Source organism: Cricetulus griseus, chromosome 5 (genome assembly GCF_003668045.3).
Source record: "Cricetulus griseus strain 17A/GY chromosome 5, alternate assembly CriGri-PICRH-1.0, whole genome shotgun sequence".
Lineage (NCBI taxonomy): Eukaryota > Metazoa > Chordata > Mammalia > Rodentia > Cricetidae > Cricetulus > Cricetulus griseus.
In genome coordinates, this window is record NC_048598.1 from 188,614,732 (window position 1) to 188,758,910 (window position 144,179).

The window sequence follows — 144,179 nt, forward strand, 5'->3', positions numbered from 1 at the left end:
ATTTGGATGCTGGAAACCAAACTCAGGTCCTCTGAAGGAGCAGTATATGCTCTTAACCGTAGAGCCATCTCTTCAGCCCTCATACTAGCCTCTTAGATAACTGTTGGGAAGGAACACCAATACACAGGGAAACATCATGAAGCAACGAGGAAGAGACAAGAGGTAGTCAGCAGGACAGACAGGAAAGACATAGTCAGGCTTTTAGCAGAGGAAATACCAATAAGCCCACAAGTACAAAAAGACGTCACGTGAAAATCATCGGGAGGCTGGAGATACAGCTCAGAGGAAAAATGTATGCTTAGCATGTGCAAAGCCTTGGGTAACACACACGCGCACACACACACACACACACACTGACACACAGATACACACACACACTCACACACACACACACACACACACAATACACACACACACACTCATACACACACACACACACACACACACACACCACACACACACACCAACACACACACACCACACACACACACACCACACACACACCACACACACACACACCACACACACACACACACACACACACACACACACACACACACACACACACACACAACACACACACACACACACACACACAACACACACACACACACCACACACACACACACAACACACACACACACACACACACACACACACACACACACACACACACACACACACACACACCACAACACACACACACACACACACACACACACACACACACACACACACACACTGAGAGACACAAATTTGTGTCTTGTAGATTTGAGACAGCGTAGAGGCTCAATAGCGGCTCTCATCCCACTAGGAACCCATTGTGGCTACTGGGGGAGAAAATGAAATCTGTAGACACTATCCCAGAGAGAACGGCCACATAAGGTCCTGCTGGATTGAGCGTAGGCCCCACCCCGTGACCATGAGCTTTCTGGAAAGGTGGGAAGTGGAGGATTTGAGACACAGGGCCGAGGAAATGGCTGTGTGGAGAAGACAGGAACAGAGAGCTGCTGCTATAAGAAGGGGCTGGGCCCTGTCAGAATTCGGCATGCAGCTGCCCCTGCTGGGCCGAAAGCCAAACAAAAAAAGTGACTTTTGCCACCAGCTTGGGCCTTGAGATAGCAGCAGTATCCTGTTCTCTTAAGACCAGAGGTTTGTCTGAGGGAAGTGACATGCATGACCTTTAGTCGGGAAGAACAAAGAAACAGGAGAGACACGTGCGCTGGGGGCTGGCTCTGGCTCCTCCGCTTTGACTATGTGGTTTAGTGTCTATCATTTCCCTCTCAGAGAAGCCAGGGCCCATGAGTCAGTGGCCTTGTTGAGAAATGTATTAGCAGTTGGACCTTAGAAGCCATCAGTGCGGGGCCCTATCGTGTGTCTGCTGGCCTGAGATGCCTCAGAGCCAGTCACCACAAGGCTGTCGTTTCCTCCTTGTGGAGGGCCTGGGACAGAGTGGCTTCCAAGATACATTGGGAAGATTGGGTGCTGTAACAAACAAACAGTGCAGTAAAAACAACTCAAATCCATGCTCTCCCAGCTCTGGAGCTAGCAACATGAAACCAAGATTTCAGATAGGTTGGTGTCTTTTGGAGGTGGGAGGCAGACCTATGGGCCCCCGTCTCCCCATGTCTCCGTATCACACCTTCTCTAAGGACTCCAACCCTGCTGGATGAGCCCCACACCATGCCTCTGTGAAGACCCATCTCTAAACCAAAGTCATGTTCCCAGGAACTGGGGGATTTGACCATATCTTTGTGGGGGGGGGGCTGTAAAGTAACACATAAAACGGGAACCCCAAACACATGACAAACAGCTTCTGTTATACCTTACCCCAGTGGAGTGCCTAGGCCTTTCTAGAACTCAGTCAGCCTCCAATTTCCTGGGGAGGTGAATAAAAAAAAACAAAAGGGTGGAGACCTGTGGGAAGACAGCACTGTGAGGAGCCAGAACCAGGACCATGCTGTGTGGTTCAAATCACAGCTTGGTACTTAAGTGGGTTGTTTCAGTTTTGTTCTTATAACAAATAAGCCTCAGTTTTCTTTTCTGGAGATGGAGGGTAAAATGCTGTACTGTCCCTGCGTGTCATGAGGGTGAGCATGTGAGCATGTGAGGGTGAGCATGTGAGCATGCCTGAGATGCCCAGGCCAGTACCAGCACACAGTGGTCTTCAATAAAATGACAGGCTACCCATCCCCAGTGTCTGGCACACAGCATGCTCCACTCACACGTGGACACACAAGCCTGCAAGCCAACACACCATTTACAAGCTCCAGAAGACGACTTGTTGCGGTTTGAATGTAAAATGTCCCCATTCGTTTGTTTGAACACTTGGTTCCTGGTAGGTGAGGCTGTTCTAGAAAGTCATGGAAGCTGGAGGAGGTAGAGATTTGATGACAGAAGCAGGTTGGGGTGGGGTGGGGGCATTGGAGGATTAGTTAACGGTCTGGTGCCACTTGCAGTCCTCCCTCTGCTTCCTGGCTGCCTGAGCAATGTGATCAGCTACCTCATGCTCCTACTGTCATGCCTTGCCCACCGGGATGGATGCTGTCCCCTGGAACTGTGACCCAGGATAAAGCCTCCTGCCCTTAACTGACTTGTCAGGCCTCTGGTCACGATCACGAGTGGATGGCTACCACACCCTCACTGCACTTGCTCATGGAGAAACAGACACCCCTGGTGATTTATAAAGACTGCCAGTGCTGTAGTTGGTTCCCAACAGCAAATCTTCAATGGGAAAAGGGTTCTCGGCTGCTCCCACTGCAGACTGGCAAACGTTTTATACTTATTTACAAGGCAGTGCAATTATGTGTAATTATTCCATAATGCAAACACATTACGAATACTTACAGCACCGTTTTCCCCTCCTCCTAAGGAATCTGGCTGAACTCAGGGTTAAAGATATTTTGTGTAATTGAAATTTGGAGCAGGTGTGAGAAGGGAAGGAACCTTCTTGACTGAGGTTAAGGAAATTGCAGTGAGTGTTCTTACAACTGGAAAACTAGTTCAAAAGAAAACCCTTCATGGACAAACACAGTATACCGGCAAACCGGGAACTCTACCAGAGATCCCCATCCCTACAGTGTCACTCCTTTCCATTTGTGTGTGTGTGTGTGTGTGTGTGTGTGTGTGTGTGTGTGTGTGTGTGGTGTGTGTGTGGTGTGTGTGTGCGCACCCACGCATGCACTCACGCCATGGCGCATGAGAAACTAAGAGGACAACTTGTGGGTGTAGATTTCCTCCTTCTACCATGTGAGTGCCAGGCAGGGAACTCAGGTCTCCGGTCCTGGTGGCAGGCACCTTTACCTGGTTAGTAAGTTCTCTTGCTTGCATTCTACCCCAACCCCACCCTGTCCCTGGTACCTACCACTCCTGACATTTTTATTACCCTGCCTCCCTGACTCAAAGGAGAGACACACTGGCTCATTTCATCAGCCTGGCCTCACACCCACAGCACGCAGTGGAGTACTGAGGACACAGTAGGCTTACAACCACTTAATAAGCAAGTATGGGCCAGAGAGACAGCACAGTGGGTAGAAGTATTTTATTTGCTGAGCAAGCTTGACAATCTGAGTACAATCCCCCAAACCCACGGTTAAAAAGCAAGATATGGAAGCTTTTGGGGGGGGGGGCTTTCATTTTGCTCCTACCGGGAGACTAGAGGAGGACACAGGTGAATCAGCAGAAGTTCATATACACAGCATAAGGAACTACAAGAGAGACCCTGCCTCAAAAACAACATAGACAGAGAAAACATGTGGAGAGTTATCCTCTGACCTCACAATGCCTGCTGCGTCATATGTATGCTGTGTCACGCGTGTGCACGCACACACATACACAAGTAAGTAAGCTTTAAAAATAAGCAAGTATATAAAGGTTCAGGTCATTTTCTGAGAAGTGGGGGGCAAAGAATCAGCAGTATGTGAGCACTTGCTGGTCTAGGCAAGCCACACAATTTTTCGTAACTCTTGACTACTCTCCCAAGGTGTGCCGTTTCATCCCTATGCACAGGTGAGGGAACGGAGGCTCAGAAATGCTGTGCGGCTTGCTCAAGATCAAGGGGCTCAAAACTACAGTGGGAAATGTTTCCCCAGGCCTGAGCCCTCTCATCCTACAAACCTGAAGTACCTTCAAAGCATGACTTTGTCCCTGCATCCTGTCATCGTCTCCGTTAGTCACACAGCTGAACAGTCCTGCTGTCACCAAGAGCCATCAGACACAGGCAGTTTTGCAAGGAGGACGGAGTGGCAGAGGGAGGCTATTGTTGGGGGGCTCATTTTCCTGACATCTGGATGGAAACTTCAATGACAGTCTCCCAGTCTGAACTTGCCCTTGGCCAGATTCCATATCAAGTCACAGCAGACAGACAGCCATCTGCCCTGCGCCAAGCCCTCTGAGGGCCTCAGAGATCCAATCTCCCTCGCTTGGCCTCAGTACATGCCTTGGCCTGTTCACTTGAGGAACAGTAACTCCCTGCATTCTGTTGCCCTCACAGGCAGCTGGACAGTCACCTGCCCCTCACTGCCACTCTGCCTAAGGAAGGCAGGGGCTGGGTGACACCCTGACAGTCAAGATGAAGCTGATAGGTCTTCATAGGTAGAGTGCTTTCCTTAGGGAGGGACAGTTGACACCTAGTTGTCTTTGCCCTTAGTGATACCTGCAGGACACAGTGGTTGGGGAGACCCAGGTATAGTTAGATCCTGGCTATATATTTTTATTAAACCAGCTTCCTAGAATACATCCAGAAGGCTCCACACAGAGGCTGGGAGACCTAAGAAATGAAAGGGAAGACTAAGCCAAAACCAGGCAGGGAGCCAGTGATGAAAATAGGAGGAGAGCAGAACCCCAAATCCTGAGGCTTTCCTCCTGAGTTCCCCATTGCTAAACATGCTGTATCAGTTACTACCACTGAATAACAAATTTGAACTCTAATGCACAATGGCTTGAGGCCTGGGGAGATAGCTTAGCTGGGAAAGTGCTTGCCTTGCAAGCATGAGAACTTAGTTCACTATCCAGAACCCATATTTTTAAAAAAAGCCAAGCATGTTAGTGCATGCTTGCAATCCCAAGGCTGGGGGTGGGGCAGAATTAGGCAGATCCCTGGGGCTGGCTGGCCAGCCAGAGTACCAGATCCCAGTGAGAGACCTGTCAAATGACTCCTGACTTCCACACTGACCCGCATACACAGTGTGCTTTAAAGGGTCATTTTCTGTGCATTGTCTGCTAGGCCTGCCATCACACACTATCAGAGACTAATAGAATAATGACATTTGTACTCAGGGTTCTGCAGGCTGTAAGCCTGAGACCAAAGCCAGCAGGGCTGTGCCCCCAGAGGTCTTGTTCCTTAGCTTTCAGATGGCTGTCTTCATGCCACATCCTGGGGTCCCATCTCCCAGGGACACCAGTACAACTGGGTTAGAGCTATGCTTTGCCAAAGTCTCCAAACTCAGCCCACCATTTTCAACCCAGTTCCAGTGAGTCATACTCCAGAAGTCAGGGACAAGTTCTGGAATCACCCTGCAAAGCAAGTAGTATCACAGGTTCAGCTGCAGTGCTTTCCACAGAGAAAGGGAAGGACAGGGTTCAGACAGTGGCTATGGGCAGCCACCCATGCTGATAAACCTGCCCTTCTTCAGGGTTTCTGGTGCCCTGGAGTCAACCACACATGGACCAGGGCAGAAAGCTGAGGGGCCATCCCACCATGTCCACCTGGAGTTGCTAATTTCTCCTTAGCATACCCACCCCCCCCATGCATATACACTCGCACACACACAATTTGCCACTTGATAAAACACAGCCCAGCACTTTCCCCAGAAAGCAAGCTATGACATCAGTATTACAAGCAGCTCCAGTTTGAAGTCAGCTTGTGACCACAGCCAAGGACCACTCAGTTTGGAGTCACTGTTCTGTGGGATGTGGAGGGTGGAAGGTTATTCCTTACCTGTTCTTCATTCTCAGTTTACGTGGCTTCCATCAACATGCATCTTTGGGGACTCGAATATGAATGAATTTCTGACTTGAGTATACAGCACACAGACTGAACTCAGGTGTACTCTTGACTTGGTAAAGGGAAAACAAAATGAAGTTGAATTGACTCTTTTACCTGGGCCTGACCACAAGATTTGGGGGACTTGTCCCTCCCTCACCTGGTAAGGGGACTCCGCAGGCCTGATAGGCAGGGAAGGTCTGTGGGTGCCCCCAGCCTCTACATATTTGGCTCCGGGAAGCAGGGGGCTTCCTGCCCCCTGTGACTGTGGACCTAGCCCCAGCAATTCCATGCTCTGGCTTGACACAGACAAAGCATATCAGCCAAGGGCTCATGTGATGGAAGCTTGGCTCTCAGTGTAGAGACCCTAGGAGGTAAAGGAACCTTTAAGAGACAGAGCCTGTAGGAAGTGACCAGGTCCTGGGGGCCACTGGACCAAGAAGGTAGTAAAGATGCTGTGTCTGTACCACCATGCCAGTCCTGCCTGCCACGACAGTCCTGCCTGTTGCTGTAGTTGCTGTAGTTGTCCCACCAGCTCCTGCCACTTTTGCTCTAAATGGATACACAAAGACACTGTATTAATTATTAAACTACTGGCCCATGGCTAAGGCTTCTTAATTATTAACCCATTCCTATTAATCTATGTATCTCCATGTGGTCTTGGCTTACTGGAGAATGCAGGCCCTGTTATTCCTTTGTGGTCTACATGGCGTCCCCTTTGCCCACCTTCCCCAGGATTCTCCTCATCTCCTAGCCCCACCTTTCTTCCTGCCCCTACTGGTTATTGGCCAAACAGTGTTTTATTCATCAACCAATAAGAAAAACATATACAGAAGGACATCTGCCATCACCTCCTCTTTTCTGTTTAAATAGAAAAAGAGGTTTTTAACTTTAACATAGTAAAATTACATATAACAAAACAGTTATCAAGCCCAGCCCTGCCTGCCCACCAGCCCAGCCCTGCCTGCCCCACCAGCCCAGCCCTGCCTGCCCACCAGCCCAGCTCTGCCTGCCCACCAGCCCAGCCCTGCCTGCCCACCAGCCCAGCCCTGCCTGCCCACCAGCCCAGCTCTGCCCATCATGGTGGTCCTGTCCTGCCCACACCCCAGCCCTGCTTTCTTCCTGTCTCACAATGTGATCTCTAACTTCTGGGGCCACCACTATGACAGCATCCACAGTAGGTGCTTATAGGAGTCCTTCAATGGGACTCCCACTTAATACTCAACTTCCAAAACTGTGAACTAAATAAACCTCTTTTCTTTATAAGTAAGTTATCCAGCTTTGTGTATTTTATTGTAGTAATAGAAAATGGATACATATTCACCTCTTAGTACACTCTACCAAGACGGCAGCTGCCAGTGGCAAAGGTGGAGGCACTCTAGGAACAGAGTAAGGAATGGGGAGGGTCACTTACTGAATGGTGACCTCAGAAACCCCAGTAAGCCTTGGGGAGCCCCACTGAGCCTCATGACTTCCCTCATACCTGCAAAATTTCAGCCCTGTGGTCTTCTTCAGGAAGCCTTTGTCATCCTCCATGCCCTGTGCCTAGAGTGGCTCTCTGTTGCTCCCCCACAACAAGCGTGTGTTAGTCACCAGTGTGTGGCTCTATGGGCTTCTGCCATGCTTGGGGTCTCCCATTTCCTCAGAGCTTAATGTCTCTTTCCAAGCTTAGAGACTGCTAACCAGCATAAAGGAGACACCAGACAAAACCACAAACCCTGGCCTCCAGTTGAAATCAGGTCCCCAACAGTGTGACCCTCCACCATACATATCTCTGCAATGAACTACCTTAAAGGAAGATGAGGAGCGTTGAGGGGCCAGGTCGTGGCAGACAGGCTGCCAGGCGATGCTAAACTCTGCCACGTCTCTGTCACGCTGAGAAATTAAAATGAACAAGCTAAGAGGCATGTGGCAAACACACAGCTCTAAGGGACAGGACTCCAGAGTACAGGAGACAGAGTTGAAACTTCTACGTCCCAGTAATGGTGTAGTCAGTAAGTGTTTGCCATGAAACTGAGGACCTGAGTTCAAGGCCCACGGAAGAAAGCCAGTTGTGACAGTGCATGCTTGTGACCCCAGTACCAGGAGGCAGAAACAAGGAGATTCCTGGAGCTTGCTGGCTAGCCAGCTGAGCGTAACTGATGAGTTCTGGGAGAGTGATGGTCCTGTCTCAAGAAAAGGAACTGGATGGGGCCTGATAACTGAATGCAAGTTCATCCTCTAACTGACACTCACTCACTGTGTCTCTCTGAGACAGCAACAGATTACTATCTAGAATGTTCAAGAAACTACCACAAGTAGAAAAGAATAAGAGACTAGACCTAATAGAATTGGGGGGGGGGGCGAAGTACAGGTAACCTTCATAGAATGAAAACAGAAGAACTAAGAGCTACAAGTGTCACTAATCAGAAAAAAAAAGAAAAAAGAAGTCATCATGAAGCAATGACCAGCAAAAATAAGCAGAGTATCATGGTTAGCCTTAACTGTCAACTTGACACAACCCAGAAAAACCACCTGAGAAGAGTGTCTCAGTGAGGGACTGTCTGCATTGGTTTAGACTGTAGGTATGTTTGTACCGATTGTCTTAATTGGTGTGAGAAGACCCAGCCCACTGAGGGTGGCACCATTCCCTAGGCAGGGGTTCTGAACTATATAGGAGTGGAGAAACCAAGCTAAGTACAAGCAAGTTAAGCCCATATGCATCCATTTCTCTCTGCTCTTATCTATGGATGTCATGTGACCAGCTGCTTGAAATCGCTGCCTCAACTTCCCCACAATGATAGGATGTAAGCTGGAATTGCAAGCCAAATAAATCCTTTCTCTCCTAAGCTGCTTTTTGTCAGGGTGTTTGATCACAGGAGTGTCAATGAAACTAAAACAGAACCAGACCAACTGGTGACCACTTGGTCACTGCAGAACCTTCTGCTATGAGCAAGCTCACGAGTGGGTTCACAGCCAAAAGAATTCTCACACTGGCCCCGAAGGAATGTGTGTGCACCACCAATGCAGCTCTATTATATTCTATCAACACCACAGCTCACTCCACAGTAAGTCCCGCCTGCATCTTATAATTTACTAAGAGCGGAAAAGATACTTCCAATTAAGGGCCAAAAGTGTCACATCACTTTGAGTTTTTATCTTCATTAAAGGACTCTCTCATCCTGGTTTAATCTTCAGATCTACTCTTGAGCAGATACAAAAGCAGACACTAGTACTAGACTCCCGTCTGTCATCACCACCACCTCAGAGCTTTCTGAGCCACCTTCTGCCTCAGAGTTGTGTCTTGGACACTTAAAAGTAAATCACAGAGAAGCAGATAGTCTGGTGCCCCTTTTTAATGCATGGTTTACTGTTCACACATCACACGTCAGGGAAAAGGGAGACACAGCAAACGAATCTAACAATGTAACAATCCAGCTCTAAGTGATGCCACTGATATCTGGAGGCAGACTTCACTCATGGACAGTGGGCAGGGCTGGCACGACGTGCACAGCAAGCCATCATCTCCATATCCACTGGGGGTGGGGGAAGGAAGGAATGCTATCTCTGCAGCAGCTGCTCTTTGGGAGGGATGCTCCTTAGGGGTGACAGGGGCTAGCTGGTCACAGCCTCAGTTGTATTTAGCCAGGCCAGCAAAGTCAGAGACAGGAGATGTGATCACTGGAAAGGTATGTGGCTCCCATATTGGAGACCAGCACCTGCTAAGACTCTTGGAGCCTGAGATTGTATGACTCTTCAGAGTCCTTCAAAGGTTTATCTAGGTCTCAAAGACTTTTTGGTTCCTGCTCCTCATGGATGCAGGCAGCCGACTCCCAGGGCTTTCTTTCCTGGTTACACCCAGGTGCTCACTTCTGACGTCAGCACATTCTGATATAAGGAAATTGAGCAGGAGTGTCTCCATCTTTGTTCTTGTTTAAATTCTGTGTTCTATGTATTCACCTACAAGTTGTCAATGCCATCTTGTTCCACACAGCTGCAGCATTATAGGCATGAATCATGAAGAGTGTGGAGAAACACCTAGCAATCCCAGTTCCCTAAGTAGACATATGTGTGTGTGCATGTGCACGCACACGCACGTGTGCACACACACACACACACACACACACACACACACACACACACACTCAAATCACTAAGTATCTCCTAGCATGCTTCATCATCATCCCCCAACACTCTCCTAAGCTACAGTCACCATTTGCTGCAGTTCTAGCCCTGGAGAGATGAGTAAACGGCAAGCACAAGGGGCTGAGCAGATTTGGGTGTTAAAATAACCAAAATGTACATCCTGGGCTCTCCAAGGCATAGTATTTGTGGGCACCTGGGCACATGAGGAAGCTGACACAGAAACATGCCACGGTGCACTGGGCAGGAGATGCTAACCACACATCGGCAAACCAAAGCAATGTGGCCCAGGAAACATGTTAGAACTTTCCTGTGGGGAGGGAGGGTAACGAGAGATAAGAGTAACAAACTGAGTCAAGAAAAGCACACCAAGGGTTCTCAAAACTCTTGAGAGGTCAATTGTCCACCTAATGCAATCCTCCTGACTCCTTCCCAACACTGAAAGAGTGAAATGGGAAGCAAGTACATAGTCACAATTAAAATAATTAACTAAAATTATTAATTTAATAAATAACTGAAAATGAAAAATTTTAAAGTCCCATCAGTAGCTGAGGAGATGGCTCAGTAGGTGAGAAAACTAGCTACTGAACATAAGAACTTGAGTTCAAGTCCCCAGCATTCACATAAAAGCTGGGGATGGCTGTGTGTCTTTGAGACTCCAGCTCTGAGGGGCAGAGACAGGAGGGTCTTGGGCAACCCAAAGACTGATACTGGGGTTCAAGCTTCAAGCTGAAGATCAGAGAAGCAAAGCAGCTGGTCACTAGCTCTTACCTCTACCTCAGGCTGAAAGGGCTGATGCTGTCTCCATGAGCTCTCACCAAGTCTGACTGCTGACTCTCCTCAGAGTGGCTGGAAAATCCTGAGACTGAAGGCCAGCTCTGAGACCTTGCTCCTGTCTTATAAACCTCCCTAATGCTGGGATTAAAGGCATGTGATCCCAGGTGCTGGGATCAAAGGCATGAGCTCTGTTACTCTTCACTCGTATGTAGACCATGGTGGTTCTGAGCTCTGTCTACCTCTTAATCCTGAGTCCTGGGATTAAAGGTATGCCTGGGATTAAATGTATGTGCCACCACTGATCTCTATAGCTTGAAGCTGACTTTGCTTTCTGAATCCTCAGGCAAGCTTTAATAATAAATCATAAATACTATATCACCACAGGAAATGGTGAGCTTCAGGTTTGGTGACAGAAGGTCAAGGAACTAAGGCAGAGAGACAAAGGAAAACAACCGGCACATACACCATACAAACACACAAACGGGAATGAACAAAATCAACAAAAGCAAACAAACTAAAGGGAAGGCTGCTCCTCAGCTACTTGGTATAGTCAACTCTGGAGAGAATGACAAAGCATTCTGTCAAAAATACTCCCAGAATCGTTTCCAACAGAGAAGCACAATTTGGAAACAAGACAGGTGACAGGGACTAAGAGGCCGTTTCTAAGCCTAGCTAGTCACAGGCTTCTCCTTCCATGCATGGGGCACCTGTCTTCGTACATAAGAGAACCAGGCACCCCACCACCCCCACCTGCCCAGAGGCATCACCCAAGGAAGAAACTAGTTCTCAGAATTACATGCTGTGAACTATTGAGAGGGAAACCTCAGAGCCACCCAGGGCATTCGAGAGGAGCCCTGGCATTTCTGGGCTGGGAACTGCAGATTGAGTTGCCTTGGTGAGGTCCGGGGCCCCTGCTCTCAAGGGCACCTGGGGCAGCAAGAGCTGGCGAGCAGTGTGACACTGTCACTCACCGGGAAAAGTCACTTCCCAAAATACCACATACTGCAGGTAAATGGAAAAAAGGTCAGAGCGGTGTAGGTGTGCGTGTTGTCAGCCACCTCGTACATAAGAATTGCCTAATTACTGGGAAGATACTGAAAAACAGAATACTCCTGAGCTGCTCACCCTCAAGGCTGGTTACAGCAGAGCAATCTCAGAACAAGCTAAACTCATCAGGGCCCAGGCTGCCCCCAGCCCTGCCCACGCTTGCATATAAACCAGTCTTCAGAAGCAGCAGGAACAGGCCAGAAGTACCTAAATCTTTGTGTTCATTTCATACTTAACTGACGTCACTAACCATGGGTTTTTGTTCCCCTTACCCTTGAATCTTCATGACGGAAGCTTAAAAGGTATAGATTCCACTCATTAGGTTCGGAGGCATGTATCACCTTGGCTGGAAAACCAGGAAGTCTTCTCTAGGGAGACGAGAAAGGGGGGCAGGAAGCACTTCAAACCTTCCCATCCCTGCCTGGGCACAAGGACATCATTTCCCTGAAGTCCTGAGTCTGGCTGCCAGCCTTTTCCTTCCTTCTCTAGGGGTGGCTGGCACACCTGGCAGGAACTGTGCGCCTCCCTTGGTGCAGCTCGGAAGTGGAGGGATGCTGGTCCCCGAGGCCAGCTTGTAAGATACACTTTGGAGAAAGGCAAGTGCCAGGTGCTCTCAGCTGCGGTCTGCTGAATGACTGGCCTTTGCCCTATGCTCACAGTAGCCCCTCTCTCCTCACTGAGACCACATGCAGAAGCCAGCTGCACTGCACAGAAACCTCCATGTTAATGCTCCGCTTCCTAGGGACAGCAGGTTGGATGAAATTCTTCTAAAACCCACCAGTCAAGGCTGAAGAAAATGACAGGTCCAAACACCGTCCCTCACAGAGACTCCAAATCCCAGTCACCTGACCTGCTGAAGGCTCATTCCTGCATAGCCACAGAGCACCTGAGAAATCCATCCCAGTGAGAGACAACCAACACAAATGACATATCCCTTCAAGAATCACATTCGGGACTAGAGAGATGGCTCAGTGGGTAAAGGCACTTGCCACCAAGGCCTAAAGACCGGAGTTCCACCCCTAGAGTCTACATATTGGAGGGAAGGACCTCCCTCCAATATGTGTGTGTGCAATAACACACACACACACACACAAAAAAAAAAAAAAAAAAAAAAAAAACTATGTGGAGGGGCTAGAGAGAGGGCTCAGGGGTTAAGAGCACTGACTGCTCTTTCAAAATATCCAGGTTCAATTCCCAGCACCCACATGGCAGCTCACAACTGTCTGTAGCAGTTTGACACCCATGGCAAACACCAATGCACATAAAATAAAAATTAAAAAAAAAAGAACTATGTGGAGACAGGAAGCATCGATGTACTATAATTAAAATCTTCGGAAATGTAAAAGCCTGCAGCTACAAACTAAGACCAGGATCACATTTTTAAAACTAAATAAGAAAACAGAGAAGAACTCCTGAAAATTAAGAACATAATAGATTTTTTTTATTATTCTGAAGATTTGGAAAAGAACATTAAGAAAATCTCCTGGTAATGCAGCAACTGAGAGGAGACAATGAATGTTCTGGAACTTGATGAGAGAACAGAGGAAATGCAAAGGGGAAACTGTCAAAAGATATTTCAACGAAAGTTCCAGGACACACCCAGGAAACAGACCCACACCAACTCATTTTATGAAAATGAAGACAATTAGGGAAAGAAAGCCCTCCATACGGTAGGGAGAGAAATGTCACACTCGGAACAGAAATTGAGAGCAATTTTGAGTTTGCTAAACAACAGTAATGGAGCCAGCAAAGTTCTTAAGAAAAATTAATTCCTATCTATAATCCGATATGAGTCAAACTATCAGTCAAGAGGCAAGGTAGAACAAAGGCATTTTACATCAGCAAGACTTCAAAATAATTTACCTCCCACATACCCATTCCTCAGGCAACTGGTGACAAGCCCCATGGGGTGACAGGTAAACTGAGTGATATCACACTGGCTCAGGGAACGTGACCCAACACTGGAGGCTCAGGCAGGGTCACGCAGAGACCAGCAGCCTGGGACACTGTCACAACTAGAACAGGTCACTGGTGGCTTGAGGGTCTGTGCTTAGGCCTGAGTGGACTCCAGGAAACCAGTGCCCCAAGCTTCCTCCAGTGAGAGGGAGCAGCGTGGCAGCGACCACCACTGGGCTACTCAGCATACAGTCCACTGAACTGCTCTGTCTGGTTCATGTTGCCACAGCACGGCCATGGCTACATTTTATTTTGGTCAGGAATCCTCTTCCTTTCTTGGGGCGATGAGCAGCATTTTTCCCTATCTAGGTTCTTATAGGTTTGGAATTCCCGACGCTTGCCATCATGCACCAAATGAACGTGTGTCACTCATGGGAGGAAAAAGCTCCCAATATTAGGTGAGGGCTGTGGCATACAGAGCCCACCAGGGGCCAGTCCACAGCTGAGGGGGGGGGGGAGGTCCTCCAGGAACCCTGTCTTATCTTACGTTAAGAGGCATCCCACCTAACCTCTCAGGAGAGCGTCATCTGATTTTTTTCTGTGTTTTTTCAAGACAGGGCGTAGCACGAGCTCTAATAGGTTTTAATAATCAAAACTCAGAGTTAGATATCAGAGTAAATGCTGAAAAGTCAGACAAGTAAAGGAGTAGCCACAAGAGAGACCTCGTACCTCTACTGAATCCTCAGACCAAAGGGGCGATCCTGTCCCTGAGAATGCCATGAGCTTCTGTCTCCTCCCTCCTTTTATCCCTCTCTCCGGCCAGCCATATCACTCCGGTCTCCACCTCCCTAGTGCTAGGATTAAAGGTGTGAGCCACCACTGCCTGGCTCTGTTTCTCTTTTTAGACCGGATCAATCACTGTATAGCTCAGGGTGGTCTTGAACTCACAGAGATCCACCTGCCTCTGCTGGGATTAAAGATGTGTGCCACCACTGCCTGGCTTCTATGGTTAACTAGTGTGGCTAGCTCCGAACTCTCTTCAAGCAAGCTTTATTTGTTAGATCACTATCAAATTATCACTATAACAGGGTCTCTATCATGTAGCTCTGGCTATCCTGAAACTTACTATGCAGACCAGGCTAGCCCTGAACTCATAGAAATTCATCTGCCTATGCCTCCTAAATGCTGGGACTTAAGGCATGCATCACCATGCCTGGCTTAAAAACAACAACAACAACAAAAACACCTCATATTCTTATTTTATCTAGGGTACTTTCAAAATGAAAAGAGTTTGTTTTGTAACCGTGGCTCCATGGGGGCTGGAACCCAGGACCGTCTACACGCAGACGGGATAACTGCAACTCTCTGCAACCTTCGCTGGCCTGACTTTCAAAGCCAGTTCTACTTTACTCAAGGCCGATTCATGTTTCACACACATTCTCCTTGTGCTGTTTTCGCTGCACTGATGTGTATGAGTAAAACAGCCCCCTTTGCCTTTTCTATCGTCTCAAACAGTGCAAAGGTCAGCAGAGAGCCCTGCAGCGCTGGCAGTCCTGCACTGACCCACTTGCCTCAGCCCTCAGGCAAAGACTGTGAAAGAGATGGAAATACAAGGACCCCAATACCACATGGTGGGGGGGGCATGAAAATGCACACGGGGGCTTCTCTAAAACCACCTCTGCTGCTGTCTGTCAAGTGGCCTCGACGCCACAGAAGTGGACTCAGTGTCGGGACAACAGCACTAACTTTAGGAGCGAATGCAGAGACATGTAAGTGCGCTGAGCAAACCCATCTGCTTCAAATGCCGTGTGGTACAATCCCTAGAACCTTCCCCATGGAGGAAAATGCTACCACTCAGAGATGGGTTTCTAATTTGTCTATTTTTGAGGCAGAAAACATGACAGTGACAAAATGGGGCAGCTTGAGAGAGGGTAACTGCTTCAGACGTTCTGCTGAGTCAAGGAGGCAGGATGCATCTGCCTCCTGGCTTTTCCCTGAATCTTCATTCCCAGGGTCACCATGATTAAGAAACGTAAACCCGACCAGCCTCCGGTACGTTTAATTTCTTTTGACAGTCTGTAGCACAAATTATAAAAATCTGTGAAACAGTGTTTTTGAGAAGGGAGAACTACAGCATTAGAGGAAGGACTCAACACAGAAACTAAGGGGGTGGGGCTGCTCGCCTGGGTGGGTGGGGCTGCTCGGGCCAGCCCTCTGATTCTAACCAGGGCAACAATGGGCCTGTCAATTAGGCAATGAGCACTCTGTGCCTATGTGCTGGCTCCACCACAGGGTTGTTTTTTTTTTTGTTGTTTTTTTTTTTTTTTTTCCAGTGTCTGCCAGAATGTTTCACAAAGAGAACCCAGCAAGACTACACTCCCACCAGAAGGTGCCTCAGATGGTTTTGTTAATAATTTTGATCAGCTGAAAGAAGAAAAAACATCATTTCAATTATTCACTTTTCAAAAACTGTCAATTTCAATTTGGCGGATTCAGTGTCTTTCTTTCTCCCTCCACCAAGCAAACAATCCAAACCTGAAAAGCAGTCTTGCACAGAAGAAAAAGGGACTAGGCAGGGTATGCCCACACACTAAACAGCTTGTTGACCTTCTTCTCCCCTGGGGAGGCAGAGTCCAGACTACACAGAACTTTGTTGGAAGGGAGCACATTCCTTTAGGCTGCAACTGCTACTATGAAGATACAAGCAGGAGCCGCCATACATTGGCTTCGGTTTTAATAGCCTTTTAACCAACTTTGTTAATGGACTGAATGCAATTTAGATATGGAACTTGGCTAAAACACAGCTTCAATTGGCTATTAAAATTTAAGAGCCAACTAAGATAGCTAATTACAAAATAATAAAAAAAAAAAGCCCCAGTGATGATGCTAAGCAGAATTAGGAACAGCAAATGACAGTCTGTCTAGTCGTATTCCCATAGGGAAAGAGACTCTTAAGTGAGAAGTCAACCAGACACTGCACAGCAAACCTAATTGCATTCCTGGTATTATGGCACACAAATCTGGCAGCTCACTGCCACCACCAGACAGGGAGGAAGGCCCATGGAACTCCAGTCTGAAGGCAGCTGACTTCTTTTCACACAGGTTACAGCCCGTTTCAGGAAAGCTTCCCTTTGTGGGACAAGTGCTGCAACTGAGGAATGGCCCTGCAAAACTCAAGGGGATGAAGGAATGAGGGCAGAAGGAAACAGACCCTTCAAAAGCACGATGCAAAGGGAGGAATCCCTTCACCTCTGCAGAACCCTCCCTTTACTATCTAGGTCTACAAGAAGGCCACAATAAATACCTGACTGCTCGGAAGCCGAACCAAAGGGATGCCATGTTCCTCGTTTCATTACAGATCCCCTCGTTAGGGCATCAGCTGAGTGCCGCCCAGCTCTCCTGTGAAGATTTATCTTGTGTGTGGTGGCCACTTTGAATGGAGGTACTGGAGTCTTTAACATTCCCTAGTCAAGTGTCTCCCCGCTGTGCCTGTAAATGTCAGTCCAGTTTTTTCACGGCTGTGCGCACAGATTAGAAACAGCGGGAGAGCCGGGTAGTATGACTACAGTGCCAGGAAGGACACTTGTCTTGTGGCACAGCTCAAGTGATTCTTGGGATACAGGACCCTGCTGTTTTCTAATATTTACACACAACTGGAGTCATCAAGAGCAGTAAATGCAGCCCAAAGACAGCTCGCTTCTTTTGTGCTCAGAACTTTACATTCAAATGGGGCTATCGACAATAACACCAAAAAAGACACCCATCTTAAAGTTTCCTATTTCCCCTCAATTTTGCTCCACTAACAGACAACTGGGTATTACTGCGGCTGCTCATTTAGTCTGACCCCTCCCACACTGTGTGTGCATCACACAGTTCCCTGGGAAGAGCAGGTGTTAGGATTCTTGCCCTCAAAGCGTGTTTCTGCAGGCTATAGTTTCTCTGACCTCTACAGGGACAGGGGCCCTGGACACCATTTTGATGTAATTTCAGCCACCTGAATTTTTTTTAACACTTTGCATGGCATATTGAAAACTCATCTTAGGGACTGCAGCTCCTGGGTTACATGAGCTTTTCAAAACCCTGGTTTGGGGATTTAGAGAAGTGGGAAGCAGGGGTTTTGAACCAAAACTATGCACATCTTAAAAGATGTCTGAACAGCTCTTCAAATTATGTTGTATGGGAATTATATTTGCATAAGCTTTTAACTATCTGCCAGGGATTTCTGTATGCACAATGTGTATGTGTTGGGAGGCACAGGGGAGCCACGCCATACACCCTTGGAACCACAATACCAACCAGCCTAGAATACGCACCTCTCCAGCTGAATGTATCATATTCTGTAAGTCACTGAATGAAGACAGACTGTCAGGGTATTTTGTTTTACACTCTTGGTAGGGAAGGATGCTGCAAAGTGCTCAGGACACATCAAGTATTTAAAAAAAAAAAAGCCTTATTATTGGTACGCATGTGTCTGAGGGCACATTTGCATGGGGTGCCTGTGTGTGAGAGTGGATGTGCGTGTGCATAGGTGTGCAAGTCAAAGGGCCACTCACTTTAAAGTCCAGCTCTCTCCTTCCACCATGAGTTCTGGTACAAATTCGGGTTGTCAGGCATCCATGGCCAAGTGCCTTTCACCTGCCTAGCCATCTTGCTTGCCCAGCCTTGGGGACAGCAAAGACACACCTCTTGCGTGTTAGCTCACCTCTCAGGCATGTGCTGGAGGCAGCAGACAGACAGCAATCTGGAGCTGCTGTGCACCGGTGCTGGAATGCCACTCCTCCTAGCACGGCCCTCCTCTCTACCCAGGCAGCTAAGAGAACCACTGCATTTCCCAGCTGGGCCTTGTCCTGCCAACAGACCACCCCAGGACCCTCCTTCCAGTCCTCAGGTGCCCTGATGCCTTAAAAGTCATGTTAAATATTTCTGACTTTAAAGACTCCAGTGCCTCCATTTAGTGGCCACCACGCACATGATAAATCTCCACAGGAGAGCTGGGCAGTGCTCAGTTGATGCCACAATGAGGGAATCTGGTCCCTGATGGGGACAGTAAGAGGAGAGTACCTCTCTCAGATTTGAGAATTGTGTACCAATTTTCATCAAGGTCAGAAAGTTTAACTGAGCAATTTTCTATTTTATAAGTTCTTGTTTTTATATGTATGAATGTTTTGCCTGTATGTATGTCTGTGCACTATGTGTGTGTTGGGTACCCAAGATGACCAGAAGAAGTCATTGGATCCCCTGGAACTGGAGTTAAAGCACAAAGTTAATCTGTCAAAAGGTTTTCGAGTACACATTTGGTACAGCCTATGGGTGGCTGTACATAAGGCATACCCCTGACTGCTTGTGGGTTTCCACACAGGAAGTTCTGGCCACCCCCACTCTGCTAAGGCTGCACTTACAGGAACACAGGCATAGCTCTATGGCGTCTTTACTGAGGCTGCAGCAGTTTGCAGCTTTTGAGCATTCCTAAATTTGTAGTGTAGCTTGAGAGGTGATAACATTTCTGCACTGAGCAAATTCAGCTGTTAGCAACCACTGAAAACAACCACAGAAAATTCTTCCTTGAGAGAGAGAGAGAGAGAGAGAGAGAGAGAGAGAGAGAGAGAGAGAGAGAGAGAGAGAGAGAGAGAGCGCACATCCGTACGTTTGTGGAGGGTACAGTTCCCCCTCACCTAATGGCATACATGAACTACAACAAATTCCACTTCAATTGCAAATTCAGAAACTTTACAACAAAAGTCATGTTAAATATTTCTGATTAGAAGATATTTTACTACACTGGCAGAAATTACAATGGAAACCAACAGACGAAAACAGCCATAAAAATAAATCCTTATAAAAATTCTAAAGTAATTAGAAACAAATAAAAAAAAAAACATGGCAAATGGCTCTGGTCATTATTCTATAAGCAATATGCACAAACACACTGAATTTACAAAAAAAGAACTGTTTAGCTAGCAACAACAACAAATTCACCTGACCTAGAAAAACAATCAACTCCTGGCTGAGACTAGAACAAACCCAGAGTCTGTTGGTTTAAACAACGGGCTCAGGTCCAAGGCCAAGGTATAGATACTATTCCTGGTGAAGCCCTACCTAGGAAACAGACCACACTTTCTGCCTCCTCTTATAAGCAACCATGCTGATGTCATCCAGCAGATTCCACCCTGGTGACCCTATTACTTTCCAAAACACCCCTTCCAATACTCACACCTCAGTATGGTAGGGACAGAGTGGCTCAGGCAGAAGGCAGATGGGACACAAATATTCACTCACAGCATTAGATGCCATCAAGATGGAGACCAGGCAAACCAGGGCAAAGTGCTAACACAGACTTTGATAAAAACAACATGAGACCACACACCAGTTTAGCCATTTTCATAGTCTTTGGCCTAGTGTTCACTTTTTTTAAAATCTTGAGAATTGGTCAGAGATGTCAACAATGACATCTGCCCAATTTTGTTCAAAAACATTGTTTATAATGTGAAACACTGGTAAAAATTTAAAGTCCAGTATTAAAGTTATAAAAATATCAAAATCCAAGAAGAAAGACACACTACAGTTATGTTCATGAAACCATGTTCAGGAGACCATGGAGTGGTATATTAAGTATTTAAAATAAAGTGTAAAAAGTTAACATAAAGTGTGACTATGAACAGTGAGTGTCTGAGAGTGGTAGTTTAGTTACTGCATATTTTAAATCCTCTACAATGGCTGTGTATTAGTAAAACCCTCCAATCGTTGCAATGTACAACATATAAAAAAGAAACATAATATTCTACAGCATGCATCCAGATACACAAAGACAAACTGCACCTCCACACTGAGGCAGTGCTGTGCAACTTGGGTCTGTATAGGCACAGCTAATTCAGCATTCAAGGGAATGAGCTCCTGTTTACCGGTCTGGTCTAAGTGTTCTTTCTGTCTTAGGAAAGCACCACTGAAGAACACAGGAAGCTGTTTTTCTTAGGGCTTAACTGGCTACCATTGCTGAATCCCTCTCTGCTAACACACAAGCTTGCCACAAGTGATGGATGATCCTCAAGAGTCAGAAAACATCACATCACTGAGGACAGGACAAAGTGTAACCAAAACAGCACAAAACTAAGTGCACATGGTTAGAGAGTGGATGCCGGGCTGCAAGAGGAGAACAGGGACTGCAAACCCACTCCTCAGGAACTGGCAAGAAGATAATAACTCAAGGACCTGAAATGGGCAGATAATAGCAACAACTGTAGGTGCTGACATGGCTCAAGCTGGGAAGAACCATACTCCATAGGGAGTGAAGGCTCGGGAGAACAAGGGACCCACTAGCTGATGGGAATCAATCGGGCTACTTCTGGCTAGTAGTTCTTCACTAATTTATGTAGCCCTGCCAATATAGTAACATTTGAGAAAATGTCAGCACTTGTTTAAAACAATATGTGAGGAAATATTTGTTTTCTTAATATTTAACCAACAGGTTGTGCTGTTTTGTGTTTTAAAAAATAAAAAAGGCTATGGCACACAAACACATCACACACATTTTATCCTATTTTAAGCATCAATGTGTTTAAAACAGAACTTGGGAGTCGCTTTAGGTGTTACAAATAGACTCAGGCCCGACACACTGCTCAGCATTACAATCCTATGTTCTAAGGAGAGCAGCAGTCACTGCCCCACATGGGTTCCCTTCTCCTTTAAGCTACTGCAGCTCTAACTTCAGAGCACTGACTTACTAGCCTCTGGAGCTGCAGCTCCGCTTCACACTTCTGTCCCAGTGATGACCAAGTTGTGTGACAACTCAACAGTTCACAGAGCCAGAGTCACGCTCTATACTGCTGTCCATCCACACAATTGTTTACCCAGTACTGTCTTTAAGCACTGAGATGACAACTTGAGTCTTGGCCTAGGTTGTGCCGGTTATATTGAACATACACAATGACTGCCCACACTATCAAACACACTACACATGGTACTTATTCACCCATTACAACGTATGTCTAATCCTGATACCTCTAGCTGTAATTTTTGAGGAATATCTCTTGAAACTGTTCATAAATCTGCTAAATTTTTCTGAGCACTATTTCTCAAACAACTTGGAACACTCTACATATTGTTTTCCAATCACAAAAATATTGCATCTAATATGGGAGTGCACAGCTGTAACCTCTGCAACTAGTGTGGGGTGCACAGCTGTAATCTCTGCAGCTAGTGTGGGGTGCACAGCTGTAATCCCTGCAGCTAGTGTGGGGTGCATAGCTATAATCCCTGGAGCCAGTGTGGGGTGCACAGCTGTAACCTCTGCAACTAGTGTGGGGTGCACAGCTGTAACCTCTGCAACTAGTGTGGGGTGCACAGCTGTGACCTCTGCAATTAGTGTGGGGTGCACAGTTGTAATCCCTGCAGCTAGTGTGAGGTGCACAGCTGTAATCCCTGGAGCCAGTGTGGGGTGCACAGCTATAATCCCTGGAGCCAGTGTGGGGTGCATAGCTATAATCCCTGGAGCCAGTGTGGGGTGCACAGCTGTAATCCCTGAAGCCAGTGTGGGGTGCACAGCTGTAATCCCTGCAGCCAGTGTGGGGTGCACAACTGTAATCCCTGGAGCCAGTGTGGGGTGCACAACTGTAATCCCTGGAGCCAGTGTGGGGTGCACAGCTGTAATCCCTGGAGTCAGTGTGGGGTGCACAGCTGTAATCCCTGCAGCCAGTGTGGGGTGCACAGCTGTAATCCCTGGAGCCAGTGTGGGGTGCACAGCTATAATCCCTGGAGCCAGTATGGGGTGCACAGCTGTAATCCCTGGAGCCAGTGTGGGGTGCACAGCTGTAATCCCTGGAGCCTGTGTGGGGTGCACAGCTGTAATCCCTGGAGCCAGTGTGGGGTGCACAGCTATAATCCCTGGAGCCAGTATGGGGTGCACAGCTGTAATCCCTGGAGTCAGTGTGGGGTGCACAGCTGTAATCCCTGGAGTCAGTGTGGGGTGCACAGCTGTAATCCCTGCAGCCAGTGTGGGGTGCACAGCTGTAATCCCTGCAACCACTGTAGCATGGGCACACACTGATAATCCTAGCCTTTGGGAGGTAGAGGTAGGCAGGTCAGGAGTTTGAGGGCAAATGGGCTATATAAATCAGATTTAGAAAACCAGAAAAACAAATCCAATAAAATCTCTAGAGAATTTGGGTTTGCTTTACAAATTATCATTTCTACAAACATGAAATTGCATGAAAAACAATCTAAGTGGGCAAGTGTTTTAGTCAGTGTTCTATTGCTATGAAGAGACATCATTACCACAGCAACTCTTATAAAGGAAAACATTTAATTGGGGCTGGCTTATAGTTTCAGAGGTTTAGCCCACCATCTTCATGGCAACATGCAGGCAGACATGGTGCTGGAGAAGATGAGAGTGCTACATCTTGATCCACAGGCAGCAGCAGGAATCTGTGCCCACAATGGGTGCAGCTTGAGCACCTGAGACCTCAAAGCCCACACTCCACTTCCTCCAACAAGGCCCTACTCCCTATGGGCCAAGCATCCAAAGACAGAAGTCTATGGAGACCATTCCTTTTCAAACCACCCCAGGGTTCTGTACACTCTGCTCACAGGACCTCCTTGAAGGGCGCCAGCATCTTTGGTGCTGCCACCACTGAGTGACTGACCTCTGTCCACTGTCTTCCTATCATTCATATTCCATACTATTCTTACATAATCTGAACTTAAAATAGGTGTTTCTCACAAATACATTGTACTCACTGCACTCTTTCTTTGTGCATAAAGCAGGTATTCAATTAATGCTTGTGGAAAAGAACAGAATCCATGCAGACCAAACTTTATTGTCATAACAAATTAAGTACTTACACTGAGCAAAAGAGACCTCTAAGTTCTGCACTTCCTAAAAGCAAGGAGCCAGACCCGGCACATACTCCCAAGCCCCAAGACCACGTAGGTTGTAACAACTAAGGATTCAGGTATTTTATAAACTACCCTTCAATAAAGTACACAAAATATTCATTTTAAAAGAAGTTTTTCAAAAAAATAGCATTTAATTATTACTACAACCCCAGAAGACTCACATGAAAATAAAACATAAAATAGAAAAGGAGAAAAAAAAAGTCAATGAATAGGCAGGAAAGTTGGTTCCCGGCATCTTTTACTTCTGGACTTTCTTTCGGGTTCTTGAACCTTGAAGAAGAATCAGAGAAAGTCACATTAGTAATCATTACCTCAAAAGCAAGGAGTCAAAAACACAAATCTCTTTGTGTCTGACTGTGTGTGTGGAGATGAACTCCACACAGGGCCTCACTGTATCTGGAGAGTCTATGAAATGTCAAAATACTTCCTAGGCTTAGCCCACCAGTAAAATAAGATCGCAGTACTTCTCCCCAAGATGTGTTTTATAAAATCTGAAACATTAACTTCCAGTGTAACTTGGGTTTACACAAGGCACAAAAAGCAAGAGGGTTTGCTTCATGAGTTGTCTTTAACAACCTACTCCCCATGCTCACAGGCAGGAATGCACTGAGCTGTGCTAAGGGGACAGTCCTCCCTGTTGGCACTCACAGCTAACCCTGATTTAAGGCCCCCAGGAACACTTCCTATCACCTCACAAGGGGATCCCTCCCCCCAGTCTGACTACACTGCCCTAAACAGCTTCTACCCCCATCCTGACCACACTGCCCAGCACCGGCCCCATGCTCTTCCTCAGCCTCAAGCTGTCTGGGACAGAATGACCCACAGCACTGGAATGAGAGCATCCTGGTAGTTGATAGTTAGTTAATCAACTTCTTTTTGGAAATGGTAGAACTTTCTTTAAGTCTGAGACAAAATTTCTAATCCCACACAAGTAATTATAGTTTCTAAAGGTATTCTGATTATGGGCGGTTTTAGTTACTTAGCTGGAAAATCAGTTTTAAAATTTTTTTTCAGTTAGTGTCTGTTCAATTATCGTTCAGCTCAGTCACAGCAAACCTTAAGACTTTTGTGAGGGCCCATCCCACCACTCACACAGCTAATACACTATGGCTGACTAACAATCTGGGGCTTTTCTTAACTGTGATATAGTGGTAGCTAGAGACTCCTAAAGCCCTGGCCCTTGCTGAGTGTGCACAGGCAGTAATGGTTGCTGTGGTGGTGGTGAGGAGCCCTGCTCCTGTAAGCAACCCTCACCTAGGACCCCGTAAGAACCCTGATGAAACTCTCTGGGCAGGAACTAACTAGCCAGGTAGGTAAACAAATGGAGACATGGAAGTAGGAGAGGGAGTAGGTGGGAAGAGAAGGGTATCTGTGGAAGTATGGCAGGAACAAACATGTCCTATGGAACCATGAAAGCATGAGTACCACAACAAATCCATTATTGTGCACAGTTAACCTACACAATGAAAATAAGCTAAAAGGACTGGAGAAGGATGAGATTAAAAGCTTTGATAGTGTAAAAAAAAATTCCATGGTATATTTTGAGGTTTTTATTTCTAGAATTGTAAAGTTAAATCTACAAAGAAAACAATGCTATGAGTGTGAGGCTGTGCTGACAGCCATCTCAAAATCAACACCACCCAGCAGCTCCCTTCCAGTGAGCTGTGCGTCCCAACACGGCAGACACCAAGGTGCCTGCCACACGGGATTCAAGCAATACTCTCTTACAAACGTCTTAACTTGGCAATTCACTCTTAAGCTGCATATCACTGTTTACCCTGTGGTCTAGACTTACTTAGCACTGCTTACCCCCATGGTCTAGAATTAGGACTGCTTACCCTGTGGTCTAGATTTAGCACTGCTTTCCCTGTGATCTAGACTTGGTATTGCTTGTTGCAATTCAGAATGCTGCTGCCTCCTGGAATCTAAAGACTCAGAACCGACCATCACCGGGAGTCTGTGCTGTACAAGGCAGTTCAGTGTCTCACCTAATGATCAGTTGTTCTGCTATACTCATGTCTCTTTAAAATACAACCATGTTCACAACACAGTACTGCTGGCAACAGATCTAATCATAAAACTAACATGTAAAATCTGATAGCTGAAAAATAAAATACATGAGTTTGGGGAAACCCTCCCACCATTTTATAAATATGTGAACGTGGGGAGCATCCCAGCAGGGTTGTCTTGAAAAACATCTGGTCTCTGACTGCTTGGTATTTTCCCAGCCCTCGGTGCTTCACGACTAAGTAATCTCCAGAAGAGTAGTCCCCACTGTCCAACAGGGACAAGCACATAAGCCATAAGTGTCATGGCCCCATCAACTAATTTTTAGTCAATTTTGAAATATTGGCACGGTTTTGAAATACCAGAATACACATGGCTTTTAAGGCTTATCATTTTGTAAGGGGGAAAAATTACTTGCAGCAAATAACCAAATTTCCTCAATTGGTAAAAATTATGCCTTGCATAAAAATAAAAGGATTAGAGGCTTCTGTTCTTGGTGGGTACCACCACCACCCCTCTCTCTCTCACAGCCTGCACAATGACACACAGAAAGCTTTCAGAGTGTGTTCCCACACAATAGGCCCCCAACTATTCCAAATGAGTTTAGGTGTATCAAGAAAATTACACGCAGTTTTAAAATGGTCTAAATAGATATTAAAGTAAAGCTGCTCCCATTTTGTGAGGCACAGCATTCTAAAAGATCACACAGTGAGAAAAGTCTCTCACCACATTGTAAACCATAAATTGTGTTTGAAAATAAAATTGTTAATGAAGAAACTGACATTTCTAAAGCTGCCGTTAAAGGCAGCCATTCTTAAAACACATTTATGACACAAAACCCTAAAGCCCCAACCACAAAATTCATGGAATTTATCATATTTCTCAAAATATTAAAAAACTCAAAGGCAAAAATGTGCCCTCTCTATCAAGTGACTTAAACTGATGAGTATTAATGTATATACATTTACATGACACTTGGCCTGTTTTTTTTCTTCTCCCTAGAATCAATAACATTTACCAACCACCTCAAGAAATACTTCTCCCCCATGAATATTCTGATAGTAAAATAAGTACCCTTGTACTTATTATGGGGAGGGGTTGTCTACAACAAGAAAACAAAACAAAACAAAAACATTTAAGCAAATGTTGGGCATAGTGGTGAATCCCTTTAATCTCAACTGGGAGGGGGGTACAGAGACAAAGGGATTCTGAGTTCAAAGTCAGCCAAGGCTACCTAGAGAGTTAGAGGCCTGTCAGGGTTACAGGGTAAGACCATCTTAAAGGGAAAACCAAAAAACCTAAGCAAAGTTGTAGGGAGAGGCCCTGGATACCTGTACCGTGGTCACAGGTATGTAGAGGGGTATGATAAAGAGCGGGGAGGAGAGGCGCTAGCAGGGCGTTGGGGTGATACCACACGTCTGGTACCAGCTAAGAGGGAACAAAATCGAACATGGGATAGGTTATTAACTGGTATATTTATTAAGAAGGAATACTCACACGAGGAGCCAATAACCAGATTGGCATTCCGAGAAGCCCAGTCCCAGATGCCTCCAAGACCTGGTCTAGGCCAGTGCCTCTCCTCCTTGCTCTTTATTGTACCCCTCTATGGTACCTGTGACCACACCCAAAGGAGCATGGTGTGGTCAGCGGCACAGGTATCCAGGGTCTCTCCCTACACAAAGTCATTCTGAGTTTGCATGAATATAGAAGAATCTGATCATTCTTAAAAAGTTATAACAGCCAGGTGTGGTTGCTCATGCCTTTAATCAGGAGGCAGAGGCAGGCAGATCTCTGAGTTCTAGGCCAGGCTGGTCTAGGACTGTGACACAGAGAAACCCTGTCTTGAAAAGAAAAAGAAAGAAAAAAAAAAAAAAAAAGTTACAGTAAAGCAATCTGAGCAGTCCTAAATAGGGAGTCTCATCTATGTTCAGTGACACTTTCTCATAAGAATTGCCAGCTACAGTTACTACAATCTTATACCAAAACTGCCAGCACTAAGAAGGGCTCATAGTTACCCCAAGAATTTTAAGTCACACACCCTCAAAGCGAAGACCTCTGTGTTCATCAAGCAGCATGCAGGCCAAAGACCCACAGGCAGCTAAGAGAGCCTGTCTGACTACAGCACATCTGGGGCCTGCCTGTACTGCCTCCTAGTCTGGCCTCCTACAACATGGGACTCAATCAACTGCAGTGACACGGCTGCTTTAGAGCTCAGAGGTGTGTTCAAAGGTAAGCACGGAATGTCTTCATCAGTGCTACTTAGTGCGTTCCCACTCACTGTCAGAGCTGCTGCAGCTCGCCTCTGGCTGAGACATGCTTCCATGCATTGCTCCTTGGGACTCCTCACTTCCTAGTGACAAAATGAACAAGACAGGGAAGGAGGCAGTAAAAAACAAACAGTAGCAAATGGGAGACGGCAGCATTAGAAGGAAACAAACGACTGCAGAGCGTTGGCCTCCGGAGTGAACTGACACCCTCCTAGAATCCCAGCGACTCTCTGGGTACCTGCAGATGAGCCCAACCATGTTGGACCCATAATATATAAGGAGAAAATGCTTAAAAAAAAAAAATCAGAATAAAGGTGGCTGTCATTCAAAAGTTGTTTTCCAACATGTACCAGAGCCACTGTCAAAATACAGTGCTGACCTAGGTCAACAGGCCATTTATGCTATCATGGCATTTTTGCCCAAAAGAAGACTACTCATCAGAAATTAAGAAATGCCCAAGGACCAACAAACTAATAAACAAAATGTTAAGGAAGAGGAAAGAACTTCAAAAAGCACTCAGCCCAGGAAAGCACTGCATGGGGACACCAACACATCAGACAAGTCTGCCTTTGCTGATGCCATTTCTAACGGTGGCTTTACAGGCCCTGCCTTCAGTGCCAGCCTCTAACTACAAGTAACTTCAAAGCTTTGTTTTTGAATCAACTGCTTTAAAAAGTGAAGTCTGCACGCTTGAGACCCTCACCTCCTAACTGGCTGAGATGGCTGCAGAGAAGAGGACTGCAGCACAAGTGAGAAGCTCGGTGAGAGAGAGTGTAGAGCTGTGGGCCTGACCCGCAGTTCTGGTCTCTACCTCCTAAGGTCCCGTCATGACTGCTGTGAAGAGTGATCGACATGGTGTGTGCATGAAAGACAACCCAATACATACTATCCAATACAAAACCTAGCCACACTCTATTCTATGATCAAATCAAAGTATCATGACTCACGTGGTTGGTCTGTCATGTGGGAGGAGTGCAACCTGGGGCTGTATAAGGAAGGACTGAGCAAGGCCCTCACTTACGAGTCTGTATGGCGTATCCCACCGGTGTGTCCGAGCATTCCATGTCTTCCACACCACACACAGTGCTGTCTTCTGCTTCTTTCTTCCTCTTCTTACATATGAAAGAAAGTTTAAAAGACGGGAGAGAAAGAAAGAGATGTAGTCTGGGGTCCACATAAGCAAATACACATAAATTAGCAGATCTAAGTGTGAGTCTCAAAACCTACAAGGTCTAAGGGAAGGACCAGGAGCATAGGTCTCCAACTATAGTCAGCCTGGGTGGGGGTCTTTTCTTCCACCACCTCTAACTTCCCGGGCTTTAGTCTACTACTAAGTCATGCTTGATCAAGAAGAAACTGTTTCAGGACATGAAATGTTTACCAACTTGCTGTCACCTTCACAGGCCAGTGACACTCATTCTACGTAACATGGATGGAGAGGCTGTGAGCCTGAGAAATGGAAAGATACACACCTCGCTTCACACCTGGAATCTAAATTTGATGGCAAATTCTGTCCATGTACCAGGTGTTTCTTTAGAATGTTCCTTAGTGCCCTAAACATGGCTGTGATTGACCTTCTAAGAACAAAGTTCTCCTGATCATCTGGAAGCCAATTCAGATTATCCACACAAGGTCCCGAAATCTTCCATGTTGTTGGCCGTGGCATCTGGACAATGTGCTTGTCCTCCTTTGCTTCTCACTCTTCAAAAACACGCTACAAGACTGAGCTAATCCAATTCTGTCTTAGTCATTTAATTAGCTAACATCCCTCTATAGGTGTTTTTATTGGCAATAAATATAAAACATTTAATTTTTCATGTAGCCTTATCCTATGCAGTTTGTCCAAAGTTAAATGTGTAGCAGTCCGAATTCCAATCCGGAGCCTCTCTCAGTTCCCTGAAGTAATTCTGGATCGCTTAGAAATGCGTCTGACACATCCCAGACTCCACAGCTCGATGCAACAGGACGTCCTCAATACATGGTCTAGCAATTAAGTTCCTTGCTACAGGCCATTCTGTGTACACTGCAGAAGATAATATTCACTGACAGCACAGCATTCTTTCCCTAATGGTAACCACAGGTTCTGCCCCAGATAATGAAGCTGACCTGTGCAAGCTACTGTGTTTCATAGCCAGTTCTTAGAACCACTGTAGGTGCATCCCCATCAAGCCCTCTGTTTTAAGGCATGTATAAGGTGGCTGCAGAAGGTCAGAACTCAGAGGAACCTAGCCTGTCCCTGATGAAAAGGGCTCACATACACAGAACCACCCGATTAAACCTTAAGGAACTTTCAATGGCACTCACTTAGGAGATTTGTATAAGAAGGTATTGCTTCTCAAACACAGCCATAAGAACAGCTCTAACTTCACATAGCTGATGAGGGAAGGGGAGAATGCCTTACATCTTTCTTTTCCGAAGTGTTGCTTCATGATTACCATCTAAACCCTGCTGGGTTGAACAGATTGGCTCGATAATTACATACAATAACTGCAGTGGGCAGGTAACCCTCAGCTGGCACGGGCAGCTCCCCTGTGAGAGCTTCCATATGCAAGTGCACTGATGGAGTGCGTTAGGTACGTCTTTCCTGCCGGTTCACAGGCCTGATTAACGGCAGCCAAGACTCCAAGGTTATCGTGTCAGCAGACTTGTGATGCATTAGGCAGGGATAAACACAGACACTTTCGTACGTTCAGACCAAAATTAAGGAGGAATATTTCAGAGTTGTTCTGTGTTCCATATAGAACAGAAAGCAGTTTCCAGATTTTAGAGGGTAGTTTTTAAAAGCTCATTATAAAGGAGCTAGCCAACATTTCCTACCAAAGAAGCCTAGTACATTCACTCTGTTTTGAAGCTTATTTAATACAAATGAGCATTCTTAATCTCCATACAGGTGAATTACAAGGAATGAAAATCAGACAGCATTCAGCCAAGGAAAGGAACACCTGTGCATCAGGGGAAGCGGTGGGTCACATTCATCCACACACCAACTGGTAGCTCCTACCCAACTTTCCTGACAGCACATGCTGTCTGGGGAAAAAGAGCCCATGGTCGAAAAATTACCAGTTAGCAAAATAAAACGAAGACAGTCTAGCTTAACAGTGTGTAAGGATGGCACATGGCTCATATGGTAACACCCAACATCCCAAACAAGAAGCTGCTGGGCTCTCTTCTGGGCATTTGTCAGCATTCTTAGGCTTTGGGTCTGCGGGTGTGGGTTCCCCTCAAAATGAAAGGCTTCCCAAGTGGCTGTGCCAATCTCTGATTCTGAGAGAGTCTATGCCATGTCTCACAGGTACCTTTATTTGCATTTATAAATGAAACCAAGATACTATACGACACACAGGGGCAACTTACAAAATACACATGGGATAGAGTTTGCTTTTAATTCAACACAGAAAAAGGTCTTGAAAAATGGGTTTATTTCAAAGGACATTAGTGTATATAATATATATTACACATTATGTTTTTAAAGTGTTCAGATATTCTAGGTTAAAATTCAGTTAATTAGCTGCTTCTCACTTCCAATTTAGAAACAGGAAGACAAATCAGCTGGATGTATTGGACTGATAATTTACTAACAGTCTAAACACTGACTGGAGACCAAGCAAGCTGTTTCAACAGACAACAAAAATCCTGAGAGGCAAAGCCACAGAAGACCATGTCCAAAAACATCTGACACCTCTAGGAAACACCAGCTAGACCCACGGCCATCGTCAAAAAAGCAAGAGATGCTCTCAGGGTGCCTTCCCCTCACTACAGGCTTCATTTTTGTTTTAAAAACAAAGAACCTAAAATTCCCAGCCAAAGATCTCCAGGCACAAATATGTACAAACCAGTTTATCTTAGTTGCCAGAGCCCAGTAAAGTCACCATGAAAATGCATGCGCGCGTGCATGCGCGCACGCACACACACACACACACACACACACACACACACACACACACACACACACACACACACAAAATGACTGTTCTACTCTCTAGGAGTAACCAAGGACATTAGTTACTAAAAGCAACTGGGGGAGAATGACGTGAGGGGCAGCAAACATGGTGTCACAGAACCTGCAGCCTACAAGATTCAGTTAAAAAGTACTAGATGAAAACAACAAAGACAGGGACACAAGAAAGCCAAAGAGAATGTGTTCCTTGTTTCTCAGCTCAGGGCGACAAGGAGACTACAACCCAGAGGTCCTTATTCCCACTGCAGTCCTCTGGCAGAAGTACATCTCCTCCTTATGTGATCTGTGAGCGTGGAGTAGCCGTCAGTAACCTCTGTGCCTTACTCAGACGGACCTTTCCAAGGAGGGAGAGTGCACCGGCCTGTGCTCTTGTCGGAGTGACTGTCACATCTCTACTTCCTTACACGTGTTCTTCTAGGGTAGGTTTCCTAACCCTAGCCGAGCTTTAGCACGATGCCATACACAGATCTGCACACACAGCAGCTATTTAACTACTGCAACCATGGCAGAGATTAGCTCAGTCTTACCTAGGCCTGCCAAATGCTGTACTATTTGAGTGGAAACTAAAGAATCAAGATACACTTGAAGAAAACATCAGAAAAGATCATCTACAATTGGAAGGAGAAATTAAAACATGGGAAATTGGATAGGAAATGAACAAATGACTCTTAAGAACGGCTGATGATTTGAAAGCCCACCCAATACTGCTAGGGTGCAGTGAAATGCTTGCTGTTTGAGGTGGGACAGGGATGAAGCCTGTTGCAAGAACAAGGAACACTGTAAAGTCTCCTCGGAGCACCAGCCTCTACCCAATGAAGACAGTGTCTACTGTGTGCTGGTGCAGTGACTAACTTCTTCTGAACATTATAAAAACAAATAAAATAGATGCAAACAGCCTGACATGGTAGCGTACACCTTTAATCCCAGCACTCAAGGAGGTAAAGCAGGCAGATCTCTGAGGGTGGAAAGCCAGCCAGATCGACATAATAAGTTCCAGGCCAGTGGGGGCTATACAGTGAGAATCTGTCTCACCAAAAAAAAAAAAAAAAAAAAAAAAAAAAAAAGAGGAGGAGGAGGAATTAAAGTAGAAAAGTACTCCAGCTTTTAGGAAAGCATTAAACACACATGCGCCAGCCTCTACACCTGTCTGCCTTTTCATACACTGTATGAAAACCCTTTCCATTTTCCACAAGCGGGTGCCCCATGGAGTCCTACGCACATGAGATTTCATTGTATAAAGTATCCATTCTTAAGCAGGATATATAATATATAACATTAACATGCCTTAGTGGTCAACTCACCATTTTCTAGTTATTTGTCTAATTTCATTCTCCTAACAATTTTAATCTGCTCTGAGGATAAGAAGAAATATAATTCAAGTAATTTTGCCAACTATTAACAAGACTGGGGAGGAGAGTTTCAAAAAGGAAAATGTTTAAATACACAGAGTAGTTCCTGGTTCAAATACCACCAAAGGCTTTACTGTGAGCACCTGAAAGGGTACACCAGAAATCACCAGCAACCATTTAACTGTGTAATGACCACTGATGCATCTGTCTGTGCCGGGCATCACAGGGCAGGCACCCTCCTTACTATCCACCTGCTTACTGTGCAGGCTCGCCTCCTGAGGACCCAGAGAAAGCTGTTTAGAAGCCCTCCTGATATTCATCTTACTAGGGAAAAAAGGTGAGCACAAACATCAGCTGTAGGCACACTATGTGCAGAAATGTCCTAAAGCAGCAGCGTGGGCCTGGGAAGCCGCAGCCACACATCTGAGGACATGTGCGGCCTCTGCAGCAAGGGCTCCCCAGACTAACTTCAGCACGAGCAGCCTGAGAGTCACTCAGACTAATGTGTTTCTAGAGTCAGTGAACTGAAATCTAGAAACTGACGCCTGTGTATACTCTACCATGCTGGAACTAACGTGATTTTTTTCACTGAGGGCCCCATCACTTGTACGACTAACGTCAAAAACTTAAGACGTTTTACGGACAATTCATGGGAAAAGACAAAAATAGGCAGCTAGTTATCTATAATAGTTTATGACTAAAATCACTAGGAGGTTTGGAAGTGCCTTGAGCTTCTCTGAGGTAAACTACACTACAGCTGTGTGATGCCAGCTACATGACCCTAGGCAACTCAGTTTACCTCTTTTGAGAACGGTCCTTTACACACATGGGGATTGGGGGGAGAAAGACAGAGATACAGAGTCAGAGAGAGACAGAGACTGAGAGACAGAGAATTTAGTAACTGCAGGACTGGGTGGGTAGATATGCGCATGTGTAGCCAGAAGCCAACTCTGTGGTTTCTAATGCTCTCCGTCCACAGTTCCATGGCTTCTGGAGATGAAAAAGGAAGCATGCTCTTGCTTACAAAGATTAGTTTCTGAGTTCCAAGATGAGTGATATATCCTTACACAAAGGTTCACCAAGTACCAAGTACGTATGAGGTTTAAACTAACAAAACAAACAAACAAACAAACACACACTTACGTTCTGTGGTGAAAAGCAAAACGATGGGGTAGAATGAAAAGCAAGAGGCCTCATCTGTAAGGGAAAAAAACAGAAATCTAGTAACAAACAAGATTAACCAAACTGAGCCAGGCATTGGTGGTGCATGCCTTTAATCCCAGCACTCGGGAGGCAGAGGCAGGTGGATCTCTGTGAGTTGGGGGCCAGCCTGGTCTACACAGCAAGGGCCAAAACAGGCTCCAAAGCTACACAGAGAAACCTGTCTCTAAAAACAAACAACAAACAAATAAATAAATAAAAAAGATTAACCAAACTGGAAGCTGAGAATTAACACAGCAGTGTCTTTGGCCAAATTACTTTCAGTGAATAAACAGCACCATTTTTGGAAATTGTGGATTCATAAAGTTTACCATTTATAGTAGCTATCTTCAAAAAAAAAAACTTTACTTGAGTTCATAGTTTAAAAAAATGAATCCAATAGATTCAATAACCCCCACAAAATCCTAACAGAAATACAAAACTTGAACACAGAGCACAGAGAAACAACAGACTTGCATTGTTAACAACATGAAACATGGGCTACAGGAGGAAGGCATGTCTCTTGTGGGGCAGCGGACACAGATTCTAATTAAGTCTAAATGTTCACATGCAAACAAATTAAAATGTGTTAGGAAATAAGGGTGGGAACATTTGGGAGACAAGAATCCACAGCTTCTTCCTGTCTAAAACCTGAAGAATGAGCCCAAAACAACCATGTAGAAACATTTCTGCAACAAGCACTATGGCACAAGGCACCACTTCACAGCTACTGAAAGCAGTAGCGGAGAAGAAAGGAGGCCATCCAGGAAGTGAGGTGTGGGTCTATCCACCACTGATTCACACCGGGGAACACCTTTCTAAAAACCTTAACCAGTAATCCCTAATCAGAAAGTGCAGCTGGGCAGTGGTAGCACTCAGAGCAAAGGCACTGGAGGCAGAGGCAGAGGCAGAGGCAGGCAGATCTCCATGTTTGAGGCCAGCCTGGTCTACAGAGTTAGTTCCAGGACAGCCAGGGATACAGAGAGAAGCCCTGTCTCGGCGGGGGGGGGGGGGGAAGACAAGAAATATAAAAGAAAGTGCTGGCCAGGTAGCTCGAAGCTGTACATTTAAAACACCTCTTAAAGGGCGGTGGTGGCGCATGCCTTTAATCCCAGCACTCGGGAGGCAGAGGCAGGCGGATCTCTGTGAGTTCGAGACCAGCCTGATCTACAAGAACTAGTTCCAGCACAGCCTCCAAAGCCACAGAGAAACCCTGTCTCGAACCCCCCCCCCAAAAAAAAAACCACCTCTGAAAAGGAAACACACCCACCCACACACCCTCTACAGTGGCCCACCAAGAGCAAGGCCTGATGGCAAAAGAATCAAAAGCATTCATTACTTAAGAGTTACCAGAACAGATGCCAAAAAAAAAGGGGGGGGGGGGGAGACACGGTGCAAAGCCAGAGACCAGCAGAGTCTTGCTTTCATGATAGAGTTATGAAGCCCCAAGCAATGACTCAAGAGTTCTGCCCCTTTAACTAAGGAGAGAACTGAGGTACAGTTTGAGGAAAAGGAGGTCAGAGGCCTGATGGCCACAGGTTCTCCAACAGGTAGATAAAGTGATTAACAATACTGAGCTCAACTCCCAAACTGTGAGGAAAAGAAAAACAGCTTTGTAAGATGTAAAAGTCATATTCACAGACACAATAATCCAGCAAACCCAGGCAGAGTTTTGTCCACTCAATATAAATGCAATCAAGAGAAAAGTCACACCAGCAAGTTAAACACCAAACACAAAAGGAGAAAATAAAAGAGGGTGGAGAGTTGGCTTAATTTTATAAATATAAAAATTTATAAATCTATCCAAAGCTTAAAAAGGGATTTTAAAAGCCGATGGAAAGTTTTAACAGATTTATTAGTTTTGTGTGTGTGTGTGTGTGTGTGTGTGTGTGTGTGTGTGTGTGTGTGTGTGTGTGTGTGTGTGCCCACATATGCGCACAGACAAACACTCAAGAGCAGGTGCCCACAGAGACCAGAGGCCTTGGATGCTCCTGGAGCTGGAGTTATAGACAGTTAAGAGCTGCCAAGTGTAAGCTCTGAGAGACAAACTTGGGTTCTCTGCTTAAGCAGGTGCTCTTAACCACTGAGTCATCTCTCAAACCCCAATGAAATTGTTTTTAAAAGCAAAAGCAGTTTGGTTGTAATAGTACATACTTCTAATCTCAGGATGTAGGAGGCTGAGGCAGGAAGAGCCAGAGTTTGAACCCAACTTGTGCTATGGAGGGAGAATGAATCAAAAAAGTGTGGAGGAGAGAAAAAGACAAAAGAACTGTCCAGCTAAACAAACAGAACAATCATCATGGTATTTACGTATTAAAAACAGAAAAGCCCAGAGGACAACTGAGTGGCATGAAAGAAAGGTTTAAGATTATCACAGACAACAAAAGACACAAAGAAATAACTAAACCACTGAAACAAATCACACATGTAAGATGTGTATGGTCTCCACAACAGAAAACCATAAAGGGCACATGGAGGGGAACAAGTGAGCTGGCTTAATACCCACAAAACCTGATGATATGTGTCCAGTTCCCAGAGTATGGTAGGGAGGAGTGAACAAAACTCCCCGACAAAGATGCCCTCTTAACCTGCACCGGATACGCACACACATACACACACTTATCCTCTAATGCACTCACTCTGCCTTCCCCGATGTGGGGTGTGTGTGGGTGTGGGTGGGTGTGTCCTTAAAAAAAAAAAAAAAAAACAACTACTGAGACACAACGAAGACAGGTGAAAGGACACAGAAGGAAAGCTGGGGTGAGCCCCATTCATGGAAGAGAGAGTCCTGTTTTTAAAACAGCCGTTCTTCCAAAATTGACCCATCATATCCATGCAATCTCAATCAAAAGCTTTCAATTATTTTTGTGGAAATAATCTGATCTAACAGAGGGCTTCCACTTTGCCCTCATTTCAAACCTAGACCTGGCATTAAACACAAATATGGTCCACAAAGAAGAGTGGATGCAGTTAAGGCAGACCTTGTAAAGAAAGATACACATCTGCAGATGTATTGTTTGTCCAGGTTCTACAGCAAAACTATCCAGAGAAAGTAAACCCATCATCCATCCGCCTTTGAGATGACCACCTCTTCTGTCGGTAAGACGTAGAAGGGACTCTCCATGGGCAGATAAAGGGACCCCAATCAGCAAAGTCAACTCTACAGAGTGACATTAGAGGACTCTCACTATCAGATGTAACCATGAATCTAGCATTAGCAAGGGAACTACTAGGCAGGCAGTCACTGGACAGCTTGCGTCCAGAACAGACAAGACACGGTGACCTGAGAGGCACTGCATGTTGACCAAAAGTCTCTCCAGCAAGTGCAGAACAACCAGTGGTCCACAGGGGAGACCCCATCTACAATTATAACACTCCAGAGGCCAAGACAGGGAGACTCCAACCTGGCCTGCACAGTGAGTTCGGGCCAGCCTGGGCAGTTAGTGAAAGCCTCTGTGGAAAATCAACAGTAAAGAGGGTAGGTCCTGGAGGTACAGTAGGAGTCTGTACACAATGTGCATGAAACCCTAGGTTCACTCTCTAGGGAAGGGTGGCTGGGGTAGGGTGACAAAACAGTCTGCTCCACTTCATTTCACAAACAAAAAGATGAAAATCCAGCCAGACCAGGAACTTATTTCAGTTATATGACTGCCACAGGCCAATCTTAGTGTTTCATAATTTCCTTTTACTACAAAGAATAGCCATGTGTCAGTGAGTATAGGAAAGTCCCCAAGTAGATTAAACAAAGCTCCCAACAGTTCAATATTCAGATGTCCCCTTTCCTGCCTTCGGTGATGCTCTTTACATGTAAGTTATGCAATAGGAAGTCCCCAGCCTTGAGGACACAAGAAAACTATACGATCAGTTACTCTCCACAATTAACAAACCCACTCAGCCGTGAAGTCAGCGACCTAAGAAGCCAAGCTTCCTCCACCAGGTAGGTTCAAACCACAGGAATCTACAAAGGAAGTGGGTGTTTAACAGGGTACCCCTTGTTGCAGGTGATCACTTTTCAATGAGCAAAATGTACAGAAAACCACTGTGGAAGCTAGCTTTAAATACCAATGCAAAGAAATCCATGAGCAGAAAGACACATGCCAACGTAGCGCACTATTGGGCTTCCACTTTGCCCTCATTTCAAACCTAGACCTGGCATTAAGCACAAATATGGTCCACAAAGAAGAGTGGATGCAGTTAAGGCAGACCTTGTAAAGAAAGATACACATCTGCAGATGTATTGTTTGTCCAGGTTCTACAGCAAAACTATCCAGAGAAAGTAAACCCATCATCCATCCACCTTTGAGATGACCACCTCTTCTGTCGGTAAGACGTAGAAGGGACTCTCCATGGGCAGATCTCTGTGAGTTCGAGGCCAGCCTCATCTATAGAGTGAGTTCTAGAGCAGGCTACAAAGCTACACAGAGAAACCCTGTCTCGAAAAACCAAAAAGAACTTCACTTGTATGATTCCAAAGCAGCTTCATACAGTCTTAGAGCTGTGAGAGGATGTCAGTATGGGTTTTCTGCTCACAGATTTCTTTTCCACAGTGGTTTTCTCTAAATTTTGCTGAGGGAAAAGTGACCATCTGAAATAGGGGTGCACTAGCAACCTCCCGGTTTCCCTTGCAGATTCCCCATGGTTTGTACCTACTTGGAGGAGGAAGCACAGTTTGGCTGGTGAGAAACATTGTTCTAAACCATTTCTCTCCCCTATTCTCAACCACCATAGCTTACTAAATTTCAGACACTGAAGTGGCCTTTGTGACTCACGCCTTTAATTCCAGCACTTAGGAGGCAGAGGCAGGCAGATTTCTGCATTTGAGGCCAGCCTGGTCTACAGAGCAAGTTTAAGACAGTCAGGGCTATACAAAGAAACCCTTCCCCAACTATAAATAAACAAACAAATGAGCAAATAAATAAATGAGTAAATAAATAAATAAGTGGGTGAGTGGGTGAACGAATAAATAAATGAATGAATAAATAAATGGTGGGTTGATTACTCTATCAAACAATTAATTAATTTCAGGCTTTAGAACAACAAGTTCCTCAACAATTATCAAGAGTAACCAGTAAATACCTAACAATGCACAGCTATAAAATGTAACTTCTAAAGGCATCAGGGGCTCTATACACATGTACAGTAAGAACTGGCCATGACTTCTTCATATTTCTCTGCTAACAACTAAGTCCCTTAAATGCAAATAATCCAACATTCCTTTAAAGACAGGCCAAGTCAAGACATATGCCAACTTTCAAACAGAGACATCACCATATCCATAAACAAGGAGAAACTGAAGCAAGACTAAAGGTGACCTAGCAAAAAAGAACTCCTAATTTCAAATTTCAGTGCCCTATCAACACCTGATCTCAGGTGACAACTGAGGTCGTGTCAGACATTTAGTAACCTGCTCCTAATGTAAGAACTCCAACTACTCCTGTCCCTAGTCCTCTACAACTGCTCTCCTGTCAGTCTGCCCTCCACGGGGCAGTAAATCCTTAACCACCAACCCACCTATACTTTCTTGTTGAGCTAAGGCTTCCCCTGCCTACAATGCCTGTCAAGTTGAATCAAAAGAAGCCCAAAGGGTCACTCAACACCCAGACTTACCTTTGAGGCTGGTTCTGTCTCCATACTTCCATTCTCCACAGCACTAAAATCCAGTTTGCCATCATCTTTACTTCCTATGGCTTTTAGTCCTTGTGAAAGAATGTCACGTAAATCCTGATAAACAGGTTTCTCAGTGTAGTCCAGTAATTTCACAGTTTCCATGTACTTAGCAATTTCACCTAAAACAATAACACAATCATTGTATTACTCTAATTCACAAACCAATATGTCTATCTCATTTCTAAGCAAACAGTCCATGGCCAATGTAAAATTATAATACGTGTGGGCAACATGGTAAAATAAAAACCTTGTTCTCAATCAGAGCTCAATGCAAAGTATGCTTTCAAGTGAGACATAATGTAAAGGACATTTATGCAACCATAAGAGACAATAGGAGAACATGTTCAAACACACATAAAATGCAAATATAAAGGGAAGTCGGAGGGTAGTTTGTCCTGAGCTGCAGTAACCCTAGAAGCTATCAGTCCTGCTGATAACAGAAAGCTGCATGCTATGAGGTGAGAAACAGAACACAGAGAGCAGATTCAAGCAGCAGCAAGCCAGGTCCAGAGAGGCCAGGACCTCCTGGGCACTGAGGCAGTGCCCTGCATGAGAAGAAATCTCACCTAGCAGGATGGCCCCTCCCCTCACAAAGAAGTTTCCTTGACCTGCTCCATCATCAGGTCCTCCATTGCACAATCGTTACCACCAACCGCCCCAATTCCTGACCTGGCCCAGAGCTGCTCCCCATGAAATTCTCTGTCACTGGAAATTCTACCCTCCCAGCTTAAGCCAACATCTCTTCAGTCTTTCCTCTATTCCACATCAATACATGATGCTCTTTCGCCAGAGCAATGACCATCCACAGACACCCATATAACCTCTAGTTTAACTATTTCGGGGCCACTGTATGCCAGGCTCTATTCTGGACAGCTTAGATACAGCAGGGATGTAGGAGTAGTCTCAAAACTTCACTATCTTAGCCAGAAAAAAAAGGGGGGGAGGGGGAGAATCTGAAACACCTAAGACAGTATGATCAAAACACACTGTATGAAGTATCCAAAAATTAATTAAAATATATTTTTAAAAACTCCCAAGCTCTCCAAAACCTACAGAGAAACCCTGTTTCGAAAAACCAGGGGAAAAAAAAAAAAAAAAGCTCCTGAAGCAACAGGGCTAGAGGAGACATAGCTCAGCAGTTAAAAGCAGTGACTGCTCTTCCAGAGGTCCTGAGTTCAATTCCAGCAACCACATGGTGGCTCACAACCATCCATAATGTGATTTGGTGCCCTCCATGCAGACAGAATACTGTATGATTGATTGATTGATTGATTGATTGATTGATCTAAAACACAAAGAAAAAACTACTGTATAATAGATTAATAGATGGATGGATGGATGGATGGATGGATGGATGGATCTAAAAATCAAAGAAAAAACTCTACTGTAAGAGAGATAGAGATAGATAGATAGATAGATAGATATAGATAGATAGATAGATAGATAGATCTAAAAAATAAAGAAAAAAACTCTTGAAACAAACATCCAGTGTGTCTGGCAAAATAATAGAAAGCTTCTGTTTCAGAGAAGAAAATTCAGGACTTCACCTTCACCACCATCTATGCAGAACAGAACAGCCAAGTTTGTTTTACCTGCCATCGAAAGGTAGGACAGTAAGTCAAAGAGCATCAAAGTGTCTTCAGGAGCAAACAGCACATCCAGGCTGGTGTATGACAAAATGGTCTTGGTATGCAAATGTGTAATCCTAGCTTTCAGTAAGCTGAGGCAGGAGGAGCCCAAGTTCAAGCCAGCCAGGGCTATAAAGAGAAACCAAGTACTGGCACAAAGGGGTGGAAGGAAAGGGAAAATGAACAACAAAGCAAAATTCCTACAGCATCTATAAAGCTGCTAAAACCAATAGGTATACACAGCACAGTACAGAATAAAGAGTAAAAACACATAAACGTCTGCCCTGTTTTTATATACTGTTAAAACTTGGAAATGAAATGTTCAAACCAAAATTCTTAACATAGAATAAAAAAGTATCAGTTACCCAATGTAACTGTGATGACAGCAAGATTTCTGCAGAGACCAAAATACAACCAGAATTTAAGGATGGATCTAATGAAAGAGCTTCCGCAGTGGGTTAGAAGATGCAGGATTACAGAGGCAGTGGCTCTTCAAATCAAACCAGGCTCACTCCAACCTCAAAGGCCAGCAAGCATGAGGAGACTGCATGTGAAACTGACAGCGGTGCTACACCTTCAACAGAAATGCAGTCAAAAACAAAGGGAGGGGCTGGACGGATGGTCCCGAGGTTATCCAAGGATGTGGGTTCCATTCCCAACACCCACATGGGGACTCACAACCATCTGTAACTCCAGTTCCAGGAGACCCAATGCAGGCACTAAGCATGCATGTTGCAGTATTTAGAAGGGGAAAAAAAAAAAAACCCAAACACATAATTTTGTTGTTGTTGTTTGGTGTTTTGTTTTGCTTTGCTTTTTGAAACATGCTTTCTCTTTGTATTCCTTGCTGTCCTAGAATTCACTCTGTATGTACACCAGGCTGGTCTTGAACACAGAGATCTGCCTGCCTCTGTCTCCCAAGTGCTGGGCCTCAAGGCATGTGCTACTGTCATACCAGTAAAAAAATTCTTCATTAAAAAAAAAAAGAACAACAACAAAGGTTAAAAAAAGAAAAACAATAGCACTTGAGTACTTAAACCACCAGATACTGCCAGCCAGCAAGACCAAAGAAAAAGTTGCAATATCTGAGACAGTATGGATCAGGAATAGACAAAAAGAACAATTCAAAGAACAGAGTCCACAACCAAGTTCTGATGGAAGAAACACCAGAAGATAAAAGAAGTCTTTAAGACAGGATGCTAGGTTAAGTGAATATGACTACTTCTTACACATAGTCAAAGTGAACCCCAGGCAATAAGTAGGGAAAGTGCCCATGTGCATCGGACAACATCTAGAAATGCAATAAAATACATAAATAATGGAATGTAGATATAGCAGAGCACCACATAGACATGCACAATGGAAGTCTTACTGCACTCAGCCCAGGGCTGGGGACCGAAATAGATGGGAACAAAAGAGCATACTGCCCAATCCTCCTCTCCATGGTCTTCCCTTAACCAGGAACTAGAATAGTGGTTTTCAACCTGTGGGTCACCACCCCTGGGGAGGGGGTCACCCCTGGGGAGGGGTCAAATGACCCTTTCATAGGGATTGCTTAAGACCATCCTGCATAGCAGATATTTACATTACAATTCAAATGAGTAGCCAAAGGACAGTTATGGAGTAGCATTGAAAATAATGATGGCTGGGGGTCATCACAACATGAGGAACTGTATTAAAGGGTCACAGCATTAGGAAGGGTGAGAACCAGTGCTCTAGAGAGTAAGGCCATTGGCATCCCTTCTATTTCAAGCTGTAGACTCTTGATGAAAGTAAAAGCCAATGACCTCATGATGACCAAAATGGACACAGTTCTCACATCCTCTGGGACAGTCTTCCCAACCTCCACACGGCCACTTCTTCACCTCCTCCCTCAAATGCTGCAGTGTCCCCTCCACAAGGCCATCTTCCGCCACCCTGCTCAAAACTGAAACTCTCTTCCCTCCACTCTGTGCCATCTCTATATTCCCAATTGCATTCCCTGTTTTCTTATTCTCCAGGGGACTAACAACACAGTGTGCTAACAAAAACCATTGGTGAGTACTTATCCGCAGCTCCCAACAGCAGTGCCAGCATCCTGAGGGCAGGGGTAAGATGCAGCCTGCACTGACAGCAGTCTCTGGTGCATAACATAATACAACCTCCATAAACACTGGCTAAGTGAGCAAAACATGATTCCCCTGCTGAAAGCAAAGAGGAACTACATGAGGCTCCAAAGCTCACCAATCAGCAAAGTTGCTTTCGGGAAGAAGGTGTACCCCCCAACAATGGTTAACATCCTAAAATGCCCAGACTCACAGGCTGAGGTCTTTTTCCTCCTGGAAAACAAAGCTCTATGAAGGTCTATGGAAGCCTTCCCTACCTGGCTTGTTTTTCTCAGGAAAGCATTTCTCCATCAAAGCTGCAACATTGTCCCTGTATCTGTAGAGGAAGGAGGGAGTCCTTAGTTACAAGTATAATTCCTAACAGGACAGCACAGCAGGCAGTGCTGCTATGGAAAACATCAAAGTTCAAAGAGCCCTGCTGTTTAACCTGCAACCTTCTAACTCAAATATCACTGAGCCAGGTGTGGTGACTGTGACATGCCTATCATAGAAACATTCGAAAGGCTGAGGCAGGAGGGCTCAACAAAGCACTGCCTACAAAAAATAAAATAATCTAGAAAACAAAACCTCATAGATCCTGTCAAGAATGTCTGACTAAAATTCTTTTTCCCGTCAACACCCAACTCAAAATAATGTAAGTTGCCCCTTACCTAATTTTAGAATCTCTTACGTAGTTAGGATCTTTCAAATTATCCTCCCAAGGAAGACAGCCACTGAGCCACTGGATCATGCAATAACCAAGTATTTCCAAATCTCCACGTCGTGATGGGGCTACAAAAACAACAGAAGATCAAGCATAGCACAATTTCAGAAAGACAGAGCAGTCCACTCAAGTCTACTTTGTGGCAGAAACATCTGTCAGCATGTAATGAAAGCATTCAACATTGGGCTGTATAAAAGAAATCTTTATCTCCAACTAATAACTTACTTAAAACCCAAGCTGAGAAAACTCAGGGCTTCAAACTGCTACTACTGATCTCGGAAATAAAAGTCTGAAAACACCTCATATTTACTGTTATTGCTGGGAGACGTGAAGATACTAAAATGCTGACACTGCTGCAGGACCCCCACACTACACTCAACACTGTCAGGTCCGCCACAGCAAAGGGCACAGAGAACAGACTACGCTAGCTTATGCAAAACATAAGCTACTCAGCATGAAGGAGTGGTATATACGAAACCAGTACACTGAGGTGTGGGCCACAGAACCAGGATGTAGAAAACACAGCTGCACAGAGGTGAGCTGCGGGAACCCAAAGGTCCAGATGCCCCTGAACGGCAGGGGCATGCCCAAGAGCCTTACTCAACTGTAGGAGCCAAACCTTTGCCCTCTTTCTCACCCCACTCTGCTTCTTCAGGTATTCTTTTCAGTCTCCTTATTTACTTAGTGTAATTAAGTGTAGAAATCCAGATGGAAACATCAGCAAAAGCTACCATGGACACACCAGGCCACTGTAGACACAACAAGCTACTGAGGACGTAACAGCCCACTGCGGACATACCCACACCATTGTGCGCATCGATGCTGGTGAACTCCAGTGTGCCATCATGGCACCTTTTGGGATCTTCTTTGTACTCTTTATGAACTCCATCTGGGCAGTACCGATAAGCAAGTCCATAGTCTACCAAGTACACCTATAAATTTCCAAGCACCAAATTAAAGACAACAATCAATCCACATGTATTACTCAAAAGTGCAGAAATGAAATACAATCACTTGGGGGTAGATTCACCTACAAGGGCAAACAGCAGTTCTCCAAACAGGTCAAAGCTAAAATGAACACTGCAGCAGGTACTGAACCATCATCACCACCACCCCCCACACACACACCTCCTCTAGAATGCTGGGAATTGCACCTAAAGTTTCAGAAATGCTAAATGAGAGCTCTGCTACTAAGCTATATCTCCAGTAATTCTCACTGTTAAGAAATCCTATTTTGTTTGCAGTACTGAGTCTAACTCAGGACCTTCCTCCATCACTGAGATATCCAATCCTCTCACCCAAGAATTTTTACTTATTAAATATTAAATATTATTAAATACTTATTAAATATTAAATGGCCATGACGCTACAGTCCCTACAATACTATTTCACTTGGCACATTTTCTTAGAAAAGTAGGTGCTAAACTTCTAACTAATCCTCTCTCCATGGGCAAGACTTACAGGTGTCAAGTTTTTCTTACAGAGTCTAGAACCAAGTAAACTTCCAAGACTCTTTCCACAAAGAAAAGTGAGATGAACACTGTTAGCACACAATACAACAGTTGCCTTCAACCCTCGATTCTTTACTTATATAGGCCCATGTACTTCATAAAAATGGTTCAAGGGCTATAATAATCAAAACTCTTAGGTGAGGCCTTTCCCTACTTCTTAAATACTATATATTAGAGTTGAGTCTCCCAGGTTCAAACTAATTTGGAATACAGATGGAGAAACCCCATGGGCACAATCTGTTGCTCTGACCAGCGTACAGCATTAGCACATGTGACTTCCATCTGACAGCCACAGGTTAGACCTGATTCTGTTGCAAATGCATGCACCCATATGCATGGGAGCACAAAGGTGGACTCAATCCTGAGAGGGTGAGCCCATCCACACATGTCTGAAAGGCAAGAGAGCCACACATAGCTGCCTCGTGAACAAAAGCTGATCATCTAGTCGAGTGCAAACTAACAGGAGTTGAATTCCTAGTAGTATTGTGCCAGTTCTTCCTACTCCAGCTAAAGGGACCTTCACTGTTCAGGTTCTCGGCTGTGTTCAAGGAAACAGCTCAGATAAGATGGCTGGGGAGAAGTGAGGTGGGCCTTTCGATGCCTCACAGAGCACCCAGCACTGCAGCTCTCTTTTTCTTGCTGCCTCCACAGATCCCTTATGCTCTCTATAGCTTATGGAGGGGAAACAAACACACTGTGGTAGAAAAGGGGGGCAGTCAAAAGAAAAAGGGAAGTCTAAGCAGTAGGTGGTTGCAGACAGGTAGGTTTATGAGAAAGAGCCAAGTGCACAGAATGTGGGCAGACCACTGCACCAAACCAAGCACTCAGAACTTCCTTAGAAGTGCCACATAGCAGTGTCAACTACACCTTTGCACAAATCACGGAAATGGCTACAAGCATACTGTATTGTCACTGACAACTGAGCTGACCCCAACACAGGTATGCAACACAGCTTTCTCCTCTTAACATAAAACTACTAAGGGGATGAAGCAGACTGGAAATGCACACCTGCACTGCAAGCACACTCTGGACACACTCTGCCTCTCTGGCAGTCTGTACACCAAATGGCTCGAATAATCCACATTAAAGACCAAACTTTCCAAGTAACAAACACTTACATCTGATGGATTTCTTGAACAAAGGAAATAAAAAGGGTGACAGACAAATCTAATTCATTGGTGCACTATATAATTTTAAGCTTCCACCCCCAATTAGCTATTTGAAATTCATATAAATATCAATATCAAGCACTTCTGAATATTATTTAGGGCAATTCAGCCAACTTGATAAAGTGCCAGAAAACTGCAACAGAAATGCAGAATGGCAACTGTATAAACGCATCTGAAGAAATAGTACTGTTAGCGCATCTACTTCCAAACAAGAGAGCTGTGGGGGTTTAGTCCAGAATACCCTTCTCACTCACACAGAATGTTTTACAACAGTAAAAACTGAAGCTGTAAGGACCTGGTCAGGGTTCTTGTAGCTCAGAAGAAGGTTGGAGGCCTTGATGTCCCCATGCACATACTCATGCTCGTGGATGTATTCCAGGATATCCAGCTATGGAGAATACACAGGAAATGAATGCAGTACCTAACACAGCCAGCAGAGGACTGAGCTGCAACAGAAACCAGCCCTTAACTGTATTCACAACAAGGAGCATAGCTCACATACAATTCTTAAGCTTAGCTGCAAGACAGTTTTCCTAGAAAACCTTCTGGCATTTGCTTCATATATTTTCTGAAGGTCACTCCCAAAGCGGTCCATTATCATAAACCTGTAACTGAAGACAAACAAGAAAAGTCAGTGAGGGAAATAACTGGGAACATGTACTCGGAATGAATACTCTCCCTTCAGATTATGTCAAGTTAACGCTTAATAAGGCAGTATTATAAATAGAGGACGGAAGGGGCGTGAACATGAACCATGAAGAATTTCTCCCAACTAGATATAAAGCTCAAGAATTCAGAATGTTATACTGTCCTGTCTCTAGGGCCTCTTCCTGGTCCCAGCTAGTTTGACAGGAGACAACGCTCAACTTAAGACAATGTCTATACAGACTCTAGCAGACTCATCTACAGTAAAACATGCCCCCTCGGCTTTGAGTGAGGGTACTGATTCTTATCTTGAAGTTAACCGTGCTGTTTCTAGACAGGAGCATCCACCTGTGACTGTGTCGCCATTTTTAAGGCAATTTCAACAATAAATATTCAGTTAAATCAAGGTTGTCAAGAGATGGCTTAAAGACTACATTCAGTAAAACTGTCCAAACCATATAAAGCGATTAGATTATGTATTAAACACTAAATGGTCAAGATATGGGAAAGAAATATCTGGCAGAAATGATGAATTTTGGTTTTACCATCCACCTGCTGTGTCACCTTGACCATGTGATATCATTCTGGAGAAGTGAAGGGAGGAGGCAGGTCTCATCCTCCCAAGGGGTTCAAACTCTAAGGCTACACACTGAGCAACACTAGAGACCTGTGATGACACTGCCCAACTCCTCTAAACATCACTCTCACCTCCAACAGCTGTCCAAAATCTAATGTGTCTATTTAAATCATGAAAAGAGACAAACAAGACAAAAGTCCTCCCGTGGGATGAGCTCATAGCCATGAAGTCAGAAGTCAGCCGGCACACTTCACCCCACGGCACACCTCACCCAGGGCACTCACTAGGCAGGTGCTCCAACAACCTATTTATGGAAGAAAACTGCTAGTAACCTCCCCTCAAATGAGTTGGGCCTATGGTTAGAACCACTATCCCCCACACACTAAAATAATCAATACTGTACAACACGAAAGTCACACTCACATAATGTTGGCTTTTATGACAAATAGAGTGAGTTACAAGGAAAGAACAGCCAGCGAATACTAAAAGACTGTATAATAATATAAAATATAGAGTCCTACCCATTTCTGAATCACAAGAGAATTAGAGACTGTCTATAGATCTAAACAGTAATGTTTTAGACAGTAAAGTTTATGTCAAAGTCATACTATCAAGTAGGGGCAAAATATATCCATTTGTGTTAAGATTTCTGCTACCCTGACTGCTAACATAATAGAGAACAGTCATGTGACTTCCCAATATCCCAGGTATGGCAGGTTTTGCAAAGCTGAAAGAGCAGGATTTACACACTTGCCTTTACCCAAGAGTTAGCCTGTGTGATCACTACAATACTCTGAATAACCAAGTGTAACCTTTGCTGACAGTCTGTGTCTCAGGGTCACTACTGCTGTGATGAAACACCATGGCCAAAGCACTTTGGAGAGGAAAGGGTTTACTTGACAATATCATTGTTCATTATCAAACAGGAACTCAAACCTGGAGGCACGAGCTGATGCAGAGGCCATGGAGGGGTGCTGTTTACTGGATTTCTCCACATGGCTTGCTTAGCCTGCTTTCTTATAGAACCCAGGACCAACAGCCCAGGGGTGGAACCACCCACAGTGGGCTGGGTCCTCACCCATCCATCACTAACTAAATGCCCTACAGCTGGATCTTATGGAGGCATTTTCTCAATCCAGGTTCCCTCCTTTGTGACAACTCTAGCTTGTGTCAAGTTGATATCCAGTAGAGTCTAGAAGAGGGTAAACACCGGGTCCACTACTAAAGCAGATTAATCAGGTCTTGTTTTTATCGACAAATCACCCTGCCACATACTCTGAATGGCCCCTAAAATCTCATCATTCCTAAATTAAAAACAGATTGGGGGGGGGGGGCTCCAGTACTGACAGAAAGCTACAGTTAAACATGTCAGGTACAGCCTCTGGTACCATCTTTTGAGGAGGCTTGGTTAAATGCTTCAAGTAATGAGAAAATATCAATCAGAACAATTCCCAAATGGCAACAGAAGTATTTTTATAATCCTCATACTGTCCTAATCAGTCCCCATCACCCACAAACAGGTTAAAGGAAATAAGGATGCCTGGCAGGGGAGGAGGCTGGAAAAAGAACCCTGTCTTCTATTTCTTTACCTCTGAAAGACTTCATGATTATTTTCAGGGCTTCATCCATGACCAGCTGAGGAAAGTTAGCAACCTCAGCTTCAAGAGGGAATGGTCATCACTAACAATGAACTGAGACACAGGCTGCAGATTTGTTCAGCTGTAGTCATCACTCTGACTCCTCAGAAGCTCCTGCCAGGTACCTTTCAACACAGCCAGCCTTCTACCCACAACCTCTCTGGCTCTGGTCAGCTCACAGCACTGTTCCAGGTAAAAGCAAATGTAACAAAATGGCACTAGATTCCAGGGAACCCCAGACAACCTTAGAGACACATGGTTCTCCAAATGTTTCTCTAGTGAATAAAACCGGCAGGCTTACACCATGGCTGCCCCATTGTCAAGTCTTTGCTAACACGGCATCAATTTGGCTTGGGCATTCCCTTCCATGTAACAGTGTCTTTCACCAAGAAATTTGTGTGACCTGTGTGACCACCAGTAGCAGGTTTAAGCATAAGAATTACAAGACTCTAGTTTCCATGGATGATTAGGCATTCAATATGAGATGTCAAATGGGATCCTGAGGGCTCTTTTGCATAAAGAATGGGAGCAGCAGGGTGCACTCTTTTGGCTTTGCTTCTGTCAGTGGGTTCTAGTCACCTGACACTGCTCCACAGAAGTCCACAAGTGAGACTAGCATTCCACACTAGGGGACAGAGATAAGATCTTGTTCTCCCCTCTGCTGCCCCACAGTCCAGATACACACCTAGGGTTATTGTGGGTACTCAGCAAATAACCCAACTAAACCAACTCAACAGGAAATGCTCAAAAATGTAGATTTTTTACCTTTTTCCATTTTTATCATGTAGACCAGATCCCCAATACTTAGGAACACCAAGGTACTTCAATTTATGTGTATGAATCCATTTCTGAACTAGAATTGAAAGAGAGGCCTGTGATTTCAACTGCTATATATAATGGTCATTTCAAAACAAATTACTAAGAGTAGAGCATACTTCTATGTGCACCAAAAACCACCTCTACTCATAACAGGATGAAAAAGAACACAGTGTAACATGAAGTATAATAAAAATTTTATCAACCTGTAAACACAGTGCCCTGCAGTTACCTTGTCTTGAAACTGTCCACCTGTGAAACCATTTCTGAAGCACAAAGCAACAGCATTGCCTCTTTAGTCACCGCCTAACACCAAGGTTTGCTTGCTTCCACAGGAAGACTGACTCTCACCCCAATCTCTAGAAACAAAGGGTTGTCTCCTTCGATATTTACATCTCTTCCTCACCTTGCAAATCAAGATGTAGGAGACACAGAGGTGCCACTGCTGCTCCTTGCTGTAAGGGGTCGGGGCCTCAGGTGAAACACGGAAGAGAGCAGCTTGGAGTCTCCGCTCACTGCCCTGGGGCTCAGCAACGCCAGGGCCCGCCCCAGCTCATGCACTCAGAAGAGTTAGACTGTATACTCACACTTGTCAATTAGGGCAATCCATATACTTCCTGGGCCACATACCATTGATTATTTCACATGCTACAAACCATACAGCAAATTCATCAATCCATAGAATGACTTCATGTAAATATCACTTGAATGGGATTTGTATATAAAGCAAATGCATCAATCCACAGAATGACTTCATGTAAATATCACTTGAATGGGATTTGTATATAAAGCAAATGAAAACAGAGTCATATTGTGTGACACTTTAACCTCAGCTTAGGCGAAATAAAGCCAGGTAAACTGCTTATTTTAAAATGTTTAAACCTTTAACAAAACAATTTTAAACATGTTTACTGTTTCTTACTTTGCTCTGGTTTAGCAGCCCGCTGGTAGAACTTTAATTCAGTGAAAAGAGGTCCATTGTCACTGGGTTCCTTAGAATACAAGAGTCAATTAAAATTATTGAATTATTTTCACTGTGCCTTCAAAAATGGAGTATGTCTAATTTTTCCTACAACACAATGTAACTTTGATATTTAAATTTATAAACCACTAAAAGATTAAATTCAACTCCTAGGAATATTTTACAGGTTCTCACAATAATCTCTCTCTCTCAAGCTCAACTTTCATAAGCGATAAATTATACACGATCAGAAATATATAGTTCAGTCTTTGCAGAAGTTTAAGACAAATGTTTAAACTAATCTTCATCTTTATTAAGCAAAGGCCATCGACCATGCTAAATGTATCACCACCAAGGGGCTACAAGACATTTCTGCAATTTAATGAAATTCTAACACCTTACTTAACCAATTAACGGAGAATCCCATTCCTTTCCCTCATGCCAGCACAGTTCTACCTGGTTATCAGAACCGGCAGGAATGCATCTGGATCTTCAGAGCAAGACAGCACTGTGCCCTTTTCTTTCTCACAATGATTCCTTCCTTTCTCAAACCAAAGAAACCTACAACTTTTTTAAAATCAAAAAGAAACTGAACTAAATAACTGTTTTCCCAAACTTTACTAGACAGAATCTATTTCCTATTTCAAGGGATATTAACCATTTGAACTATTTGTAAAGAGACAAAAACTTACAAAAAGATATTTTACACAGTAAGAGATAATAGCCCATAATGAGTTTCATGTTGTTTAATAAATATGGATAAGAAACAGCTTATAATTTTGATGACTTTTTAAATAGTGAGTTTTGTCTAGCTGATTGATATAAAGTAGTATTTACTTAATGTTTGATATTTTATACTGATTTTAAAGAAATGGCAACTTCAAATACGAAAGCAAACATTTTCAAGCTAATCTGAGCAAAGTATTTTGGACAGAAATCCTGCACAGCTGGAGTTAAGGTTCCAAGCTCATTACAACTGGCAAAGACCTGAGCTTCGGCATGACAGCATGGTCTTCCCCATCTCAGAGACATCTGCTCCAAACACTGAAAGTAAGTACAGCCACTTTTTCTTCATTGAGGAAACCCTCAATTACTTACACAAGTTAATTTTTGGTCCTTGAAGTGTGAATACAACCTTTATTACACAGACAGTTCTGTCAGCTCACAAGTCTCCAAGTAACATGTTTACAGGACTCTGCTCGTCTGCAATCTGTACCTAGCCACAGATGGGCAACACTCGGATCAGAAAGAACCTAAAGAGTTTGCCATACATTCCTCAGAAGAGCAGGTCACCAAGCCCTGACACAGGATGAGGTCCATATACTCAAGTGTGAATGTCAAGACCCTGACTCAGGGTGTGTTAAGCAAGAAGCTCTCCCATACCTGGGGCCATTTCCTAGCAGCGACAGGAGCCAGAAACATGAGCAAATGTTTTAAGCCAATGACTGAACAAGTCACAGAGTAAGTGTAAAAAATGAAGAAAGTGAAATTAAAAAAAAAAAGGAATTTTGGTTAACTTTCAGGATGACTCATTAATAAAACTCAGGCGTAAAGTATGCTTTCCCAAGACTACTCTTGGCTTATTACCAACAGTATAAGATTTTTGATTTATTCAGTTTCAACCTACATCATATCAACTTTAATTTTCAAGTTTCCTTCAAGCAATAATTTATGAAACTTATAATGTGAATCAACCATATAAATCAGGACACTATAATGCAGGCTTTCTGAGCACTTTCATACATTAGCTATCCAATAGACTTCCATTATGACAAAGTAAAGGAACCACTTCTTGGCACTGTGCTCTAGCTGAAGCGAGCTATCTGTGGAGAAAATACCTTATCTCAGAACTAAAATTGTATTAACATATTTCAAATCTAAAATACTTTGCCAACTCTATAATAGCCAAGATTTAGAAAAGAAATTGGGACTGACATTTTAACTAGAATATCACTAAACGTTTCCTTAAGACTTCTAAGTGTCAAAATGACGATGACAACAGGAAAAAAAATTAAAATGTGATATATTTCAATGGCACCATCCAAAAGCAACTGGCTGCCATTTAAAAATGAAGCTGTACAAAGTTTCTCCTTCTTACCAAAAAAATTAAGATATCTGAATTGAAAATTCAGAACACTCATCACAACATCAGGCAAAGTCCTTCCCAGGTGGCTGTGAGACAGAGACCCCAGTTCTCCAAGAAAGGACCACCATGCACCAGCTCTTAGGTGGCACAAACTAGAAGGCTATCTTCAGGCTTCCAACTCTGTTCCCATAAAGGTGAGAATGACTAGTTCCTTATTAAGTCTTAGATTCGCAGGAATCAGAAAAAAAAAAAAAATCTACTTGTATTATCCAACTTACTTATATACTACTTCTTTCTAACCATCTAATTTCATACAGGTGCAAAGGTATGCGCGCGCGCACGCGCGCACACACACACACACACACACACACACACACACACACACACACACACACACACACACACCACACACACACACACCACACACACCACACACACACACACACACCCACCCACCCTCTGGAAGCAATTATAAGCTAACTATTCTGGTGACACAGAGCACTATCCTACAGCTGTTTGCATCAGTCAAGGATGAAGAAGGTCCTAAACAGAAACAAAGAGCACCCCTGGCAGAAAGGAGTGTGTAGGAGATGCTGAGACATCTAACTTGCATGTGTATCTTATGTTCACGCCAATGTCTAATGCAGGAGCTGTGTGTAGCTGTAGAGCTCATTCACAAAGCAGGCATGTCCGAAGTAAACACGTTTTCAAGGTGGAGACTCAGAGCAGAAGCATGGGAAAAGACTGGGTGAAGGAGCAGGTCTGCAGACGTGGTCCCATGGGACATGGTTACAGTGTGCAATGTGGCAGATTCTACTCTGGGTCTCTACCTGGATCCAAAGGAGCACCTGACCAATGACCAGGCCCTGTGCAGTTTCATGACAATGAACAAGGCCTGGAAAGCACTGCTTGGCATGTGATTACATAACTTTACAGTAAAAACCAACTTAGCTATATTTCTTAAATAATGTGCCCATTTTTGCTCCAAAAATAAAGGCATACTCATTTTTATAATGCAAAAATACTGTGGTACTTCTTCATAGAGCCACCCTATAAAGAACCCGGACATACTAAGCTTCACATCTCACTGTTCTGGTATCATGCCCAGTCAGTCATTTATGTTCTCTGAAAACACAATCCTTAGCTAGTGTTGCAGCAGTCACAGCAACTTCCCCAGCAGACAGCAGGCTGTGCACCCATCTCCAGCACCACACACACAAGCACCTGTCACAACCCTCATGTGTATGTTTGCACGGCAACTGTTCTGATTTTCATGCGAGAAAGGTGTACTAATCGTTCTACATGTTTGTATCTGATGTCTGCTCCCACTTTGAAGGCTACAAAGCTGAAAGAAGGGAAATGACGACCCAACCTATTCCCAACTGAGAAAAGTGAATGGCATCAAAATGATAAAAGTAAAAGAATAGAAAAACAGGTAAAAAGGCATACAAAATTATAACTTAAAAATAGTTTTAAAAATAAGACAAGCATGTAAGAACTACATATGTAAAGGACATTTAAAACAAGGTCATTATCAAGAAACTTAGATTTTAGAGAAATAAACACAATTTTTTAACTGGCATCATGAGAAGGATATTAGAAGTAAAATTTAAATGACAATACAGTGATTGACCCAAGAATTTAAAGAACCCAGAGACTTCAGTCATCAAGGGAGCAGCAGCCAGCTGTGGCTGGAGTCCCCCCTCTGAGGGTTGGGCAGCTGTTCTTCCAGGACCACAAACCACAACGCTGGAAGAGCTACTAAAATATGAACCACAGGAAACCAAGCACTAGTCATCATCTCTTTTACAAAGAACAAAGGACAACAGAAGATATGGAATACTAGACTAAGTCTGAAAACAGACATCCTGAAAACTTAGAAATTCAGCGTGTTTTGATTAAATAACTGTAAATTCCTATCCTACCCATTTCCCCTCAGCTAGATAAGTCAGAAAGGCAGAAAGGTGAAGTTCATTCCACTTACAATGAAGATCACAATTCTAAGATAACATCACCTGCCAGAAGTTCAGCTTATACAGAACAAAACAAACACAGTCACTTAGACGAGTACACAAATGAGCCAGCTGCAGAGGGGTCTGAAAGCCTGCACCATCATAGGAAGCTTGTTTCTCAAAGGAATCCTTGGAGGACACTTAGAAACTAATCAGCCTGCAGGTGTCATGTTTGTAAGTGTTCAGAAGACAGGTACAGACGACTTCCCACAACCCCACGTACATGACTAGTAGTACCGTAAGAACTCTAGTTCCTCTGCCTGGCAACAAACCCAGTGGCTCAGAAGGAATGCCATTCCACAATGAAAAAGAAAGCTCCAAACTGGAAGGACAGGAGACACAGACAGGCACTAACTCAACATGCCATTCAGGAAGGGCAGAGACTGACTAAGGCTTCCCACTATAAACAAAGGCTGTGGAAGCACTCACCTCACAAACTCCACAAAGGCGCTCAAGACCTGCTGCACTCTAAGAGATGAGACATGAAGGGTGCTCCCAGAGGTCCTTGGGGTAAGGAGCCAGTGGAGCCACTGGGGATCAAATGGCCAGTGCTGCTGACACCAAAGCCAGTCAGACTCCAAGAGCCTAATACAAAAATACTTCTGGAAAAATTAAAGACCATGATGCCTTATGAATAAAGACACAAAAGGCCTGAGCAAAGCAGTTCCAGAACTACATAAGGAGCCTACCTCAGCCTGTCTAAATGGGGTGTATGCTACAGGTTTAGTTCAGTATCAGAAACCATATTAACCGAATAAAGGAGAAAATTTTAACAAGCCAGCTAAAAAGATATATAAAAGCATTTAAAAATGAACAAGTAACCTATAAACTAGAAGAAAATAGTCATAACACACATATCTGAAAATAAAGATTTATCCAGAATAACTCGTCCTACTCAACTATAAAAAGCAACACAACAACCCCGTTATTAAAAATAATTTTCTTAAGGAGGAAAGAAGCAAGAGACCGAAGAAGCAAGTATCACACAAAAACCACAGCAATGTTAGATACACACAAGGAAAGGGGGCTCAATGGTGCTTGTGCAGTAAATGCAAACTAGAATTGCAGCAAGACACAGCACATGCCTCTCATAAAGGCTGTGAAGTAAGCAAGCTCCCAAAGCTCGGCACACCCACTGTAGGCAAGCACTAGACCAAGTAGAGCCGTCAGCAACCACTGGCAACTTGGAAAATATGTCCAGAACTTTTTAAAAAGTTAATGTGCATCCTCCTTATAGAAAAGTGGAGTCAGCTTCCAGGAGAAACCAGTGCCTATCCTGTCAAAACACCACTCCAACTGTGTACACAGAAGGTCTGTTCACAGTTGCCCAAACTGTAAACAACCCCAAATGCCTTCAACATGACAATAAAATGCAGTAAGTGACTGATAGATAAAAATACAGGTGACCCTTTAAAATACCATACTGAGCACATACCGTTTATCTCATAGTACCCACAGGTAATGCTCTAGACAGGAAATAAGTGAGAAGGGACATGCTCAAACACAGGACAGAGCTCTCCAGAGGCTGCAGAGATGGGGAGAGTGCTCCACAAAGGGCAAGAGTGATGCACAGACACAGGCTCGCCACTTATCTCCAAACACTGATTCATTAGCTATGTATTTTACTGAAAAATTACACCTCTTAGTAAATGCTTTTAAAAAGCTCACTAAATCAAGAGCTAGCGATGCTCAGTGGTTAAGACCCACATGCCAGCTCCCAACCATCTATAATTCCAGCTTCAGAGGATCCAATGTCCTTTTCGGCCTCCAGGGCACCAGGCAGGTGCATGGTTTACAGACATAGATGCATGGAAAACACACATCAAATAAATTAGAGAGAAAAGGAAAAAACAAACTCAATTCTGCTCTAAGATACTTGGCTCCTAGGGAGCCAAATATACTTCTATTTGAATACAATAAAGTGAACCCACAAATTCTGAGGCACTTCTTCTAACTCCCAGGTCCTCCAACCTCTAGAAAAAGAAAGAGGACAGAGGACCAGCATGACAACCCACTCTGCTGGCTCCTCTATTTAACAAGGGTCAACACACCGATCAAATATGGAGTGGGCAGAGCTACAAGAACGCTGAGTGAAATAATGCAAAAGTGCAGAAAAAACAAAAATGGCAATTAAATATGAAGATGCCTTAGTTCTCCAGTCTGTAACTGGCCTAGTTACTCAGTGTGCTGCTTCTGTCCAATGGGTGCTGCCAATCCCCGCACATCAGCAACTAACTGCACCATGAGGGCAGCAATGAAGGCTCCAGAACCACAGCAGAGAGAATCACAACTTCTTAATATGAACAGGAAAGTGAATAAAACTGACAGCAGGCAAAATAAATAAGCAGATAGATGGACAGACGGACCAATCAATAAAGAAACATCCAGAACAAAATGCAACATACACACCTGCCTAGTGCGAACAGCTAAAACAGTCCCACTCCTGCAGGCCTCTGTGGTTTCCCAGAGAGCCTCAAATTGTGCCACTCTAGTTCACGGGAGCTGAAGACTGAATTCAAGTTACTTAAAACTATAAAGCTACTTATGTGCCTCATTAAATATCTATGAAGTATGATTAACAATACAACACCTTATGGTTTAACTAAATCTAATCATCAAAAAAGATGCTTTACAAAATAAATACCAACTTACATTGATAAAAGAAAAAAAATGAGCAGTATTTTCTTACCACTTTCACAACACAGGGTGCGTCACTGCCAACCGGTTTGGAAGAATTTGTGTCCGCTGTTTAAAGAGTGAGACAGTCACATCAGAACAAGCAGTGTTACCACAGACAGCATATGACAGACACTTAGGCCTACAGCCCTGCAGCCCTCTAAAGGGGTGAAACCCAGTTCCCAAATGGTGTTTCCGGGCATCATTAAAGCACTGTACCTAGTCTAAGACTTTCTTCATGTGTGGAATGTATCTAGCAATTTTTGGTTTCTTCTATTTGATCAGCTGTTACAGGAAGTCATTGTACAAAAACTACTTCTTTCATTCAGAGGCTGATGTACTATGAATTCCTGGAGAATGGGGACTAGTGAAATCTCAGGGTCCAACAAGCTGTAAAGCCCTTTAGGAAAAGACAGCCGGAAGCAGAAGAGCTGACCTAGACACTGGTTAGTGCAGAGCAACATTTGAGGCACTGTCATGCAGAACAGGAAGTCTTCCCAAATTCATCAACAAGCACCTACATTATGCCATTTTCTAAGAAATGGGGATTTGCAGCTGGAGCAGTGATGGAGCACCCCTTTAATCCCAGCACTCAGGAGACAGAGGCAGGTGGATCTCTGTAAATTGGAGGCCAGCCTGGTCTACACAGTGAGTGCTAGGGCAGCCAGAGCTACACAGAGAAACCCTGTCTCAGTGGACAGGAAAAAACAAAAACCAAAAACAAACTTCTGGCTGCCATTTGAGTAGTAAAACGCAGACATCACATAAAATACAAAGTATGTTTAATATGATAGAAATGGTGGGAAAATTTAAACAGTGAGGGAGGGAGGCAGGGTTGCAGCATGTTAAGAAGAGCCAGGGGTATCACTGAAACCATGAAACAGTTTAAGTCATGGGAATTCGAGGGAACAGCATTCCACATGCACTAACACCAGGCCCTAATATGGGAGTGTTACATGCATTTGCAAAGCCAGGAGACCAATGCACAGAGAAGAAACATGATATGGAAAGAAGACCCATTAGAAAAGCAGTAGGGAATAAACATGAAGAGTTTAGCAGACAACATCAAGGCTAGGACTGCTGCTGTAAGTGAGACAGGAAACCCCCAAGGTTTTGCCAAAAGGACTAACTAGCATGATCCAACTTTGATGGAGCTGCTTGGAAGAACTGTGTTCAGGCCAAGAACAGAAGCAGGCAGAGCAGTGAGGGAATCTTGCTAGTATGGGGCAGAGTGTGGCCAACAGCTGCAAGGGCCCACCAAGCTAGTGCTAGCAGGTTGTGACCATAGACTCAAAGGGCATATAACAGGACCTCAATGGACTGGATACAGAGGATGAGGTGCTTGTAGGGTTTGGGAAGAAAACTGCACAAAAGCTGCAAATGGAGAAACGCAGGAGAGCATGCTTTGAGGTACCATGTTTGAAATGCCTGCTAAACATCCAAGTTCAGATGTTATTGTGGATTGAATATAAAATGTCCACCCCTTGTTCTGACCAACACTCTCTGTATCCTGGCCTGCTGTACCCTGGGTAGCTCCTCTGGGACACACTCCTGCCACTACCAGGTTTCCCTCATGTGTAGTGTATGAGCCGCAACTCTAGACAAAATGTCTGTGAGCCAAAGTTAATCCTCCCCCTTAGGATGTCTGGCCATAGCAACACAAGGCCGCTGATGCAGACCCTAGCCATCACTACATACACAAGTCTCAGACTTGTAAGTGACTCACTAAGAATGCTACCTATCGGGCTGAGGATCGAGTTCATGAAACAGCACATGCATGCTCTGCCCAGGTGAAGTCTACGTTCAGTCTCCAGAACACTGTACATGAAAAGACTGGGGGGGGGGAAGAGAGAGAGAGAGAGAGAGAGAGAGAGAGAGAGAGAGAGAGAGAGAGAGAGAGAGAGAATGAGAATGCTAAGACCAATCCCAAAAGCACCCCCACCTTGGAACAGAAGGCAGGTAGACCATGAGAACAGGAAATGGAAACCAAAGAAGAGTTGCAGCCAAAGCACTTCAGACACAGGACAAGTTTCTAGAAACACTCACTCAATGAAGGAGGAGCTCTGAGCTCCCTAGGAAGAGCCCCAGGGAGCAGCACTTAGATACTGAATCTTTAACAGTTGAGAATCTTTAACAAAACATGAAAATGAAGATAGCACCCCAGTACTATTGTACTCACATGAGAAGGGAAAGGAAACGCAATGACTTGTCCACAACACATTCCCACACTAACCCAGACACGAAGAAGAAAGCTGTGCCTTGTCAACCCTGGAACTGAGGAAAGTATTCAAGTATGGACAGTACCATGAAAGAGAATAAAGGTAATAAGCATGGTCATGCCCTGTCAGAAACTCAGCTTTGGAAAAGAAAAGCAACAAGCACTACATAAAATCGAAATGGAGAGAGATTCAGACATTATACTCAATGGCTGCTGCTGATCTCACACAGGGCAGCTACGATGTTTGTGCACACAGCAGTGAAGGTATCAATCTGAAGCAAATCCTCCTTCTCCACACAGACAGCAAAGTCCTAACTCACAGACTGTTGGTTAGGTATTAAAAACACTTATTAGTCGGTGACACCTTCTAATGGTAGAAATAAAACATCCAGCACACACACAAAGCAAATTCCAAATTAGCAAAAGGTCACAAAAGCAAGGACATTGAAATAAAACAAAAATTCAATGCAATAATTGAACATAGGGCAGCATGGTGGCTTAAGCACAGATTTTAGGGGAATAAAATGAACAACCTACTTACCAACAGGTTCCAGTTAATGAACCAAGTCCTGCAATGACCACAGCACCTCCTCTAAATCACAAATTTGAAATACACATTCGGCTGATATGACTAACATAAAGGGATGGAGACAAAAGTGCCCCATAAAAAGATGCAGCATACGCAGCCGATGGTAATATTGGGGTAAGTTTTAGAAACTTTAGGAGGCAGCACATAGCTGGAGAAGATCACTGAGTGGTGGAAGCCAGCAGGGGCATCTTGCCCTGGAAGCAGAAGCCCTCCTTTACTTCTTGCACACCAGACAGTGACTCTCCTGTCAGATGTACCTGCCATCATGACACACTGCCCAAACACACAGGGCATGGGGCCAAACAACATGGACTGAACCCTCTAAACTCAGGAACGACAATGACAGTGTCTGTTGCCACCCCCACCCCGCACCCCGTAGGGTATTTTATCACAACAATATGAGCATTTCATGTACAGCTACTTTTTCACAGTCTATGAAGACTTTCACCATACACAAATATAGCCAACTTCATCAGGACAGCTCTGGTTCTAAACAAAACCAGAGAAGCAGCATGTACTTTCCCAAAGGCAAGTACTATCTCCAACAGGAGGCTTATGCACAAGATTCTGTGCAACGCTGTTTGGAAGCCGTGTTTCAGGAGCACAAGTGCAGAGCACAGCTCCCAGTCTTGGAAGTGAAGCAGGGCCAAGCCAGTGGAAACAGCTGCTCTTCTATTATGGCTCTCAAACCCCAGCATGCACCCAGTCAGCTAAAGAGCTTGTTCAAACAGCAGCACAGGCCTTCCCCATGGTCTCTGAATCGTGGGGAGGATGGGGCACGGGAACAGCAACTCTTACAAGTTTCCATATGACGTTAACCTTCACTGTAACATTAACATCCCAGTCAGATGTTGCAAGAAAGGGGAAAAAATTAAGTTTTCATTTTATAGTAATTACTTGAAAGAAGAAAAAGTTAAATAGTTTTATTTTAAAGATTTTTTCAGCTGTGATTATTTTTTAATATCCATACATTTCATTTTATGTAAACTACTAAACATAAACTTAGAAATTTTCAGGACTAGAGTGATGGTTACAAGTCCCAACTGCTACTCCAGAGAACTGGGGCTCGATTCCTACCATCCACATGGTAGGAACCATAACCATCTGTAACTCCAACCCTTCTTCTAGCCTGTGCCAGAAATAAATAATTTTTAAAAAGCTGTGCCAGGCATAGTGGCATATGCATTTATTCCAGCACTTAGGATACAGAGGCAGGAGACTCTCTGTGAATCCAAAGCCAGTTTGAGCCTCACAAGCACAAAAAAGAGAAAAGTAAACATCATTATGAAAATAAGTAACAAAAAAATAAAGTAACTAGTTAACTAATTAAATCAAGACTAGAAGTAGAAATACAGTCAAGGCCTACCTCAGCTATATGAAGCATTAAAAACCAGTATTTACCGAGAGAGAGAGAGAGAGAGAGAGAGAGAGAGAGAGAGAGAGAGAGAGAGAGAGAGAGAGAGAGAGAGAGGAAAGCAGGGCAAAACCACAAAATGCAAAGACAGAGAAATACCCAAAACAAACAGGATCTGCAGTATATTCTCACAGGTATTCTTGGGGAAATTGACAGTTGTACATGCAATCAAGGTTGTTTTTCACTTTGTTCTGTTGCTTTGGTACAAGGCTTCAATATGTAGCCTTAGCCAGCCTGGAAATCACATAGATCTGCCTGCCTGCCTTAGTCAGTGCTGGGATTAAAAACCTGCACCACCACAGCCAGCTACATAAACCTTTGTTGTTATTGTTGTTTAAGGAAGGGTTTTCTGTATAGGCCCAGCTGTCCTAGAACTTGCTCTGTAGACCAGCCTGGCCTCAAACTCAGAGATCTGCCTGCCTCTGCCTCCCAAGTACTGGATTAAAGGTGGGAGCAATCACCTCCCAGCAAGTTAACCATTTTTAATGTTGGTAATTCAGTAAACTCAAAGAAGTTCAGAGTTCTAACTTGTTCTCCAACTATCCCAAGATAAGCACGTTAACTAATATAACATAGGTCAAGCCTAATACAAAGTATAAACATTTTTTCAAAACTCACAGCTATAAAGTTCTATAAAACGAACTTAACAGAGTTGGAGTAAATTGTACCTGGCTGACTTGGAGGAAGAGAGAGTTTAATTAGACTGTGTAGAAATCTTAAGACTCTACAGATATTGAGCTTACCAGAGACATCACAGCATTTTTTTCTATAATAAAATGAGCCACTCCGGGGCATTGGTGGCGCATGCCTTTAATCCCAGCACTCAGGAGGCAGAGGCAGGTGGATCTCTGTGAGTTACACAGAAAAACTCTGTCTCGAAAAACCAATAAATAAATAAATAAATAAATAGATGAGCCATCTTCTACTTATATGTTAAAGATGAACTTGTGATCAACCACACAAACTTAACAAATTATCAACAGCACCTTACTTAAATGAGAAACTACTTCACAAGAAGTATTCAAGTCTTTATACTGATGACTAGAAACAACCACACACTTACCAAGATATATGCAGCCAAAGCCTCCTTGGCCAATAGGCAATCCTAGTTTCCATTCCTTTTTAGACATGTCGGTTATGATCTCCCCAGCAGCAAACTGCTCTGCAAGGCGCCTCTTGGCAGGACCCTGTCTTCCAGCCTGAGCTGCTTTTACACGTGGCATTTTCTCTGTAATACAAGACAAACAACTTTGCTCACAATTAAAACCTTGGAAGTGTTCAAACAGTTCTCCCCACAGAAGGCTTCTACTCAGCAAGGGCTGTTCAAGACTTAAGAGAAGGATGTCTACTAATTCTGATGTGTAACAGCTAGGGTCCTGTTTGGTTGCCTCTAAACTTTCAAGAGGAGACCATGAATACGATGATCTATGCAATGATGGAAAACACCTGAAGTCCTGGTAGCATATCTATGACTAAAATACTATTTAGTAACAACAAAACAAGAACTGCTTTGTGAAACTGAGGAAAGGCAAGCAATTAGAATGCACACCACCTAATAATGCAGCCAAGACATCCAAGCACAGAGACTATAACACCAATTAAGTATGGACAAGTCAGAAGGACAAGGGCATTTGGGGCACAAGAGTAGGTGTTGAATAGGAAGGCTACACCAACACCATTTATAATCGACACAGGCTCAGCAGAGAAGTGACACACACCACCAGCTAGCTTCACCAACCAATGTGTCCCTTCTCCCTGGGCATCCTAGAAAAGCAGTTCATTCACTTTTCTCACCAGCACAAGTGGAACAGAATGTTCTGGGGAAACTGTTTTCCTGGGGAAGAGCATGACTGGAATCAAGAACTTTGGACCCCAAGGATGTAAATGGCAGCTGGGAAATTTTGGTCAAAGCACATCTCTCTAACTCCAAATGCACTCAGGTATAGCCCACTGCACTGAGTATAATTTTATGTACACACATAGAGGTTAGCTAAAGATTTCAAATTCTTCCTTCTATAAATACTAACTCAAAGATTTCTTTAAGATTCTATGGTTCCACCAGTTGTGTTGACGAATGGTGGTAGAATTTGCTAAAGGAGGCAGAGGCAGGAGGATCATGAAGGAAGGAGGCCCCTTTAAAAATAAAAAATAAAAAAAAATAAAAGATTCTACAGTTCCCTAAAAACAGCAGAAGACATAAATCGAAGAGAAGAGAGCGACTGAACAGACTGGCCTGCAACATTTAGAATGCTATTTCAAATGAAGTCTGTTAAGTAACATTCTGAACCAAGATACACTAAACACACTATATTAAAAGATTTGTTTTCTTGGGACTAGAGAGATGGTTCAATGGTTAAGAGCATTGGCTGATTTTCGGAGGTCCCAGGTTCAAATATCAGCACCCATGTAGTGGCTCACAACCATCTGTAACTCTAGTTCCAGGGGATCCCATGCCCTCTTCTGGCTTCCTCGGGCACCAGGCATGCACATGGTATAAACATATGGGCAAAACGTCTGTATATATAAGAAAAATAAACATTAAGAAAATTAGTGATTTATTTTCTTGTTTTTTAAAATGTATAGAATGTGTTAGTATCTGAAGAGGCCAGTTGAATGGGATCCCTTAAGCTGGAGTTACAGGTGGTTATGAGGCACCTGACATGGGGGCTAGAAACCAAACTCAGGTCCTTTGCAAGAACAGTATACACTCATAACTGCTAGACTATCTCTCTAACCCTAGCCCCTACCCCACGGCAACCCCCCCCCCACACACACACACAGAGATACCCACCGCAACCACACACACACACAGAGATAGAGAGAGAGAGAGAGAGAGAGAGAGAGAGAGAGACAGAGAGAGAGAGAGAGAGAGAGAGAGAGAGAGAGAGAGAGAGAGAGAGAGAGAGAGATTGAGAATGAATTAGACTGCAAAGTTCAGCAAATACCCTCCAACTGTCACCACATATGCACGAATTCCATACATGCAAATAGAGATACTGTGATGGTTAATCTTGGTTGTCAACTTGACTACATCTCAAATCAAGTAAAACCCAAGCAGCTCAACTAGGCAGGCACAATATGAAGGGTTTTTCTTGACTGGGTCATTTGAGTTGGGAAGACCTGCTCTAAACCTGAGCCACACACCTTCTGGTGGCAGCCCATGTAAAAGGGCATGGAAGAAGGAAGTTTTTGCTTTTTGCCTGCTTGCTCTGTCTCGCTGGCAAGTTCATCTATCCTGTTGTTGCTGGTATTAGAACTTACTTCTTCAGGATTCCAACTTACTCAAGACCAGCAGCTCTCTAGGACTTCCCTGGAACTCCAGCACCAGCCCGGGACTGTTGAGACATCCAGTCTTCTCTTTCCATCAGGAGACAGCCACTGTTGGGCTACTTGAACCACAGTCTATAAGCCATGCTAACAGTCATCTCCTTTTAATATATACATTCATTCTACCAGTCCTGTTTCTTTAGAGAATCCTAGTGCAAATACTTTATTACCTGATGAGGAAACCTTTAAATCTAACTTTTCCCTAAAAATCACTTTGTGCATTTTCCCAATTCCAAGCTTCTCTGAGGTGAAAATCATCTTCAAAGCAAAGGAACTTGGTGCTGGCATTTCCTCAGATCAGTTCTCTCAAGGTGCTTTTAATCTGTGCTGAAATCTTGCCCAGAAGACTCTTGGTGACAACCATGGCAACCAGGACGCAAAACACTGAGAAAAGATTAACTTCTGCACCTCAGTGGCAACTCCTCTAGAAGAATTAACTCAAACACACAGCAGTCCCCAGCACTAACGTGGTTTCTTCTAAACTTCATCCAGCTTCATCAAATCACAGCAATTTCCTATTTGATTATTTCCTTGTACTTGTCAGAACCGTTTTCAATGACTTTAAAACTCTTCTTTCTATAACTCAAGTGTCTGGACAAATGTAGAAATCCTTTCCACATGCAATAAAAATACCATACTGTAAATTAAATCTGCCTCAGCATTATTTCATATAGATTTATGGTAAATAAAGTGTTGTGTACTTTTTTTTCTCCAAATAAAACTATTGGCTCTTATTTTTAGTTTCACTTAGAGCCGGCTATTTGGAGCTTACTGTAATAATTAAGACCAGGAACATCACGCCTAACACTAGTTCTAGGGAGCTCTGGAGTAACACTGAGCCTCCCTGAATCTCTCCCCTCTACACCCCCAAACAATACAGGAAACTCAGAAGCCTAGGATAACATCCACAGCCAAATTGGGAAATGGTTTCCTGTCTCCATGTAACACAATATGGGTGGTACCGACAAGGCTGTACATACAACTCCCAAAACTTCAGCTCAAGAAGAAGCTGCAGCGACAGTCAAAGTGAGCTTCACAAAGAAGACTATGTTTCTGAGAACACAGCAGGCAACCATGTGCAAGTGAGAAGCTGTGGCCCACATGAGTGATGCCAGACTTGGGGGAGGGGCTTATTGGGCTGGGGATGGACACAACAGACACATCCCTTCAGAAAAAAAATTTCTTCCCCCTCCCTTGTAATGGGGCGGGGGACAGCTATGGCTACTTCAAAATAAAATAGAAGTGCCAGCTGGATGTGGTGGTTCTGTTAACCTAGAATACTGTGCATAAATGTGGAATGGCACATGGAGACCAGTACTCTCTCACTAATCCTTCCGCAGATCACCCACCCATCTTATCCATGGTCAAACAAGGTCCAAAAAATCTAAATGCAAAATTCTAGAAATAATTCATAAAATTTAATACTGTGTGCCATTCTAAGTACTGGATGCATCCAGAGGCATCCCTCTGTCTAGCCCTCTGTGTGGGCACCACCCCCTTTGTCTAGTGCATCCCCACTATGTTGCCCTTCCACAGTTATAGAAGTCATCTCAGTGACCAAAGAATCTGTGATAACCAAGTGGCCCAGTCGACAGCTCTCCACTACCTCACAATACTTGGGTCTCCCATCCCACAAGAACCCTGGCTACAGAGACATAGAAAGCACAGGCACCTCACTTATCAGACACTCTGCTGACTGCCACCACTCCTACTCCACTCACTGTATAAAGTAAAGCAGGATCTATATTATATGCATTGGTCAGCAGGGTGTATACGCTCCACTACCAGCCATGGTTTCCAGGATCCACTGGGATCTTCGAATGACTCCCCTGGGATAACAGAGGACTGCCTCTGTTATTGATTAGGTAACTGCCTTAATCAATTATTCCTTTGTTCCTTAAATTCACAAATGTGAACAGGAGACAGAAATGAGAGGTACAGTTTAAAGTGCTGTACTTGAACTAGACACAGGTATAAGACTAAAGCCTAATGCTACTGAGTCCAAAGCAAAGGATCAAGAGATCAGAGCCTGCCTAGGCTACAAAGACAGATTCTGTCTTAAAAAAGAAAGAAAGAAAGAAAGGAAGGAAGGAAGGAAGGAAGGAAGGAAGGAAGGAAGGAAGGAAGGAAGGAGAAAAGCAACTATACTTGAAATTACCTTCTATGAAAAGTATACACATTCATACATACACAAGCCTTCGTATTTAGCAACCCCATCCACAAAAAGTATAGAAACAATAACCAATTTAGTAACTTAATTACATGTATTCCCCAGTATATGAACTATATTCTTGAAATACTATTCCCATTAAAAGAAACCAGACTCAGGCTGAGAGCTCAGCCAGTAACATACTTGCCATGCAAGCATGAGGACCTAAGTCTAACCCCCAGGACACTGGCTGCTGTGGCAGGAACAGGTTATCCCAGCACAGAGGAGGCAAAGACAAGTGGAGCCCTGGGGCTAGCCTAATCACAGTGAGAGCCTGTCTCAAAGAAGGGGCTTGCTCCTGAGGAATATCACCAGACATAAACCTCTGACCTCACACACGAGCCCACGGAGCCTCTTCATACCATCATAAATGTCCCTTTCCTGGTATGTACTTCAGGAGGCACAACTAACTAACTTTGGTGAGCTCTAATGTGCCAGCTCCATCTGAGTTCTAGACCCTTCACCATGCCTCCATGTCTCTGACCACCACTGCATTGGAAACCCCTCTTACTTTCTAGTTAAGAGTAATAGGAAATCTCCTAGTTTCTGAGAACAGGGAAACTGGGTGTGCCAATCTACTGTTGCTTCGCAGGCAATTTCTGAAAAAGACAATTTCCTTTTTTTTTTTCTTTTGGTTTTATCCGAGACAGGGTTTCTCTGTATTGCTTTGGAGCCTGTCCTGGAACTCGCTCTGTAGACCAGGCTGGCCTCAAACTCAGAGATCCACCTGCCTCTGCTTCCCGAGTGCTGGGATTAAAGGCATGCACCACCATCGCCCAGCAAAAGACAATTTCTTAAGCCAGGAACCCCTGCTCACAAAAATAAGATAACCACAAGTACTTGTCTTATCGAGTTGGTGAGTGCTCAAAGAACTGCAGACACTCACTGTGCTCACTTCCACAGAATATATACTAAAACTGGAACCACACAGAAATTAGCAGGGCCCCTGTGCAAGGATAACATGCAAATTAGTGAAGCACTCCATATTTTTTTTCCTGAGGAGTGGAGGGGGGATGAGTTAGGAGAGAGGTGAGGGGAGTTGGGAGAGGGGAGGGGGAACTGTGGTTGATGTAAAATGACTAAAAAATTTAAAATAAGAAAAGAACTGCAGACACTAATTTCAATTAAACAGCTACATAAGCACATAAGCACATGAGAGGTGTCTTCTAATAATGAAACCAATCCCAGCACTGATGTTTTCACTAAGGAATATACAGAAAAGCCAACTTGTAAGAAAGTTTCAATCTGTGTAATTTCAGTACTCAGCTCAAGCCTACAGTAATAACAGCCTGTGCAACAGAGGGAAGAAAGTCGGTTCATCATCCCATGATTGTTACATAATCTGACCATTTCTTTTTCCTTTAATTCTAAAGGAAATGCAGATGTAACTGAAAAGCATATCAAAATGCAAACCCACACTGCCCTTTGCTGAAATCACCACTGTTGCATTCCATATTAGCATATTCACCAAAATTTAATTGTAAACAGAGTGATTATAGTACTAAAGTTATTAAATACACAAAGCAAGCTTGGAACCATACATATTCAAAGAGAGTTTCAGCAGCAGATCAACTTTTATTTCTGAAACAATACCCTAATTAATAGTCAGTTCTGATGATAAAATGGCCCTCAGTTTTTCAGATAGCAGTCCAAAAAAGTTCCCTATGAATATTAAAATAAAGTTTTATGAATAGATCTAAAATCTCAATGGCTATATTTATCACAATACGATACTGTATTTAGATAACTGGCATTTTTTCAAGTCCTGGATTCAAATTTGGTGAGTTTTCTTTCTTTCTTTCTTTCTTTCTTTCTTTCTTTCTTTTTCTTTTTTTTTAGGTTTTTTTGGGGGGGGGGTTGTTTTGTTTTGTTTTTAAGCTGGAGAGTGGGTAAAAAAGCTTGAATGAATCACAATGACACTTACACTCACTAAGCTCTACAAATTCACAGCCACACTGGGAAATCACAGTACAGTGTGATGTTCACTACACACTGGATGACTACTCATAAATTTCCCCTAAGACAGGTATGCATAAGCTCCTTTAGGGGGTTATATATTTTCATGAAATTTTCTTTAAAGCCATAAACTTCTGTGATGTGTTTCATACTGTACAGAGATGCAGGAGAACTTACAGCCTGTCTTTCTATTACCATGGTGCCAAGACCTCTGCACAAGCCTTTCTCCACATACTCCTGTACACAGTTACAGAAACTGTCCCCTTCCCAAAGTGACCACCTCTCACAGCACATGGTAAATGCTCCCTATGTGTGTAAGCTCCCTGAATGCAGGAACAAATATCTACAGATAGCAAAATGTCCCTGTTGTTTTTCACATGCAAGTACCTGATGCCCAGCTTCAAGCTCTCACACACAGCAGACTGCAGTGAGTACCAGCAATCCTCTCAAAGGCTCAGCAACTGCTCTCTAAAATGACTATGTCAACCCTTTGTTTTTCCTAAGAAAACTCAATCCCCCTTTCCAAACTGTAATTCTGCAGCAGCCTAGTTTAGGAGAGTACCAGTTTCAGAAAGAGACTTCCTCATCTTTCTAAGACACAGGCATGCGCTCTACCTGCACTCACTCCACATGACCTCACTGTGCAGACCTGACCTCCTGTCCTGTCACGATGATGAAGCCCTTCCACTCCCTCCAGTCACCTTCCACCCTGTAACCTGAGCCATGTGCTGTGAGATGACCAGAGCTGGAGAGAGGCAGTGGGAAGCTGGCAGCAGGGCCGTGTGCTTAGGAACATATCATGAGAGACATAGAAAGGACACACTGGGAGGTTACTGACGAACTTAGCAAATGTGGAACAGTTCTCTCAATGCCTGGGTCAGAAAGAACCTTCTCCCTGGCCTCGTTCTTAACACATTTTTCAATGTTTTATAGTCTTCTTGCTAATATATACAAATTCATTTTCAGCATATATTCCTCCATCTATAAAATGAATATAAACAATCTTGAACCCAAAGTCATAAATGCTCTCTGTAGTGCCACTATCACAAGGCACAGGGAGGTGGGAATCAGTTTATAGCAGGGACTGGGTAGGGGGAGTCTCCCAAGGAAGGAGAAATCGATTGTGGAGGGACAGATGGGTAAGGAGGAACTGGAACAGGAGGATTAAACAGAAAGGGGAAGAGAAGACGGAAGGAAAGGAGGAAATATGGGGAGGGACAGGTCCTAGGAAAACCCACTATAGTAGAAGCTTCTTAAAGTACATACATACATGAAAGAAATTCAAATGAAATCACCACATAAACAACCAGGGAGAGAAAGCCCCAATTAGGCATCTCTCACCACCAAGTAAAACCTCCAGTGCCAGGAATGGGTTACATCTAACTGAATTGCTGGCCAAAGGGGCCCCATGGAACCCCCAACAACCCAAGCTATTGCCAAAGCAACTGGTTACTCTCCAAAACCTGATGGCAAGGCCCTATGGTTGAAGACAAAACCTATATAAGTCAGAGCATGGAGAAGTCAAGCTAGTACCTACCTAGAGTCATGGCCCCTACAGGAAGGTACTCTGCAAGATACCAGAGGAGTAAGGTAAAACGCCAACCCAGCTACAAACCCTGTCATCTACAGTGGTGACCTGCCTGCATTATATGCTGGTGTGAGAGCAGAACAAAAGTCGTGGGAGTAAATGACCACTACCTGGTTGGATTTAAGACCCACTCCACAAGAAGAAACCCATGCTTGACACTGCTCGGAGAAAACCAAACACTACTGTGTGCTAAAGGAACACAGCAATAAAATTACTTCTAACACCATTCTTCCACACTCAGATCAGTCAGTGCCTTGCTCAGCCATTATCAGAAGATGGTAACAAATGCAGAGACCCGCAACTGGACAATGGGCAGAGTGAGAGACCTCAGAACACTCAGTTCCAAATGTCTTCAGGGTTAGGGTTCTTTGTGGAAGATGAGGGAGAAAGATTGTAAGAGCAGGGTTGGAGGACACCAAGGAAACAAAGACCTCCAGACACAACAGGACTGACACACACAGGAATGTACAGAAACTGAGGCAGAATGCACCCAGCCTGCACAGGTCTAAGCCAAACGGGGTCCCAGTAATGATAGGAGGAGTGGACACGAGCCCCATCCCTAACCCAGAAACTATTTCCAACTTACCACTGCTTGCAAAACGTAAAACCACTCACAAAGGAAAAGTCTCTGTGGCTATACAAACCACACTCAACGGCAGGCCTCAGCCCAGCAACAGATAGTCAACACCAAACCAATTCAATGGCATTTTGGGAGGGTTTTTGTCTCATAATGCTTTGTCTGGGAATTTATTTACCTCACAGGTCTTCTGCTTATACATTATATAATGTTTCTGGTTGTGTTGTTTTTATAGATTTCTATATGTGCAAGTGTGGGTTTCTGCATCTGTATGTGTTTCTTGTGCTTTTGGTTTGTCTTTTTTTCCTTTTCTTATTTTTCCTATTCCTATTCTGGTGTGTTTTAGTTTTCCATTTTCTAATAACAGAGAGGGGAATGACTGAATGTGGTAGATGAGGAGATGGGAAGGATCTGGGCAAGTTGGGGGAGGAAACACCATGATCAGAATATATTGCTGGGGATGAAGCTTAGTGGGTAGAGCACCAGCCCAGCAAACCAGAAGCCCTAGGTTTGATTCCCAGCACAACCTAAGATGAGATATTGGAGACACAGAGGCCTGTAATGTAATCGCAGCCGTCTCTGAGGTGAGAGGTGGGCTTCAAGTTCATCCCTGGCCTCAGCCAGCTCCAGGCCCATCTAGGCTACATTAAACCCTCTCTCAAAACCACAAGAAAAAACTTAGATGCCTTCTCCTGGGCAGGAGAGATGGCTCAGTGGGCAAAGGCAGTTGATGGCTACACAAGTCCAGTAGCCTGAGTTCAATCTCTAATACCTACATAAAGGTCGAGAGAATGTATGCTAAGGCATGTGCAGCAACATGTATACATCATGTGTGTATACACACATACATACACTAACAACAGTAAATTTAAAATCAATTTTTAAAATCTTTAAATTAAAATGTCATCTATCCAAGGGTAGTAAGAGCAAAGGCGGGAACCAATAATAAGTTAGGACAGTATAGCTAGAAGGGAATTTAAAACATGGTCTGCTGACTGCACAAAAAAAGTAACATTTAAGCAAAGAAATACAGTGAAGGACAATGAGCCACACAGAGCGCTGTAGAGAAAGTATCCCACGCTGAGGCAGAGCACGTGCCAAAGTATGAAGTGGGAGATGCCCAGCTTGTGCTGGAAAACAGTGGGCCCTAGCTGGGAAAGAACAAGCCAGGGGGAGGTTGTGGACAGGCACAAAGGAGCACAGGAGAGCAAGTCTCAGGACTATGGACTATGTAAGGACTTTATCTGTGAGTGGCATGGGATCGGAAGGTCTTGACGGACAAGACTTGCTAGCTTGAATGTCAACAGGATCACTCAGCTGCAGCACAGAAAGCAGCCTGTGAGGGGGCAAGGCAGGGACAGCTACCAGTTGCTACAAGGGCATTGCTAATGGAATAATCAATGAGCACATCCATCTTTACTGAATAATGAGAATGTCAATTCAAAAAAGTAATTGCACCAACTTTTAGCAGCTAAACAGGAGTACAGAATAACTTGATTTTCTTAACATGGGGTTTTTGTTTTTGTTTTTGTTTTAACTCTATACAAGCTACCCTGACCTTAAAAAACAAGTCTGCAGCACCAAGCAGGAGCAGTTGATATCAGTAACAAGCATGCCCATCACCTCTTACTCTGGGTGTCTAAGCTCTATAAGGAAAGCAAATCGGTAGACCAAGAAACACCAAATGAGCCCACAGATTCCAACGCATGGGAAACTGAAAGGTCAGAAAACCAAAATTCAATAGAATACAACCTCTGGCCTCAGTAAGATACGCTGGCTTCATGCCGACATCAGTTAGGATTCAGTGCTACTCTACAAGTGTCTTCCAGGTAAGGAGCATTTCTAACCCTTTGACAGAAAAGTTTATTAAAGACAAGGGGCAGCTGTAGACAGCTATAGGATCAAATCTTGCCCAGGGCATGGAGGAGAGTGGTGCATCTTCCCAGGATGCACGTCTCAGAGGTCACAGCTGTGAGACTGCTGTGCCTTATTTTGTTCACAAAGTCATTCATTTTCAGTGCACTGCTTGGGACCCACAAGTGACTGTACCAGAAAGTTTTAATAAAAGCCCCTTTGGGCTTTTATTTATTGAGTTGGCTCAATGGTTAAGAGCTGCTCTCACAGAATACCCGGGTTCAATTCCCAGTATCTACATAGTGCTCACGATTGTCTGTAACTCCAGCTCCAGGGTATCTGACACCTTCACATAGACACACTCATGTAGGCAAAACATTAATGCACATAAAATAAAAATAAATAAATTTTTAAAGAAATTAAAAATAAATTTAAAAAATAATAAAAGTTCCCTCTGTGGTGTCTTAGAAATTGGGTTTAAAATATATGTAAAATATTAAATGAATGATTCAGATAAAACCAAAGCCATGTTTTTCCCTACCTCATCATATCCACAGCCCCAACTGGCTCATACGTACTTTAAACTTATTGGGGATTAAGTAATTTCTTGTTTCAGTAGAAACAGCTTCCTGCAAACTATAGTTAAGTCAGCAAAGAATTCCCTCACTCCTTTTGCTAAACTTCATCAGGAACAATCTGAAAGCAATATCTAGGCACAATTCCCTCTCAATAAGCGAGCTAATCAGAAGCTGGTGGAAGCCTCTGAGCAGTGCTTAGGAAGCTGTGGAAGTCACATGCAGAGACCGAGTCCACAGAGTCACAAGCTACCAGCAGGAGTTCCACCCACTGTTCCCACAAATGTACAACTGAGACAAAACCTGTAAGAATCATCAGTGAAGCTGGGCGTGGTGGCCCACACCTTTAGTCCCAGCACTAGGGAGACAGAAACAGACTTCTGAGTTCAAGAGAATTACACAGAAAAGCCTGTCTCAAACCCCCCACCCTTCCCCCCAAAAAAAGAAATTGTCAGTAATAATTTTTTCAAAAAGGAAGAAAAGAGAAATACTGATTACAATACTATCTGACATAAAAACCCACAGTACAGGAAAACCCTGGGATCCCGTTAGGGGCAGCCAGTGTGCTAGTTTCAAGGAAGACCCATTCAAATCAACCAAAGCACAGCAAATATCCACGGCTAGATGGTACCTTTTGTAACATGAACTCAGTGAGTATCAAACTGAGAATACAGAAGGCAACTCTGGAGCTGACAACCCCAGAACGTCACAGAGTTCTTCCTGAAAGCACTAAGCTGAGCAAACTGTGATGGGTCTTCAACGACTGTCACACCTACCGAGCTTCACACCTAAGCTGGAAAGAGCGAGGTGACGACTCACGCTGCAAATTCTGGGAAAAGGAAGTGGGTATCTGCAGAAGAAAAAATGTTTTCTCGTCCCATTTTTCACTTGTATTAGAAAATTAACCTTAGACTGTAAAAATTTTGTAGGGTAAAGTTTAAAATACAGCATATGTGCTTCTCCAGCTCATACTTCCTTACCTCATTTCTAAATGGGACGCATTAACAGCAGAACTCATGTCTGACTGAGAGCACAGCATGTAATTCAAGCCACCTCCTTGCAACCACTTTCCCCTCAGAAGGAAGGGTTCCGCCAGGCCTCTCTATGCACTCTCCTTCTACCTTGAGGTGTACAGAAGATAATCCACCCTGAGAAGTGTAACTGTCCAATACACTTTGTTCTTCACAGGGTCAGAGCGGGAGAGGGCAAGCTTGAGATGCTGCCTCCAGAGAAGAGCCCCGCCCCTCAGCTTAACCCAAGGGAAAATGCTAACATGTTTCTTTGAAGAAAGCAAATGCTAAAACCTTAACAATTAGCAGCTCAAGTATATTATTAATACTTCACACAGCATTTACTTTTTAAAAAGAATTTAGACATGTTATGCCTTTCCTGAGCCCACCTGTAAACTCTGTTCAGTTATTCTTCTTGGAAATCCTGGTTAACTATCCCAGAACAGCTACTGAGCATTTGTCCAGATATATTCCTGGGGCCCAGCCCTAAGGAGTTCATCCTCAAATATGCTAGGAAAATGGTGAAGTGCTATAGGCACTTAAAAAATTCATGAAAGAACTTTTCAGTCTCTGAAAAAAAAAAAAAAAAGCTTTTTTAAAGAAATACACAAAAACTCTTAAGCCATAAAGAAAAGTGGTAAATTGACAAAATAAAAATGGAAATTCAACCACGGGTTTTAAAAAAGAAAAGAAAAGGAAAGGAAAGGAAAGAAAAGGAAAGAAAAGCACCATGAACTCAAAAGACAGATGAAAACTATCTGCAAAATATGACAAAAGGTTTGTTTCACGTTATTGAAAGAACCCTTTAAATTATAAGGAAAACTAGACAAAAGCCAGCAAAAAAAGAAGTGACAAGGACGAGCGGATTCACAGAAGAAGCACACCTGGCTTTAACAACAGCTTCCTACAGGAATTTCAGAACTGATGAGCAGCAAAGTGACACAGTGTGCAGCCACGAGATACTCACCCCCCCCCAACAGCTGTCAACACAGGGTCTACTCCACCAGCCCCTCCTAAAACCATCTTAAAGCAAACTGCAGACTATGATCATAGCACTTCATATGGAAACACCCTCCATCTATCATTGCCTTATAAAATTAAACATTTCTCAATAACATCTAATAAGGATTCCAGTCTCCCCACTGTCTCCAAAGGAATCTTTTTATATGGTGACTCTGCTCGTCAGGACCCCAAAGCTAACCCTGATCTGAGTGCCACCTCCTTATGCCTCCCTCACCCTCTGCTATCTGCCCTGTAAAATGTCATGAATTTGAATTTGTTGAATATGGCCCTATAATGTTCCTGTAGTTCTTTGTTTTGGATGCTGTTTTAAACTGTGCTTCCTCTGGTGCGGCCATGGACACACTACAGTTAAAGTAAGTTACTGCTCCCTGCAGGGAGGGGCAGAGTGAGCACAAACAGAAGTTAGTGGAGTCTCGGGACTTGGCATCTGTTTAGTAACTGGGGACAGAAGATTCTCTGCACTGGTTGCTGTCAGCAGAAGTGCATTGGCTCCATCGCTCTGTATCTACAGTGTGTAAAGCAGCAACCACACCCTTGACTGGGGATTCAGTAGGCAGCAGCACCCTTGGTTTTGTCTCTGCTCTGACTCCCTTCCCATGGCCCCCTGAGTACAGGCCAGCTTCAGGTTCAGGAATGTCCTTATTCAACCTGTCCCTGTGACTCACCTGCATCTAGGGTAGCTATGAATGTGACCCAAAACAGAATCACAAACTTCCTTAAAACCTGAGATTTCTTTGAACTTCTTTTGTAACTCAACTAAGTGGTTCTCCAGCATGAACTCTGAAGACAACAACAGTGTCTCAATACAAAGTGAGACACCTGCTAAACTGTAAAGGCCCTTTAAGTTAGCCACTATGCCCTTTGAGACAAGGCCCAGAGAGCCTTGGAGAAAGATGTTTTAGGTCCCCTCCCCATTCCTGTAGCAAACCTCAGCCACACTTCTACAGAGAACCTTGTTTCTTTTTAGCTGGAAATGACTATTTGGAGGTCCAGACATCCAAAGACTGTTACTGCCCTTGATGTTAGACATAATGTCATCACAATAATACCATGCTATTGTCATAACACTTTATAAGACAATCACTTCCAGGTCTTTTGAGTCGAGAGCTACACATTGATTTTATAGAAAAAGCATATCCCAAGTTCACAGTGGCATTTCCTGTTCACATTTAAGATCAGTGTTCCCAGCTCCTCAGATTGCAAATGACCTCACTTTCCTCTTCCACTATAACCCTGGGTCCTAACTAATTTTACCTAACTACAATGGGTATGTTTTTCTCTTTGAATTTTCAAAATTCCCTACAACGTTCATGAGGTCAAGGACATAGGCGGAACAAGGCAAAGTGGGTTCAGGAGGACATTACTCCTCTGGCTCTCTCTCCTCACAAACAGCCGCTTCCCTTGGATTCTGAATTAATCTCCATGTTTTCCAGTAGCAAAGACATTTTTTTTTTTTCAACTACCAATACATCCCAAACATTTGCACTAAACAGGCTCAATACAAATACAAATTAAAATTATTGTCAAGTTGATGATTTCAGCTACAGATTACCTAAATTCCAAGTCAGAAAATAAACTGGGCTGCTAAGAGTATGAGAAAAGGGGTACATTGATTTGGCATTATCTATCAAATCTGTAAAAAGATAACATCTTTGATACCTCAAATTCACTTCTAGCAATCATCCTATCCATAGAACTGTAGCATCCTGTAGCATAACAAAAGGCCAGAGACACTCTCAGCTTACATCACAGGGAACTCAGCAATGGAACACATTTTTTTTTTTTTAATTTTTGAGACAGAATCTCACTATGTAGCCTCAAACTCACACTTCCACAGTGCTGGGATTAATACAGGCATGCACCAACCACCACTCCTAGCCAGAAAACAATTTTGGAAATGAGGTGGCTCTACTTACACAGCTGGAGAGTGACCTACAGAAAAGCTGTAAGTGAAAAGTACCAGTGTATTTTTGAGCATCCTATTCACATAAAGCAGACAGCCAACTCCTGAGTGCTACGGATAGTGGGATGTGTGTGGCTGGCACCTCCATGAGCTTCAAATCACTGTGTCGATGTGTGCACATATAATGACCTAGAGGTAGTGTTTAGTCTTTATTCTTTGAACAGTTATAACTGACTTTATTGTGGACCTGTATTAATTTTTAAAGAATGCTAATTTTTAAAGAATTCTTCATGAACAGTAAAGCTTATTAATAACAGCTTTCTGGCTCTTAATCTGGAACTTGCCAATGCTTCTGTACAGCAGGGCTGTATCAATCAGCCCTGCATATAGCCTCAAATCACACCACAACCAAAGCATCAACTGTAGAAAACAACTCTCAGCACCTCCTCCAAAAACACAGTCATACCTTATGCTTTGATAATAAAGCCTAAGTCACTCTTTACACAATACTGGAAACAGTAATATATCTCTTGAAGACTAGCAACTGAAAATGAATATTGACATAATGTTCCTACGTTAGTATCATCAGTTATTTTTGCTCAATTAATCCTAAATGAGTAAAAAATGTCTCAATTAACCATTAATTACAACACACAGCTCTTACATACCAATAAATGTAACTAAAACCATCACTGTTAAATGACTACGTCGCAGGCTCTATACTGAGTGACTTAAAACACATTATCTCTGATTTTATAACAGCCACAAAATGTAAGTACTACAATAATAAGTATACATACAGGGAAACTGCTTAAATAATCTGTCCATGGCCTCACAACTAAACCACCTATACAAAGTGTTAATTGTTGCAAAAGCTACTTTAAAGAGTTATACTGCAGAACAAGTCCTTTGCAAAAAGTTAGTCTAAAGTTGATAAAAACATTCCCTTTAATGGCTAACAATACACCCACATACATAAATGCCATAAAACTACTTGGGCAAAACAAGAGCCTGCCCCACACTGCCACAAACTCACTTCTATGGCTTGACTGCAGGGTGAATTGTAGTGTTTTCGGGGGAGGGATGACACAATCACTGCTCGAAGGCTCAAAAAAATGCTACTTTAAAATGACTCTATTACCAGGCACAGGCAGGGTGGGGCCTGTGGTGCCAGCTACTTGGAAAGCTAAAACAGAGCAGTCACAAGGGCCAGGGAATGTGAGGGCAGCCTCAGCAACATGAAAATACATGTCAGCATGTGTGCCCATGTGTGCGTTATGTGTACGTGAATATACTAACAGAAGTTTTGTTGGCATGCTGAAACTACTACAGGATATAAAGTAAACAGTTCATCAATCAACAGGTGTCCTGAGACTGTGGTGGCATCATTTTTGTTTTGACATCTAAAAGTCCTAACAAAACTAACTACTCAAGAGTCACATCAGCTTACCTACTGAAAAAACTCAGCACTCTAGAGGTAGACAGGAGGGCCTCTGTGAGTTCAAGGCCACTCTGGTCTACATAGCAAGTTCTAGGCCAGCTAGAGCTACACAGTGAGACCCTGTCTGAAAAGAGAGAGAGAGAGAGAGAGAGAGAGAGAGAGAGAGAGAGAGAACAAGAGAGAGAACAAGAGAGAGAACAAGAGAGAGAAAGAACAAGACTGTCCACGAGGTAAGTGCAGTGCATGTATGTCTCAAAGCTGGGAACCCATCTTACTAAGGGATCCCTTGGATTTAGTAAATGGACCTATCAACAAGGAACCAGCAGATACTTCCTAAGAATGTGCTGGTGTATCCCAGGTCCTCCTCCTCCACCCCACCAACACCCTGTGAGCTCAGTCAACAGCCCGCTTCTCTTTTCTCTCGTATAAAATGAGAAACCTGAAATAAACCCTAAGCCAGGCGTTCTGACTCCTGTCTGAAGAAGCAGGAATAGCAATTTATTCTAGAAGCAGTTGTGAACCACAGAAGTGCTATCAAAATGACCAGCAGATGTGTTTCTAATCTGAGATACCAAGGGTTGGTGCCAGCAGATTGCTGGTCTAATCTGAGGGACCCCACTAGAGATCAACAAAAGCATGGCCTCGGCCTAAGAATCCTCTTAACCGCCTGCTACCACCGAGTGAACACTCCCTGAACAGAATGGAAGAAAAACAGAGGAAATGGTTTAGGGCTGAAAATAAATCAATGTGCTGTAGGGAGACACTGTAGCCACGCCTCCTAAAGGCCGGCTACATGTGTGCTTGACCACGCCTGTCAGGGTGTGGTCGAGGGGTGCAGGATGACTCGTGGGGAGTTCTTAAGGGGGCAGACACGTGGGAGCCCTCCCTTCTCTCTGGCCACGCTAGCTTGCGAGCTCTGGGCACACTTTGGCTTGCGCTTGGCTGGTGTTTATGTGAATAAAGAAACCGTAGCCTTACAGACTACGGATCGATCTCATCAATGTGCCAAGCAGTGGTGGTGCACTCTGTTAATCCCAGCTCTCAGGAGGCAGAGGCAAAGGCAGAGGCAGAGGCAGAGGCAGAGGCAGAGGCAGAGGCAGAGGCAGAGGCAGGTGGGTCTCTGTAAGTTCAAGGCCAGCCTGGTCTACAGAGTGAGTTACAGGACAGCCTGGGCTGTTACACAGAGAAACCATGTCTCAAAAAGGGGGGAGGGGGGAGAAAGGAAGGAAGGAAGGAGGAATGGAAGGAGGGAGGAGGGAGGAGGGAGGGAGGGAGGGAGAGGGGAGGAGGAAGGAGGAAAGGAGGGAGGGAGAGAGGATCAATGTGAACAGTGAAACATTAATAAATTCAATAAAAAGTGAGCAAAGGATTTGAATGAATATTCCTAGATCACAGACATGCAGGTGGCTAACAAACACAAGCGTACACACACACATACACACACACACACACACACACACACACACACACACACACACACACATGAAAACAAAGGCTACAACCTCCTCCACTCCCCCCAGGCTGCCACCCTCCGGAGACTGGGCACCACTGGACTGACTGCCTTTTGCACACTGAGCTATACTCAGTAGACACACTCGTGGCTTTGCATCAACACTGGCAAGCTCCTACTGCACAACACACAAAAATGCATCTGAGGAACTGGGGAGGATTCCAATCTAGACACGGGAGAGTTGTCTCCAGAGTACCTTTGTGACCACTACGTAGCAAAAACAAAGAAAGAAGACACAGAGCACTGACTGGCAAACAGAAAGTGACTAGAGTTTCAGTTCACCCAAAATTGCTCCAACACTGGAGAGGCAAGTCACACTGAAATGAGTAAAACTCCAGAATTTCAGTGAGAAACAGAAGAGACAACTCATTAAAATGGGAGACAGACCATTTCATTATTCACTTGTTTTGTGTTCAGCTGCTTGGATGCAGCGGCTGAGACAGGAGGGTTGCTACAAGTTTCAGGCCAGCTTAGGCTATAAGGTGAGGCCCTTGTCTCAAACAATCAAGAAAGTATTTAGCCAACTGCAGCATGTGGAGACAGGAATGCCTGGTGAGTGGAACTCTCACATGCTAGTAGGAATATTAGCTGATACAACCACTCTGGAAAACTGGCAGTATGCTAGGATCTACTAAAGGTATCACACAATACAACCAGCTATTCTAGATATATACCCAAATAAAATATATGTAGCAAAACATAAAAGCATGTGTATTTATTGTTATAAAGGGTTGTTAGAGTGTAAAAGACAATCACTGATTTAAGAAAGATGTACAGATTTACGACTTTGCTTTTGTTGTTGGAAGCTCAACTAGTTTGGATGTGGGATTAACAGGTGTTTGTGAGACAAGAAGATTATCACTCCTGCAAGAACTGCTCTGTAAGGCAAAACTGTGCACAGCCGAGGCTTCTTGGTCTTCCAGGGATCTTTTAAGAAAACCTGACTTAGAACTAAGAGTTTCTTTTAAAGATTCCTCCTTTGGTTCTAAAGAGCTCCTTCTGTCCCAAATGACTGTGAGTCCTCTGTGACAGAGGACTTGCCTTCCATGCACAAGGCCCCAGGTTAGATCCCCAGCACCACAGGGGAAAAACCTAGCAGATTGCCATTTTGCAACAAGTGTAATCACACTGAACTCCTTTCTGTTTAAGAATGGTAATATGTCAGATGGCAAATCTTTGGTAGAAGTCTGAGAAAACCATATATCACACATTTAACAACTGCAGCTTCTGAGTCCCCTTAACCATCTCTCGCTCACCACCCAGCCAAGAAAGGCCCCAACTTACCAGGGCTTTCCCTTTAGTGACTAAATACCTTCATCTACTTCCAGAAGAACTTACAATCTTGAAGAAGTCTATACTTCCTAAGCTCATTAGGCCTTAATGGTCTGTCTGTCTCTGTAAAGCAATTATTACAAAGCCACTTGACTACAGTCATGCATTCTATATCCCAATGGTAGTTAAAGCAGAAAGGCAGACAGAAACCATGCCTGCTGTTCTATACTCAAAGAAAGCCACTACTGTACTGAACACAGCCTGGCAGCTTACAAGCAATTTACACCGGATCCACCCTCCATTACTGTCCTTCCTGGTCTCCTGGTCTCCCTCCCTGTTCATATCAGGGCTCCCAGGCTTCTCTTCTCAGTACTCCTTGCAATCCATAGACATGTATGTGCATATGCTTTTTTCTTAGGTTTCCAGTCCCAGCTGACAGCATTATCACATACTTAAGAATGCAACATCCAATCTGACCAAGAGTTAGGATTCTAAAATATCTAAAAATGTCAAAGTTAGCTAAGTTCAATAAAAGTAAATTTAACAGAATCAAACATAAGCTCCCACACTTGCAGCCCAAAACTAATTCAGAACCACAGCGAAGAGCCAGTTGGGTACAAAGGAGATTTACTCAGCTCTAGGCTGTGTACACACTGTGGTGAGGAGGCAGCAAATATTAGCACACTGTGGTATGTGGGGAAAGCCAACACCCACTCCTGGCACAATTAAGGGGCTACATGCAACTCCAGGTCCTTTGCATCAAGCCATGCCTGGAGAGTTGATTGCATTTTAGACACTAGAGCTTAAAAATAGAATTTAGAAAAAAGAAGGCCACTGGTAAACAGACATGGAGCCAGGTCATATGACAAAGAGCTTACACACTGTAGGTGTTTCCACTTAGAAAGACTTAGAATGCCCAATCCTGTTTAAAGAGGTATTCTGCTGGTTCTGCATGGCTCCAAAAGATAGAACAGGTGATTAAGAATTTTCTGATCATTCAAATTTAAAGCACTGTAGACTGTCTCTAGAGTAGGGTTCTTAACTGAGGCTGACTTTGTCCCTCTGGTTGCCACACATTCTACTATGCAGAGTCCCCAACCAAAGAATGAACCATCTAAACAGTCAAGAATCCAGGGCTGAGAAGCACTGCACTGGATGTAATGAGTTTGCTGTCACTGGAGCTCCCCACCATGTACACTAGAAAAGGTCTAGGTAAGGTCAAAGAAAAAAAGTGAGTTGAAAATATATATACTGTTTCCATACCTTCAATTAAAAAAAAAAAAAAAACTATTCCCTTCCAGGATACTCAAATGATGATAGAGTCAGACTCTGTGTACATTTCATAGGGAATTCTCACATCCAAGAACTATTGCATCTTGCTATGTTAAACTAGGTTGTCCTAATGTCATAATCAAGGTCAACACCTGATCTCAGATTTGACTCCAATCTCATAGATGTAGGTATGTACACATATACATCACTGCAGAACATGAATGGACATAGGTATGTACACACATACATTGATGCATGAATGAGTAGACGTAGGTATGTACACACACACATCACTACACACAGCATGAATGAATAGACAGGTATGTACACACATATATCGATGCACAGAGCATGAACAAATTACTCTGGAAGCTTTCACACACCAGAAAACAAAGCCACATTCATTCCAGAAGTATCAGGACAGTTCTACACAGGTCTCCCCTCATTACAAACCTCTCTGGCTGGAGGAAAGAGGAAAGGATTATTTGAAGTATTCCTGTGATGAAGGAGACACAGTTATCCTGATTGTCCCCAATCGCCTACTTCTATAAGAGCCAAGGAACTCTTACAAACCCATGCAATCTCAGTCAGAGCTGGGATTAATGATGACATCCCTTTATCCACAGGCGTGAAAGCTCAGGATGGACAGACGTTTGAACATCCCAACTGGGAATCCTGCCCTTAACAAATACACTAGATGCAGATACATGGTTTCTTGGCTGCCTGTACTCACACCCATCTGTCAGGATGGCAGTGTGCCTGCTCACATGTTGGTCAAACTGTCACTAGGGCATAGGTGCCAAGCAATGATAGTTTTAAATGGGCAGCTTGCACAGCACTGTAAGAGCCTGCTCTTCTGGAGGGGAAAATTCTGTGACAGTGCTACAGAAGAGTCGCAATCAGGAGTGAAACACTCTGATCAGTTTCGGCACATGAGCAGACACGATCTGGACAGTAGAAGGGAACGGTCTAAGTCAGTCAGCAGAAAGGTACTGTGAGCACAGGTGAGGGATGCAGAGCTCTGTGTGCCCACCTTGCATCTGCACACACTATCCTTTCTCTCATGCAGCAAAAGCCTTTACTCAACAAGTCACCCGTTTTAAAACAATGGAATGCTGTTTTCCATTCTAAATAAAGTGAACACTGCACTGTTCTCTAGTAGTCTGTCCAACACTGTGTAAGTTGTTTGTTAGCTGGTTACCTTTAAAGTGACAGAGTCTGATGTGTATGTTCAACATGGCCTTTTAAATGCAGGGAACAAATGAGATTCCCACTGTTAAGCAGGAAAGGACAAGGTATAATTAGTATGAGGAAAGAAATCAAGAACGTTAGTGGGTGATAAACAGAAGCTAAGTAGTTTAAGTCAGGAATTTAAAACTTAGGAATGCTCTCTATCACACCCGACCAGGAGAAAAATGCCCTAACCCAGTTACCATCCTACTGGTGAAGAACTTCCGGATGACAGCATCTTCCTAAGACTAAGCCACATCACATCACTAGGAGCCAGTATTCTTCATTTGGTCTTCATAATCTGGAAAAGCAACTGAGCATCGCCACCCTCTGACCAGGTCAGGACACACTGACGGACCGCGCTTCTCTGTCTTCACAAATAAATCTGGTTCCATCAACTCTTCTCAACAAATCTATTTACCAACGCTTTTATCGACTCAGTGATTCAACTCTAGGATCCTTTTCAGATTTAGTCCTAAAGTCATCTACAACAGCAAGCCAATTGAATCTATTCTTCTTTACAAGTGTAATTTGCTAACGGTAACACTGATAAGTCTGAAAAGTCCAGATTTGTCCATATCTATCACTGAAGACAACAAGAGTCTAAAATGTACCATTAGCCTTTGTTATATTCTGAATAACACCCTCCAAAGTTCTGTAGTACTGGCTTGGGCACCAGGTCCTGCCAGCACTGAGAGGTGGTGAGACCATTAGGAGGTGGGATCTAAAAAAGAAAGGTCACTGAAGATGTGCCCTTAAAAGGGATGCTGCCCCCTTTCCTGTTTTTCTCTGTTCCCTGGACACTAGGAGGTGAGCAGTTTCCTCCATCACACATTCTTGCCATGATGGTCTTCCCTGCCATGACCCCAAAGTAACAGGCCAGCCAACAATGAGCTAGCACCTCTGTGAGCCAAAGTAACCTTTCCTCCTCCTAAGCTGATCATTCTGTTCCAGGGACAGAAAGCTGACACATGCTCCCAGGAAGTACTCAAGATTAACAGCATTACAAAACAGCTCTCTTAGCTTTCCAGTGGGCCTTTGTCACACAAAGTGGTAAATCAAGAGTCATGGTTATCCCTGGTCTTCCTTCACATTTCCTTAATATCATTTCCTGCTCAAACTTCTACCTGGTCAGCTATTCCTTCTCGCCAACTAACCATCCAGCCTTAAACTGCACCTCCTCCACTGCTCACTCCAAAATACCCAGTTCCTACCAGACATGACTTTGCTCTACACATACACCCATTTTTGTCAAGACTCGGCCTTTCTACCGACATACATCTGCACTGACATTCACCCACCTGCTCATTTGCTTCCTCCCATCTTCATTTGGATATCCAGTTTATGCTCTATGGCCAACTGATTGATTTGCAAAGATTTTTAAAAGCTAGTCTATGGAGAAAGAGCAGCCTTCAACAAATGGTTTGGGAGTAAGTGGACATCTACAGATGAAACAAAAAGAACCAAAATTTAAACTTCACATCTTGTAAAAAAAAAAACACTAGCCCAAAATAGATGACAAAAATGAGAAACAGAAACATAAAATTGTGGAACACCTAGAAGAAAATATACGAGCATCCCTCTAATCAAGGGCTAAGCACAGAATTCTGACACCAAGGGCACAATCCACAAAGTAATGAACTTATACTTCTCCAAAGGGATGTATGTGCTGCAGAAAACACTGTAGGAGAATGCAAAGACAAGCCCAGGGACCGAAAGAATATACTCACAAGCCCTGAATTTGGCAAAGATGGATCTAGAACATATTTTAAAAGCTCTAAGAAAACAAACAATCCAATTATAAAGTGGGCAAAAGACTTAAGAGTCAAGTCACTAAAGAAGATATGAGGCAAATAAGCACAGGAAAAGATTAGCCCTTAGGGAAGTGCAAATGAAAGTGAGAGCTGGATCTCTCACAGAGTGATGGCGGGACTATGAGACAGTGTGGCTACACTGGCAAAGTTTGGCAGTTCCTTAAGCTGAGCACACACACCACACAACCCAACAGTTACTACTCCTGGGCATTTATCCTAGAAAAAAATGGAAGCTTTACACTCAACACAGAAACCTGAAAATGAACACTCATAGCAGCTTTATTTATAATTACCACACCCTTCAATGGCTACATAAAATGACAGACAGCCATATAATGGATAAACAATTACTAAAACTAGCAAACTGACAATGCAGCACTAATAACTAACTCCTTATTCAAATTTCAGGGTTTCTACACTTCATTGTATTCAAACATCCATATAACCACCACCACAATCGGAACGTCCCTTCACCCAAAGAAACAGCCCTAACCTAAGCAAATCCTAGCCTGCCTCCCATTTCTACAATGTTGTCATGGAGAATGCTACAAAAACCAGCACTGGCTGGCCACTTCTAAGTCTGAGCTCCTACACATGAGGGAAGGAGGCTGCTGCTCCTTCTCAAGCTGAGCATGTTCATGAATGCACCGCCTCCACACATGACGGGGCATCTTCCCCGTGTGACAGTGTGCAAGCTTCCCTCACAGAAAAGCCCCTTGCTTTCTTCAGGGAGAATGCAGCTTTGCAAACTAACTGCAGGGCTCTGCTCCTTGCTCGGAAACCTCTTTCCAGCCCTTTAGAATCTCCGAGCTGTGTGATCCCAGTCTTCAGTTAGCTGTTGACACTTAGCACAAAGCCTGTGAGCTCCATGCAAACTGCTGTGTGCACCAACAGCTACTCCTTTTGTTGGTGCCTGGTGCTCCACTGATTGGCCATGCCACAGTTTTCTTCTCTGTCGTCCTAAGGATAGGGAGTTCTTTCTGGTCTGGGGCTATTACAAAGTGTCTATGAGGGTTAATGAAAAAGTTTTGCACAAATCTAAGTTTTTATTTATCTAGGATAAATGTCCAAGAATGCAACTGTGGGATCTTATGTGAATGAAGCCTATGTTTAAATTTTTGAAAAACTGCCAAAGTAATTTCAGAGTGTCTGTATCTATACATTTTACAGACCCACTAGCAAGTTCTAAGAAGATAAATTTCCAAGTCATGACTTCTGAAATATATTCTGCAAGCCTGAAAAAAAAAAAAAAGATTAAATCTCCTAAGCATTATAACCCAAATTCAGTTTTTACAAAACACAAATTTAAAAACTTCTCTGATGTTCAAGAAGACGTTTTCCTCATTACCTCTAACAGAGAACTTGTAACTGTACAGAATCTGCACATTGATGGCCATTGCCACATGAAACAATAAACTGTAGGGGTGGGGGCACTGATGTCTACAGTAAAAACAGTAAGTTCAGTCCATGAGAGCTAAAGGGTTAGCCACACTTTCTAAATACTCAGTACCCTCAGATAGGCCCACAATGCAGCAAGACAGAGTAAGGCCAAAAGATGGTACCTGTTCAACACATAGTTGGTAAAAATAACTTGAGAAATACAACTTCAAGTAAAGCTGTCACTATCCTGCCTATAAGACTTCAAATCTGGATTTTTTTTTTTAATCTTAAGTAAAAATTGACAGTTACATAATGTGTCCTCTCTGATGTTCTTAAAACACGAAGCTAAGTCTAGAGATGTACCTGCTCACCCACTGACAGCAGCCAACCAGCTGATTCAGAGAAATCGGATGCACAGACAGCAATTATAAGGCCCTCGTTTTTTTTTAGTTCCATGCAACCATTCGGTTCCTAACACTGAGCTATGCAGGGTGTGCTTTCTTCCAGTGTCAGTGTGATAGCTGCTTTAAAAGTACATGGCAGAGCATTCGAAAATTTCAAACTAATTACTCTGCCATTTAATTATGACTTCCATTTAGTGTCTCTTCCTATTTAACGCACTGGCGTACTGATATACCGGTTTTCATATGCATGTTTAGTACTACACTGAATATACATCCATCTTAATTTTTAAATCCTAGAGCACAACAGGTTCCCATCCTTTGGGCCAGACACCCTTAGTAAGACAGACGTTGATGCAGACTCATCAAAATGCAGTCACCAGCCACCTAACAGCCTGTCAATCAATGACTGAGTGCAGGGGAGTCTCATAAAATGATGTCACCTAGTGACACCAGTGGTAGTCAATCTGTGTAAGTGTACTGTGATGTCTGCAGTTAATTCATAGTCGCATACTCTGGGATGTCTGCAGTCAGCTTGTATAAGTATACCTTTGTAGCTCTAACTGGTGTGGAACTATGCAGACCAGGTTGGCTCAAACCCACAGAGATCAATCTGACTCTGCCACACAGTCCATCTGTATAAGCATACTGAGGTAGCCACACAGTCCCTGACAATCTGAGATATACAAACATACAACAAAACTACCTTACCTGAAGCCTAAATATGATTGGCATCAGTTTTCCCGTTAACAAACATGTTGCACTTGAAGAAATTCTTAAGTTTATTAAAGAATGGCAGTAAAATGTCCTTGTCATCAGTACTTGTTGATAAATACAATGCCTACTCTGGGGTCAGGACATACCTCTTACTTCCCTAGGCTCTGCAGAGCTTCTTTTAAAGCACTGCCTAACTAGGTGAGGCATGAATACTACCCCTACACACACACACACACACACACACACACACACACACACACACACACACACACCTAGGAGGGTTGCTGTGAGCTCCAGCCAACCTGGAATACACTGTGAGTTCTTGCGCAGCCTAGACTACACAGTAAGATCCTTCTCAAAAAACTAAAACTAAGCTAATAAAAACCAAGCACTACATATACACCACCCAAAAGAATGATGTACTTGAGTTTGAGCACAAAGATTTCAGGCTTGGCTACCGTTCTCAGAGGTCATCCTTGTGGCTTTACAATGAAAACTGCAAGCACAGAGAAATATGGGCTGAAAGTTTCACCACTGAGGGAAAGGCTTGGTCGCTGAAGACACCAGCCTTCTAAACTCATCTCACATCCTATTGCTTTGACAAAACTGTATGACAGAATAGGTTTGTGCTCAGCAGTAGCCATGTGGTCTCCAGGGCCTGTGTCCTCTCACACTCAAACAGAATCTTGACAAGCATTCAAAACACACAATCTAAGCCCATCTAGTTACCAATCCATTGAGGACCTGTCCAGACCAACTTCCCCCACAGCCTCACTTCACTCTCACAAGGCAGAACTCACAGCCTGATGCTTGGAGACAAGAGCCTTGCTCACTTGCATAAACTCAGGAGTCACCCTTCTGTGTTTGACGACAGGTAAATTCCACTTCCAAATCTGTTTATTTTTCAAATCAAAAATACTTTTAAGGTTTTATTTTTCAAATCAAATCCTAGTCCTAACAGGTCTATTTATTAGAGCTGTCTTTTAGGCAGAGGGAGTCAAAATTTAAATCTTTGTCTTTTCTAGACATCTGGGACATTCAACTTTATTATTATTTCACATTAAGTTCTCAAAGTTAAGAAAAGCTGGCCTATTTCCTGTAAGAAATTTAATTTTAGGGCTTGTCAACATTTTAAATGCACTGCTGTTATTTTTAAAACATACACAGGCATACTTGACTAAGACTCAGCATAAGCTTTCCATATAACCATTCCCTGGGCACTCGATAACTTATTAGATGCCAGGCTCCCTGCTTAAGACATCGACTCCATCATCTCATTTGTTTAACAAATAGACTCTCATGGTTTCTGCAATGCCAAGCATAAGCAGCAGCCATTAGTTATCAAAGTCATGTCTGTACTGGATACTAGCGCTGTACGGAATCACTAATGCCTAACACACATTCGTTATCCAACTCAACCCATGTTCCTGTGTTAGCACAGACACCATGGGCAAAGCTGAGTTGCAGCGGCTGCCATCTGTGAAGGCACAACAGGGAAAGCCATTATTAAGTGATGTCAACTTACATTCCTTCCTACAGGCAGATGAGCATTATCTTAACTGACCAGAAATTTAATTCCCGTCATAATTCTAAATTAAATCTCCTCAAACATTATGATCAGCACGTCACAAAAAACTGAGATGCCGCCGGGCGTTGGTGGCGCACGCCTTTAATCCCAGCACTCGGGAGGCAGAGGCAGGCGGATCTCTGTGAGTTCGAGACCAGCCTGGTCTCCAGAGCCAGTGCCAGGATAGGCTCCAAAGCTACACAGAGAAACCCTGTCTCCGGAAAAAAACAAAACAAAACAAAAGACTGAGATGCCTTTCTCCTGAACTCTTGGTTTGTTGTTGTTGTTGTTGTTGTTGTTGTTTTAAGACAGTATTTCTATGTATTGCTTTGGAACCTGTCCTGGAACTCACTCTAGAGACCAGGCTGGCCTCGAACTCAGAGATCCTCCTGCCTCTGCCTCCCAAGCGCTGGGATGAAAGGCGTGCGCCACCAACACCCGGCTTCCTGAACTCTTCTTAAAAATAAATTCTGCTCTACATTTTTTTTTTTACTGTTTTGAATTCCAGACTCAACAGATGGGCAATTCCAGTTTTAAAAACGAGAAAGAACTAATTAATGAAGCTCTTCAACGATCCCCTAAGTTTAGCCACCTCCTTGTCAATCAATCGTCTTTCCAAATTGTATCAAGAGCGGTGGGGGAGGGAAAAGAAGAGCCCACACATACACAAAGCATGGTTGGCTTCAGAGATGAGACAACAGAAAGAAACGGGGAACCTCATCGGGGCTCTAGCGTGTCGTCGCTCTCCCCTCCCCACCTCTCCAGAGACTCTGGTGCGGTTTTACACCTCAGGCTGTCTGGCCTGGAAACCGTCTAGAACAAACTTTGACGCTGCACGGGAAAATAGGGCACCAGCGGAGCACAAGAACCGGGAAGGAAGCGAGAAGCAGGCGGCCGGCGGCGTGCGCCCCGAGGCCTCTCCGCACGCCGCTGAGGAACACAGGGGCTCGGCCCGGCTCACCCCTGGCTCGCGCCGCGTTTCGGGCGTCCTTCTAGCACCGGGCTCCCGGCGGCAGCTCCGCGAGCCGGCTAAGTAAGAAGCCAAGGTTCCCGGGCAGGCCCGACGCGGCCGCGGCGCCGCCGGAAGCCCGGACGAGCAGGGCCGCTCTGAAGCGACGCCGTAGCCACAGTCCCGCCGCCGCCGCCGCCGCCACCACCTCCAGTTCCCTACCCCGAGTTGTCAGCCCGCCGTCCACAGCGTAGTACGAACTTCCCGCCGCTTTCCTCGACTCGCAACTTGTCCACAGCGCTGTCCCCGCCACACCGTGCAGTACTGAGCCTTCCCATTGGCTGCGAGCAGCGGGAGAGGCGGGACGAGAGGAGAGGCGCGCTTCCCGGCTACCTCTGCGGGCACGCCGGGAGTTGTGGTCCTTACGCTCGCTCCATGCTGGGAATTGTAGTCTTTGAGCCACAGAGACCGTCCGGAGTCCTGTGAGCCCGAGAGCTTCTGGGAAGTGTGGTTTACAGGCCGATGGCCGTCTTAACCGCCTACTGTGGCTCTCACAGCCGAAAAAATATTACCAGAGCTCAGTGAAGCTTGATTTATTAAACGTGTAGACTGAGAGACTTATTTCAAATTTCGGAGCCCTTCTCGGTGTCAGTCTGCTCTGCTTCACCTGTCTCCATCGTCCTAGGAGTGAGAAGCAAGGATGGGTTTCAAGCCTCAATTTGGAACTGAATCTTATGAAGCCCTAGAAAAGGCTTTGGGTTTGGGTGTTGTTGTTAGTGCTGTTCTTTTACCAATTTAAGACTGGGGAGTCGGGGGGGAGGGGCCGTTGTTTGTTTTCTTTTTCTTTGAGACAGGATCTCAGTATGTAACTAGCTATCTTGGAACTCACTCTGTAGACCAGTCTGGCCCCGAACTCACGGAGATCCTCCTGTCTCAGTCTCCGAAGTAGTGAGTTAAAAGTATAGGCCAGCACACCTGGCCTGTGTCGTTTTCTTAAAGTGGATCCAAAAGAAAAAAAAAAGAAAAAGCTGTATGAGCTGTAGCACCCCCCCACACACACACACACACACAATCTGAGTCGCTGCCCAGTGTGCAGTCCGTGTCTTGAACTCACTGCCCCAGGTACCTCCACCTACCCCAGCTTCTTCCCTGTCTTGCCTTCTGCCGGAGGAAGCTGACCCAGAATTGCATTGCACACCCCACTGCTCCCAGGCTTCTGCTGAGTTCAATCCATGGAGTACCCTGAGAACTGAAAGGGGAAAAAAAAAAAGTTGGCTACAGAAGGTGACGTTTCTTCTGATTTCTTCCCAACAAGGACACACAAAGGCAGAGAAATCCCTTAGCTGAAGGTCACTGCTCTCTGGGCCTCCCACAAGTTTGCAATGAAAGCAGACCTCTGTGACTTGTCAGGGCTGCCTCTGAGGCTCAAGCTACTACTCCATCCTGTGTGACTCCAACCCGACACCTTTCTCAACGGCCTCATCGAATGTAAACCGTCCTCCACAAATCCTCCCATGGCATCTGCTTTCTGTATACACACTGATGGAAATGCAGGCCCAAGGTGAGCTCTTGATGACTATTTGTCAGCAAAGAGGTCTCGGGATTCACACATCTCATGAGTGCGAAGTCCCACAGCAAGGCTCTGTGGTCAGAATGCTTTGTTCGAAAGACATTCTGCCCGTACAAACGAGTACATGAATCCGAACTTGGAATGTGATTTACTTGTTACAGTGTGATGGTGTTCCCCTAACCTCACCACAGACGTGCAGAAAAAAAGGCTTGACAATTGGCTGACCTTAAAGCAGTTAAGTCAGCAGCAGTTCATGATCCGTTCTGAGGTGGGAATAGAACGCATTCCAGAGCTCATGGCTCTGGCACTCTCAGTCAGATGGCTCCCGGTTGAGCACTGCTTTGCTGCGGCTATGTTCCAAGGCTGTTGCCAACACCTCCAACACCACCCACACGTGCTGAGAAGTCCTACCAGTGAAGAGTGTGGCAGGAGACCAGTCCAAGCTGCCGTCATGGTGACAGCATGTCTGAAATACCACTACTTAGGAGGTGACTCCTGGGACATAGGAGACCTTCAGCACATTCTATGAGTTGATAGGTTGGTGTGAAGGGCCGGAAGGAACAGACCAGTGATCAGTCAGAACCTGCTAAGCTTTTGAAACTAAAAAGTTGAGCTGAGGAAAGACTTGAGAGTACAATCCAGCATATATCCCGAAATACCTCTGCAGCCGAGCCTGGTAGCAAACACCTTTCATCCCAGCACTCCTGAGACAGAAGGGAGATGAATCTCTGTGAGTTTGAGGCCAGAGAGGTCTACCTAGTGAATTCCAAGACAGCCAGAGCCACATAGTGAGACCCTATCTCAAAAAATCAAAACAAAACAAAGAGCCAACCTCTACAACCCTAAGAAATATTTTTAAACATTTACTGTGAACCAGGAGTTAGGGTATCCAGGAAAGATGCTCAGGTAATTAATATTCAGGAAGCCCTACTCTCTATTGGGCAGGAACTATGCTTTTCTGTATGTTTTGATTTAAGGGATTCGTGTTCCCAGGATCTGCTTTTGCATGGTCTTCTCTCAGCCACTTTACCCACAACCTCAGAACATAGAGGCAATTCCTATAAAGAAATCCTTCCAGCACGGCGATAGAGACATGAACAGAACAGAGTCATGGCTAAGTCATAGGACTCCTGATCCAGGGGCCATCGAGGATCAAGCAGGTGACTCCTGTAAAGGTTAAGAGGTATGAACAACAATTTTCAGCAAGGAAGACTAACTACAACTTGGTGGGTAGAATCTGCACTGGCTTGCAAGAGCCAGGCCCCTTTTTCAGTTCTGAGAGCCTCTGTAGTCCTGGTAACCCTGTATAGAGAGAGGAATGAAGAAGTCAACAGTAGGACTCACTCTGGAAAGAGAGTGGAGGGTGGCAGTGCTGCTTTCCCTGATGGTGGAAACTCCATCTGAGAAACCCAAGCAATTAAGAGAGTCTTTGGGAAGCAACACCTCTCTGGCAGGCTGCCACCAGGTGCTGGCCCCACCCAAGAGTTAGTTCTTGAGTCCTTGTCCTGGTTTTCGTCTGTGGAGTGGGAACAGTCATCCTAGGCTAACTAGCAATTTGCCTCTCCCAGACCAATGGGAGAGAATGAGGTTACTCTTGAGAAGGGCTTTGATCCCTCTGGAACAAAGCCACTGAGTGTCCTTCTTAATTACAGTAGCACAGGGAAATACTGCCTCTGGTAAGGAGGGAAATTAGAGGAAGGAGGAGCAGCACACGCAGGAGTCTCCAGCCCTGCTTGGTACTCACCCAGGCCCTTGACTTTTGAGCATCTCCTGTTTGTCAGGCATAGTGTCCCAATACATTTAAGGTCTAGTGAGAGAGCCAGATACAGGCACAAATTCCAATAGACAGGATGTTATGAAAATCTATTACTCTCTGAGAAAATTATCTCTAGGGCAGTGGTGACGCACGCCTTTAATCCCAACACTCGGGAGGCAGAGGCAGGCAGATCTCTGTGAGTTTGAGACCAGCCTGATCTACAAGAGCTAGTTCCAGGACAGCCTTCAAAGCCACAGAGTAACCCTGTCTCAAACTGCCTCCTCCAAAAGAAAAGAAAAGAATCTCATACAATCCCTCAAAGAAGATGGCATAGTACCCCCAGCATCTAGATAAATAGACCAAGCTCCAAATCCACCATGATATTTAATCTCAATTGATAAAATCTAGAATCTGGGTGACTTAGGGCAAGGATCACCTTGATCATCTTAACTGAGGTGGGCAGACCCACCCACTGTGAGCAGCACCATTCCCTAGCTGGGATCCTGGACTGTGTAAATGGGGAAAGGAGCTGAGTGACAGCAGGCATTCATTGCTCTCTGCTTCCTGATTGTGGATCTGATGGGAACAGCTGCTTCAAGCATCCAGGCCTCCTTCCCCACCTTGAGGGACTTTACTGTGAACTGTGAGCCAGGTAAACCTTTTCTGCCTCAAATTTCTTTTGTTGGGGTATTTTATCACAGCAACGAAGGAGTAACCAAGGTCATTGTGAATTGACCTTAATCCGTTCAAGGCCACTGTGAGGGCTAAAGCTATGCTTTGCATTTACATTGCCATGCTTAAGAAATGTATAAAACAAAAATGCCTCTAACCTGTAAATCCCACTTGCTTAAGAGCAGATAACTTTCAGGAATGCTGGGGGATGTTGTTCATGTAAGGTAACAAACCACATGTTTTCACTTCTGTAAACAAGCTTAGTGGCCCCAACTGACAGGATGTGCTTGAGCATAGGTAGGCAGGAGGTAACCAGGCAGGAAGTATGTCAGGATGTATACTTGCCCCTGATTGGACCAAAGCAGGAAGTACATAGCCTTGTAGGTTTTGCTTTATAAGCCTCTAATTAATGTCATTTGGTGCCATACTCTGGGAAATCCCTGGTATGAACCTGGCCAGTGTCCATCATCCTAACTAATATTTAATTGATTTAGGGTTTCTATTGCTGTGAAGAGACACCATGACCACAGCAACTCTTATAAAGGAAAACATTTAATTGAGGTGGTAGCTTACAGTTTTATAGGTTCAGTCCATTAGCATTAGGGTGGGGATCATGGCAGTGTGCAGGCAGACATGGTGCTGGCTCCATCTTGATCAGAAAGCAACAGGAAGTGTCTGTGACTGAGTGAGTCTTAAGCAAAAGAGACCTCAAACCCTGCCCCCCCCACCACAGTGACACACCTTCAACAAGGCCACACCTCCCAATATGACGCTCCCCTTGAGCCTATGTAGGCCAATTACAAACTACCACATTAACAAAGTTTGCTTCAAATTTCTACTGAAGCATTGTGGTAGTGTGTGGTAGAATATTATTTTAAGGAATGTGACTTTTGTTCATGCTGCATTTGTTTAACTCTGTGAAGCTGTGTTACTGTGTCTATCTAAAACAACTGGCGGTCCTAACAAACAGCTCAACAGCCAATAGTGAGGCAGGAACAAGGATAGATGGGGCTGACAGGAAGAGAGTATAAATAGAAGGAAAACAGAGGAAGGAGGGAGCAAAAAAGAGAACAAGGAGAGGAGGGCATCAGGGGTCAGCCACCCAGCCACCCAGCCACCCAGCCACCCAGCCACCCAGCCACCCAGCCAGCCATGAAGTAAGAAGGAAACTAAGAAATACAGAAATAAGAAAGATAAAACCCCAAAGGGAAAAAGGTAGATGGGTTAACTTAAGCTGGCAAGAAACAAGCCAAGCTAAGGCAAGACGTTCATAACTAAGAATAAGACTCCGTGTGTGATTTATTTGGATGCTGGGTGGCGGGTCCCTCAAAAAGGCCAAAAGAGTGAAACAATACTACAGTAGTGGTCTTATTCTCACCCAGTAGAATTAACACTACTCTGCAGAGCCTTCTGCTCCAAATCCGTACACCTTCTGATGCTGGAAAATATAATCAGTCAGAGCGGCTATGGATCCTACGGACATCCGCAGTGCCAGCCAGTGCCTGCTAGCCTGCCCCTCAGTGATGTCAAATTTACGTAGCTCCCCATGTTAAGTTCCTTTGTCCTTAAAATATCTATCATGGTCTCTCCCTCCCTCCCACATTCAACTTTGTTACAGGAGAGAAGCTGGCCCCACAAATCTCTCACCAATTACTTTTTTTTGTTTTGTTTTGTTTTGTTTTTTTCGAGACAGGGTTTCTCTGTGTAGCTTTGGAGCCTATCCTGGCACTGGCTCTGGAGACCAGGATGGCCTCGAACTCACAGAGATCCGCCTGCCTCTACCTCCCAAGTGCTGGGATTAAAGGCGTGTGCCACCAACGCCCGGCTACTTTTTCCATTTTAATTACGTCATGTGATTATTAACTATGTTTGTTTACTTACTGTGTGAGTTTGAGTGCGCACCACAGGGCACATGTGGGGGTCAGAGGACAGTTCAAAGGAATCGATTTTCTCCTTCCATCACGTGGGTCTCTGGGGTCAAACTCAAATCCTCAGGCTTGGCAACAAGCCCCTTTACCCATTGAGCCATGTCACCCAACCTCTGTCATCAGTTCTAAGATGCACTGGGACCTGATCTAATGAAATGCGAAGGCGCCTGCTGCTTTGTCTTCCTCCTTGGAAATCCTCTCCAGGGCATTCCTACTCTTTATTCTGTTCCCCAAGTGAGGCCTCAGATCTTACACTCCCTGAGGCTTTTACCCAGGTGGACCGTCCGTCCTGCTTCATGTTTTTCTGAAGGCAAAGACAAACCTCTCTAGAAAGAGAGACTCGGAAGCTGATAGGAGCCGGTGTGGATTTGTGAATAAGGAGGTGCCCACGATGGGCACCTCTTCTCTTACTTGTATAAATGATTAACTTCACCAAACTTGCCACCTGCCCCCCCCAACACACACACCCTATCTTCATTTATCACATCTCATTTACATATGAGAGCACCTATGTAAAATTCTTGACCTGATGGATAGGAAAGGCAGACACCCCTAGACACCCCTCCTGCTCAGCCCTCTTAATTCCTCCTTCTGAGCATTGTGGGGGTCCCCTTTTCTCATCACTCCATCTCCAGAACCAAGCTACAATCAGCTGTCATTGTGTGTCCTTCATGGCTAGACTGGGGTCATATACAGACGCATGCTCACATCCAGCTGCCAAGTTACAAACTGGGAAAGGAGGCGAGCTTGGAAAACAAAAGCAAATTGTCACTTTTCTTTTTGCAACCATCCAGTTCTTGTCATGTTTTGATTTCAGAACTGCTCCAAAATTCTGGGACAAAAGACTATATATATATATATATATATATATATATATATATATATATATATGCGCTTGACTGTGAGACTCAAGGGGACTCTGAGCAAAACAAAGTCCTTTTATTACCAGAGAATTGGAGAAACTTGTTGCTAAATATAGTTACTCCATGGAAATTCATTTTTTCTTTTCTTTTTTTACCCATTATCACCACCACTAGTAATCTGTCCAGATTATTTCTATATGATTTTGTAGCCAACAGGCATAGAATGGGGTCCTAGGTACCTCATCCAGTCTCTTGCAGTTCTCTGGGGCGAGGCACCATTGCTAGTCCATCTTACCATTACGGAAACTGAGCTTTAGAGATTTCTGGCCACTTGACCCAAAGCCACAGAGGCAGGATTTGAACTCGTCTATATAATACCAATAATAACTGTCTTCCTTTGTGGCAAAGGAGACATAGGGTGACAACACAAAGAAGAGAGAATGCTCCCTGATCTTCAGATGACAATCTTCTGGCCACCAAGGCAAGTGCCAAATAAGTGGCCCAATAGTGTCTCTTTCAGTGGTTTAGGGGCAGGAACATCTTGGCTGACCAGGGTTCTCTGAGAGTTCAGGGCTTGGGGTTCTACTTGGCTCATATGAACTGCTGAGTGCCCCTCTTCGTTTCCCTAAGGTATGCTCAGACCCTGACGCCCCCCCCCCAGTTTAGTAAGAAGAGCATCCCAGCTGGAAGCCCCAGAGAAAGAATGCTGTCAGAGAAAATACAGGGATAGCATTTCTCGACTTTGAAATCTGGGGACAGACTATTTTTTTTTCATTACTCTTTGAAGATTTTGAATTTCTGGAGCTTTCAGCAGAAGTGATAGAACCCAGACATGTTCTTAAGTTCGTGTGTTAAAGAGCTCTCTTAGTTTACTTCCTATTGTTGTGACCAAAAACAGCTCAGGGAGAAAAAGGTTTATTTGCCTAACACTTCCATGTCACAGTCCATCATTGCAAGAAGTCAAGCAGGAACCTGGAGGCAGGAACTGAAACAGAGACCATGGAAGAAAGAACACTGCTTACTACCTTGCTCACCCTGCTGGCTTTGGGGGGGGGCAGTTCGAGACAGGGTTTCTCTGTGTAGCTTTGGAGCCTATCCTGGCACTCGCTCTGGAGACCAGGATGGCCTCGAACTCACAGAGATCCGCCTGCCTCTGCCTCTCAAGTGCTGGGATTAAAGGTGTGCACCACCAATGCCCAGCTCCCTGCTGGCTTTTTGTTTTTTTGGGTTTTTTTGTGGGGGGGGAGGGGGGTCAAGACAGGGTTTCCTCTGTGTAGCTTGGTAGACCAGGCTGGCCTCAAACTCACAGAGATCCACCTGCCTCTGCCTCCTGAGTGCTGGGATTAAAGGTGTGCACCACCACCACCTGGCTATCACCCTGCTTCCTTATACATCCCTAAAAGCTCACAGTGAGCTGGTCCCTCCCACATCAATCAATTCAGAAAATGTCCCACAGACTTGCCCACAGGCCAATCTGGGGTGGAGTGGGGCATTTTCCCACTGATATTCTCTCTTCCAAAGTGACTCTAGCTTGTGTGAAGTTGAAAAAAAAAAAAAAAAAAGCTAACCAGGGCTGAAGGTCAAGGCCCTGGAAGAAGACTAGAATGTAGCAGGACTCCCAGGAGTCAACTGTCCAGCCCAACACTATGCTTCCTTGAAAATGAGGACAAGCTGAGAAAGAAAGAAAGAGCATGACAGTGCTGAGGAGTCTCCAGAAAGGGCCAGGTGTGTATGCCTGTTGGTGGAAGTTTCTGTTCCACAAGCTTCTCCCAAGTAACCACACAGAGGCTTTCTATTAGTTATAAATGCTCGGCCAATAGCTCAGGGTTGTTACTAGCTGATTCTTAGATGTAAATTAACTCCTATTTCTCACCGATGGTTTGCCACGTGGCTTGGTACCCTTCTCAGTGTGGCATGTGCATTTTGCTTCCCTCTGTACCTGCTCGACAGCTGCTCCTCTCTCCACCCTCTGCGTCCCAGCATTCTCAGTTTGGCTCCCCCACCTAACCTTATTCTATTCAGCGACTGGCCAGACAGCTCCTTTACTTAACCAATAGCAGCAACATATATCCGCACACGGTGTAGGAATATTCCACACGTGCTTGCCCTCTCCCACGTCAAGGGCAAGTCCCAGTGGTAGAGACGGAACGCCAAAGGGAACACATGGCTGTGTCTCGGAGAATGAGGTCACAACCTGTCTCCTGGACTCTGGGCCACTTGCTGATCTCCCAGGACTAATTCTGTAGTTTCCTAGATTGAATTATGTCCTTTTTCTCCTGACCCCCAGGACCTCAGAGGCAGAGCCTTTGAAGAGGTAGCTGAGTTAAGATGAAGCCTGGTATCTTTATATGAAGAGGAGAGCAGTGAAGGACTTAAAAATTAACAAAGAAATAAAATAAGGGGGCTTAGAAACCTCCCCCCACACACTAAAAGCAGGGCAGCCTGACTTAAAAATCTAACCAAGGCCACAATGACTTGAGTCCCTGGAATTTCCTAGCTGGCCGCAATAACTCCCTTACAAGGCCACAAGATAGCCTAACTAAACACCGAGAATTTCCAAAGGGCCACCCTCCCATGGGGTCATGAAGATAAGAACAGACTATCCCACCGGTTAATGTAGCAACAATTGACAAAAGAGAGCCCCTGAGAAACCAAAGAGATAGCTCCAATTACCGGTTGCTCAGGCAAGAACGATCAGCACATTCTGTGGGCTGTTGACCCAATTGGTGAGTCAGGAGACCATCTGGCCCCAAAGATAAGAGACCTCAAAAAGACCTGTGACTCTGGTCACGTACCCGAACCCCCTCCCCTCCCTAAAATCTTGTGGTTTCTTCCTATAAAAGAGGCCTGCTTTTGAGGAACGGGGCTTCCTTTGTGTGCCGGACTGGGAGGCCCGTTTGCACAAACATCCTGCAATAAACTTACCTCTTGTTTTTACATCAGCTGGACTGGACATTGAGTTTTTTGGGGGAAACTGTCCAATTTGTGGAGGCTCCTCGCTCTGAGGGTCTTTCAAGCAGAACAGAGACCACACGGAGGGATAGACCAGGCCGAAGCAATGGAGAAGACTCCCTTGGTAAGTCAGAGAGAGCAACCCTGCCTATAACTTGATCTTGAACTTCTGCTTCTAGTCCTGTGAGGAAATGAGTCCCCACTGTTTAAGTCACATGGCCTGGGATATTTTATAATGATCATCCTGTCAAACTAATGAACATGGGACCAAAACTCAGAGTCACAGAGCTGCTTGGGCCTGCTGTCTGTGGCCCCAGGAGCGGTTCCCTGCTGTTCTCAACTCAGCAGTCCATCTCTTCCTCACATCAATGTCTCTTAGCAACCCATTTGTGGCCCAGGTCAGGAATCCTTCTTCATTTGGGATGGAGGGAGCATCATGAAGCCAGAAATGTGAACTAAGGAAGACACGTGGTACACCTCTACTTCAGACAGTTAAACACATTAACAGAATTCCTAGGGAAACATCCAAAAGGACAGGAACGAAAGGGTTGAACTTACGCAGCACATGAGGCCTGTGGAACACATTGATGTGCTTAATCGTCGTGATCACCCCAGAAAGACCATATGACTGCTCGAGCCTCACGGGGAAGAAACAAGGAACCTTGATCGAGATTCTGGTAAGGGCATGGTGTGGTTCACAGCTCCAAGGTTCATGGATGGTCACCAATGTGGCAGTGTAAAAAACGGTGAAGGCCAGGCACAGAAGTAGATACCTTTGACCCCAGCATTTGACACCAGGGAGCTGAGACCTTAGGATCTCAAGTTCAAGGCCAGACTAGGTAACAGAGTGAGACAGTGGAAAGAGAAGGAGAGAGCAAGAGAGAACATTTTAAGCAGCGTCTCTAGTGGTGGGCCCTTGGGTTGTTGGGCACTGTCCTTTGAAACAACTGGTGAGGTTCTCATTCTTCCCATGTTTCTACCATCAGGACATGGTTGGTCATGAGTTGAGGTGGTTTTGGCACCCTTGCTAATGCCATGCTGCTAGCCCTGTTAGCCTCCTGGATAGAGAGCTAAATGAGCTTCGTTTCTGTTCCAGTTACCCAGCTGTAGGTATTCCATTAGAAGAACAGAAAACGGACCAGCACGGCTAGTTAGTGACAGAGTAGGGTTTTTATAGCCTCAACTGCGTTTCTCTACATGGCGTTAACACCGCCTCCTTAGACTGGATAAGTGGCATTTCCCCCTCTTTGTGCACAAATGTCCCTTGCCCAACGCCTCGGGAGAGAATGAACAATCAGCAAGTTGATAAAGTGTACTCAATTCACACAAACAAGCCAATTGTTATTTTGCCTCTCACAGGTGTGGCTTGATTGCAGACCATTAGTGACCATTAATAAAAGAAACCTGGGCTGCAATTGACAAGTAGGTTTGCATTTCCCGAGGCTTGCATTTCACACCAGGGAGCTGAGCTCAGCCAATATTTTCACACTCTAACACCTGCAACAGACACATAAAGCATGATTTAACGAAGATAACATTTTTTCCACTGGCAGTTTAAATATAAACCCAAGGATAATTTGTGAATTTGATCATTGTATCCCATGATCACCGCTGGCCCTAGCTCATCACCGAGTAAGCCCCAAAGGTCTTGAAAACCCATTGAGCTTCCTAGGGAGGTTCTGGACGTATTGCAGAACCCTGTGGGGCCTCCCCTGGTTCACCCTGAAGTTCACTCATTCACTATTAAATGGACGTTGTCTGAGTACCAGTATGGCCCTTACCCTCAGGCTCTCGGGGTAGGGATGAACATGAGCTGACAGTTACAGAGTAGGGAATGGCTGCATCGTGAAGGGACTGATGCTCCATATTCCTGTTTCCAGCAATAGGGGAAGCTATTGGAAAGGAATTCCAGCTCCTTTCCCACAAACCTCTCTCAGAAAGAACTCGACAATGGGACAATGTCTCTCTCTCTCTCTCTCTCTCTCTCTCTCTCTCTCTCTCTCTCTGTCCCTCCCTCCTCCCTCCTCCCCACCGCCCACCTCCCCTTCCTTATGTGAGATGAAGTAGATGAGGTAAGGTGAATGAGGCAAATCAAGTAAGGAGGAGGGGAGGGGAGGGGAGGGAGGGGAGGAGAGGGGAGATGAGGGGAGGTGGGATGAGGGAGGGAGAGGAGGTGAGGAGAGGAAGGAGAGAGGAGAGGGAGAGGGAGGGGAGGAGAGGGGAGGAGAGATGAGGTGAGGGGAGAGGAGGGGAGGGAAGGTAAGGGGAGGGGAGGGGAGGTGAAGTGAGGGAAGGTGAGATGGGGTGAGGGGAGGAGAGGGGAGGTGAGGAGAGGAGAGGAGAGGTGAGGAGAGGTGAGATGAGGAGGTGAGGGGAGGGGAGGGAAGGTGAGGTGAGGCGAGAAGAGGAGAGGAGGTTAGGTGAGGAGAGGGGAGGTGAGGTGAAGGGAGGGGAGAGGAGGGGAGGAGAGGAGAGGGGAGGGGAGGGGAGATGAGGAGAGGGGAGGGGAGATGAGCTGAGGTGAGGTGAGGTGAAGAAGTATGAGGTGAGGTGAGGTGAGGTGAGCTGAGGTGAGGTGAGCTGAGGTGAGGTGAAGTGAAGAGGGATGGGGTGAGCTGAGGTGAGGTGAGGTGAAGAGGGATGGGGTGAGGTGAGTGAGATGAGGTGAGGTGAGCTGAGGTGAGGTGAGGTGAGGTGAAGAGGGATGGGGTGAGCTGAGGTGAAGAGGGATGGGGTGAGGTGAGGTGAGCTGAGGTGAGGTGAGCTGAGGTGAGGTGAGGTGAAGAGGGATGGGGTGAGGTGAGGTGAGCTGAGGTGAGCTGGGGTGAGGTGAGGTGAAGAGGGATGGGGTGAGGTGAGTGAGATGAGGGGAGCCCTTATTAGATAGCATTAGGCTGCTATGGACTATCTGACAATGTATCTGAAAGATAAAGAGCCCAGGAGATGGCTCAGTGGTAGAGCACACGCCACACAAGCTTGAGGACCTGGGTTCAACCCTGAGAACCCTCATGAAAATGCTGGGCATGGAAGGGCGAGCACACAAGGCAACACTGAAGAGAGTGAGAACGACAACGTCAGGGGTGACAGGCTAGCCAGCAGAGCCTCACCGGCACACTTTAGGCCAATGAGAGAACCATTTCAAAGGAGGTTTTTGTTTTGTTTGGTTTGGTTTGGTTTGGTTTGTTGGGGTTTTTTTTGTGTGTTTTTGTTTGTTTTTTGTTTTGTTTTGTTGGTTTTTTTTCGAGACAGGGTTTCTCTGTGGCTTTGGAGGCTGACCTGGAACTAGCTCTTGTAGACAAGACTGGTCTCGAACTCAAAGAGATCCACCTGCCTCTGCCTCCCAAGTGCTGGGATTTAAAGGCATGCACCACATCCACCCCACCCCCACCCCCCACCCCCCACCACCACCACCCCCGGCTATCAAAGGAGGTAAAGGATGTGGACAGCATTCTAAAGATGAAACTGAAAACTGTCTTTCAGCCTGTACACACAACAACCAGAAAAACTCACACCGGTTGGAACAAGGTCTCCAGAACCTAAACAGAGGAACAGCAGTTGGAAGGCTAGTGAACTAGCCCAGGTGCCAACCACTGCCTACTGCAGGGGACACTGACTTGGAGTTTGTGTTAAAGCCTTTAAGAAATGTCTGAAGGGGGGGGGGGGCTGGAGAGATGGCTCAGAGGTTAAGCGCACTGACCAGAGGTCCTGAGCTCAATTCCCAGCAACCATATGGTGGTTCACAACCATCTCTAATGAGATTTGGTGCTCTCTTCTGGCATGCATACCTACATGTCAGAGCACTGTATACATGATAAATAAAAAGAATCTTTAAAAAAAAAGTAGTAGTAGAAACATCTGAGGTACAGCTTGGTAGTAAAGAGCTAGTGGCTCAATGTCCTAGCTTGCTTTCTATTGCCATGATAAAACGCTGTGGCCAAGAGCAATGTGGGAAAGAAGGGTTTCCTTGGCTTCTATGTCACAATTAAAATCCATCATGATGCCAAGACAGGGAAGGAACCAGAGACAGGAACCTGAGGCGGAAGTGAAGCAGGATCCACAGAGGAGCAATGCTGACTGGCTTATTCTCATGGCTCACCTCAGCCTGCTTGCTTATACAACCCAGGATCACCTGTCCAGGGGTGGCACCACCCAAAATGGACCAGGCCCTCTCACGTCAATCATTAACCAAGAAAATGCCCCCACAGACTTGCCTATAGGCCAATATAAAGGAGGCACTCCTTCATTCAAGATGCAATTTAGGGGCTGGAGAGATGGCTCAGTGGTTAAGAGCACAGGCTACTCTTCCAGAGGACCTGAGTTCAATTCCCAGCCACCTTTAAAGTCACACAGGCACACATGCAAATAGAGTACTCGTATACATAAATAAATAAATCTTTAAAAAAATTAAAAAGAGGCAATTAAGATTCCTCTTCCCAGATAATTCCTGCTTATATCAAGTTGGGAAAACAAACAAACAAATAAAACCTACATCTAATAGCCCTAGGTTCCATCCCTGGGACTGCAAAAAAATATATATATACAAACAAACACATTTCAGACTGTACACTGAAACTCAGGAGGAGGAAGAAGAGAAGAAACTATACCATCTAGAGAAAAGAGCTCAGCCATGTTTGGTAGCTCATCTTAGTTCCAGCAGGTAGGATTAGGAGTCAAAACCTCCAGGTCTAGACCCAAAGCCAATGCCCTCCACATCTGTAACCCATGACAGCTCTCAGCCAGCTGCATCCTTCAACAACTTGTCACTGTCTTCAAACTCCAAATGAATGTGGCATGTGCAGTTGCCTGTCCTCTGTGCTAGAATGAAGACCCCAGGGCAGAGTTCTTGCATGGCGTCTGGCACACAGTCCATATCAAGTGTCTCTTGAATGAAGAAATGCATCGTTTGGTATGGCTCACTTACTAAAGCCCAAGCGTGTATAATGTGTGTTATCTTCCCTATTAGTTAGAAACATATCATTAAAAACCCATTCCTGCCGAACGATTTCACCCTCCTCATGATCCCAGAGTGAATTGAATCACCGATAATCACTCCGTGTGTCGCCCGGTCTATTTGTACATATCTGTTACTGACTATTTTTAAGCACGATCAGGAGTAAGTGTGATATGAATGACTTGGTATTCTGATTAATCAGCTCAGTAGGGGAAATTTCCATGGGTAATCAGACTGAACATCAAGATGGGGTGCATGCTGGGAGTGAATGGTGGGAGGGGAGAAAGAGAGAGAAAGATAAGAAACCCTCTGTAAACAGAAAGTCAGTCTGGACCTGCTGCAGGAGCCACCAAGTCATCACTTTGTTCTCAAGTTAGGCAGCCCTTCTGGTCCTTTCCCAGAACTGTTTCAACAAATTACCTTGGACTCTGTGACCCTTAGTGGAAATCCTGCCACAGTTCCAGAAGAAACAAAGTAGCAACAGAGCTATGCTCCCTGGGACAGCGGGAGGGGAAGAGTCGTCCTGCCTTCTCCAGCTTCTTGCAACTCCTGGCATCCCTTGGCTTGGGGCCGCTCTAATTTCTGCCTCTGTCTTCACATGATCGTGTTCTCTGTGTGTCTTAGATCTCCTTTTGCTTTTCATCGGATCTGTCAGGGGACACTGTAAACCCTGGGTGAGGTCATAGCAAGAGCCCAGCAACAATCTTACCTTTCCATGAAAGCCCTGTGAGCTGAGGTCCCGAGGGGAAAGCTGCACATGAATTAACATTCTCCAAGGCTCACTGGCTGATTAGAACAGCAATGACTGTAGAACGTTGGAATGATGCAGGTTCAGAGCCAAATTATCTCAGGCTTAGCTCCCTAAGTAGCAATTTATTGCTTGACTCTGTGTGTGGCCTAACATCCTTGTGACCATCGGGTAAATGCTTTTAGAGCCCCTAGAATCCACCAATCCAAAGGCTCAGGATGTCATCAGCCAGCGTTCTGAGGCCTATAGCAGGAACTTCACTTTGCTGTGAAGAGATGAAATAAATAGCTCGGCTAAGTGTAAACAGAAAATCCATGTTGGGGTCAGCAGCCTGGAGTCCAGACTTCACAGAAGGCTACTTAGAGAAACATTGGCCAACTGAAGAGATGCCGCACAGCCAGGAGACTGCTATGAGCATAGCAAGTTCAAACAGTGAAGTCATGGCCAGGCTTTGTTATGAGAATCCTTGGCTCCACCCTCCCAGAAAGGCCTTGCAAGCTGAATAGACCAGAGGAGAGGTGCAGAGCATGAGCAGGCCAGCACTAATCATATGCCCCAGGGCTTTTTCAAGCCTCACTTGCTCCTTGTAGTGGTTTGAAAGCAAATGGCCTCTAAAGGAAGTGGCACTTTTAGGAGGTGTGGCCTTGTTGGAGTAAGTGTGTCCCTGTGGAGGCGGGCTTTGGGATCTCATATATGCTCAAGCCATGCCCAGTGAGATAGTTCACTTCCTGTTGACTTTGGATCAAGATGTAGAAACCATATCTGCCTACACACCCCCATATTCCCAGCCGCCGTGCTCCCTGCCGTGATGATAATGGACTACACCTCTGAAACTGTAAGCTGCCACCTGGATTAAAGGAGTTGCCATGGTGGTGGTCTCTCTTCACAGCAATGGAAACATCAAGACTCAAAGTAGCCCAAAGCCCAGAGAGATGGCCATGCCTCCATCTTTCCTTCCTTCTTCTCTACTCTAGTATTGGGGGGGGGGGGCAGAGGAGGGATAGGAACACGCCATCATCTATGGCCGTCTTAGTTAGGAATTATATTTCTGGGAGGCAACATCAAAAACAATATGGGAAGGAAAGGGCTTGTTTTGTTTACATTTCCATGTCACAGTTCATTTCATTTTCAAAGGCAATCAGAGCAAGAACTCAAACTGGGCAGGGACTTAGAGCCAGGAGCTAACGAAGAGGCCATGGACAAGGACTGTTGGTTACTGGCTTTCCTGCCCCCAGGCATGAAAGACCCCCGGAGGCTCAGGCCCCCAGGATTTCGACCCAGGACCACAGAGACCCCAATCACCAGGCATAGGCAAAAGCTTGATGCAACCAGCAAGAGGCTTTATTGCAGTTGTTTAACGAGCTAGCCCCATTAGCTCAGGCCTTTCATCCACCCACCATGGCAGATAGCTGGGAAAGATCCTGAGAAGCCACAGGACAGAAATCGTATAGGGCATTGTAAGGGGAGTGTCCAGGGGTACACACAGGCTCAGGATTGGTGTGCCTCCAGGCTTGGAGGACTTGCCCTGATTGGTCAACTGGTTGTTATGGCCCATAGGCCCTCCCAGGGCAGTTGCTATGCTCTGCATGTCTTTGCTGTGCACTTGCCCATAAAGCACACCCAGAGTCGTAAAGCATAGCACCACCAGCTAACTTCTGATTGGTTCCTTGCCATGAGGCAGGCAGCTGACTTCCTAGTGACCAAGGCAAGGTCAGGCAAGCACATCTTAGGCAGTTATAGCTGCTGAAAGGGGCAGGCATTTGACCTCCTAGTGACCAAGGCAAGGTCAGGCAAGCACGTGTTAAGCTGTTATGGCTGCCGAAATGGGGAGCTGGTCCCTTCACTTTCTTCTATACCCCAAGACCATCGGCCTAGGGGTGTCCCAGTCCATTGTGGGACTCCTCATCAACTTCTAATTAAGGAAATGTCCCACAGGCTTGCCTGCGGACAGCCTGATCTTATAGAGATATTTTCTTAATTGAGATTCCATCCTCATTGACTGCAGCTTGTGTCAAACCGATGTAAAACTAGCCAGCATAATGACCTTGACCTTGCAGATAAAAGGAGCTGACCACTTCTGCTCTGGAGTGAGCATGTGACCAAGGGTCAGCCAGTCAACAGAGTTGACACCCCTAAGGTGGTGATTTGTTCAGGGATAAGTAGGATACACGATTCCATCTAAGTCAATGAGATTTGACCTGGAAGCTTTGGAAAATACTGAGAGAAAGCAGTTCTCTTCTGCTAGTGTTGTAGGCGGTAACAGCACCAGTGTGGGAGGCAAGAGAGGGTAGCAGGAAGCATGGCCTGGATGACTAACCTCAGAGCAGAGGAAGCCAAGCCCTGTTAATGCTGGGCCTGCTGGAACACCAACTGTGACCTTTCCAGAGGCCATTTCCTTGTACAGCATGAGCCCCTATCGCTATTCTCTCTTCACTTAAGCTGCTCTAAGTTCAGGATTCAACTCCAAAGTATCTTGATTCCAAAGACCTCATTGTAGGATGAGAAAATGGATGCCCGGAGTAGAAACAAAACTTTATCATGTAAACACGTGAAGTTCAATGAGTCCAATCCTCATGAAGAAACTAGCATCCGTGGATGAGACATGACTTGTTATGTGTAATCAGCAGGCACACACACACACACACACACACACACACACACACACACACACACAGACACACACACACACACACACACACACACACAGCCTTTATTATAATACGGAGAAACTGTTTGTCATCAAACATTTCCCACGTCCTATTTACACGTGAGAGAATTATTCTCTGGGCTGGCACAGGGAAATGCTCTTCCCATAATGGAATCTTTCTCTGGCAGTGTGTTTTGCTATTAAAAGGCTCCACTTTACAATGTCGACGGTTCAATCTGTGATCTAAAAGGCACTTAAACGCCTTGAACAAGAGGCATAAAAGGCTTTTACTGAAAAAGGCTTGCTGGATCTACCCCTTCTGCCATCGATTCCCTTTCCCAGAAGACTGTTCTGGAAGTCAGCCACGCAGTAGCAAATCCCATGGTGGCACTAGATGGACAGTGGGGGGAGTGAGATGCATGTCAGTGGCCTGGGCTTTCTGGGGGGGGGGGGCATTTGCAGACACCAAAAGGTTCTATACAGAGTTTAGCATAGCACTCTAGGTAAAGCTTGTGGAGCTTGGTCAGAACTTCCCCCACTACTCCCAGTGCTAAGTTTCAGTCTGTTCACCTTGTCTATAAGTTGGTTCAAAATACACCAGCTCCTAGGCTGGGGGCTCCTAGATGTGGCAGTGCACGCCTTTAATCCCAGCACTCGGGAGGCAGAGGCAGGTGGATCTCTGTGAGTTCAAGGCCAGCCTGATATTCAGAGCAAGTTCCAGGGCAGCCTGGGTTGTTACACAGAGAAACACTGTCTCAAAAACACCAAAACCAATGAAACTACAACAACAAACCCATCAGCTCCTAGTGTTCTCAGGAGGCATGAGTCAACAGTACCTGACCTGACACCCGGGGGTTCTTAGCACTCAGTGAATATCTATAGTTCCTTGTTTCTTGTTGACATTCTCCTTCGGGACTAAAGGGTTCCAGTCCCACTGAGAGCATTGACATAATACAAAGACCCACACTGAGTCAGGTGGCCATCGTTCCCCAGGCTTCCCTGGGGAGCTCATTCTAGTCTCTAACCGATGCTTCCTCCTTCAAAGGTACATTGGAATTCATCATGGAATTGACACTATCACTTGTGCTGTACGTGGACCGAAATACCTGACTCTGACTTCAATTCCACACGCCATCTCAGCACAGCCACTTGTCATGGAAGAGAGGAAGCCTCGAACCCCTTTGCTAGTAGCTGAGGGATGTGTGGTGCACTGCCTGGTCAGTAGGGCACATAGAAGGGGTATCTTCTGGAAGAGTCTATGACGTAGCAGCGAAATCAAAAGTGATGAGCCGACATCCCCGGGAGAATGCTCTGTGCACCAGTGGTCTTGCCAACAAGCACTGAAACGCATTGCATCCTCGTCTTCTGCAAAGCTTTAGAATGCCCATCTAAAACACCAGTTTTCGTTAACCTCAGACATCCTTAACACATTTCACCAAACAAGAACACCCCTCCTCAAGTAACATCCATTACCTTTGCACAGCCCCCAAGGGAAGGCAGAGCATATCTGAGGGAAATGGTACTAGAAGATTCCAGAAGCCCAAGCAGAAATTCTGAACTATTTCTTACCTCTGCTGTGCCTGGCGATGCTTCTTACACTTTGCAATGTGAAGCCATTGTTTAAGCCGCACTGCCCTCTGATCTTCACACATGTAAGCATGGAACAAGCATTAACTGAAGGTACTTCTCCATTCCCCTGCACCCTCCCAGGCGAGAAGGACCCTGCAAACACACAGCTCCTGGCTGAAAAGACTATCTAAAAGGGAAGACAGACATATGAACACACAAGAGTAAAAATCTTCTATGAGGCAAAGTACACTTGTGGAGCTGGGGTGAGGTACAGGGAAGCCTCCCGTGAAGTGGGTTCTAAGAAGCAATCAGAAGAGGAAACCCTTGGAGCTGTAAGGAAGCACCCCGCCCCCACCCCCGGCCACATGGAGAAGTGCATATGGAGAGAGCTGTCCAGAAAACCCACTCTCCTAACGGTCACAGTCCAATCCTCAGACACATCTTCGATAACTCAGTCCTAATGAACCCAGAACGAGAAGAACCAAGGAGTCAGCCGGCCACCAGAACCCTGGCAGTACAACCCCTGCAAAAATGGCCAGGCAGCCCCAGTTACTCAAATGGCCTTCATCAGGACCCAACCATTGTGAACCAGAGACAAGCTCTCCTCTGCACTGTTCCAATTCCTAGCCCAAAGAACTGCGGATATCATAAGATGGAGCTGTTGTTTGGTGCCACTCACACCTGGGGTGGTTTCTCACACAGCAGGAGACCGACAGAACCCTGGAGAAGCTTGGACAATAAATAATCTAATGGAAATGAGTTGTTTAGTGAATAACGGAAGAGCTACAGCTTGGGAAGAAAGGGTTCTGAGGTCCGAAGGTGGTGGTGGCCCCAACACAATGCGACACCTTAATGCCGCTGTACCCAACACTTTAAAACGACCGCTGTAATACACTGTGTGTCACAGGCATTTTACACAATGGTTTTTTTTTTTTCAATCCTGCGAAAACAGAGGCAGTTGTGCACATGAATTTCTCAGATGCACATTCCATATTTCATAGTATCTCATCAGCCTGTCCTCTGCCCCAGTACGTGTCACTTAATAGCCACTATTGTGACATTGTGGGGAGTGGCCCTGGAGAAAGTGTACAATATCCACAGGAAAGGTCTCACTAGCAGATGGGCACCGTTCATTGGAGAGAATCTAGCATGATTCCAGGTGCCATGCAGCAAGGCAGGACTGTGGGTCAGAGATTCTAGCACCCAGAGAGGCTTGGGAAAGGGGTCTCTTCCGCTGGATGGAGAAGGGGATTCAGGAGGGGATGAGAGAGCATCCTCATTGGGCCACTATATCCTCCTGAGCCTTACTCTGTGTTTGCACCTGTTTCCAGACCTTGGCTCTGAGCCATCCAGACTCTGTAACAGGGCACTTCGAGGCCCAGGGAGCTAACCTGCTAACTGTCCGTCAAGTCTAGAAGGAGCCTTGAACCTGACCCGAAGGTTTCCTACAGATTTCAGTGTCTCCCTCGGTTTGTGCAGAGGTCCTAAGCCCTATGGCTTATTTGCAGCTTGGGTCATTATATTAGTTTAGGGGAGGAGTTGGGAGGATCCTTCATCCATTGTGACTGATGTCCTCCTCAAAAGTGGGCATCTGAGTGTGCAAGGACACTGACGAGAAGGCCACCACATAAACACCAGTTCTCGTGTAACAAGCCAGGATGCTGTCAGAGGCCCGAAGAGAGGCCTGGAAGACATCCTTCCCTAACCTTCAGAGAGAGCTTGGCCTGGCATACACCCTGGTCTCAGACCTCCAGCCTCCAGACCCATGAGAGTGCATGTGTCCCTTGCTGGAGCGTCCCAGACCTAGGAAACCAATGCACACTTGCCCCTCCAGAGAAACTATTCCAGGAAGCATAGGCAGAAACTACCAGGCCACGCTCCTCCTACATCCCAGGCCCCTACTCAAGTCAAGTCAGACAGTTTCTCCTGTGTCCCAGGCTTCCTGAGGGAGAAACTCCCACCCCAGTTCCTCATCCATATACTGAAGTCCTTACCACCAGTGCTTTGGAATGTGACTGTGCTTGCTGATATAGTTACTTTTCTTGCTTCTGCAACAGAATGCTTTGCTCATGAAATGGAAATGGGAACAGTAGTAGCCCCACTCAGTCCACTCCTGGTGTCATGGGTCCCCAAGATGGGTTTCAGCACTTAGACAATTTTTGTAGACCACTGTGACCCCTACACACACACACACACACACACACACACACACACCTGCCTCCTTGCATTTGGGTATAATCTACTCAACAGGTCTGAACATCTGCAAACAATGCCAAGGGCCAGGCCTGGAATGACAGGGGTTCCATCATGGGCAGTGGCACCCGTTTGGGCGGGCGTTTGACCCAAGTAGACCCAATAAATCTCTTCACCTAAATATATTTAATGAAGATGCAGAGAAATAAGATAATGAAAAAGACAGCTGAGGTGGAGTGAGACTCACCCTGATAGACACACACTCATACAACTGTATACATAGGGTCCCCACATCCATTCTCTCTCTCTCTCTCTCTCTCTCTCTCTCTCTCTCTCTCTCTCTTTCTCTCTCATGCACATGGTTCAAATCAGTGAATTCACCTGTCAAATGAAGATCTTTCAGTCCCTCCAATGCTTGTCCATAGAAGAATCCTACAGATGCCTACCACCAGGTGCCTCTGTGGGGTGTTTTACACAGACACAATGGGAACTAAGTGAAATCTTGGCAAATTTTAAAGGAAACACAGCTAATTGCCACTGGCATTCTCTCTAGTTGCACAAGCAAAGCTCTGGGTCTAATGACATGCATTATTGTAATCGGCCTGCCAATCACATTGAAATATTTCATTTTTGACATAATTACAGTAGAATACCCACAACCCATCAATACTAGGATAAGGCAAGATTGATACTGTGTTTCCAAATGGGACCTGACAGATCCACCATAGCTTTTGTTCGGGAAGACAGACGGGAGGGGCCAGGTGTCCCCCACGCTTGGAGATGGGGAGAGAGACTGTCTGGAATGCTACTCCTGGGAGGCAGGGGACCAACCCCACAAGTGGAACCATAATGAGGCATTTTCAATTACCAAAGTCTCAGGTTATTCTTAGGGTGCCAGAAACCCAGAATGAAAGCCATAACCCAGGGCCTTTGTACTCCGTGGTACTGTGAGAAGGGGGTCTATTGTGAATGGTTCTTTCATGTTAATTTACCTCATTTTATTTGTTAGTGCCTTGCTGTAGATCCATTTTATACACACCCACTAGTCTCACAAGGAAGCATGCCAACGAGAAACTGCACAATTTGGACTTTCAACTTCTCCAGGAGGTGCATCCATGACCCCACCCCCACCTCTACCCCTAACCCCATCCCCACCAGTACTCCCAAACCCCACCCTTTCTCTCTTTCTTCCTAGGTAGAGTTCTGATAAAAAGCCTCATCGAAGGAGTAAGGGCCCCAGACAAATCCTCAAACAGCTTGTCTCTTTTGCAGGCAGAGTCCTTTCTGTGGTCCTCCTGGCCTACTTAGTAGGTTTAACATGGAAAGGACAGAGGAAGCCGGCTGTGAGATGTCTCCCCCAACCCCCCTTTTAGAATCTACTGAAGATGTAAAGTTGGGCAGGCTTGACCATGGAGGGGCTTGGTGTGGTGTTATAATTTATGATTTAATAAAGCTTTCCTGGGGGTTCAGAATGCAAAGCCAGCCACAAGCCATAGAGGTGGCCATACACAACTTTAATCCCAGGATTTGGGAGACAGAGACAGATGAATCTCTGTTAGTTCAAGGCCACACTGAGCTACACGAAACTGATCCAGTCTAAAAGAGAACCAGTTCATACAAAGGTGATTTCAGAACTTGGGATCCCACACCTTTAATCCCAACATGAGGGAAGTGGAGACAGGAGTGACAAGGCTGGACAGAGAGAGGAATGGAAGACAGGAGGAGACAGGAATCAGAGAATTGCAGTCAAGCCTGGTGGAGAGCAGTGCAGTCTGGATTGTCTCTGAGGATTTGTGGAGACAGGATCACCCCCTTTAGCTCTAAGGTAGAGGTGAGAGCTAGTGGCTGGCTGCTTTGCTTTTCTGATCTTCAGCCTGAACCCCAATATCAGTCTCTGGGTTTTTATTATTCCTGTTACAGCTCAGCTCAAAACCAAAACCCTGGGCAGAGAGTTTAGGATGGAAGAGAATGGGATTGGCTGAGATGAAGCATCCAGACCCAAAAGGGGGAGCAGACTACCCACTCCCTTCCACACAAAGGTCACTGGAAACTCCACAGGCCCACAGGGATGACATCATACGGGCAGCACAGAGCCAGGCTCATGGTATCTTCCAGAGCCCACAGAAATATTTACCTTTCTTTTAGTTCATAGAAAATACTTTTTAGACACAATATTAATGAATGTCTTTATACTAAAATGACCATTAAGCAGAAATTTATAACATTTAAAAATATTATGTGGCTTGAGGAGAGATCAGTTGGTACAGTTTGCTGCACAACATGAGGATCTGAGTTCAGATCCCCAGAACCTACATAAAAAGTTAGGCGTTGGTGCTCACTCTAAATCCCAGCACGAGAGAGGAAGGCCAGGCAGATGGGCGGATCTCACTGAATCAGCCCAGCCTGTCAGAGAGCTCCGGGTCTGGGAGACACCCTGCCTTAAATCGTGAAGCCAGACAGTGCCTGAGGAATGAACCCCAAGACTGACCTCTGGGCTCCACACATGTGCAAATATGTTTCACTGCACATACCTAAACACAATTATTATGTATTAACATATGTACAGCATGAGACGTACTATCATAAGCATTTCTAAATGCACAATTCAGTGATGTTGAATATACCAGTGTGGTTGGGCTCACTGGCTGAGAGCCGCCTGTCTCCACAGTCCACACTACCCAGTGCTGGGATGACAGACAGGCAAGCACCCTGCACCTTACTGAGACTGTTCCCATCAGCCCCGAGTTAGTCCCCTGTGGCCACTGTAGCAAATGAGGGCAAACTGGATTGCAGAGCAGCAGCAGTTCACCCTCCCACTGTGCTAGAGGCTGCAACTCTGAAGATGGTGCCACAAAGGCTCTGTGAAGAAACCGCTCTGACACTTATCACCGTTCTCGTAAGTGGCGTCCAGTTGTGGCTTTTGACTAAACCCTCTAGTGTTTGCTTCCACAGCTCCACAGCTCCCTTTTAATGTGTGTTGAGCCTCCCCTGCCTGTTAGGACCCCCTGACCAATCCAGAGCAATGAGCTTCCTGTTTAAGGGCGTTGATCACATCTGCTAAGACACTCCTGCCACACACACACACAGGCAGACAGAATACACATAAACACACATGCATACATACACTCACACTCACACACACATTCTCACACATTCTCTGTCGCACACACACACACACACTCTCACTCTCACACACACACTTTCTCTCATGCACACTCACACACACATACACACACACACACTCTTTCACACACTCTCTCTCTCTCTCTCACACACACACACACACTCTCTCTCTCTCACACACACACACACACTCTCTCTCTCTCTCTCTCTCTCTCACACACACATACACACACACACGCAGAGATGTGTGTCGATGAGGAGGGCAGGGTTGTTAAGAATGGCATTAAGGTCCTTATAAAAGGAGTGACAGGGAGCCTCCTTGTCTCTCTACCCAGTAAGAGCAGGGCATTCATCCAAGAACCAGAAAGTCTGTCCTCATAGGACACTGGGCCAGTGGAGTTTCCGGTGGAGTAGGGAAGTTGAGAGAGAAGGAGAGGGCCTCACTGCCAGGCTGTCTCATGAGGACTCTGCCTTTCAGATGATAGCCGACCACACTCTCTCCTTGTCACTCACTCTTAGAGGTCTGTAGGTGCCTTCCTGCTTGCGATCCTTCTAGAAGACCTCTAGAAGAGCCACGTGTAAGTTCTAGACCCCAAGATATAACTGTTGCTTCGCTTCCTAGCTTTTGTAACAGGGAGCCTCCTTGTCCCTCTACCCGGGAAGAGCAGGGCATTCATCCAAGAACCAGAATGTCCGTCCTCATAGGATACTGGCTCTCTCCTCCCTTGGTCTCCCTCCTGCCATACAAGGCGACATAGCTGAGGAGTGGCAGGCCATCAAGTCTACAGATCAATCTTGGAACTCTGTCTACTGCAAATGGCAAGATATGTATGTTGGGAGGCTCTGGTGACATACAAATTGTCAATAGCTCTTGTCTGTGGAGAATGAGACTATTCATCCTGGATGACAATGGGAAGATGGGCTGAAGTGATGTCCTATGAGAGGGTAAATGCTAATGCCTCTGAAGGAGAATTAGAACTTCTAGATCAGAGCTGAGAGGGAGTCACAAAAGGCTAGAGGGGGCAAAGCAAAGCAGGGCAGCTGGACAACTCCTAACAAGGTTCGCAAAAAAATAAATGTGAATGTATTAAATTCTTTTATTAGCACTCAGGACCTGAGAGTGTGTCTTCGAACATCCAGATGTATGTTCTTTCATAGTTGAGGAGCTGAAAAGCGAGGTGAGAGGCCTGGACACTGAAACGAGTGAACATAGGGAGATTGTTAGCAGAAGGAACCTAACCTTAAGTGTGACTGGCTTAGCGTAACTGAAATAGGGAAATGCCTCAGCAGATCAACCTTTACTGCCTATGATGTGACCATCAGGAAATTGTTGCATATGCAAATAATAATTTGAAATTTTTAATAAACATAGAAGTAAAGCAGGATATTTCATGTAAAATTAGAAGAGTAGTCTTTTTTAATACTTCTCTCTTTTTAAATGAACGGATCAAGGACAGAGAAAAGTGGAGGGAAACCTGCATGGCGTAACTTTACACGCTCAATGTTAACGGGTGCACCGAATTCCAAATTTTGAGATTGTCTTTTCTGAGGCTCCTTTATGCTTGTAATGGATTGCTTACAAGATCCAATCATGGGATATGCTAGGAAATATCTTTAAAAAAAAAAAAACAAGAGAAACAATGCAAACTGCTTTTCTGGCTGCAATTCATTAAAATCGGGAAACAACAGCAACATTAAAGACAGTGAAATAAAGTCTATCTGCCTTGACCATAGGCAGATATCTTCCAAATACTCACAGGCCACAGACAAAAACAAGTGAAATAAAAAAACCTATTTAGATGTGAACAATTGGGGGGTTGCATAATAAGCAACATTTTACAGGCAAAATAAGACCCTGAGGAAAACTGGTAGTCATAAACCCTCTAGTTGAAATAAGAAAGACTGAAACGAAAGCAAACATTTAACTCTGGGGAGTGAAGAGGTGGGAGGAACAATAAGACAGAAGAGATTAATAAACAAAAGCAGAAGTTGATAAAAGCAGGAAACAGATGAGTGACAGCCAGTGAAAAGGGAAGCCTGGGCCTCAGAAGCTTTTGAGGCGCATGCTTCCATCAATTCATGGAAGAATTCTGGAATATTCTCTAGCTGTCTCAGATGTGGCTCTGCCCTCACAGAGATTGAAGAGGAAGTGGGGAGAAGACATAAGAAAAACAGAACAAAACAGGCAAGTAAAATCTATGCCCATCTGATGAAAAGAACATCCCAAGCAGAGGAACCAGAAAGTGTGAATGCTCCAGCTTAAATATCGAGCGTGATTGAAAAAAAAAAAAAAAAAAAAAAAAAAAAACCACAAGAAAAGGCTAGAGAGACAGTTCAGTGATTAGGAGCACTGGCTGCTCTTGCAGGGATCCAGGTTCAATTCTTTTTTTTTTTTTTCTTTCTTTTTTTTTTTTTTTTTTTTTTCGAGACAGGGTTTCTCTGTGGCTTTGGAGCCTGTCCTGTAGATCAGGCTGGTCTCAAACTCACAGAGATCCACCTGCCTCTGCCTCCCGAGTGCTGGGATTAAGTAGAGGGGCTTGCTTAGCATCGAGGAAGCCCTGGGTTGTCCCATATAAACTGGAGTAGTGTGTCCTGTAATCCTAGCACTTAGGAGGGAGAGGCAGGAGGAAATGCAGGTCATTCTTGTCTGTATAGCAAATTCAAGGCCAGCCTTTGCCATATGCGACCCCATTGAGAAGGAAGGAAAGAGAGAGAATGTGATGAAACCAGAGCCAGGTGATTTTTAGGCTAAAGAAACATTATAACTATACTGTGATACATTTATACTCTAGATGAAGAGAAAATTTTCTACAAAGACGTATCAAGTAAAAAGAGGCACGTGATCTCAGGCTGATGGTTACCAGCGTTATGAAAGACTAGCTTACATCATTATGCATAGACTCAGGTCGTAACAAACCACCAAGGGAGTGACTCAAACCAGAGAAAGTTTCCCAATCAAGCCACTGGCCAGAGCTAGCACATGCCTACTCTGCACTTCAGACTCAGGGTCCCTCTGCTTTCTGGATGTGCCAGGCCAACCTGCTTCCAGCTACCTCCCCACCAGGCCCCCTTCCAGGCAGCAGCAGACTGAGAGGAGAAAAAGAAGAATGTGCCCACATTTCCAGGCCCATGCCAGAGTGGTGCCCACACATCACTGGTCTCTGCAATCCACGTCCTGGAATCTCTCACAGCCCGAACTTGGAAACTCAGCCACATGTCGCCGTGAGAGAAGTGAGTTAGGACAAATGTCTCATTCCAAGCAGTTGTATCCACCTACAAGCCCAGGGCTCCCTGATTGCTGAAAGACAACCTGTTAGTGTACAATTAGCACTCTCTGCCACACTAGCCAAAGCTATAGCCTTAGAAACAGTCACCATGCCAGATGGCTTCAAGAACAAATCCTCCCAACCAAACTCTCAAAAAAGAGTTTGCAGATACAGGAGCTGTGATGGAACTCAGGGAAGGACAGACAGTCCCCAGCTCACTCTTTTAGGTTAGCGCTACCCTGCTGCGGAAGACAACAAAAAAAAAACCTGCAGGCAGACAGCACTTACACGATTAGATGTACATCCTAAATAAACTGTGCCCTATGGTCTGCTAAGAGAACCCAGCAGCCTCGAGTAGAGACTACACCCAGAAACAGAATATTGTTCACCTACTGAGGTGCCCACTTCATCCACACAGAGGAAAGGAATCATGCCGTTTCCTCTAAAGACAGTCTTCGAAGATAGAGTCCCAGTCCCAGGCTCAAAGCAATCAAACTTCTTCTGTAATCTATTTTTCTTTTTTCTCACTGTTATGCACAAATCCCTGTCAAGAAGTCGTTTAAGACAGGGAGGATTTATTTTGACTTGAGATTAAAGGGTGCATGGTCCTAGACCACCCTGGCTGGGAAGACATGCCTGCCTGAGTTTGCTTGCATCTGATTGGATCAGGAAGCAGAGGGGAGGTGTGGAGAGAACTAAAGCCTCGAGGACCACCCTCAGGCACCCACTTCCTCCAGCTAGAGTCGACTCCCTAAACGCCCCAGCAGTGACACCGCTTATTAATCAGAAATGGGAGGAAATTAAGTTGATATTATTGTGTGTGACAGCTCGCTATAGTTTTCTTTCTTTTTTTTTGGTGGGGGCGGGGCTTTCAAGACAGGTTTTCTCTGTAGCTTTGGAGGCTGCCCTGGAACTCACTCTGTAGACCAGACTGGCCTCGAACTCACAGAGATCCGCCTGCCTCTGCCTCTGCCTCTGCCTCCAGAGTGCGCCACCAATGCCTGGCTTGCCGTAGTTTTCTTACTCACTTTCCCCTTTGTTCTTTTTATAACTAGACATAGCCTCCTACCCACTCCCCTTACACCCACTGCCAACCCCAATGTTAGCTAGGTCTCTGACACTGGGTTAGAAACAACTTCTCCAAGCCTTCCTTGTATTTGGAAGCAATCAGGTAATTAAGTTCCAGCCAATGGGCTGTTAGCAAAAGTGACACCTATGGGAGTCTTGGAACTGTTTCCAGGGGAAGCTGTTGGCTGTAGACTTCCAGCTGTAGAGCCAGCCCTGTTGTTTAGGGGGCTGTCAGTGTGAATTCTTACACAGAAGGAAATTCACTTTCATCCAGGCAAATGTTTTGGAGTCTAATCATCCTGTGTAGTCTATGCCCTAACTCTATGCTAATACAGTTGTTGACAGAAGTGGCTACTGTTACTGTTTCCTACATCAAGTCATGAGCAGTGCCTCCAGTGAAGGCAGGGGCCACAAGACCGCCTGCTTTCCTCTTCATCGGTCAGATGTGATGGTCCATGTTGGAAGTGCTTCATCATTGTGGCCAGCACCAGAAGAAAACATAACGGGGGAAAGAGAGATCATTGCTCATAGTGTCTGAGGTTTCAGTTCATGGTTGGCTGCCTTCACAGGGAAGAAAAGTGCAGTCAGGAGCAAAGCTTCTCACCTCATGGTGGCCTGGAAGCACACAGGCCTAGAGGGGCCAGGAACAAGCTAAGTCCTTCAAAGTCACCCTTAGAGACCCAACTCCTCCAACTGGGCCTTACACCATCTCTCAATTATGACTCTACTAATCATAATGGTTGATCCATTGAGGAATCTGACCCCTCTCTATCTAATTAATCCCTTCCAACAAGCCCATCATCTGGCAACAGAGATACATGAACCTTTAGGGCACAGCTCAGATTCAAACTGCAACACGGCATGTCCTACCCAAGACACAAGGCCAGAAGAGGAACAAAAAAACAGCCAGTGTAAGAAAGAAGTTAATCATAATTCCATTATAGGGGCTGGTGAGGTGGCTCAGTGGTTAAGAGCACTGACTGCTCTTCTAGAGGACCCAAGTTCAATTCCCAGCACCCACATGGCAGCTCACAGATTGTAATTCCAGTTCCAGGTGGCCAGACACCCATGGCAAAACACCAATGCACATAAAATAAAAATTCTATTGCGTGTAATCAATTCAATCCTTTGATTTTCTACTGAAAAAAAAAACGGGAATAAAAGATATCAATTAAGTGGTTGTGATACTCACACATACACACACACATAGACTCACAAACACATACATATACACACAGCACACATACATACACACATAAAGACAACACACATGCGTGAGAGCACACACATGCACAAACACACAAACACACACACACACACACATATTCACACATACACTGAAACGCACACACACACAGCATTCCTATACACACAATGACTAATTAGAAAATACAATAAAAAAAGTCATATTCGCCAGGTGTTGGTGGCACACGCCTTTCATCCCAGCACACTGGAGGCAGAGGCAGGTGGATCTCTGTGAGTTCGAGACCAGCCTGGTCTACAAGAGCTAGTTCCAGGACAGCCTCCAAAGCCACAGAGAAACCCTGTCTCAAAAAACCAAAAAAAAAAAAAAAAAAGTTATATTCACCAGACGCCAAACAACTGTAACAAACAAATGGACGAACATAGAAATAAATACCACGAGAAATGTGTGTGTGTACATTTGAAAAACACTAAACTGTTTTTAGAAGCTGTGCTCTGCTGCAGAAAAGCTTGTGTTTCTATACTTAAACACTAGTGGTTAAAGTAGACCAACAGACACGAAGAAATAGGTAGCAACTCTTGTACAAGTGGCAATTTTGCATTTGGTGACGCTTAGTGAAATGGTGGCATACTCTACTCAGTAAGTGTCCTTGGGACAACTCTTTTTCCATTAGAAATAATTTTCCAGCCTTATGCATATTTTGTTTGTTATTTTCCTACCCATGACAAATACCCGAATACACAATGTAAGGAGAAGAATTGTTTATTTTCCTTCACGGTTCCACACATTCCCACCCATAGCCATTGTTCCATAGACGCCTGTCTATGGGGCCTGTGTGTGGTGAAGGAGAAACTGAGCATGGAGGGCGTGCACGCTAGAAAAAGCAGAATGGACAGTGACAGAAAAGGGTGGGGCAAGATATACTTCCTAAATACATGTCCAAAGTGACCAGTGTCCTCCACCTAGGCTCTGCCTCTCAGAGTACTGCCTCTGATGTTGATGTGATCAGAGATTGAACCAATTAAAACAGCCTCAGAGATCCACCCACACATGTGCGTTTCCAATCTACTGATGGTGGGTCTCAATCCAACCAAGTTGGAAACTGTGGTCCACCATGACGCATGTGCAGTGGATTCTGGTTAAACCAAAGATCTAAGAGTAAGGGTCTAATGAAGCGGCGCCATGTCTGCAAACCCTTCTAAAAGAGATACCAAACATGGAAGCCATGAGGTGGACAGTCTCAGCCACTCCTCTGCTTCAGCCACATCGGCCCCTTAGCTGTTTCTAGACAGTCCAAGCATGCCTTCACCTCAGGTATATTGCCACCGCCAGCCCCTGCCCACCACCACTCCCCCGTGTCTGTGAAGTTCTTTCGACAGAATTCTGTTTCAATATTATCCTATTATCAAGTCTCTTCCTGGCCCTTAGAGAAAAGCTCAGACAGCAGCCAGTCTCTATTACACAATATCTGTGCGGAGGCATACCCTACAGGAATGTAGTAGGAGCTGGAAAAAGCTAACAGATTAGCTTATCTAACAGCCCATCTACTTTCCAAGGCCTCGCTATTGCTTGTGTTTTTATGCTTCCAGCTCCAGAGAGATTTTCATGTTCTAGAAGGATCTGTTCTTTCCATTTCTCCTCCAGCCCACCCTCCATTCTCTCATCCATCCATCTGCCCACACACTCACTGGCAACCCACTCATCCTTCATTTACCCCCCCAGCATATCCTACATACTCATCCCCCCTTCCCTCCATCCGCTCCTTCATCACCCAAGTCCACCATCCGTCCATCACCCAGTTATCCATCCACCCACAGCACTGTGACACTAATATCTACAGGGGAGCATCTGTGCCCCAGGCACAGTACTGAGGCTTAGGAACAGAGCACATCTTGGTTGGATTGTCAAAGAAGTCAGTCTTGTGAGTGTAAACAAATAATAGCACACCGTGACAAGAACTATCATGGAGATCCTTTCAAATTTCTGTGAAGGAAGCCAGGGCAGTGGTGGTGCACACCTTTAATGCCAGCACCTGGGAGGCAGAGGCAGGCAGATCTTTGTGAGTTTAAGGCCAGCCTGGTCTACAAAGCTACACAGAGAAACCCTGTCTATGAAAAAGAAAATCTGTGGAGGAGAGGATGTGATGACATCCAGGAGTGTCAGAACTCAGTCCCAACAGGGGTGGTTTTTGAGCTGAAAGATGGAAAACGTCTGAAAGATTTCATCCGAGCAGAGAAGAATGGAAGGGTATCACTGCCCGAGGAAATAGAAAACTGAATACAGACATGTGTACGCATAACATGTTCAGAACATGGGATGGTGGAGTTTAGGGGCTGGGGGGCTGGGGGTAGAAGACCAGGACTCCAGAAGGACTCAGACAGAGGACCAGGCAAGCTGACAAGAGATAAATCTGAAAGACTACAGATTTCACAATGTTGAAGCTTTGGTGAACAGTCATTCTCTAGAAATTTCTGTACAAAATATGCAAAGAATCCCCATGATGTTCTTACATTAATCTGTGCTGCCGGCTTGGGCTTAGATGCAGCTTTGCAGAATATATTTTTTAAAGTTTCATTATGCCACTGTACATCAAAATAGGCCAATATAAATTATAATACGGTCATGCCAGTAGGACTTGCAAACACAATATTTTAAGTTTATTTTGCATTCCAAGACCCATAAAAATTATTCCGAATGGCTGTTTGCTTTTTGAAGCCAAATGAAAAGGTATTTGCAATTTGATTATTAACAAATCAAATCACTGATAGGATATTGGATTCGGTACATCTCGGACTGACTGAGAGCGAAAAATCCTCAGTGGTCCATTACATAGCATAGCTGCTTTATTGCTTCCATGTGTCATTAAGAATAAGCCCCACAGCCAGCTCCAATTTTATTTTGATTTATTTTAACCTTTTCCTTGCTCTGAAGATTTTCCTCTAGGCCTTTCTCAGACATTGGTGTTTTTTCTCTCACTGATGTTGTCATGGATAGGACCTGTTGAGTAGTAATTAAGTGGTTAAAATAATGGGTAGATGGCTCAGTGGAAGGGCAGATGGATGAATAGGTGGATGGGTGGAGGAATGGACAGAAGGATGATGGATGGGTGATGGCTGGCTAGCTGATAAATGGATGGAGGATGGATGGGGTGGGTGGGTGGGTGGTGGGTGGGTGGATGGATGGGTGGATGGATGGACCGACAGACAGTCGGACGGGTGGACGGATGGACAGATGGATGGGTAAGTAGATGGATGGGTGGATGGATGAATGGATGATAGATGGATGGGTGAATGAGTGGGTGGATAGGTGGATGAATGGTGGATGGATGGATGATGGATGGATGGTTGAATGGCTGGGTTGATGGAAAGATTCACCGTCACATGGATGAGTTACCAATTACTGTCCTCCAAATCTGAAAAATTAAGAATCCAGCTTAAGAATTAAATAGCTTTTATCATGGAAAGAGTTGTGGTCTTTTTACTTTCAGTACTCACTTTCTATTGAAAATTTTAAAATTTTGCTTTGTTTCTGGGACAGTGTCCCATGTAGTAGAACCAGGCCTGGAACCCACTGTTTAGAAACTTTTGACCCTCCTGCCTTCACACATTTCAACGGCTGAGCTTACAGGCATATACCACCATATCTAGCTTTAGGTGGTGCTGGGAATCAAACTCAGGGCTTTGCACATGCAAGCATGTGCAACTGAACTATGTCCCCAGCCCAAGTTTCTTTTATTTTTAATATTATTATTACTATTATTATTATTATTATTATTGTTTCTCAAGACAGGCTTTCTCTGTAGCTTTGTAGACCATGCTGGCCTTGAACTCACAGAGATCTGCCTGCCTCTGCCTCCCAAGTGCTGGGATTAAAGGCATGTGTCACCACCACCACCTGGCAAGTTTCTCTTATTTTTAATATTGCTTTGAGCTTTTGCCCTTTGTTCCTGCTCAAAGTAAAACTCCCTTGGTGTTAGAAATGCTCAGGGCCTTTGAGAATAAACAACAGGGAAAACCAATACACCACTGGTACAGTGATCAGGCTAGACCTCCCTCCGGGCAGTCAGTGTCTCAGATCCACGGCAGGTTCAGGAAGGGCAGCTTCTTCTTCTGACCTTTTTCTCCTGAGGATCTTCCCACTTTCTTCCAGTCAGGATCTCCATTTCCAGGAATCCTCAGAGGACCCAAACTCTACTAGTGTGGAGCACGTGGCTCTAGAACCCAGAGGAAAATGGCTCTAGGACCCGGAGGAAAACGCTCGTATATGGAGCACATCCCCTTCCACCTTCCCCCTGGGGAACCCTACGTGGCTCCTTCCCAAACTCTGGAGAAGGCCTGGGTTTGGAAGATCACACCGATCCTTCTCTACTCTGCTTTGAAGTCATCTACGGAGGGCCATCAAGTGATGACAGTCACCCTGATGTCATGTGCTTGTCTCAAAGTTAATGGTCAAGAATTAGTTCCCGACTTTTTCTACGTTAAGAGGAAATAAAGATAGAAGAAAGTAACATTTTGTCCATAGGGTCACTGGAATGGATATATGTTTGCACCTATTAGGGATTCACTGGCACACTTTGGCAATACCCATGTCCCTGAGGCAGCCTTTCTGAAGGGGTTACTTTGAAGCTGAAGACACTTACATAGGGTTGATGCCCAAGTTCATCAAGTAGCTTTAGGTCACATCATGGCTGGCAAGCTCACGGCATGCCTCTTGAGCTACATACAACCCAGGATAGCTATGAACATGGTCGAATGCAAAACTGTTGATTTCCTTAAAACATTATGAGATTATTTTGTGAGTGTGTGTGTGCACATGTGCGTGTAACTCAATTATGCATGAGCTTTGTAGACATCACTGGATACTCCTGAGGGGGACAGGGTGCTCCTTCAATGCCTTTTTACTCTGCCGAATCAAGCAATGTCCCAGAAAGAATATGTTACCAAGCCGCTAAGACACAGAGCTCATCTGTCTCCTGGTGTCAGAGGGAGGGGTGGCAGAGAACCAAATGTCTAGAGTTACCACTAGAGAAAGAAAGTTTAGGAAAAACACCAGCATAAAAGACAGTGCGCTATGAGAAAGCAAACAAAACCAGAGAATGTTATTTGAGTCTCAGATCCAGCCATGTCTGAAACCAGCCCTCCCTGGACTTTTCATGGTCAGCTATTGCTACATCTCAGACAGTCTCAAAATTCCATGGCTTAACACAGTAACTTGTAAGCTGGGAAACCACTTGTGATGGGAAAGTGGTTAAAGTCCTTGCCTTATAAAAAAATGAGGACTGGAGTTCAGGTGCAGGGTGGTCATGACAGCCAGTGTGTAGTTCCACCCTTGCAAGTGGAGAACCGTGACAGCCCAGAACAAGATGGCCAGCTAGACTAAGCATACTGATGAACTCAGGGTTCAGTGAGATGCCCCACATCAATGAATAAGTTGGAGAGGGATTGAGAAAGACTGCTTATGCCAACCTCAGGCTTCCACATGCACTGGCACGCGCGTGTGTGTTCACCTGTACACATGGAACACACACACACAGTAAAAGGCAGTAACTGTTATCTTCATGGCTCTATGTATGGGCCGATCAACTCAGGGAGGGGGATTATTTATTATTTATTTATTCTGGTAATGTGGTTCTTGCTTGGAGCTCCTGATGCCATTGCGTTCCACTGTCAACTAAATGGGTTTGCAAGATGCTACCCCCACAGACATGCCCACTGGTAGGGTTAGCCTGGCTGAACTGGATGGGGCCTAGAGAAGCATCCCTCTCCATGCAGCCTACAGGAACATGGCAACCTCAAAATGGCTGGACTTCTTATACAGCACCTGGCTTTACAAAGGAAGGTAGAAGCTGCACAGCTCAGGCCTGGGCCTCAAGGAAGGCAGCATCTATGGGTCACCAGTGAGTCAGCTTCTCCGATGACCTGTGAAGTTCAGATCTGTGACGCATCGGGAATCCTCTGTGGAGGCTACAATGCGACACTCAGTGTATTCCCCATGATTCTCTTAGTCACTTGCAACCCCAGATAATATGGATGTTGCTGCAGTTTCTTTCCAGCCAGGTCCCACCTAGCCCATAGCCATTTTGCCCCAAATAAACACACAGACGCTATATTAATTATAAAATTGTTGGCTGATGGCTAGGGCTTCTTATGGGCCAGCTCTGTCTTAATTATTAACCTAGTTCTATTAATCTATGTATTTCCACATGGTCTTATCTTACTGGAGAAGGGTCCAAACCTGTTACTCCTTCCTCGACCATATGGCATCTCTCCCCTGGTGGCCCTCTCTCTCCCTCTCTTCCTCTCATGGCCCCACCTATGCTTCCTATGATTAGCCTGGCCAATCAGTGTTTTATTCATCAACCAATAAGAGAAGCATATATACAGAAGGCCATCTCCCGTCATATGGAGGCCAGTCTACATCAGGGCTCCACCTACTCTGCCCTCACACATACTTCCATTCTACTTGCCAAGCTAGCTTCAAACACCCTTCTAAGCGCACTCCCCCCACCTTCTCTCCTACTTAGAAGCCATGCCCTCCTGAACTCCACAGCTCTGATGACAACTGACAGAAAGAACTGGCTAGGCCCCTAGCCATTACAGTAGACTGAATGCTCTACTTTAACAGCTTGGGAAACTGAGGCACAGCCAGGCAACACTCAATAAGTCATTGAACTTCAGGAAAGCAGCAGGCTGTCCATAGTCATTTCTCTCATATAATGGATGATGTGCCTCCGTGCTCTCTGCACTGACCATAAACTCACAGCCCCTGTGCTTCTCTGGACCTTTGGCCAAGAGCTATTGCAGGCCAGGGCAGACTTGCAGCCCCTGGCATCCATTGCTAATTTCATGCTGAGAATTTCCCAGGCCTGCTCTGTTCTAAGCCAGTGTCTAGTTCCTGGGAGTCATCCCCCCTGATAGACAGTGTGGACAGGAAGGACCAGAAAAAACCATAGGATTAAGGCTTCATGGTGCATGCCTTTAATCTCAGCAGAGGTAGGTGGATCACTGTGAGTTTGAGGCCAGTCTGGTCTATATAATGAGTTTCAGGATAGCAAGGGCTACATAGTGAGATCCTGTCTCAGGAAAAATAAATAAATAAATGCAAATAAAATAAAATTTAAAAAGAGAAATAAAAAGAAAAGGCTAAAGGAAGGAACATAAAAGAAACCCAGAGACCTGGTCACGAGCAGGCTTGGGCTCCGCCATTCTGCCCCATGAGAATAGATGTAATGAAAACACCTCCTGCTACGTGAGTTGCTTTGGAGCTATGGCGTGGGCATAGGGCTTTGAGGACAAGTGGAGCCCAGCATCAATATCTAGATTCCAGTGTGCTGAAAGGGTGAGAGGCCAATGCAGGGACTTCTCAAAAACAGCTGCCTCCCTCCCCCTCCTGACTGCCTGCCCTTGACCACTCCCAAAACCTCCCCAAGCCCACAGGATGAGCAGCCTCACCAAAAGTCACCCATCACAGCCCAAGGCTAAGGGGAAATTGGGCTTCTCAGACTCCCTCCCTCATCACCACCCCCCAGTATTAGCCCCAAGTGGGAAAAGAGACATGACTAATTGTGCCCACAGTTGCCTCCTGGCATGGACAATTAGCCACCTGCATCTAATTCTGAGGGACCCAGAGGCTAATTGCATCTGCCAGACCTCACGGCTCTGTGTGTGTGTGTGTGTGTGTGTGTGTGTGTGTGTGTGTGTGTGTGTATGTGTGTGTGTGCGCGCGTGTGTGTGCACATGGGCCCTTACCAGTGGGCACCAAAGCTACTAAAGTGTGTGCCTGTTACCGCATTTACCATCTGCTAAGTGCCTGCTGCCCCCTGAGCATAAAGGAACCATGCCCCGACACTGTCCTTCCCAAAGGAAGAGGGACAAAGAGGCATTCATTCCCCATGGAACAAGCAAAGCACAGCTTCCCTCGGACTGGCTGAGGAGGAGGGGCTTCACTTCCGGTTCTGGGCAGCTACTGTGATCACAGCCACCTGCTCAGGCTTCCAGACTCTCCTCTATTCCCACCTCTTCCCTCCCTCTGTTGAGCTCTGCTTTAGCATAGAGACATCGGATTGAGAGCACCTCCCACCCCCAGCTCAGGCATAGGCACACAGAAGGTGCCTGGATGATTGTGTGGGCAGACACATAAAGGAAGAAGGGCAGCCCCTTGTTGCACAAGGGCCTCAGTGTGTTTCTGCTTTAGGAAACAGGGTACACTGGTGTACCCTCATCTCACATTGTGGTCCAGCCGTAAGGAGCTCCGCCAAGGGGTTTGACCTGAATCCTTCTCCACTTCAGCCTCTTTGACCCGAGCCCAGCGCAGACCCTGACTTTGGCTTCTGTTCCTCTTCCACAACGGTCACCTTTCTATGGCTGCCGAGGACTCTGCCACCATCTAGAGTCTTCTACTGAGACCCCCATTTCTCCACCTCACTCTACTGCCTGTCAAGCTTACATGCTTTAGCAGGTGTGCCTAGGGATTTCACCAGACCACGCCCCAGCACCCCAGCACCCCCAGCACGCACACCCCCACACAATCAGGAAGACAACCTCCTCTCTGTCACATGCCTGACTTTCCACCTCATGTCACTGTCCTCTCCTACAGAGACCTGAGCCTAAGGAGGCTCACTGGTCTGCAGAGCAGTTTGCCCTAACAGCAGGGAAGTCGTTGTTGAGGTCGGAGTAGCCATCTGGGTGGAGGCTAAACTCTGCAATCAGAGCGGCCTCCTCCTGCAGTATCCCCCATCCAACATGGGTGAAGTCACTCTGGTGTGTGCTTTCATTCAGCCACTCCCTCTGCCCAGTAGCACCCTGGACACCATTTCCCCCACAGCCAGAGCTCAGTCATATGGCATCCCTTAACTACAAAGGAGCCTGGGATTTTGTAGTTCACAAATGTGCAGGGACATTTGCGATTTGTTTGGTGAACAATGAGCTAGCATCATGGCTAGAACCCCGACCACAGAGCAAACAAACAAACGATTATGTACTTTCTCTGTGTTGCAGCCTGGACGTGATGTGTCTCCCAGGGGCTCATGTCTTGGAAGCCTGGTCCCAGTGTGGTGATATGAGGTGTTGGAATCTTTATCGATGGAACCTAGCCTTGGACAGGATTTAGGATCCTCTCAGGAGATACTGGGTTAGCTCCTGAGGAAGCCCCTTGTTACAGAAGCCAGAGTTTGGCCCCCAATTTGCTCTCTGGCTTCCTGTTTTGAGATGGGATCACTGCCTCCTGTACACACTCCCGCTCAGGTAACACTGTCTACCAGATGCACATGGAAGCAGCCACCATGCCCTTTTGCCTCAAGAACCTTCCTTGGCCCTGTGTCAGTTCTCTTCTGTGTTACTGTGACAGAATGCCTGGCAGAAGCAACTTAAGGAAGGAAAGGTTTGCTCCGTTCAGTCCGTCAGGGTGGGCAAGCCTCGGAGAGAGGCGCTAAGGAGGTCACTGTGCCACAGGCAGGCTGGTGATGTTCAGCCTGCTTTCTCCTTTGTATGTGGTCTAGGACTCCAGCTCTGGGGCTCGCCTTGCCCGTGTGTGTCTTTCTTCTTTACAGCTCTCTGGAAACGCAGCCATGGCCACACACACACACACACAGTTGTATTTCCATCGTGACACTGAATCTCACCAAGGTAACAATGCAAATGCCCCACGAGGGCAGAATATCCCTTCTGCCTCCTTGGGATTTTTGTCCCAGTCATGGCCCTTGCTTTAGCTCCTGGGACATCAGTGGTGATTCTGGCTAGTGGGTGGATTTCTTCTCAGTTGGTTAGAGAATTGGAAGATGGGAAAATACCTCAGTGCAAAGACTAAGTGTCTATTAGAGAAGGGCTGGCTCCTGGAGCCAGGGAGGCTGGTGACTCTGGGGTGGGGTGGGGTAACCTGAGTTTTCACTAGGCTTGAATACTGTCCTGTTGATTTTCTTCCTCCCTCTATTGGTCATAAGGTGTCCATGTCCATGGCTCCCTTCTAGTGTTGAGATTTGGGCCCCCTGTTTCTGTCCTTAGACATAAAAATAGCTATTGGTCAGTTGGGGGTCTGTCAACAGTCAGGGAGGAGCCCTGCTTCCCTTTGTGGTATTGCAATAACAGAGAGAGAAAGAGGAGAGAGAGAGAGAGAGAGAGAGAGAGAGAGAGAGAGAGAGAGAGAGAGAGAGAGAGAAGCTTATGGGGAAAGAGGAAGTTGAGACAGAAAAGGGGAAATGGAAATTCATCTCCCTTCTTTCTTTAGTCTCTTCTACACACAGCTCCTGTAGGCACAGAGGGCAGAAATGTGGGAAGTAGCAGAACACTGAGGTTTACAGGCTTCTCCACCTAAACCATCTCACAAAGAGCTTCTAGCCAGTGGCTGTTTCCTCTTGAGCTCCGTAACACTGAAATCAAACCACAATCCCACCATGGATTACAGGATACCATTTTCACGCAAAGGGAGGCAGTGATTCAGAGAAGTAAGCTGGCTGGTGCTGCCCTGCTCACAGGGGTCACACGCAACTAAACCATAACCCCAGGAAGCATTTCCCAAACTTGTTTGGCCATGATGTGTTATTTAAATGATACTGTTTTGTCAGGGTGCCAACGGAGGCTCACACGGTATCATTTAAACGAAAGGAGATGGCAAAAAAAAAAAAAAGTCTTGAAGAAGAATTAATTGCTGTGAGAAGTGATCAAAATTTGATCCATATACTTACTAGAAAGTAAACATTGAATAATTGCACCAATAAATGTTAAAATTGCAAGATAAAAGGCGTAACAAAGATAGGCAATTGTCAACCAGGAAGCACACAGCTTGGCAGTGGGTAGGAGAAATGCACAGCCTGTTGCCGACTGTCATACTTTCTACAGAAGGTGATCCGTCATGTGACTTCCCACCACTGTCATCAGGTTGGGAGACCCTTTCCCAAAGAGACAATGACTGGTGAGAAGAGACATTACTCCAAGCTGTGGACTCCCCTCTCCCCACCACTGTCCTAAGCCCTAGAGGCAGCTTCTACAATCAGGGTTATTTTATGGACAAGAAACCCATTAAAGAGTTCAAGCAAGTGTGCTGAGAAGATGGCTCAGTCAGTAGAGTGCCTGCCTTGCAACCATGAGGACCTGAGTTCAATCCCCAGCTCTCATGTAAAAAGCAGGGCATGGCAGCGTGTGCTTGTACTGCTGGGGGTGGGAAGGGTGGCAGGGGATTCCTGGAGCTTGGTGGCCAGCCTGGCCTACTAGGAAAGTTCCAGGTCAATGAGAGACTGTCTCCAAAACAAACAACAAAAACAAAACAAGATGGACAGCCCCTGGGAATGACACACAGGTTATCCTCTGGCCTCCCCTCACGGATTTGTACACACTCACTCACACTCACACACACACTCACACACACACACACACACACACACACACACACACACACGTGCGCATACACCCATACACACATGTACATGCATAAACACACACACACACACACACACACACACATGCACATGTGTACACGCAGGCAGATCAGGTCATTTCTCAGGTTGAATGGGACCTGGGGGCTGCAGCTTCAGAACTCACACCCCTGTTCTGCTGTCTCACTGCTCATGTGCTAGCATTAGTGCCAGAAAGATATTTGTGATTTTTCTGATGTAGATGACGCACACCATTTGTTTCCTGCCTTTGGAACACCCGTGAGCATTCCTAAAGGCTTGGTGTGTCACAAACAGTTTGGCAAATGGCATTTGAGAGACAGGTACAAACTATTTAACACTGCCATTCACTATTCTAAACCACATATTGACTGATTTAACCACTCCCCTCCCTGACTTTCTTTTTCCAAAAGAATAGCTTACAATTACACACACACACACACACACACACACACACACACACACACACACACACACCTAAGGTTCACTTAGATCAAGCTAGGAGGGCAATGACACAGTCTCCCAGGTAATGCTACAGAATCACAACCCACCCTCATCTCTGTCTTCAGGCAAGGACTGCAGGCCATGGTGTTCTTACTCTCTGGAGCTGGGGTTCAAATGCATGTCAGGAGAACCAATTTTCTTGGCCCAGTGCCCTAGGATGCATTTGTCATTAGGGACAGCAGCATAAGTAGCACTGAGCAGGGTAACGAGCTATGTCCCCAGTAGCCATCAGATAAGACAATTCTGTGATATTCCTGGGGTGGCTCTTCAGACACCCTGTGTGACCTCCGCTAAGGACGTGTATTAAAGTCTCAATGAGGCAATTATGGGGGATGGAGATTCAGACAAGAGTCTACAGGAGTGAGACTTCACCTCAGGCTGTCTCTAAACCTTCCCACTCAGAAAGAGTTCCCCATGGCCTTTCTCAAGGGTCTGCAATCTTTGGCCCCAGTCACCTGCTTTGCCATCCACTGCCACATAGTGACTGTCCCCAACCAGAGCTGAGTTCGTCTTGCTTGTTCAGAAGACACCCCATGCTTCTCGACCCCAGAAGCAATCTCCTTATTCCACTTGTTCATCTCCAGCCCCTCCTACATGATGGGCGCTTGTAACGTGGAAGAGAAATGGCCCCCACAGGCTCATGTATTTGAGCATGTGGTCCCGTTGGTGGCATTGTTTGGGAAGGCTATGGAACCTTTGGGACGTGGAGCCTTGCTGGAGGAAGTGTGTCACTGGGGTGGGGGCAGGGGGGAGCTTTGAGAGTGTGTGGTCTTACCCCACTTCCAGTTCGCTCTCTGGCTCCCTGTGGGATCAGCCAGCTTTCCACTTGGTGGCCTGCTGACATGCCATCCTCTCCATGATGGATTTACCCTCCGGAACCACAGACAAAAATACACTCTTTCTTCCTTCAGCTGCTCCTGATCATGGTGTTTGATCAGAGCAAGAGAGAGGTAACTAATACCGTGTCTGGTAAACATTTATTGCAGGGTAAAGGAATCCTTTCGAAATGAAAAAGTAAGGGGCCAGGATGACGGCTCAGTGGACAAAGGTACACTTACCACCAAGCTAGATGACGGGAGTGCAAGTCCTGGGACCCACATGGTACAAGAGAATCTAATCCCTCAACTTGTCCTCTGACCTCCACATGTATGCTTTAGTACACACACTCACAGTGCACACACACAATAATCAAAAAATGTAACAAGTCTGCTTCGGTACACATACTCACAGTGCACACGCACAATAATCAAACAAATGTAACAAGTCTGCTTCGGTACACACACTCACAGTGCACATGCACAATAATTAAACAAATGTAACAAGAATTATTTTTTGTTTTTGTTTTTCATGGCAGGGTTTCTCTGTGTATCCCCAGATGTCCTGGAGCTCACTCTGTAGACCAGGCTGGCTTTGAATTCACAGAGATCCACCTGCCTCTGCTTCCTAAAATGAAAAGTTCCTCCTACTAACTTTCTGGTCCCCAAAGTCAAACTCCACTTACTTATTCTCTGTAGTTCCTCTGGTCTGACCTCATGTGGGAGTTAAAATTAACTGTCAACTTGACAGGCTCTACAGTTGCCTAGGAGGCAAACCTCTGGGCCTGTCTGTAAGGGATTTTTTTTTAGATTAAGTAAATTGATATGGGAAGATATGCCCTATGTGTGGACAGGACCATTCCATGGGCTAGGGGTCCCAGACTGCATGAAGAGAGAAATAGAACTGGGCACCAGCTTCCTGACTGCAGACACACTGGCTCTTGCTGTCATGCCTTCCCCGTGCTGATGCACTGTGTCCCTCAAATTGTAGGCCAAAGTGAGCCTGCCTCCCTTAGACGATGACTTCTGCACTTGGTGGCAGCAATGAGAGACCAATAGCCCCCACCTTTTCAAATGACCTCCGAAGGCCAACCCCTCTGGGAACTTGGCCCCTAGCAGAAATGAACTCCATCTTTTCCAGCCTCGAATGGCAGCCAGCATAGCCCGAAGCCTATGGCAGGTTAAAGACAAAAAAGTATAGGCTCCAACATGGGGGAGCCTGGCTTCGAGGGGCTCAGGAAGCCGCTTCATCGGGAGACACCTCAATGTTCTCACTCATGCAATGGAAAGGGAGGGACGAGGAGCAAACAGAGGTGGTGTGAAGTGTCCGCTGACCCACCTGACCACTCTGCAGGGAGCCTGATGGCAGGGTGCTTTGTAGATTCACCTGGCACCCCCAAAAGTGTCTGGCAGGGACCTAGCTTGGGATGCTGAACAAACCTGAGGATTTCAGTGTGAGGGAATTTGATAGTCTCCAACTCAAGTTCCCTGGGCAATACTCACAAACATCCAGAATTAACTTCCAACATTCAAATTTCTTTGATGTCATGGTTCTAAGTATAGAAATAACCTTTTGTTTTTAAATAGAAATCAGAGAGCCGAAGACAAGCAATGAAAGTCTTCCAAGACATCCAGGCCCAACTGTGGGGTTCAAGCAGGGCACAGAGCACTGTGGGGGGCCTGTCTGACAAACCTCCAAGGGAATCCAGAGTTCTAGAGAGTGAGGTCTAAACACCGGCCCCACTACACACAGGCACAGCCTGGGCCGGGAAGATGATTAGCGACAAGCGAAGAGCACCTCAGGGGACCCTCCCACAGACAGTCTGTCACCCAGTGATTTTGCCATTCCGTTTCAAAGTTTAATTAGAGAGTTGCTTTCCAACGCTTAGATGCAATTAACCCCCCTGGAGCAGTCCTGGTGACGCTGTAACTGACACAGGCCACAGATGCCCACCGTGGTTCTCAGAATCACAGATTGGAAGGAATTCTCAAGCAGCGAAATAAGTGACAAAGATCTGTGGTTTTCAGGAGAAAACTTACTTCCTAAAAGTCAGATGGAACAAGTTCCCATCTGAGAGACTAACTTTCCCCGAGGCTCCTTCATGGCAAACAGCCCTCCTCTGGTATTGCCATCCCTTGCTTTCCTATGGAGGAAGAGTCAGGACCCCCAAGCTGTGCCCCTAGACGCGTGCTTAGTGAGCTATGGGTGTACATCCCCCCTGCATGTCTGGCATGTGAGCTATTGCACTGGCCCTGTGTCCCCATAAGTCAGTTGGAGAGTAGAGACCCTTGGTTTGCTTTTCCCCCAGGTGATGCTCATGTCCAAGATGGCCAAAGGTCACAAAGAACTCAAAGGGTTCCCGATTTTCAGAGCAATTTGTTTATGGGAATGACCTTGTAAAGCCATTCATACTGTATCTGCTGGGTGGTGTGGCACAGGTCTTTAAGCCCAGCACTCGGAGGCAGAAGAAAGCAGAGCTCTATGAGTTGGAGGCCAGTTTGGTCTACAAAGCCAGTTCCAGACAACTTGGGCTGTTAAACAGAGAAAGAAACCCTCTCTTAAAAAAAAAAAAAAAAAAAAAAGCCCTCCTGTATCTTATTTGCTCTTACAGTATCCCCATGATGTGAGCAGAAAGGGAACTAGAGTGTCCATGGAACTAACATGCAAGCACACTGAACCCTGGGGGAAGTATCTCATGTCACACAACTCATTAGAACACGAGGAATAATAAGAGTCAAAGTCAGGAATCCAGATTTAGGTCTCCAGCCACAGTTTTTCCATTAAGCTTCTGTGTCTCCTATACATGTTCTATTGGAGCATCCATTGTGTGCTGTGTCTGCTTAAATACATTCTTATTGTTAATCTACTTTATTCTTTTAAAAATATTTTATTTATTTTTATTTTATGTGTGTGAGTGTTTTGCCTACATGTATATATACCACATGTGTGCCTGGTGCCCAAGGAGTCCAGAAGAGGGTGTCAGATCCCCTGGAACTGGAGTTACAAAATGTAATTGCAAGACGTAATATGGGGGTTGGGACTGGAACCTGGGCCTTCAGAAAAAGCAGCTTGTGCACTTAACTGCTGAGCCGTCTCTCAAACCCCAGCTTACACACACTCTTATGGAGTCCCCACTGTGTGTTGTGCTTATTTCTCTATGTTCTTAAGGAGCACCTACTGTGTGCTGTGTCAACTCCCATACATGCTCATGGACTACATACCCTGCACTAGGTCCCGTGGATTCAGTCCTCACAGGATGCCCTACGGGGATTCTAAGTTTAATAGAGAAGGCAGACACAAATGCAGACATCAAACAGGAAAGCTGCAGGATCCCAGAGCTGGGCCCAACCAAAGACGGGGCAGAGAAGCTGGGTGTGGGGGTACCCAGAACCGGGGACACAGAGAGCAAAATTTAAGGAGTGTTTAATAGTGGTGCTCCCAGAAAGTCTTGGCTGTGTTGCTGCTGAGTATTTAGCACAAACTTCTCTGAGGAGAAGAAACTTTTCATAGCCCTTGCCCATGCCCGTTCCCATGGTGGAGAGACTTCCACAAGGGCTACCAGCCCTCATATGGAGGTCCCTGAAGAACTGGAAGCGATGCCTATGTGGGCTCTCACAAGCAGGCACAAGCTGGTGAGAGCCACTGCCTGCTCAGGCATGCCATGGCAGTAACATTCAGACTGCTGAGGTAGTGACAGACGAACAGAAAGGCAAGATGTGAATGACAGAGTCACAGGACTTAGTGAGCCGCACCGTCCAATGCTGCAGTTACTAGCCATATGTTGACATGTCAATTAAAATTAATTAAAATGCAGCTTCAATTGCTCAGTCGCCCTGGACACGTTTCAAGTGCTCACTGGTCACATGTGGTGGGTGGCTGTCATGATGGGCAGCACAGTTAAGGGACATTTCTATCATGGTCCATGGAAAGCAGAGAGTTGAGGAGGGGGAGGCAGGGTCAGCAGCTCTGGCATGGAAGGTGAGAGGTCATGGGAAATGAACTTCCTCACTTCCGGCTTCATCAGGAAGGGTCAGCTCAGATGAAGGACAGGTTGAGTGAGGGCGTGGAGTGAGATTCCCGCAGGAGACGTGCCCTTGGCACATCTGTGGAACTTACAGCCCTGGTACACAGTGGGTGCTCATGCATGCACCCAGCATTTTGGAACAGCTGCGGGACAATGAGCATGCTCCGGGGTGTGCCTGTCCACACGCAACCCTTTTCATGCAAGAGAAACCAGGATTGTGACTTGTGTTGAAATAAGTGGTTAGGGGCCAAGAGACTGGTGGGCTGGTCCCGATTAAAACCCCAGGCCAGGAGGAGCCTTCTTCATGTTCCATTAACATTAAAGAACCAATCAGTCGCAGGGTGGCCAGGAGGGCAGAGACAATAAAGGTGCTTGCTGCTAAGCTTGATGGCCTGAGTTCAATCCCAGGTCCCCACTTGATGGAAGGAGAGGAATTCTATAAGGTGTACACACACACACACACACACACACACACACACACACACACACACACACACACACACACACACAGTAGTCACATGCCTCACCTGTAAGTAAATAAATAAATAAATGTAAACCACGAGAACCTGTGACAGCCAGTATGGCAGCAGGTGTCCGTGGAGCCCAGCACTGCCCAGCTCATGGGACGCAGGCGGGTTCCCCAAACCCACGCTCTGTCCCTGACCCCTGACCCTCACTTTCTCATCTCCATCACTTCTCTGCCCCTGTTCATCCTAGGACTGGGGCTTCATCCATTCCCCATCTTCCTTCTCAGGGCCTTGCTGTTCTCAAAGGGAACCGAGAGGTCGCTGTTTCACTCCATCTGAAAGTAAACACGGTGCCCCCGCCCTCTGGAAAGGCAGAAGGCAGAAAAGAAGTTGGGAAAGGAAGAAAAGAAAGCACCCTTTGTTCCAGCGGCCAGGACAAGCTCGTTCAGACGTTCTCTGTGTGCACCTGTGCCCTGAGTCCCACCTTCAGGCTGACCAGCCCGTGGCCTGCTTCCCCTGGGATCAGCACTCCTAGGACCCCTGACCTCTGCGGCAGCATCTACAGGAGACGGCAGCTGACTATCTTCTGCACAGTCCACTGTTGTTGGATGTTTAGGGATTTCTGTATTTCCAAGATTTCTCTATGCTCCTGTAGTTTGGTTCTTTGAAAAATAAATATCGCCTTTATTTATTAATTTGTTATTATGAAAGGCCGGGTATGTAAGCGTTATGGCACCCTGAGGAGGTCAGAGAACAACTTGCCGAGTAGGTTTTCTCCTTTAGCTGATGAGCTATATCTCATAGGCCTGTGACTAACATTTTTTGGGTCCAAAATATTTTTTTAACCTTTCATATTATTTCGTCGGGCTGGGTTCCAAGAAGTGGCATTACTGATAATATGTAAAAAGTTCTTGATAGCAATTGCCAAATTTCATTCCGATAGGGCAGTGAGTGTTGCCGCGCTCCCCCAAATCTCAGAGTCTCATCAGCCTTACTGTTATCTCTCTCCCCCCACCCCCTCGGCTGTTGTTCCCGCTGCTCCTCAAACCAACCTTTGCAAAGTCCCAGAAAGGGACAGAAACCAAGCAGACAAACTTTACACTGATAGGGCTCCCCTAGACGGCCAGCGGTGGGGTCCCCTAGCCAGTGTCTCCTTCCTGCATCCTACACGCTTTAGTCGTAAGTGGGAGAGACCGGCTGAGCCGAAAGGCCAAAATGGAAAGGAAAAACACACAGTCAAGAAGAAAGGCAGTAGGCATCCCACGCCCTGTGGTGGGGGGCCACAGGGTGGGAGGTGGGGGCCTAGAGGTTGGCATTGTTCGAGAGGAGAACAGGTACAAGATCGCTCAGAAAAGGAAGTCCCGTGATTCGGTACACCTCAGACTCCCCAGCAGGCGAAAAATTTGCACCGAGGGCACAAGTAAAAGAGGGGTGAGCAAAGCAGGGACTGTCTGGTACTGCAACCTCCTCGAGACCGGGAGGAAACTCTGGCTGCGAGTTAGGACGAAAGCGGGCGGCGGCTCACCTGAAGCCTACCCAGGGGCTGTGGGGGCAACACGGAATGGGGGGGGGGTGGGGGCTCGGGCATGGAAAGAACTGCCCAAAGAGTGCAATTAAAGTCTCCCCACCGTGGGATCGCAGGGGCCTCACTCCAACGCATGCAACCGACTCCAGGAGCTCCCTGAGTCTGACGCTGTCTGTGCATCCCGCACATTGGGTGCATCCAAGCACGGGATGCATACCCAGCAATGGGGTGCATCCTACGTCCCCTCCCACACCACGGCATTGCAGGCCGCCCAGCCGTGCAGCAGCTAGTGGCGATCCCAGATACTAACGCTAGAGGGCGCGCAAGGGTTGTCGCACCGTGGGGTTCTGGAGCATCCAGAAGTCTGCGGTGGGGGGGGGGGGGGTGCTGGGCTGCATAGGGGTACAGGGGTGTGCACGCGGCCCAAGTGGGTAATGGGGGAACCACGCAGACAGTCGTCGAGTGTCTTATTTGTTGTTGCACCTGAACTAAATCTTTGCAAGACTGAAACAAATGGTGAGAAATAGAAAATGGGCAAAAGCAGGCAGGGCGTATTAGTGTCCCCCAACCTCCAGCCCTGCTCCCTGAAACTTCTTAAGGGGAGAAACAGCCCGATTCCACCAGTATTTACTTCGCGCGCGCGCGCACACACACACACACACACACACTCACTCCGCTGGGGGGGGGGAGCAAACTTTAAAAGGCTTTTAAGCAAAAAAAAGGAAAACGAGGTTGCACGAGGCTGAGGTACTTGAAATGATTTTTGTGTTGCAAATTGCTATGCTTTTACTGAGGGCTGATGAAAACAAATGAAGCGCCTCTCCCTCTTTTTGCTAATAAATGAAATGAAAAAAAGCACCATTATTATGCCACCTGCTTCTAATTCCTAATTGTGGTAACTTAATTTTCAGATTGTTGTAACTGCGTGCTACCGCAGGCGCCTGAGCAAAAAGAAAGAAAGAAAAAAAAAAGTACGGAAGGCCGGTTGGGTCTCTTTTGGCAGATGAGGCAGTATGCGCACAGGCTTGGGTTTTTATTTGGTTCTTGCGTTAAGATGTATATATCACGTTCTGAGAGGAGATCATTCTTTGCTTTCTTCAGCAGCCCACCGGATGCTCGGGAGGAGAGAAGGATCCTGAGATCCGTGAACAGTCGGCATGACAAAGTTCACATTTTTTTTTCCCACACTGAGATTGAATGCTGTCTCCTCTAAAAGGGGGAAGTGCCACTTTCTACAAACTGGTTATGGCTGCCTTCTGTGAACCCTGCAACCCCACAGCTAAGGACTGGACTTGGTGGCAGGTGCCTCGGGATGATAACCCTGCTTCCGGTGGGTGTGGCTGAGATGAGAAGCCCCTTTGCTTCCCTGCTTGCTCCCTGTCCTCTGAAATACTTAGGCAGAGTCCCGATATAAAAATTTCTCCTGCCAAATAGACATTAGCAGATCCACAGGACAACTTCGCCAAAGTCAAGTACTCGGTTTATCTTCTTAACCTAATTCCTAGTTCACACTAAGCTTTCTGTTTGAAAGTCCTTGGGTTATCAGGCACATTGAGAAGCATTAAAAGGTAGGTCTCAGAGAGGTACGAGTCCTTTGGAGAGAAAACATTTCTTTGGTACTATTTTAAAAGAGTAGAATACTTCTTTACACCCAGCATATTTTTCTTCTCTGGTTTATGCAATCAGCTGTGTCCGTATATAAGACTAATAACAGTTGATGACAGAACAACCTGCCAGTGTTGTTACCTTCATCAGAGAGAGAGAGAGAGAGAGAGAGAGAGAGAGAGAGCAAACACCTTCTGTGGCGAAATTAATTGAAATACTGACTGCGGTGGCCTCCTGGCTTCTGGTTACCTTGCTGGAGACCATTGTCCTTTATGCCTGTAAATGGAAATAGGTTGTAACAATGTGGGCTGAATTGCATTACAGTCATTTTGGAAGAGAGAGATGCTGATTGTCTAGAGAAAACAGCCCGACTCAACACCCAGTTGAATCGACCCTGTGAGTGTTGCAGGGACCAAGTCCATGTCCTGCTGATGATAAACCCTGTTCTAAGGGATGAAAACTAGAGCCAGCTCTGACCAGGAGACTTCGGGTGCAGCCCTGTTCTAAACGTGATAAGGTCCCGAAGGAGAGGCTGCAGAAAGACCTTGAATGGAGACAAAATGAAAAGAAAACATTTGTGAATGAGGCTTAATGGGGCCCAGCAGCAGGTGCTGTTTAAATACCCCAAATAAGGCTTCGAGCATCTCATACGTGTTTGCTGGGTGCCTTCCTATGTGTGACATTAGAATGGAAACACTCGGAAAACACAAGCCTGCATCTGCAGGCAGAGCTAGGCTGATCGTGGGAGGGTGAGGGCTGATAGACCCCAAAGTCAGGAAAATATGCAAAAGTGGAGAAGTGCGAGCCTGGGTGGCGTCGTGGATGGCTAAATGAAACCTAGCATGCAAATGTGTCCCCTGAT

General features: G+C 45.3%; 1 protein-coding gene, 1 long non-coding RNA gene and 1 other non-coding gene across 11 annotated transcripts; 2 read left to right on the forward strand and 1 right to left on the reverse strand.

Moving 5' to 3' along the window:
- Positions 1-23,808: 23,808 nt before the first annotated feature.
- On the reverse strand, positions 23,809-92,848 carry Vrk1 (VRK serine/threonine kinase 1). Of its 9 annotated transcripts, none has more exons than XM_035445483.1 (15): positions 92,706-92,848; positions 63,972-64,136; positions 58,701-58,756; positions 51,875-51,944; positions 50,902-50,989; positions 47,780-47,888; positions 47,573-47,665; positions 45,397-45,529; positions 44,545-44,665; positions 44,152-44,210; positions 40,102-40,280; positions 34,438-34,491; positions 29,009-29,096; positions 27,999-28,070; positions 23,809-23,983 (listed from the first exon to the last, which is right to left on the reverse strand). In XM_035445483.1, exons 2-15 carry the CDS (start codon positions 64,129-64,131, stop codon positions 23,952-23,954), a joined length of 1,314 nt encoding a protein of 437 aa, XP_035301374.1. In that variant the 5' UTR covers positions 64,132-64,136; positions 92,706-92,848; the 3' UTR covers positions 23,809-23,951. The 9 variants fall into 9 exon arrangements, with proteins under 9 accessions (XP_035301374.1, XP_035301372.1, XP_035301373.1 ...); XM_035445481.1 differs by having other exon boundaries at positions 29,009-29,099; XM_035445482.1 differs by lacking the exon at positions 92,706-92,848 and adding an exon at positions 92,496-92,654 and having other exon boundaries at positions 29,009-29,099.
- Positions 69,332-69,435, forward strand: LOC113835776. The gene has a single exon (XR_003485475.1). It is a non-coding gene; the product is annotated as a U6 spliceosomal RNA (small nuclear RNA).
- A 9,274-nt stretch (positions 92,849-102,122) lies between the features above and the next one.
- On the forward strand, positions 102,123-113,049 carry LOC118238927. The gene is made up of 2 exons (XR_004770353.1): positions 102,123-102,901; positions 111,616-113,049. It is a non-coding gene; the product is annotated as an uncharacterized LOC118238927 (long non-coding RNA).
- Positions 113,050-144,179: the final 31,130 nt, after the last annotated feature.

Excerpts from the sequence above, each read along its gene's own strand:
- Vrk1 (XM_035445481.1), bottom strand. The coding sequence starts at position 64,131 with ATGCCACGTGTAAAAGCAGCTCAGGCTGGAAGACAGGGTCCTGCCAAG. Across the intron at positions 51,945-58,700 it reads CACCCTGTGTTGTGAAAGTG|GAACCCAGTGACAATGGACC; the intron begins GTAAGAAAATAC and ends TTGTATTCTAAG. Across the intron at positions 28,071-29,008 it reads GGGATACGCCATACAGACTC|GAAGTGAGGAGTCCCAAGGA; the intron begins GTAAGTGAGGGC and ends TTTTGTCACTAG.